Raw genomic sequence first — 122390 nt, 5'->3', positions numbered from 1 at the left:
AGGCGTTTGGTTCACCTACTGGCATCTCAGCTGTTTCTAGATTCTTGAGTAATTGTTGTATATGCTTGGTGTATAAAAAGTTGACATTATTTTAAGACCTTATAAGCCCACATGTTTGCAACATACTGTGATGCTTTTATCTGCATTGGTTTATTGCATTCGCGATATTAAAGGGACATTTTGTTTCGGATTGGGCGCATTGGGCTATAAAAAAAACGCTTGAAAGTGTTCGTTATGAAAAGGATTTTGCTGAAAAATTGAATAATAATAATCCACCCAAACATGCCTAAAAAAGGCTCGATTTTCAATTTCCCCCGTGAACTAACACGGTCCGCCACGGCCCGCCATTAGAATGGCGGACCGTGTTAGTTCACGAAGTAAACTTTAAAGATTTTGTTGTGTATCATTATAATTATTTGTTTCTACTTTTTGAACAGCTTTCCAATAGCAACACACGCTTTCAGGCTATTTTTAGAACCCAAAAGCGCTAAATTCAATATTTTAAAATAGGTTTTCATCAAGTATTGTTGTTTTTTTTTTTGTTTTTTTTTTTTTGCAGACACAAACACAACGTCAATTGCCTTTGAACTGAGATATTAATGTGTAAAAAATAATTCATTTCATTTTGTGCATTGTAATAATATTCGATTAAATAAATAAGTTTATGATAAAGAAATAGATGTAAAGTTTTATCAAGAATTTATTGTATACAGTGAAACAAATAATGTTGAATAATGAGTGTTAATATTGCAATAATAATGAAGATTATCTTATTACGAAGGTGCTGGTTGTGTGTTTTTTTCTGAATAATTTCAAAAAATAATTTCCTTGCCATGCCTTCTTTTTGTACTCGTTAGTATTCTTCTACATTACATTTTATCCTGTTAAAATCCTTTCAAGAAAATAGTTGTAGCAGAAACAAAAATACAAAATCGCAGGGCCACGGAGTTTTCGAAATGTTTTTTTTTTTTTTTTGGGGGGGGTGCTTTATTTAATGAACACAACATTAATTTGTCCATAATGATAAAATTATCACTAAGATAATTGTGCATGAAAGGGTATATTGTCTTAATTTGGATATTAATATTATACGAATGTATGAGTGGCCTGGTGTCTAAACAACATCTATCGTCAACAAGTCTCGTCAGGATTTAGTTCAAAGATTTTTGAACGAAAACGGCTTACGGTAAGTAGCCATTCGCAGCGACATTCTTTATATATATACACCCTGGTCCATCATTAAATACATTATGACCGAGCGCAGCCTCAAGGACTATACCGCAAACCAGACCGATGACACGGGGGGATTTATCGCAACAGACGGTCAAGCACCCTCTACTATATGAGCTCCTTGTGAAGAGGTCCCATTTCCGCTGATACCATCTCCACAGGCTGTGGTCTTGCATATTTAAATATACATCTTTGATACAAAGGGATTGATGGGGTGATTACGGACGAGAAGGGGTCGAGATGAGGCCATACACGGTGGTTGGGCTGCATGTCTTCCAAACCATTATTTTCCCCAATTTGAAATATTCGTCAACTCAAATTATTCGTGAGTAATTCAACAATCTTGTGAGCAAGGAAATTCAAAGATTTCTGTTGGAATGACCCACAATCTCTTAATAGAAATAACAACTTATACACTTTCGGTACAGAAAAAAAAATTAAAAGTTCACAGATTTACAAATAATTTACAGGGTTTACAGAAGGTAATGGTGAAAGACTTCTTTTGAAATATTATTCCTTGAAATGCTTTACTTTTTGAGAAAACATTAAAACAATATCAATTCTCGATAGCGAGAATTACGGATTTATTTTAAACACATGTCATGACACGGCGAAACGTGGGGAAACAAGGGTGGGTTTTCCCGTTATTTTCTCCCGACTCCGATGACCGATTGAGCCTAAATTTCCACAGGTTTGTTATTTTATAATATAAGTTGTGATACACGAAGTGTGGGCTTTGGAACAATACTGTTTACCGAAAGTGTGCAATGGACACTATTATGGTGGTTACTCAAAATAATTATTAGCATAAAACCTTACTTGGTAAAGAATAATGGGGAGAGGTTGATGGTATAAAACATTGTGAGAAACAGCTCCCTCTGAAGTGACGTAGTTTTCGAGAAAGAAGTACTTTTACACGAATTTGATTTCGAGACCTCAGATTTAGAAATTGAGATCTCGAAATCAACCATCTAAACGCACACAACTTTGTGACATGGGTGTTTTTTCCCCCATTATTTTCTCGCAACTTTGATGACTGATTGAGCTAGAATTTTCACAGGTTTGTTATTTTATGCATATGTTGAGATACACCATTGTGAAGACTGGTCTTTGACAATTACCAATAGTGTCCACTGTCTTTAAAGGCCTACATCAGCTTAGATATAAAGCATTTTTATAGAGAAACAGTTCACGTCGTAGTAATGTGGTTATGTAAAACATTTTCAATTGCATGACCAAAAATATTATTTGAACATGAGAAGCGTTGCCAGTAACGTTTCTCAGATTGTATTCCTAGTATGGGGTGATTCTTCCTGCGAACATGTTCGCTCCGGATTTTCGGAGATATCTCGAAAACGCAACCTTTAATCTGAGGACTTTTGTTCCACGTCACGTATAGGCCCTATATCAAGAGTTTCCCCACATCTAACATTTGATAGGCCGACATTGAAAACAAAATCAAGTCAGATTCCAACACAAAATGTCCTTCAATGATTATGGGGGGGGGGGGGTAAGTGTTCCGAGGGCTGGGTGGACCTCATGTCTCCCGCCCAGCCGGAGGGATGTTCAGGAATTGATGATAAGTTCCGCAAGCGGAGGAGGAGCAACCAAAAAATGGGTTATTTTTCGACAGAAAATGCTCCAGGTTAGACAATCCTGAGATTCTGTCCATATTGGGTGCACCCATTGATCTCCTGTATAATAACGGAGATCAATGGGTGCAACACACTATAATAATCTACTCCCATCGTAATCAATCCTAAAAAAAAAAAAAATATTCAAAAATACTGTACACACAAAAATTATTATTAAAGTCTCTTTCAGCCTCTTCCTAAACCAATCAGTCAGATATAATTATTTTCAGACGACTGAACTTCAAATTTCGGTTTAAGGCAGTGGACACTATTGGTAAGTACTAAAAATTAATTATTGGCATAAAATCTTTCTTGGTGACGAGTAATGGGGAGAGGTTGATGGTATACAACATTGTGAGAAACGGCTCCCTCTGAAGTGCTATAGTTTTCGAGAAAGAAGTTATTTTCCATGAATTTGATTTCGAGACCTCAGATTTAGAACTTGAGGACTCGAAATCAACCATCTAAACGCACACAACTTCGTGTGAAAAGGGTTATTTTTCGTTTATTATTATCTTGCAACTTCGGTGACCGATTGAGCTCAAATTTTCACAGGCTTGTTATTTTATGCATATGTTGAGATACACCAACTGTGAAGGCTATTGACAATTACCATAATGTCATCTGCCGTTAAGTGTTTGTTACGGGTAGTAAACAGTTTGATTTCTTTTTGCTTTTAGTATTATTTATACCCTTGAAAAAATACGCCCGAAAATATTTTTCCCAAACTGACTCGCTGCCAGTTTCCGTAAGGCAATCCTCCCGTGGCAATTCAAAATAGTACCAACTTTAAATCAAAATTCCATTATCAAATCTCCCGAGTAGCCCACAGGTTTTGATACAGTGTTGTAATTACAGTCTATTAAATGACTTATTATTTCATTTTTAGGGGCTACAAGTATGATAATTAATAGCTTGGCGCATACATTTGGCCTATCATTTTGGTGTGTGCACCCATGGGGGGAGAGGGGGGGTGGACACACATTATTGTCTGGAAGGGGGCGGGGGCACACATAATTATATTCTGTACATACACCGGTCCCTATATCAAGTCGAATGAGAAAAAAAACTATTCGCCACACTTTTAGAAAATTCTTCGAAAAAAATAATGTGTTTTGGTAAGATTTTAATTTTTTTTTTGTGATTTAGGCGTTTTCCGAATTGGCGGCTACAGCGACTAATTGCAGATCATCGTACGTTGAAGCTGGATGGGGAGCAACGTCGTTATTATTAGCCGCATAAAATTAAAATACCACCTGCACACCACGATCACTCACACCGTTAAATCGTCAGGGCGCCACCATGCGACACAAATACATCCAAACGCCAACATGTCAGCCAAAAAGATGGCAGCGATTCACTGGCTTGACCTTCTTGAAAAGGAGTTCGACAAGGCATTTGTCGACTTGGATATTCTTCTTGGAGAGGTTGATCCGGACCAATGTGAAATCACCTACGAAGGGAGGAGGAAAATGACTGCACTTAGCGCGTCTTTCGCTCAACTTTGTCACAAGGCGCAAACCATTTTCCAGAACAACGCAAAACTTGAGGTAAACATTGCATTGATTTGTGCACGCATACTTTTTTACGGGATGTAAATTAAATTTTATGAATTATGATGAGCAGGGCCGAATATTAAAGAGAAGTCCAAGAAAATTTGCCGAAATGATTTCGAAGTTCCTACTCCAAAATACATAATAAGGGCTATAGAATAATCTCGAAACTACCTTGATTGAGTTGTAAAACTTAAGTTAGGGGGGATAGACGGATAGTACTATACTAGGGAGGCCGGCACTTTTCATGTTTTTTTTTACGAACCCCACAAGTTTGGTACCATTGTAAAGAGAATTTAAAGAGAAATTCAATGGTGTAAAAATCAGCTTCATAGCTGAAAGTATAGAGAAGTTATGGTAATTTAAAGTTCAAAAATAGGCGTTTTCTGTCTGTAAGTAGGGAGGCCGGCACTTTTCATGTTTTTTTTTTAAAGGAACCCCACAAGTTTAGTACCATTGAAAAGAGAATTTAAAGAGAAATGCAATGGTGTAAAAATCAGCTTCATAGCTGAAAGTATAGAGAAGTTATGGTAATTTAAAGTTCAAAAATAGGCGTTTTCTGTCTGTAAGATTTTACTGACGCAAATCCAAAATCACAAAATTGTATGTTGGGTGGCCATAACAAAAATAACTTCAAATTCATCATACATGAACTAAATTACCTTAAAAAATAATTTGGAGGTCTCCTTTTCTGTAATCTTCCATTAATTGGTATGTGTACAGCTGCTCATCTTCGTCATATTTGATGTTGAACCAAGATGGATATCCAGGGACCTATTAACAAAATTGTTATTTTAACAATTTTGTTAAACAAGAATGTGTGCTTACATTGTACCAGCCTTTATTTTCGTCAATATATATATGCTAGCCACATGGAGTCTTGCTCCTCATCTGATATATCTGACTCCGAAATATCTGTATATCTGCATATTAATTGTACAAAAAAGGTAATTATTAATTGTACTTGATTTGTCAGGGCCCTTGAAAAAGTTCATCATAAACCATAGATGGGAAGCAAATTCATCCTCTTCTAGTCTAGAGAAAATAAATAAAACAAATTATAAATAAGAAAAATTGAAGTTTGTTTTATTTATTATTGAATTAAATTTAAATGTTTATCATCAACAATGTCATTAAATGGTAAAGAAATTGTGGTATAAACAATGTAAACAAAAAGTATAGGCCTTACAACACATGCACTGTGTTGACTGTTGTCAACAAAGCCTGAATAAAATTCCACTCACAACTGCAACGATGTTTTTGGCGTTTGCCATTAAGGCCGAGTTATAGTCGGTCGCGCGATGGTCGGGCGTCGGAAATCTGGACGCGCGATCATAAAAAGACACGGTTTTTAGGCCTCAGTCTTAGGATTGCGCGCAAGATTTCCGTCGCGCGACCATCGCGCGACCGACTATAAACCGGCCTTTAGACCTCCCCATTAAAATCGCCCATGCGCCCATTTTGCGCCTTCGTTAAAAAAAATAGAAAAATGTATCCTTTATTGGTGAATGTATAAGTGTTCAGAAAAACATAGTTTCATATAAGTTTCATCGACTCCTGATGTGTGTATTTTGGAGTTCTTTAAGTAAAAAACATGGTAGAAAACTGTACCTTTTTTGGCCTCTTGCAAACAGTCTTGTTAAGGAGTCACCACATTCGCGAAAGTTGGCATGTCACACATCAAACGAAAGAGCTTGCTTTCTTCTACAAAATGATGACATCATCTATGCAAACCCCCCTAAATCTCGCGAGATCTAGCCTAAAACGCGAGTTGGCATTAGGACCAGAAATCAAGATGGCCGCGCCCAAGAGTTGACGCGTCGGTAAGTCAGCGCTGATTAAGCGGGATTTTCTTGAAATAATTCATCTCATAAACCATACCCATTGGGACAAAAAATAACACAAATGAAAAGATCAATCTTTCATCTACTGAAATATTGTTTAAATTCCTACTTTTGATGAATGAAAAGGTCAACAAACGCTGATTATAAATTTTGTTTTTTACACGCTTACAGATATAAATCTGAAAACAGTCGTTTCACTGGCCTCCCTAACTATACATTAAAAAAGTTTGTTATCACTCACACTGGCTGGGATGGGCCAGCAGTGGCACTCACTGGACCCCAGCCCTGCCCCCCCCCCCCCCCCCCCCTTAAAGAAAACCCCCACAATGTTCTTGTTTACGTTTTATTAGGTCAGTTGAATTGGACATGTTCTGGCAAACTGTAGTGTACTCTGGTACTGTATCAACCTTTTTAAGTTTTGTTTTGTAACGGAATAGAGTTTGCAATTATTTTATGAGCATGATGAGGGGTCAAGTTCGCTGTCATGGCTGTGTAGAGGGGCGTGTTTGCAGGAGGCTCGGTGACAGTATTCTTTTCAATTTAGAGTGGTCAGTGAGATCCTTCCTCCATGTGGTGGGATGCACCTCATCAGCGTGTAGATGACAGATCTTTCTGTCAGGCATTTTTCTTGTTTCCAAAGTTTAAAGGGACTATCCATTCTCCTTCTTCCATTTTACTAGTGCAGCCTTCATGGTTGAAGATAAAATGCCCTGCCAGACACACAAACACGACAAACCTTCTCATAGCAATTTATAGTGTGCATTGGTGTCTTTTACATGCATACACAACTAGTAGGATCAACTGCTTTACATGTAGGTCCCATCTGAAGGACGAAACAATAAAAGTGTCTTGCTTAAAAGGATACAAGTGTACAACCGGGACTCAAACCCACACTCTGTTGATCAGATTACCAGAGCTTGAACTCGGTGCTCTTAACCACTCGGCCAAGACACTTTTAAAAACATTTAAAGAAACTCTGCCTCTTTTACGATCTCAGGCTAGAGTGTTAATTTAACATAAATCTGTTCTTTCATTGAATTCAGGCACAGGTTATGAATCTCCGAGCAGACGTCTGTGAGGTGAGAGCGACCAAATCCATCCTGGAAAAGGAACTGCACACCCAGTTGCTTCAACTCCACGCAGTGCAGCTGCAATTGCATGCCAAAACTGGTCAGAGTGTGGACTCGGACGCTATCAAGAAAAGACTGGTATGGGCTGCAAGAAGTCTTAAAACCCTTTATCTTGTTAAACTGTCTTAATAAATACACACTGGGCAGGGCTCCAATTTGGGAGCAAAAGCCACAAGACTGCATGGCTTGTAACTCAACATTTTTACTGTTTATGAGAAATTATTCTACAACACAAGAACAGAATCAAAATTAGTTGAACTTGAGAAGCATTTTTACAGAACTTGTCGTGATGCTTTGATTCTCACCAGAGCTCATGAAAGACATATCAGATTCATTGTCAACATTTCAAGGACACAATGATGTGTTACTGTCATTATTGGTCAAGTGAAAAACACAAGACCACAAGATTTTACTGTCTCAACGCTAAATGTACACTGTCCCCGGGCCTGCCGTCCAGTGTTGGTTTAAGCCCTAAGGAACACCAATGTAATAGACCCTTCCAATGAAATATGTAAATTGCACGTAGCGCGTGCGCACTAACGTTTTGGTTGACAAAATGAGGGTACATCGCGCTGTTTTGTACACGGCTAATGGGTGCGTGACGCAGACGCGATTGCGTGTCTGCTTAGGAACAACTCTGTGGCGTTTGCCAACCAACAGGGTCTGTACGCATGCGTGAATGTAATTAGCATATTTCATGGGAAGGGTCCATTGCGAGAGAAAAGCTAATATCTGTGTGTTCTTGAAAACCAATCCGTACCTCAGTAGGCCCTATGCCACAACATTGGCATAATATGATTCAAGTAATTCAGCTATGTCATTGCATGCCTCTTCTTTTGCTAAACAGAGAGAAAGAAAAGGATCCTTTCTTAAGTACAATCTGAAGCGGTCAAGAATTACAATAATTCTAATTTGATAGCCCTAGAGCAGTTCCAGAACTAAATTCACCCATTTTGTTGCTGGTCGTCACTTATAAAAGCGAGGGTTGTTCTAAGTATCTTTAATGATTTTGTTAAATAGCCCTACTTGAGTTTTATCCCATCTATAGTTGGGCCTGTCCTAGCTGAAGTACATGCATGCAATGTACATACTTCAGTTGGGCATGTACAGCTTTAGACAAGCCCAACTACAGTTGGGCTGACCATCTGAGTATCTTTTAATCCAGGAGCAAGAGATGGAGTCCTTCAAGTCAGATGCAATCAAGGAGGCACGTATGGAAGCAGAACTCAAAGAATTCCAGAAAGAGAACGCAGAGCAGAGGCAACACATCATGGCATTACAAGGAGAAGTCTACGGAGCGAGGCTAGCTGCAAAGTACTTGGATAAGGAATTGGCAGGCAGGTGAGTGGTAGGCGTTGTCCTTGACATTGAATTCAGTCATTTCGAGGCAGCTTTAGCATTGGATGTTTAAGGTCATAATGGAGGGTCTCAAATGTCTAATAATAATAATAGCTTTTGTTTTGCACAAAGACAAATTTACCGAAAAGCAACTTGAACCAACGACCTCTGCATTAACGTACCAGTGCTCTACAAACTGAGCTATTCAGCCCTATGTTAGCATCTCCCTATTAGTCAATAACTTTGTTTGCCAGGGTGTCAGTCAGAAGTCAACTGTTAACTGCCTTGTACCCAGGGATCTCACCCAAATTAACGATAAATTCTGGGAAGCTGCAACCAGGGGATCACACTAAAGGGGATGTGACTTTTAATCATAAATATCAAGTTTGAACCACAAGGGAAACTGACTTGACAATAATGATTAGCAACATTACAAGCGCCTTTTCTAGACTTGCAGAGCGCTACAGCTAAATGAATGAAAACCACTAAGGAAACATATTAACAAACCAGGAACCTGATCAGACCCGGCTTTCTGTTCCTAGAACTAGACGGAAAGCTGGGGATAGCTCATTCTCCATAGCTGCCCCTCGCCTATGGAATGAGCTCATTGCGGGTCTGCGAGAGGCGATCTCGTTGCCTGTGTTCAAAATCCTCAAGACATTTCTGTTTCCCAACCCATCCTTGTTCATTTGTTTTACTTTGTTGTCCTTGTCTCATGTAAAGCGCTCTGTTCTCCGTAGAGCACTATATAAATTTTCATATTATTATTTTTATTGTTAGAATGATTCAAGGAATGTTATTGGCCAAAGACCAGGGCACTAAGAACTAGTTACATGATGCTTATTATGCTTCCTAAAGTCTGGTTCACACTTGATGTGAACAGTTGATGTGTACAGTTGGTACGCACTGTTTTCTGATTTCTCCTATATGATGCAATTTTTTCTTTTCAGAATTCAACAGATCCAGCTCCTAGGGAGAGACCTTCGAGGGCCAGAACACGACAAACTCTGGAATCAACTCGAGGCAGAAATTCATCTTCACAGACACAAAACAGTCATCAGAGCTTGCCGTGGTCGACAAGGCTACAGAAACAGGTTACCCCAACCACCAGGACATGTACGTTAAGACATTCTGTGTCAATGTTTGTTAGAAACTAATCTTGGAGCTTAAGTTCTAGGCTATGTAACTGTTTACCCTGTGTGGACATTGACAGTTTGTATCTTTGTTGATTTACTTTAGTTGATGTTGAATTACTATTGTTGGGCGACTTTTATGGGGTGTTATTAGTGGGGAGACTTTAGTTGGGGGACTTATTTGGGTTTTTGTTGGGTGACTTATAGTTAACTTTTGTTGGGTGACTCAAGTTAGATGACTTAGGTGATAGTTGGATGACTGTTGTTGGGTGACTGTTGTTGAGTTACTTCAGTTGGTTTACTTATTTAGGGTGAGTACTTTTGTTGGGTGACATTACTTGGTTGACTTTTGTTGGGTAACTTTTGTTTGGTAACTTTTGTGGGGTGACTCAAGTTTAATAGGTGACTTTAGTTGGATGACTGTGTGTTACTTCAGTTGATCTACTTGTTTAGGGTGACTATAGTTGGGTGACATTACTTGGTTGACTATTGTTGGGTAACTTTTGTTCGGTAACGTTTGTGGGGTGACTCAAGTTTAATAGGTGACTTAAGTTGGATGACTGTGTGTTACTTCAGTTGATCTACTTGTTTAGGGTGACTATTGTTGGGTGACATTACTTGGGTGACTATAATAATGAGTCACTTGACTTTAGTAGGTTGACTTTTGTTGGGTGACTCAAGTTGGTTGAATTTTTTGGTGATTATTGTTGGGCTACATTACTTGGGTGACTTTGGGCCACTTTAGTTTGTTGACTTTGTGAGGTGTCTTTTGTTGGATGACATTTGTTGGGTGACTGTTGTTACTTCATCTTGAAAGGGATTGCCCTTAACGCAAATCTTATTTTAAAATATATTTTTGTTTTTGCGACAGGATGATGCAATCAGCCATCGGGGCGTCGGTGAAACCCGGTCAGTATTAGTCGTCAAGGAGGAAGATGAGGGTCTTGGAATGTCAATCACGGTGAGTTATCTATCATTGTGAGTAGTGTAAAGCCAGGCTCATACTTCCTGTGATGGCTGTTTTCGCAGCGAATGTTTTAAACACGACTCAACTGCTGCAAGTTATTCGTTGCAAATTTGTGATGTCAAAATTTGTATCGCATTCGCAGGAAGTATGAACGACTCTAAGGGTGGGGTAGGTAAAGAGATGAATAGACTCACCGAAGGAACAGTTAGAGAGGGGTTAAAAGAAAAGAAATTAGAGAGGTTTTGTCTATGGATACATATACGGTTAAGGAAACGCCAACACTTTGTGTTTTAAAGGTGCACTTTCTGTAATTGTTAAAGACAAGTATTCTAACTTGGTGTATTCCAACATTTATGCATAATGGCGAGCCCTGTAAATGAATGAAAAGTCTACCTCAATCGAGCCTTGTTATCAATCGAGCCTTCACTTCAAAGGCAGTGGACACTATTGGTTATAACTCAAAATAATCGTTATCATTAAACCTGTCTTGATTACGAATAATGGGGGAGAGGTTGATACATGTAGTATAAAACATTGTGACCTAGTTTTCGAGAAAGAAGTGATTTTACATGAATTAGATTTTTAGACCTTAGAATTTGAGGGCTCAAAATCAAGCATCTGAAAGCGCACAACTTTGTGTGACCATGATGCGACAAGGGTGTTTTTTTCTTTCATTAATATCTCACAATTTTGTGGACTAATTGAGCTCAAATTTTCACAGGTTTGATATTTTATGGATATGTTGAGATACACCAAGTGAGAAGACTGGTCTTTGACAACTACCAATAGTGTCCAGTGTCTTTAATCAATCTTATGTACAATCTTTAAAAAAGATTTCTTGTCTCTCTTGTTGGTATCTTAACCTTTGACCCCCAGGGTGGTAAGGAGCATGGTGTACCCATCCTCATCTCTGAGATTCACGAGGGTCTGCCAGCTGATCGTAGTCAAGGTCTGTTTGTTGGTGATGCTATCCTCTCAGTCAATGGAATAAGCCTTCGAGATGCTAAACACACTGAGGCAGTAGATATACTCTCACAACAGGTAAAGGGACAACTCTCCACTGTTCGACATCTTTCCGCTAATCATGATTTGGATTTGTGTATTCTACACTATGTATCTTGTATCAGTCAGAATTGAATTATGCATAGTGCACTTCCCTGTTTGGGATGGAATTCCCAATTCTTATGACTGGCTCCCTCAAACTCGAACAGATCCACCAGAGATCCACCAGAACAGATCCACCAGAGATCACTGTGCAATAGTTGTAGGTAGACTGAAGATTGATTCAGAACAGAGTGCTACAAAAAGAGGAAAGTCCCTTACCTAGACCGGTGTGAAACCTGTAAGAGCCTTACCTAGACCAGTGTAAAACCTGTAAGAGCCTAGCCCATAAAAGAGCAAAGTCCCTTACCTAGACCGGTGTAAAACCTGTAAGAGACTAGCCCATAAAAGAGCAAAGTCCCTTACCTAGACCAGTGTAAAACCTGTAAGAGCCTAGCCCATAAAAGAGCAAAGTCCCTTACCTAGACCAGTGTAAAACCTGTAAGAGCCTAGCCCATAAAAGAGCAAAGTCCTTTACCTAGACCAGTGTAAAACCTGTAAGAGCCTAGCCCATAAAAGAGCAAAGTCCTTTACCTAGACCAGTGTAAACCTGTAAGAGACTAGCCCATAAAAGAGCAAAGTCCTTTACCTAGACCAGTGTAAAACCTGTAAGAGCCTAGCCCATAAAAGAGCAAAGTCCTTTACCTAGACCAGTGTAAAACCTGTAAGAGCCTAGCCCATAAAAGAGCAAAGTCCCTTACCTAGACCAGTGTAAAACCTGTAAGAGCCTAGCCCATAAAAGAGCAAAGTCCCTTACCTAGACCAGTGTAAAACCTGTAAGAGCCTAGCCCATAAAAGAGCAAAGTCCCTTACCTAGACCAGTGTAAAACCTGTAAGAGCCTAGCCCATAAAAGAGCAAAGTCCTTTACCTAGACCAGTGTAAAACCTGTAAGAGCCTAGCCCATAAAAGAGCAAAGTCCTTTACCTAGACCAGTGTAAAACCTGTAAGAGCCTTACCTAGACCAGTGTAAAACCTGTAAGAGCCTAGCCCATAAAAGAGCAAAGTCCCTTACCTAGACCAGTGTAAAACCTGTAAGAGCCTAGCCCATAAAAGAGCAAAGTCCCTTACCTAGACCAGTGTAAAACCTGTAAGAGCCTAGCCCATAAAAGAGCAAAGTCCTTTACCTAGACCAGTGTAAAACCTGTAAGAGCCTAGCCCATAAAAGAGCAAAGTCCTTTACCTAGACCAGTGTAAAACCTGTAAGAGCCTAGCCCATAAAAGAGCAAAGTCCTTTACCTAGACCAGTGTAAAACCTGTAAGAGCCTAGCCCATAAAAGAGCAAAGTCCCTTACCTAGACCAGTGTAAAACCTGTAAGAGCAAAGTCCCTTACCTAGACCAGTGTAAAACCTGTAAGAGCAAAGTCCCTTACCTAGACCAGTGTAAAACCTGTAAGAGCAAAGTCCCTTACCTAGACCAGTGTAAAACCTGTAAGAGCCTAGCCCATAAAAGAGCAAAGTCCCTTACCTAGACCAGTGTAAAACATGTAAGAGCCTAGCCCATAAAAGAGCAAAGTCCCTTACCTAGACCAGTGTAAAACCTGTAAGAGCCTAGCCCATAAAAGAGCAAAGTCCCTTACCTAGACCAGTGTAAAACCTGTAAGAGCCTAGCCCATAAAAGAGCAAAGTCCTTTACCTAGACCAGTGTAAAACCTGTAAGAGCCTTACCTAGACCAGTGTAAAACCTGTAAGAGCCTAGCCCATAAAAGAGCAAAGTCCCTTACCTAGACCAGTGTAAAACCTGTAAGAGCCTAGCCCATAAAAGAGCAAAGTCCCTTACCTAGACCAGTGTAAAACCTGTAAGAGCCTAGCCCATAAAAGAGCAAAGTCCCTTACCTAGACCAGTGTAAAACCTGTAAGAGACTAGCCCATAAAAGAGCATCTGTTGAAAACACATCCCCTCCTTTTTGTACGTCTTTCAGGGTAAGCGTGCTGTTATACTTCATGTTTATTGTATTTGCATACTTGTATTTAATTTGGTATTTGCTTTTTGTTGATAATTTGTTTTTCATACTAATTATTCAAGATGAAAGGAACTTTCCCGTAACGTTTGGCTTGGCAGCATCATTGTGCCGAAGTTTGGGAGCAATCCTATAAATAATGGTCTAATTTTGTTTGCGTTATCTGCCTATTATCAAAGTATTTGCTTTTATTTTCAGAATGGTGAGATAACGATGAAGGTTCAGTTTGTTGCCCCAGACTCAGATAGTGATGACGATAATGATGAGATCATTGATGAGAATGGCTACAGGTTAGTTACTCAACACTTTCCTTACCATCAAGGCTCAAAGCTGAAATCACTGGCCTTGGGCATGTGCTCCAGATCTTTTAGCTTTGACGCTCAAACTCAACATTTGAACATAACTGTGTGTAAACAAAGATATTGAATTGAAAGTAGAAGACAGAAGTCCTTTCTTGAATTCACCTGCCTGACACTGCCTCAGGCCTGTGGTCTGTTGTAAAATTCAAGCCCTGCTAATAGCGAAAAATGAATTTACCAGACCCAAGAATAGCAAATTTACCAAATTTATTGAGTGTCACATCACTGGAAATTTGTTAAATCTCAAATAAGGTTCGCATTAAGATTCATTAAAATGGTACAAATTACTTCCACTTTTTGTATTTTCCAGTTATGCATTATATGATGAAAGTGAAGAAGACTTAAGCTATCAACATCCTAGCGAAGACAGCCCCACCCGTTCACACACCACAAGTACATCAGCCACGCCCCTGCACGAAAACAGCCCATCCACATCCTCCGCCCGCCCTAAAGGTGCGGCCCATCATTCTCCCACAAAGAAGACCACCAGAGTCACAAACCCCAAGACGCCGTCCCCAGCCAAGCCAGCGAGGGCTTCAAATCTAAGGATGCCGTCTCACGAAGCAATGCAATCAACATCGAGCCAGTCGTCTGAGCGATCCTCTGCCGCCTCGCTCTTACAGGGGGATGGGGCGCCCTCACTGTCGACGCCGGACCAGGGTAACGAGATGAAAGTGATGAGCGTGGGCCATGTTAGCACCAATGCTATACAGAGCCTTCAGTCACCTGGTGACGGAGAAGAACTGTTTGGCGCTGACTGAATCAGATAGATTCATGAGTGAATGTATTCATGACTTGTTAATTTGCTTGCTACGGTAGATCAGTTTCCAAAAAATGAGAGTTAAACTATAACATTTTGTGTGTCACGGCCGAGCACTCGAGCGCACTGGACGCAAGCTCTGACTACAGTAGCAGAGATTGGGTTTTGGTTCAGGTCTTGTCACTTATGTCCTAAAGCCGTTGGTTCAATATGTAATGCACCTAAAAGAACCCAGTTTACTTATCGTTGAGAGAAGGGGTTTCTGGTATAGTTTGCTGCAAATTGCTCCAAGCAGTACTTTATAAGCTGTGACATGGTGCTATGTATGATGTTAATAAATGGATCTTGTACTTTAAACACAGCTCAGCATACCTTGAAGACAAAAAAAAAAGTTCTTTGAGATGCCCTCGGGTGTGATAGCACTACATGTACATAAGGACTGCGTATCATTATTTTTCCAATGTCAGAATGGAAATTCTGTTATTTCTGATTATTATTTGAAACAATTTGGGTTGCAAATAATATAAATATTCTCAAACAGTGATACAACTCAAGTAAGTCACTCTTTCAGAAATGAACAATAATTTTTTATCATTGCTGTTTTTTCATTTGCCAAAATTCTAGTTAACTCTCATTTCTTTGTATGAAGATATCTCAATTACCTTGAGCCGTTCAACTGAAAATGTACAAGTGGAGACCCAGTCTCAACAGACGACTACATGACTCTCTTTGCTGGTAACCTGTTGTTACTTGCCGAGACTTTTCTATGCTTATCAGATGTAGTGCTTAATTGTTGTCTGGGCCCAATTTCATATAGCTGCTTAAGCTAAACAAGTACAGTTTGAACATGTATGTAGCTAAGCATAAGAAAATTATGTTTGCTAGAATACGGTTACCTAGAGTATAGTTTGTGACTGGTATCCTGCTCATTGTTGCTGTTGTTTTTGGTTTTGTTTTAAGGGGGAGGGGCATAGGAGGGGGGAAGAGCACTGCCTAAAGCAGAGTTATTGTTCTGAAATGCTTTATGAAAAAGGGGGCAGAGAGGTTTATTTGCGCAACACTGTACCCGGATAAAAGTACAAATTTATTATACTGGGTAAAAAAAGTTTCTTTTCGCTTTATCTGTCCAATTTTTCTTACTGTGCCAAATTTGAGTCAACTGTTTTGCCTGAATTTGGGATTGCAGTTATCGGCCCCCTTGGTCTTACACTACATGTATGCTACATGTAAAGCTGCTGAAATGTATAATATAATTGTTTTGTTAACTTTTCAACTCGCAGAGTTACTCAAAAACTTGGTGCAATATTAATGTGCTTTTGGTTTGTTTATTATGTACATAACTAGGGTAAGGATAAGTAGTGTTGAATAGTTGTAGTCGTTGCATGACTGAAGTAATATCGTTAACTATTGGTGAATGAGCCATGTAGTTTTCTGTGGAGAAAATCGATCTTAACACTTTTAAGGAATCTTTATTAGTTGATGATGGGAGACATCTGTTGTCTAATCACAGGCCAGGCCTCGATTTCACAAACACTTAGATTCATCTGGAAGATAAGTTGTCATTATAATACTATAATGATTTGTATCGTTAATACATCACACTTTGCTCAGCTGTTTTGATTGATTTGCAGATAAAAGCTCAATCTTAGCTCTTTGTGAAATCGCGCCCAGGATTCTTTATGGTGATAAACAGGACCTCTTCTATGTCTATTGTCTTGGTCTATTGTCTTGATCTATTGTCTTGGTCTATTGTCTTGGTATATTGTCTTGGTCTAGTGTCTTGGTCTATTGTCTTGGTATATTGTCTTGGTCTATTGTCTTGGTCTATTGTCTTGGTCTATTGTCTTGGTCTATTTTCTTTGTCTATTGTCCTGCTCTGGACTTGATCAGGGCTCAAAAAGTCACATTGAGGAAAGTGCTCCGCCAAATTAAAAATACCCTCTTTAAAGGAACACGTTACCTTGGATCGGGCGAGTTGGTCTATTTAAAGCGTTTGAAACCGTTTGTTATGAAATGCATGGTTAGAAAGATGTTTTAAAAGTAGAATATAATGATCCACACAAGTATCACTCAAAATTGCACGGTTTTCCTTTTACGTCAAGAACTATCACGGTCGGACATTTATGGGAGTCGACGAGGTAAAAAGAAAACTACGCAATTTCGAGGCATATTTGTGTAGATCATTGTATTCTACTTTTACAATATCTTTCTAACCAATGCATTTTATAACAAACAGTTACAAACACTTTGTATAGACCAACTCGTCCGATCCAAGGCAATGTGTTCCTTTGAAGACACTGGACACTATTGTCAAAGACCATTCTTCTCACTTGGTGTATCTAAACATATGCATAAAATAACAAACCTGTGAAAATTTGAACTCAATTGGTCATCAAAGTTGCGAGAGAATAATGGAAGAAAAAACACCCTTGTCACACGAAGTTACGGCTTTCAGATGCTTGAATTCGAGACCTCAGCTGAGTGCTAAAAATCCTTTCAAATATTTGAGTGAGAAATTACTTCTTCTGAAAAACTACGTGAATCCCGAAGAGCCGTTTCTCACAATGTTTTATGCTATCAACAGAAATTGCTCGTTTCAAGTAAGTTTTTATGCTAACAATTATTTTGAGTAACTACCAATAGTGTCCAGTGCATTTAAAGGATGTTGCATCTTCACTCAAATTCTATTGGAAACTGTTAAAGCCATTGGACCCTTTCGGTACAGCAATATCAATTTAGTTAGCGAGAATTACAGATTTATTTGAAACACATGTCATGACACGGCGAAACACGCGGAAACAAGAGTGGGTTTTCCCGTTATTTTCTCCCGACTCCGATGACCGATTGGAGCCTAAATTTTCACAGGTTTGTTATTTTATGTATAAGTTGTGATACACGAAGTGTGGGACTTGGACAATACTGTTTACCGAAAGTGCATAATGGCTTTAAGCATTTTTTTGAGATTGTATAAAACTTTTTTTTTTATAGTTATGCGATCTGACCTCCCCTAAGGTGGCAAACAGTGGCATCGCACTAAGAGAAATTCCCCCTCCCCACCAATCCTGGCTTTACCACTGTATGTAGGTGGTTTGCTTCTGAAACATTCCTTGATGTATGTATCCACATAACCAGTGGCATGAGATTTCACCTTGTTACAGTGAACAAACTGTGTGCGAATGAGTGTGGTTAATAATTCTACGCTACACTAATAGATATTTAAGGAGCACCCTGTACGTGTATGCGAAATTTTGTGGGCTTACATGTGAATTGAATTTAAACTTAAAGTTATGTAAATAAAATATAAAAAATTAAGTTTTCTTTTTCTATCCCGATAACTTAACCAGATTAGTATGATGTGGGTTCTAATGGAAAAATGATAAATTGTATAAGAAAAATTAAATAGGTTACATAGTTTTCCTACATGTAGGTCCTACATTGGATTTAATTATTTTGTAATTTATTCAGACTTTGAGATTAAAAGCCTTAAAGACACTGGACACTATTGGTAATTGTCAAAGACCAGTCTTCTCACTTGGTGTATCTAAACATATGCACAAAATAACCAACCTGTGAAAATTTGAGCTCAATTGGTCGTCGAAGTTGCGAGATAATAATGAAAGCAAAAACATCCATGTCACGCAAAGTTTTGTGTGTTTAGATAGTTGATTTTGAGGCCTCACATTCTAAATCTGAGGTCCGAAACCAAGTTCGTGGAAAATTACTTCTTTCTCGAAAACTATGTCACTTCAGAGGGAGTCGTTTCTCACAATGTTTTATACCATCAACCTCTCCCCATTACTCGTCACCAAGTAAGGTTTTATACTTAAAATTATTTTGAGTAATTACCACTAGTGTCCATAGCTGCCTTTAAGTCTGTTTGAGATATGGTGGACACAATAGGAGTGCTGTGTATGGTTTGGGTGTAGTTGTGTCAACCATATCTCAAAATGGCTTATAAATTAATTTAAAACCACTTTCTTTAATGTCGTTGTTCTCTACTGGTGCCCAGCGCAACGTCAAACTATGGTTGCTGCTTTAAATAGATTGAAATAGATATTTTATTTATATTTATAGTCAAAACATTTACATCTCAATATTGTTCGACATTATTTGTTAATGTTTATTTTTAATGCTTAGTTATTTTGAATTTTTTTGTAATAGTGTAATTTCTGGGAAACATAGTAATTGGGTTTGTTCATTTGTTTAGATGATATTTCTTAACCATGACACTTAGCAAAGGTCCCACAAGGGGATATAATCACCAAGCTGGCAACTGCCCATCTCTCTCATTTGTTTGTTTTAATATTTATGACTATGAATTCCCAAATCAAGAAATCGTGACAACAATACCTTTTTCTAATCATTTTGAAATCAGGATTTGAACCCACAAATTTGTGATTGCAAGTTTTGCAGTCTAACCACTTTACAAAAAGACAGTGGGCGTTGCCCAGTACTAAAGGGACACACTGCCTTAAAATCTCTCAAAATGTTGCTGGTTTGGAAGTACTCCTTGCCCTTTAAAAGACATTGGACACCTTTGAATATTGTCAAAGATTAGTCTTCTCACTCGGTGTATCTCAACTAATTCTGAGGTCCCGAAATCAAATTAAAATATTTTAGTGGAAAATTGCGCTTCTTTCTCAAAACTATGTTACTTCAGAGGGAGCTGTTTCTCACAATGTTTTATACCATCAACAGCTCGCCATTGCTTGTTACCAAGTAATTTGTTATGCTATCAATTATTTTGAGTAATTACCAATAGTGTACATTGCCTTTTAAGATTTATCCATGCACTGAAGGCGAGTGGTGATTAAAAACATAAACTTGCCTGTGGAAATACGCAACCAGCAGAACATGATTTGGAATTTTTCCAAAATTTGGTTTTACAAATCAGCAGACTATATTCTGTCGTGACAAAAAACACAACATTTAAAGGGATATTTATGTGAATATTCTAAGATATCTTTCTAACCATATTATTCCTTTCAACGCGCCCAGAATCCAAGGGCATTATAATGCCCCATTGAGCACTGCCTGTATACAAAGCCACAATAACCTGGGTTGAATGTGAACCTACAACTTTCCACATTTTTGAGCACTAGATATCGTATGGTGTAATTAAAACAGTTAAGGCATTTATTCAAGATTTTTGGCATCCTTGTTAATGGTGAAAATTAATGGCGACAAAAAAGCATTTTGTGAACTATTATTTTGCTCATTACTTGTTTTGTTTACTCTCACATTAATTTAAAGGCAGTGGACACTATTGGTAATCACTCAAAATAATTATTAGCATAAAACCTTTCTTGGTGACGAGTAATGGGGAGAGGTCGATGGTAAAAAACATTGTGAGAAATGGCTTCCTCTGAAGTGCCATAATTTTCGAGAGAGAAGTAATTTTCCACGAATTTGATTTCGAGACCTCAAGTTTAGAACTTGAGGTCTCGAAATCAACTATCTAAACGCACACAACTTCGTGTGACAAGGGTATTTTTTCTTTCATTATTATCTCGGAAGTTCGATGACCGATTGAGCTCAAATTTTCACAGGTTTCTTATTTTATGTTGAGATATAAAACATCAAGTGAGAAGACTGGTCTTTGACAATTACCAATAGTGTCCACTGCCTTTAAGGACAAAAAAATTAAAAATATTCAAGTCAGACTTTAATATTTACTCAGCAGTAAATGTAGTTATTAATTATAATATAAAGTTTAATTATTTAATATTAATTAAATAAAAATAATGAAATTTTCTGCAGCCACCGCGGTTTCATCATGTAAATGTGATGGTAATAAATGAACAAACCTTGTGCAAATTTGTGTCTAAACATTTTATTCTAAAAGTTTGAGACTAAGAAATTGCAGGTTGACTTGTAGATTCCAAATTATCCTCACTGTTGTGATATTTTACCCCTTGTCAATTAGAAGTTTCTGTAGACCGTTTGTTTCCTGAGACATACCAGGCCAATTCAAATCCTTACCCAACCTCTCCCTTTCCATAATTAACTTCATGATTTTGCCCCTAATTACACCCCATCTGACTCCACCCCCACTTACCCCGCCCCTTTACACACCCCCTCAATTTGTCAACCTCGTTTGTGTGGACTACTTTTACTTCTTCGTCGGCGGGAACGAGACCTAGATATTGATATGGTACCCAGACTACTTTAGGATTGCTTTGCTTACGACGGGAACCGTCGATTATTCACTACAAAGCAGCCGGAAAAACGAGGTAAAATAAGATTTTGTTATTCCGAAGTAAATAAAACATTCGTAAATACCGATACTAAACTAATAACCAAATAGATGGATATTACCAATAGTGTCCACTGCCTTTAAATAATGTTAGTCCATTATACTATGTTACATGAAACAGTTTCCATGCTACTAGACCATTTTTATATTATTTGGATGTTGATATCAATGACCAAATGTCATGGTTGAAAATAATAATAATATTAATAAAGCATGCAAAAACATTCAATGTAACTTTTAAAGGCACTGGACACCTTTGGTAACCAGTCTTCTCACTTGGTGTATGTCAGCATAATGCACAAAAAAACAGACCTGTGAAAATTTGAAGTTGCGAGAGTATAATGGAGGAAAAAACACCCTTGTTGCACAAGTTATGTGCTTTCCAGATGCAAAATTCGAGCTTGAATTCAATCAAATATTTGAGTGAGAAATTTTTGTTCTTTCTCACAAACTACGTTACTTCAGAGGGAGCCATTTCTCACAATGTTTTATACTATCAATAGCTCACCGTTACTTGTTACCAAGTTAATTTGAGTAATTACCGATAGTGTTCAGTGCCTTTAATAAGGGAATAAAAGGGTAGCGACGGTTTCTTACGTGTGATCGGCTCGGGCGAGGGTCTTGAGCGCATGGCAACGACCCTGCAAGGTTTAAACGGACGATTAAGAACGAGTCACTACTTTTTTATTCCCATTCATAAATGCCCTTTCGTTAAAAAATTTGACCGTTTAAAATATGAGGTTTGAAGTATTTAGTTCAAAACCTTTGTGGAGAGTCTGTTGCGCGTGGGTTGTGTGTATGCGCGCAAGCTTAGAAATAGGTTGCGTGCGCGCACTTAGAAGTAGATTACGCGCTGTTGCTAATAGCTATGAATTGCATTCTGCGTAATAATCTTGCGCGTCTGACACGCAGAAGCCAGCCAGTTATAAACACTGGTCATTATCAACCAGTTAAACACCCCCACGTGACGCGCTCTCCACCACTAGGAGTAGAGGAACTGTCTGGGGTATTTATGAATGCTTTTTACCTTCTAATGGGGAACATTTCCATAGCGGTAATAAATATTAAGTAAATGGAATTCGGGCTTTCTTTCCCTTTTTTAAATAATCCTTGAATGGGGAACATTTCCATAGCGGCAATAAATATTAAGAAAATGGAATTCTGGCTTTCTTTCCCTTTTTTAAATAATCCTTGAATGGGGAACATTTCCATTATAATGGTAATAAATATTAAATGAAATTCGGACTTTCTTTTCCTTTTAATAAAAAATAATCCTTGAATGGGGATTATTTCCATAGTGGTAATATATATTAAGAAAATGGAATTCGGGCTTTCTTCCCCTTTTTAAAATAATCCTTGATTGTGGAACATTTGCATAGCAGTAATAAATATTAAGAAAATGGAATTCGGGCTTTGTTTCCCTTTTTAAATAATCCTTGAATGGGGAACATTTCCATAGTGGTAATATATATTAAGAAAATGGAATTCGGGCTTTCTTTCCCTTTTTTAAATAATCCTTGAATGGGGAACATTTCCATAGTGGTAATAAATATCAAGAAAATGGAATTCGGACTTTCTTTCCCTTTTTGAAGGGCAACATTGTGTAGAATGAAAATCGAAGCAACTTTGTCACCAGGGTAAGTGGAGCGGTTACAATGTGTACTGTTGTAAAGATGGTTGAAAATAAACTTTATCAATGGTAGGGACGAGGTTGATTAATGTCCCCCAAGGTCGGGCAAATAAAAAGGAGTTCCGACCCAATCGTGAAAAACTTTTACACATCGATCCTGCACTTCATGTACATGTGCACCAAGTCGACCCCGGCCCATCCAAGAACAAAATAGTAACGTATGATACCTGTGGCAAGTCGACCCCCATACTTCATGTACACACCATACTTCATGCTACAGTACACACACCGAACAATCACTTCGGTACATTATGTGCGGTCACTGTTCCATGACTGCGTAGCTGTAGCCGCCGGCTAGGAGGTGGTGCTTATGAGTTGCGGGGTATTCTGCAATTGAGCCGTTTGTTTTTGTGTTTTTCTTTGTGTCATTTTTTTTTTATTCATTCACGAGCCGTTGAGTGAGTTGAGTTGTCCGAACGGACGAGTTGTCCGAAGGGATGAGTTGTCCGAACGGACGAGTTGTCCGAACGGACGAGTTGTCCGAACGGACGAGTTGTCCGAACGGACGAGTTGTCCGAACGGACGAGTTGTCCGAACGGACGAGTTGTCCGAACGGACGAGTTGTCCGACGGACGAGTTGTCGGCCATTCATACACCTATCAATTGTAAGACGCACTGTATGACCCCCGCATCCGCTACCGCTCAGTTTGTGCGCAATTTATAACTTGCGCTATGCAGAATAGGCAGTTCCAAATGTCTATCGAGCAATTTGAAGATTGTGCACCATCATGTACACACGTGCGCGCTGTGCTTTGAATTGTGGGTATTCATGCCCCTCTCTGTTTTCTGAGTGTTTTAATAGCTAGTGCGCTGGGAACCGCTCATCTCGAAAATCAAGCGGTACAACCGCGAACACCTGAACTCGTGCATGCACTTGCAAAACCGCGAAACTCGCTCTCTCGTATTCACTGTGCCTGCATAGTTTACAAGAGATTTTGTGTGCGTCGGTTATGTCCGTCTGTGGTGCGTCGTTTTCCGCGATTGGTAAGTCAAAAAATCGTTCAGAGGACCGTCCAAATCTGCAACATGTCTGTCAATTTTTTTGCTCAGGGTGGGTCTTTGGACACGCAAATCTGACTCACATATGGACAGTGACGCACCCTCCCCGGGGGTCATGTAGTGCGTCTTACAATTGATAGGTGTATAAAGTACATGTATTTGTGTAATCGTATTAATAAAAATATAGTTGCGATAACATAACCCTCCTCCCGATGGCCGCCAGGCCAGAGGGTTACGAGATTCTTTTGAGCAGCATATGACAATCTGGTCCAACACTAGTTGCAATAACGTAACCCTCCTCCCGACGGCCGCACAGGCCGGAGGGTTACAAAGCATCCGCAATCTGTGCAGGGTGAAATGGTTAAAAATGTACAACTTCGACAGCTAGTCAGCAGATTTGCTCCATTTTTACGACTATTGAAAATCATGACACAAATTCTAGGAACAAACTCTAGGTCTCGAAATCAAGCTTCTGAAAGCACACAACTTCGTGTGACCATGGTGCGACAAGGGTGTTTTTTTCTTTCATTAATATCTCGCAATTTCGATGACCGCTTGAGCTCAAACTTTCACAGGTTTGTTATTTTATGCATGTGGAGATAAACCAACTGTGAAGACTAGTCTGACAAATTTACCAATAGTGTCCAGTGTCTTTAAGGACTAGAGCTACATGGTAACGCTGGACCACGCTACAAAAACATAATTTTGCATCTTTTTCCTTTTTCCTTTTCGTTTGTAAAGCAAGCTATAGGTCCATCCTTTCTGAAGTAAAATGTCGCGCTTCAGTAGATCTATCGATTGCAAGGTGTATGTTGGTAACCTCGGGCTGGGTGCCAGTCGTCATGAATTAGAAGATGCCTTCAGTGCCTATGGTGAACTGACCAATGTCTGGGTCGCCAGGAATCCTCCAGGCTTTGCCTTTGTGGAGTTTGCGAACCGCCGTGATGCTCATGACGCTGTGGATGGCATGGACAACCGGTAATGAGCTTAAATTATGTTTAGTTTATAATTTCGGGTTGAGCAAAAAACAATTTTTTAGAGCGGGGTTTGACAATGTTTATTAAGCGAAATAACATGCTGGTGCTCTACCAACTGAGCTATACAAAGCCTTGGGTTAGCACCTTCCTATTTTGTCATATTTTTAGGGTGCCACTCCGAAGCCATACAAGTGGTGTGTATTCACGTGATATTTTTTAGTTAGGACACATGTTGACTTGATTGGGCTGCAGGTACTGTACAGATTCACTTGGGCACCATGGTGTCCAACACATTTTGTATACTGTTTTCAAACTCTTATTTTGGAGTGATGCTTGGTGTTTGAGAAAAGGTTTGTCACTTCATGTAACGCTTTACTTCCCAAAGTACTTGGATTCATTATTTATGAGCTGCAGGCCTGGAACTTCATCTTCGGGAGAACAAGGCCATTTTCATTGCAGTGCAAAGGGCACTTACATTGTAAAATCTTCCAAGTCCATGGGAAACTTTTTACGGGGCACCAAGGTCAAGACTAGAGGCAATCGTTGCTACGGCTTTAAACTTATTGAATAATTTTTGGATGAAACACAGCCAATACTCACGTAATTATTAGGGCCACTGATTTTCCGCGATCGCGGAAAACGGACGGAATTCGCGGAATCCGCCCTTTGAAACGGAAAACGGGATTTCAGAAAATTTGATTTTTTTTTTTTTTTTTTTTTTCCTTGACGCCAAAACTATTTAAATTGCATTCTTTATTAATATTCTTTTTGTTAAACTAAAAAGTCATCAGAAATCAGACCATTAAAAAGTACGAGATCGTAACCGTGGATCATTCTGTTCTACTTCACACCATCCTCAATGTTTACACACATGATGTACACACGTTGTTAACATGGTTAAGCGAAGGGCATTATTCGCGGCACGTTTTAAACATTTTTTGTTCACCCAAATTGCATTTTCTCCCTCTCTTTTACCAACAATAATACACAAACTAGCTTACCTATGATGTATAAGAACACATACAATGTTTTTTCATCTCAGAAAGGTCTAAAATAAAACCGTAAACTGTCAACATTCTGTCGCCAAAGCGAAAACAAAATGGCTGACATTTTGTTTGTGGATGGAGAACGGTCACGTCCATAGACTTGTTCCCAAGTCTTTGATCATGCTGAAACAGCGCCCTCTTGTGGATACACTCCTGTCATTAGCCTACAATGTGGCTGATGCAGAGAATCAACTGCAGTTTTAGACTTGGAATCAAGTCTATCACATCATGTGCATTGATACTGCAGTCACAGTACAACCTTTTTACCCTTACTACATGTTTTTGTTTCATCGAACAGCAGTATACAAAATAATCCACAATTATAAAAAAAGTATTTTTTTGAAATTTGTCAGTTCAAATGAACATTTTACAAAGTCAGCAGTGCAACTTATCTCAAATTGATTTTTATAAGTGTGTTCCTGGGTATTAAACAACCTTTTATCTAATTAAAAAAACATGATTTTTGGGGTTGAACAAAGAATTGACTAGAGTGGGATTCGAACCAACGACCTCCGGATTAACCCCAAAAATCATTTACAAATTTACCCAGTCAGTTTCCCTTGTGGTTTATATTGATATAAAAAAACATGAAACGGAATTTTTTGTGCCTGAAACGGAATTCATGTTTTTGCCAAACGGAATTTGCACTTTTCTGAAACGGAAAATCAGTGGCCCTAAATTATACTCACGTAATTTTTGTGTACGTTTCGACTTGTTTCACTAGTCATCATCCTCAGAATGAGTGTTTCATAGAAAGTTCATTTAATAAATTGATATTTTACCAGCCTGATGAACTTCTTTCTGCTATGGCTGAAGATCAATCTTAGCTCTTTGTGAACTCAAGCTCTGAATAGCCAATATACCACTCATGTTGATTGTTTGAACCAATTACATGTACAGTCTGGGATTTTTTTTCTAGTTTAATTTTTGTATATTTTTTAAAATAGTACTGTACTGGGCCTATATTCTGACTGTTTTAGCTTTCTGTTATTCATAATGCGCTTTATTAATGCTGTTTATTATTATTGTATGAAATTTTAAATCAACAATAACTGCATTTAAACTTGTCTTTTACTTTAAACACAGTCATATCTGTGGTCGAAGAATCGCTGTAGAGATGTCGTCGGGGGAGACACGCCGCGGTCGTGGGGGCGGGGGTGGGGGCGGGGGTTGTCGCTTCCCACCCGATGAGAAATGCTACGAGTGTGGAGAAAGGGGTCACTTCGCACGGGACTGCTACCACAATCGACGTCGACAGCGCAGGTCTCGATCTAGGTGAGCTTCCTGATCCCTGATTTACACAAAAAAAAAAAATTCAGGAGGATCTGTCTTCTCAAATTTCATAGCCCATTAGAAAGAAAAGAAAACCCCAAACAAAAATACAAGCTGTCAACTGACAGCATTTGGCTGAAATAGCCTGAAAAGTGTAATAAAGCCTGTACCATGTGAACATACATGTATTGGGCAGCCCTTGTACTCAATCAAATGTTCCTACTTTTTCTTGGGGGCCAAATATCATGTCCAAAAAGTGTAGACGCGCTAGATTTTTTTGTATTTCACGAGCGCGCGTGTGATAATGATTTTATCTTCCAGTCTCACTTGCAAAGCGCAAAATAAAAAATTTCAGGGCGCTATTTCACGCGCATAAAGTTTAGAATGTAATGTTTTCACTGTCCGTATACGGAGCGTGACAAAATGACATTTCACAATGCGCACTGTGTAATAAAAACAGAGGAAGTAGGATATAAAACGGAGGTCGTAGCATATGTTTTTATCCCCCTAGTAGTTCGAGCTTCTGATTGGTGGATTAGCGCGTACTCGAAGATAAATGTTTTTATCCCCCTAGTAGTTCGAGCTTCTGATTGGTGGATTAGCGCGTACTGGAAGATAAAAAACAATATCCTGTGGGCCTATGTACATGTACATGTAGGTCAGCCCTTGTACTTTCCTACTTTTTTTACGAGGGTAAAATATACTTCCTGGAGGCACAGAGGCGATTGCCTTGGTGCCCTTGAAATGCTACAGTAGAAATTAACAAAAATTGTGCCCTTTACCAAAGAGAAGATTTGACTTGGTGCCCTTGCACTTTCAAAAAAGGTAGTACACTGTACATGTAATAGAGCCCAAACAAAATTGTGATTAACAAGCTTGAAAAAACAGCTCACACCATACAATGTAGGTCACGCTTTGCACTTGACTAAGGACTAATTTGTCATGCCTGATAAGTGTAGTGATGGAATTCCATTTCGTGGATCAGTTTTACTCTTGCAGCCCTCTAATTAACCCACAGCCATTGTTGTGGTGCCCTGTGCTTCTGCTGTGGTGCAAAGTTCCAAAATTTGTTTTGTATTTTCCTCCTCGAATTTTCTCTACTAGTCTAGGGGTACAGCATTGTTCCTCTAGTAACCAGAGGAACATCGCTGTGTCCCTTAAAGATTGGAGGTACTTTTTTAAACACAAAAAACATTGTCCACAAATTTTCATTAAACTTACATTGTTTGAAGATAATGATATTAGAAGGCTTCCCTTAAAATATTACATGCTGAGGTGCTGTAGTTTTTTGAGAATTACTAAAACAATGTCACGAAAAAAGCTTTTTACATGCTATTAACAATTACAGTCTCCTGAGACAAAAATTGTTTTTGTGACTTGTTTTACTCATTTCTTAAAGACCTGCTTGCTGAAAATGTCAAGTCGTGAACGTTGCTGAATTCCACTTAAAATGTTTTCGATGAATAAGGAAATCGAGTCATATGATTATAAATAGGTTTCAATTGTGTAAAAAAAACAATCATTTTGTATGCCCTTATCCAGAGCTTTTCTGCGAGATTTGCGAAAAGCCCCGTTACGTAATCACTCTCAAAACGTCATAAGTAGATAAAGCCGCTTTGTTGCAGCGTGGATGTATAACAAAGCAAACTCCCACAAATGACGTCAGCGGCATTGTCCTTTGACGCCCGCTCTCAACGGCAGAAGTGTTTTTAGTTTTTCAAAAAACCTTTAGGTAGGGGCCTGATTTTTTACTCGATAATTGCGAAAAGTTCAGAAGTGTACACATATCAAAATTACATTAAAATGGTGAACAAGTGCATTATAAACAAGTAAAAATACCATTTATGTTGAAAACATTCCGCTCAGGTAGCTGCTTAAAAACTACAGTGCCTCAGTAAGTGATATTTTAAGGGAAGCTTTCTATTTTCATTCTCTTTAAACCGTGTATGTACAATGTAAGTAATGTGTAACTGTGGACATTTTGTTTTTGTGTCCTGAAAAAAAACACCCAAACCCTTTAAAGACCAACGTTCAAGGCCTGCTCTTGTAGAAGCAAAATGCAAGCAATGCACAGTTTTTTATGAAACCTTTCCCAGATAAAGCCTAGTCAGGAGGCACTAAGCTTTTAATGAGATTGGAGATTGGCTCATTGTGCATCGAACTGAGTCTACAATTTCCAAAGAGGTTAAAGTAGTTGAGTTATTTATTTGCACAGTTTGACTCTATTGACACTTTGTTCACACTCAACCCTCTTACAGGAGCCCCCATCACCACCACCACCAACACCCAACCTAAGCCAGGTGGCCCATCTAGTCAGCTAAAAGACGACTAGACAACTCTAAACCAGCTAGTCAGCTAAAACCAGCTAGACAGCTATATACCCCCACCGGGGCCCAGAGCAGCTAGACAACTCTAAAAAACAGCTAGCTAGCTCGACCAACAACCTGAACACATGACCACCATGACACCAACATGTGACCATCATGTGACTATCATGTGTTGAACATGACATGTCCACATGACCAACACATGAACTTTCTTCACGGCAGTATCAACATCAGTGAAGAGAATTCATACCTCAATTCCCACCAATCAACAAACTCCGTTTTGAAGAAAAGTCAAAGTAAAAAAAAGTGTTTTTTAGTATCATTTTTTTGTAGAAAAAAAATGAACAATGACATCTATGTATAAAATTAATGTCTGTTTCATGTTTTTAAGTTATTTTTCAATCTCATCTGTTTCTTTAAAAAAAATGTTTTCTCTACCTGGTGTTTCTTCATCTGAAACTCTTTCTTAGTTTTAGCAACAACTGGCTCGGTGCAGTTTTGCATGTAGCCAAACCAGCAACAACTGGCTCGGTGCAGTTTTGCATGTAGCCAAACCAGCAACAACTGGCTCGGTGCAGTTTTGCATGTAGCCAAGCCAGCCACTCCTTGCACTGAGGCAGACAAAACTACATGTAGTCTTGATGGAATTGAAAACGTTTTGTGTTGGAGATAGGCAGCTATGATATTTTTTCATTGGATTTATTTGAATTTTGTGTGTCTTCAACAATATCTTGTTGCTTTTTAAAAACTGCGTAGTGCCAGGTTTTTTTAATGTTCTTACTTGATCAAAGAGTGGACAAACTTTTTGGAATGTTTGTAATAATTTGTTTTTAGAGAACATTGATGTAACAATGAAACCATGACTAAACAAAGTAAAGACAAAAACATTCTGGGATCTTTTGAGAAAATTTAGAATGCAATTTATCATGAATTGGTCAAGCCTTGGCTGTAAGTCAGCCATGGCAGATAATCGGCTGAGCATTACTGGAATCTCAGAATTACAGTTCATAAAAGCGGAATACGCTGATAAACGATGTTTAGCAGCCTATCAGTCTCTCCTAATCTTTGCTTCACAAGGACGAAGATCTGGAATCAGGGGTTACCTGATACCCCCTGGAAAAGGGAGATTTGGTGCAAGATTTCCAGTACCCTTTATCTCCCTCTTTGCACTACATGTTACACAATGGAATGTCCAGGTCTTACAACTTGCACATGCTGTTGACCTCGCAAACAAAACAATTAAACAAAACCAGTCATGGTCAACTGCTTTCTGGTTTGTTTTAAGTTTTGCAGTTTTAAAAGTCCAGTGTTTACTGGTTTACAGACAAAAGGGCATTTGAACCCTATTGGAAATTACTGTCAAGTTGTAATTATCGAAGGACACCAAATTTAGTTCATTGTGCAGTAGCCTTCAGACTAGAGCTCAATTTGTGCATCTTTCATTGCGTGTAAAGTTGATTTTTTTTTTTTTTTTTGTCTTTTATTTTTTTTTTTATTTGTCATACTGTATGTGTGCATCAACATTTCACACATGACTACCTCAATCTGTTTTCAATTGCTATCCTTAACCATTGCAAGTACACAATAACCAAATGTGTAATGCTGGAAACGGAAGTAATGTGTACTTAAATGTCATTTCTTATATATATTTTTTTTAAGCCAAATGCAAAGTGAACCTCGAACCTGCCACAACTCTAGGGCCCAGGTTACAAAAAAACAAAAAGAAGTTTGGTTTTTTTTTAAACCAAGATTAGACTGCATCTTTCTTTACCGAATGTGGATGTAACAACTACCGGTACACATTTAAGCATTGGAGGAGTTTGTATGTTTTCATGTACATGTACATGTATGAATAAAACTGCTAAGCACGGAAAAAAAATTGGTTACCAGCCAAAGTACCATGCAGTATCAGTCGGATGCAAGTGGTCCCCTGCTTAATTTTGCTTACAGTGTAGTATGGATTCAACATATTCTGAGCAGATCTGTAAAGGCCTTACAAAAGCCCCTGGGCTGCACCAATGATGTGTGTGTTGAATTAACTTTGTCACAACAATTCTGTGAACCAAGTTATCAATCATAATTATATCCCATTTTATAACTGAAAAGTTATGACATGTATGACTAGGATTATTTCTCACTTTAAAGTATCTTATGACGAAAGTTTCAATCCATTTATCAACTTCACTGTGACTGATTTCTAATATCTTTTATTTCCAGAAGTCGTTCTCGATCTCGTTCCTTCTCCCCTCGCCGACGTTCATTCTCGCCTCGTCGACGTAAGAGCCGTAGCTGCAGTCGCAGCCGAAATCGCATCCATCGTAGCCGCTCTAGAAGCAGAAGGTAACCACCTCCACCTAACATCCCATCCTATCCCTCCACTCAACCCATCCTGTTTCTGACCAGCAGAGTCTGGGTTCGAATCACCAGCACTTTACCATTGCTTTCGTCCCATGTGTTGTGTAACGCTTGTAAAAGAACCCAGTGCACTTATCGAAAAGAGAAGGGGTTCGCCCGGGTGTTCCTGGCTGTGGCTGCTGTATGCGCGCTGTAGCACCTCAAAACCCTTATAAGGTGCTAAATAGTTGGGTTTCAGAATTCGTCACTGCAATAACTTATCTTTCTGAAAGCTTGTTTATACTCGGCCCCTTGAGTACTTTGTTTGTAAGATTCGTGCGCTGTTTGAGACTACAATATTATTATTATTATTAATCCCACCTCCCAACCAATCTCAGGGATTTAAGCTTCAGACCATTGATTTAGATACATGTAACACATTTTGGCACACTACACAACGAGATGGGCCTACCTGATGTAATTATCATCTACTGTATTTTCTCTCTCTTTTTTGTTTAGGCAGCTTCTTTATCAATAACTTTTAAAATACACTTTTAATTAATAGGCCTACATGTACATACATGTAGTATGTTTTTTCTCTTCACTATCAACATTATGATCTGTGATGGCTCTCCATATTGGATATGGATAATTTAGATAATTTCTTATATCATTTCTTGTTTGTTTTGTGTTTTTCTCTCTAGCCGATCAGTCTCCTACCACAACAGCCCACCTCGTCGCAGCCACTCTGGCGACAGAGACTAACGTTTACAACCAGGCCGAGACTATAATTATGTGGTTCGTGTTGCACGCCAAAAGTTTGCCAAAATGGTCTCCTTGTTCCCTTTTGTAAATTTGGTCAAATGTAGAACTCAAGAAGTTGGTAGAATTGTAACTGTTCATGGTAGAAATCCATGTTATTTGCATACACACAATGTAGGGTAGTTGAGGTGTACAGCAGTGCCGAGAAATTCACCTGCAGTTTTATTCAGGCCTGCTTAAATCTGAAAAGATGTTTCAATGAGCAAGTTCAAGTGTGTGTTGATGGTTAACTAAGGTTGACTACTGTGACTCGAACCCAGGCTGATCGGCCATTGGTAGACTACTGTGGTAGACCATTTGAAACCAGCATCAGGCCCATGGTTTCTTCTGTGGTCCCACGCTATTATGTGTAAAGTGTAGAAGGGAACCAGTGACACTTCAGCGAAAAATGTTTCTGATGGTGGACCAGGCTTTCAAACGAGCCTTTTAGTGTGAGTGCGTCATTGCGCATGTGCGTTGCTGGTCAGTGGTCAATGCAGGCGACTAAATGTGGGCACTTGAACTTGCTCATTGCCGATACATGTATTGTTTATCTCCTTGTATTAATCATTTGTGTGTATCACTGTCTACAGTTAGAACTTATCCCTTTTAATGTGTTTTTAATGAGATGCTTGTCAATGAGAATAAGCTTTTTATATAAAGCGAAACACCATGTACTTGATTTGCTTAATGATACTGTAACTGCTTTGAAAGCCATTTTTATTGTGACTATCTTTAATGTGAGTTGCTATAAACCAGATTTAGGTGCACTTAGCCCTGGAAGGCCTTTCACTGGTTATTTGTAATATAACTCATTCAGGGATATGAGGAAATGAGGAGGGTCCATCAAGAGATATATCCAGATTGATTTTCAGAGAACCACTTTTAAAATCTCACACCCGTTTTAGATAGGCCCTCCAAAGTCATGCCGAACCAAATTCTGAATTTAGTACATTTAAAAAGTTTGACGTCTGAAACAGTTAGGAGCGACTGGCACACTGAAGTCAGAAGATCGACTGTTGCAGTTGGTCGAAAGACCTCTGGAGCGCCTTGGTTTCAGACGTCGATCTTGTCATGAGCTGAACCTAATGTAAATGTTATGTTAAGTTCGTATGAAACCAAAATATTATTGGGTGGACCCAGAGTCGTTCCTAATCTATTTGGTTTTGCCCGCCTCCGGAGCGCCTGTCTAACACGGATGTTACAGAAGCAACTTTTCTCACCAGGGTTAACATTCCATGGCTACATACATTTTTTGGGCGAGTTTAAAAGACCACGTTGCCTTGGATCGGACGGATGGGTCTATAAAAAGCATTTGTAATTATTTGTTATAAAATGCATATTGGTATAAAGATGTTTTAAAAGTAGAATACAAATTTGCCTAGAAATTGCACGGATTTCCTTTTACTCTGCGAACTACATGTAACACGGTCGGCCATTTATGGGAGTACAAAATTTGACTCCCATAAATGGCCGGCCGTGATAGTTGACGAGGTAAAATGAAAAACAATCGTGTTTCGAGGCATGTTTGTGCGAATCATTGTTTTTTACTTTTACAACATCTTTGCACATGTGCATTTCATAATAAACGGTTTCAAATGCTTTTCAAAGACAAACTCGACCGATCCAAGGCAACATGTTTAATGGTCTATGTAACTTTTGTGGGACAAAAAACACAATGTCCACAGATTTACACTAAACTTACACAGTTTGACGATAATGATAGTAGAAAGCTTCCCTGAAAATATTACGTGCTGAGGTGCTGTAGTTTTTGGGAAATGAGTAAAACAATGTCTTGAAAATAATTTTCGTCTCGTGAGACAAAAATTATTTTAATCATTTACAAACATATTTTTATGACATTGATTTACTCATTTCTCAAAACTACAGCACCTCAGTAAGTAATATTTGAAGGGAAGCTTTCCATTATCATTATCTTCCAACCCTGTAAGTTTAATGTTAATCTATGGACATTTTCAAAAACTATAGAAAGTCAATCAAAAATACCATGTGTAAATTTGTGCACATTTATATTTTTCAATGTTTATCAATGTTTTGCACACTTGCTAATGCCAGAAAAGTAGCTTGTAAATAATTACATTAAAGATGCTATGTTAGATTTTTTGGACCCAAACATTAAAAAATAGATTTTTTTTGAGTGAATGGTATTTCAAAGAGTATCACCCGCTCTAACGAAAGGAAGTTTAACTTTTACTTTCAATGGTCAGGAACCATGACAAAAATTTAAAACGTTTCTTATAAAACACATAAGAATTGGTCATGTGATATATTTTCGGGATCCCGACAAAAAACTAATTTTGAGCACTTTATTTCACTGCTACTAATAATTGGCGGACTTTTTCGAGCAATGGCTCAAATAAAAGCTTGTAACTTTCTCAACCCCCATCAAAATACCTATTGAAATTTAAATCAAAATTTGTGGGTCAAATCGGCCAAAAATCTGACAAAGCATCTTTAACCAGACCGAGTCAAGGTTCACAGAAGCAGAACAAGGTTACCTTCCCCACAAACACCATGTCATGTATTGTTGTGACTGGTTGTTAATACTTGTCAGGCTGGTGTAGAGTTGTTATACTGCTCAACTATAATCAATAGAGAGCGGTATAACAACTCTACACGCGTCAGTGTCAATTGGGCACTGACGCTCCGATTTCTAAAATTGAAAGAGTGTCTTATTTCTAAAGGCCCGGTCACACAGTCCCCGATAACGAGAACAAAAACGAGAGAAAAAAAAATGCACGCCCTTGATTGTTTGAATAAGTGTTGGCGTATTCTACGTAGAGCAATTCAACCAATCAATGACAGGCGTTTTTATTGTTCTCGTTTTCAAGACCAGGGGCGGATTGCACCAAGCGGTCTTAAGCCGGTCTATGCGCTATAGCAGGCTAACTTGAAACGCGCTTAGACAGTCTTTAATTATAGACCGATTGCAATAGCGTGATCTATAATTATAGCCAGTCTTAAATCTTGAGCTCTACGATGAGATTTTATTTTAGAAATAGCTTACACCCATTGGAGGCATATACATTAGTGGTGATACTTTGTATCGTAAATGTATGTTTTCGAAGAGTAAAAATGATACAACTCACAGAACGGATATCCAATGATTCAAACCAAAGCAATAAGAAAAATGCCATACCGCCAGTGCCTGCAGAAGTGCTTATGGGACTTTTGTTCGTATTGCATTACTTTTCGTCCGACTTATCTAAGACCGACTTATTGCAACAGGCTTAATGACTGACTAAGCTAAGACCGTCTAAGGCAGATAGCCTGTTATAACTGACTGGTCTTAGACTGCTGACTAAGACCGTTTTATTGCAATCCGCCCCAGGCCTTTAGTCGGAAAAGCAGCTAATTTCCCTTGTACATAAATCGGAATAGGCTACACAAAGTGTCTTAGTTGTATTCAATGATCACCATACTAGATATTTGCATCAATGTGCCCAAAACAAAACACTCAATATTTTGTACAGGTATGTAAAAATTGCCGATTTAAATCATTCTATGCCAAGTCATGAACAGCAATATAGTTATTGTACATGTATGCTGAATTTTACCCGCTTTTCAAAGCTTTTTTTTCAGAACTGAGCAAATACACTTGTAAAATGTTGTACCATGGGACAAGTTGAAATGTATAATACAATGATTAATTCAATGCCCTCATTTAAATGCACTTTGTCTGTGGTGTATACAGTGAAGGTTTGTATTTTTGGGTGAACCATAGTTGTTTTAAATTTTGTGCAAATGCTGTTCCACAGTTTCCATTAAAACAGAAAGTGACAAAGTAATACTTGCAGTAGATTGTGATTTTTTTAATAATAATTTTTGTGTTCGAGCAAGATTATAAATACATGTACATTATCAGTTCCTTATTATTGAAGGAACATTACAGAATGTTTTTTTTTCTAACAAGACAGTTGCTAGTATTGTAAGCACTTTATGTAAACCACCATCCATAAACTGACGAGTCTGTTTAAGTTTAAGATCGATCGGGGTCATGTGAAAATTGTGAACCGATTAACTTTTATGCAACGCATAAAAAAAAGTAAAAAATAAAATCCAAACAGGCAATTAGTTTTATTTGTTTTTCATCAAAAAAATGTCAAGACAATGGTCCCCAAAACACACCCACCCCTGTTGCTTTGGGGTGGTAACTTCTTTTTCAACCCACTGGACAAATAGTGCTTGGACAAATAGCGCTTGGACATATAGCGCTTGTACTCAACTTGGGGGAGGGCATCTTCATGTTCTTTCATTCCAGTCAATATAACAAAATCGAGGCTGGAAAGAGAAAAAAGTCTGGTTCCTTGTACAATAAATGTTATCATCCATTGATGGTGTTTGATAAAAGGAACATGACCAAATTAGTAGCAGCTTTTAGAAAGGTCTACCCTCCTCACTGTGCTCCTCGTCTTTAATTGTCACTTTGTTCTTCCTTGTCACTTTGCTCATCTTGACTTATGTTCCTTCTTGGACGACTTGGCCCTTTACTCATCTTCACAGATGCTCCTCTTCACTCATGCTCCTCTTCACTCGTCACTTTGTTCCTTGCCTATACATACCTTTGTCCTCACTGTCACTTTGCTCATCTTGACTGTGTTCCTCCTTCGACTACTTGGCTCTTTGCTCATCTTTATTGTGCTCCTCGACTTTACTTGTTACGCTGTTCCTCGTCTTTACTTTTGTCCTCATTGTTACTTCGCTCATCATAATATGTCCCCTGTCACTTTGCTCATCTTCACTTTGCTCCTCCTCTTCACTTGTCATTTTCTGCCTCTTTATTTTGCTCATCTTCACTTGTTCCTCATTGTCACTTGCTTCCTTCTCGCTGTCCTCATCATTTTCTTCCTCCTCACTTTGCTCCTCGTTTTCTTCCTCCTCACTTTGCTCCTCATTTTCTTCTTCCTCATTCCCCTCCTCATCACTTGTTTCCATTAAACCTGGTTGCCTAGTAAAGATGTTGGTGTAGTTGTAGTCTGACCCATGCTTCTTACAAAGACGTCGTAGGCTTCCTGCGTCCGGGCAAAGTCCAACAGAACTATTTAGAGCATTTATGACCTGAATAGCAAACATTAAGAGTTAAAACCAAATATTAAGGGCATTATTTCACTCATAAATGCTAAAAACAGAAATTATAAAGGTCCACTTCATTTCTCTGTGATGAGAAATGACAGGTTTGAAATATGTTTTAAACTGAAAAGTGCTCATCACTTGTATGGCACGTCTGCTCACCTACATTGAATTTTCTAACAATCTTTTGTAGATCCAATTTTCAGCCATGAAATGAATCCAAAGTCATTGTGAATATGTACTATTATTTACCTATAGAAGTTTCAATTTTATGAGTCGTCAGAACTGAGAGATTAAAAGAGAAAATCACAGAGCAATGTTTTCGGAAGTGTTGCATACATCCGTTGAACATGCTAAATAAGTTTTAGTTAACCGTTTCTACCATGATTATCTTTAAAGAGCCAATAAAGGATGATCTCAATATGTCAACTTCATGTATTTCCTTTTTATGGCCAAATAGACATCGCAGATAACGGTTAATAACCATTTACTCTCAAAATTTGAATTTAGTAATAAACATCTCGAGTCAAAAATGTACCCGGCCGTGCGGCTTTTTCAGCCGAGAGTCAAAAACGACTTATCTATTACAAATAATGACCCTGGACGCCAGTGATGAATTTCCCCTATTGGTTTTGCACACAGTTCTCCAGCTTTGGCATTTCCACACCAAAATGGCCGCCACTGACGTCACACTTCCTTTGTCGTGCGGGTTTGTTTGACCCCACGTTTTTCAGAAATTTGGCTTGGAGCTTTCTGGAGAAAACCCATTTTTACCATGTTTAACGTGAGGTAAGAGACTCGTTATATTTTGTATGTTTCCTGGATGGACTGCAGCTGTTAGAAAACTGTAATATCTATATATTTGATATCATCCTTTATTGGCTGTTTAAACCATGTAAGTTTAGTGTAAATGTGTACAGTTGAGGTTTCTGTATTGTGTCATACAAAAAGTACCCAAACCTTAAAATGGTGTAAAGTGTGCTTTTATTTGACACTAACATACGTACAAGACATCATTGAACATCAACAAACAAATGGGTCTGTAAATTCCAAAGACAACTTTTTTACATTAAAAGTCGAACCTTCCTGGCTAACATTGGGTCCATGGGTCTTTTGTACAGCTGGTATTTACAGGAAAACTTTAGCTGGCATGTCAGTGGTATTGGAAACCCAACGTTTTGTGTATTATGCACTTTGATCTTCATAGTCTAATTAAGAATTGTGTGGTTTGTGCATTTTTCGGTAGGACATTGTAGTGAAGTAACACCAATTTTGTTTTCTCTACAATAAAAGTTTTCTCAGCCCATCATTTTTTACCATAGAGCATGTGCCATGTTTCGCCAAATACTGCCCTAGTAGGATGGTTATCCTGCTTGTTTTTTGCTTTATAGTGTTGTTTTTGTCGCTCCTCATCCTGACCAGTGATGACAACACAATGCCCAGTCCGGGTACTTGACAACCTATCCCCTCTCCATCGCTGCTCCTACAAACAAATCAATAACCAAGAATCAGTCCAGGTAAAGATTTCAATTGAACAGAGGGTCCGTACAATTAGCTTCCCCGTCTAGGTGGGCCCCTGCTAGTCAAACGATCGCTCACCCTCTCGTGGTGACGTCATCACCTTGGGCCAGCCCCATTTGGCCCGCTCCACTAAGCAGGGGTGCGTTCCACTCGCGCAAACGACTCGCAACTGTTCGAGCAAACGTTTTTTATCTTATGAACGATTGGTGCGTATACGCGATGTCAATATATGGCAGTGCCCTGAATTGAAGATGGCGCGCACCATACGTAGTTTTTTTTAAACTTTGCTTTTGCTGCAATAGTCCTCTTTTTGACATCATTGCATCAACTAATAAACTTTGTTATTCCAAATCTGCATTATCATCCACCGAAAATACAATGTAATTATGTTTGTGACAAAGAAATAATACCGTATGCTTGTCCGCCATTTAAAAAACCACTCGCCAACACATCAGAAGTATGTTCGCCTAAAGTTGCCAACGTTCGCCAACGGTGGCAGCGAACAACTCGTTCCACTTGAAATTGTTGGCGAATGTGCGCAACTGTTGGCAACGTTTGCGCGAGTGGAACGCACCCCAGGGAACCTAGGGCTGACCCAAGGGAGCCCCTGAAATGCCATCAAAGCTATTTGAAAGTACCAGGGGCACATCGGGGTCGACCCAGGGAAGCTAATCAAACGCACCCAAATTGTTTACTCCCATAAATGGCGGACCGTGTTAGTTCACAAAGTAAAAGAAAAACCGCGCAATTTTAAAGCAAATTTGTCTTCTACTTTAAACAAATCTTTCTAACCATATGCTTTTCAAAGACCAACTTGTCCCATCCAAGGCAACGTGTTCCTTGAATGTAAATCTGATGACATTGTGTTTTGTGTCGTCCGACCTACAGGTACTACAGTCACCTTTAACTTCGAAGCCCGGATCATGAGTTGATCTGAAGGTCTTGTGCCCCACCTCCCCAACCATAGTTTTTGCCATTTAGCAAGCCAAAGTGTGTTTACTTACAGCTTTAATCTGTTATCCTCATCGTTTTTAATCACGGCTCCCTGCAAGGCAGCATATAGCACTTGGAGTTTCGTCTGGAATGCTCTGAGAATGGGGTTCCATAGGAAAGTCCCGGTTGCGTCTGCATGCAAAATGGCTGGCGGTACCCTGACGAACTGACGCATCTCATCCCTGACTAACAACACAATGGCCCTTAGCAACTGCTTTCTGGCTGTCATGTTTGTGTTGTAAACCATAGTGAAGGCGCGTCTGTACTTTGAACATCGTATCCTTTTTATTGTAGCCTCTTTGATCCCAGGCTATAGTTTTTGCAAATAAAAAGAAGAAAAATGTATATAATGAACAAATTTATGTCGGTTAAATGAAGGTTACAGAATTGGTAAGAAACAAAAATCGTGACGATCACAGATTTACATAAAACTTACACGGTCTAAATGATGATGATAGTAGAAAACATCCCTTGAAATATTTCTGTTTGAAATGTCATATTTGATGAGAAATAAATTATCTAACTTCGCGTTTGAAATTTATCGCTAAGTGAGCATTTTATTCATTTTTATGTTGGCATCAACGCAATGCAAAGTTTTTAATCGGTTTTTCACTATTCTCTCGTGACCTACATGTAGATGGCCGATCGATCTCAAACTTTGACAGGTTTGTCAGTTTATGTTTAGGGTGGATTACATAAAGTGCTTACATGTACACTTCCAGCAACTTTATTTGTTAGCAAAAACCAATTCTGTAACGTTCCTTTAATGGTACAGCATGTAGGTGATGTTAGTACATGTACATGCGTATGTCTCGTGGGATTATACCAATCAATCAATCAGAGGGGTTTTATACAGCACCAAAATCAACCAAAGTCATTCAAAGACACTGGACAAAATTAATAACGATCGCTTGTCGAAAAAGAAAACCATTTGAGGGAGGGGTTTCTTGAAAATGTGAATAGTGTTTAATAGCATCCTTGATGTGATTCGGGAAAGTGTTCCATTCTTTTTGGTCCAAAACAGGAGAGTGAGCGATCTGCAAATGACGCAGCATGGGTTCTGGGCACGATGGGAAAATGTGGATGAGCTAAGCTGTCTGCGTTGTGGTTGCAGTTGTAGTTTAAGTAAGATAAATGTAGGATGGCGACTGTTTATTAAGAGATAATAGCACACAGTCAAGTCAGGAGTGTTTCCAAAAAGGTATTTGTCACCTTTGGGCCACCACAGACTTGTCATTCGAGAAAAAAGGGCACTAAAGTCCCATTCATACATCCTGTTAATACTTGAAAGAGTTGAGATGTGCTTTGTGACTTGTGTGAGTTGTTCCTTGCATTTTTTTTCTTCTTCAAAATTAGCATTGCATTTGCAGGATAAATGAACCTGGCTTTAATTGGCAAGCAGTTTGCTACAGCTATAGTTATGTTGATCTCATTATGTTTTAAAAAGACAAATCTTCCAAATTCAAGTTTGGACATCAAAAATGGCACAAAACCCCCAAATACATGTAGTTCCCTTTTTTACTGCATTGTGCTAGATGTAAAACAAAATGAGAACAAGAGTTATAATTAAATGCTTTGGACTGGACACACCTCACAATGTTTCAAACTTTTCTTTTTTTTCGCCAGACACGCAGGGCCTGAAGGCCACTTCAAGGTGTGGGCTACAATTTTGTTTTTCCAGGGGCCATTGCCACCTACTTCTGGGACTGAAACAGGGTACCCCTTGCTACACAATAGCTACATGTACTCCATTGCTCCTTACCAAGTAAGTTTTTATGTTAGAACATTATTGTGAGTAATTACCAATAGTATCCAAGCCTTTCAAGTCATGTGATTGCTTGATTTACACCACCAGCTGTACAGAGCGAATAAACCCCAAGCACTCCATACTAGCTGGGTGGTATGGTACTCTGTGGCAGTCTGCAGTACCAGTGTTTATTGCTACCAGATTAAGAGGGGAATTACAGGCAGTGGACGAGACTATTGGTAACTTCTCAAATTAATTGTTAGCATAAAACCTTACTTGGTAACGAGTGGGGAGAGGTTGATAGTACAAAGCATTGTGAGAAACGGCTCCCTCGGAAGTAACATAGTTTTCGAGAAAGAAGTCATTTTTTTCACGAATTTGATTTTGAGACCTCAGAATTAGATTTTGAGGTCTTGAAATCACGCATCTGTGAGCACACAACTTGTGCGACAAGGGTGTTTTTCTTTCATTATTCTCTCCCAACTTCGACCAATTGATTCAAAATTTCCACAGGTTCGCTATTTTATGCATTGTTGAGATACACCAAGTGAAAAGACTGGTCTTTGACAATTACCAATAATGTTAAGAGTGTTTTCTTTAAAAATATCCTTTTACCTTTTTCTTTTTCGGCGGCTCATAATCAGGATTCAAATGCTGAAACTCCAGTGCAATAGGATCATCGGTACATGGAAGCTTTCGTTTTTCTGGGGGTACTTTTGAAACCATTTTTGAACACCAATACAAATTTAGTAAACCAATCCTCCAATAACGATATTTCTCTAAATAAATCAACATTTTCTAGGTAAATTATTCGTACATGACCTTCACCCCTACTCACTGTGAATGAAGATGATTGTAACATCTAATTTACCTGTAATATAATAGTTTTAGCTTCAATAGTCGTCAAGTTTTTGAGGACAAAAAAAGGAAATCAGTGAGCGAAGTTTTCAGGAGACTACTACTGATAATAACATTGTACTTTTAGTATTAAAATATAGCTCATCTCCTGAGATGAAAAATATTTTGGTGACATAGTTTTACTCTAGACCCAATGACTGGGGCACTAGATTCTTTTTTTCAAAATTTTGACATTATTGTTCATAATGTTAAATTGTTTTAAAAAGGAATCTAGCGTGCCCCAGTGGTATTTATTGATAATTTACCTCGACTTCGTCTAGGTAAAATTATCAAGCCCAGGCCTCGGCGCGGGTTCAAACCACTAGTTGAAAACCTCGTCACCACACATTGATTCCCTTATTTATAATAACAAATAATAACAAATTCTTATATAGCGCATTTCACAATAACCGTATCATTGCACTTTTATACATTAGTGCCCTGGTGATAGGGCCAATAACATCCCTGTAATGTTTCTCAGCTCCCGTGGGAGTATACAGCCCTGAGCTGCCTGTAAGGCGCTTGTGGCTTTTCATACACAATATCAACCCCTACCCTCGCAGGTACATGTACCCATTTATACCCCTGGGTGAATAGAAGCAATTATAGTAAAGTATCTTGCTCAAGGACACAAGTGTCACGACCGGGATTTGAACCCACACTCCAGTGAATCAGCACCAGAACTTGAATTTGATGCTAAAATTTATAAAATGGTAAAAATTGTCAATAGACCAGTCTTCTCCTCTGTGTTTCTCAACATTGTGCACAAAATAACAAACCAAATTACAACAGCTACAGAAAGTTGGAGCTCAATTATTTGGGCTGTCTAATATTAATAAGTTGCGAGGAAAGAAATAAACACCCTTCTTACAGCCGGCAATCGAGTTAAACGCAACTAACTACTACACTAACTATATCCTGTCTAAACTAATCATTCATAAAATAAATCATAATCATGTTTTTGTTTATTTCTAAAAAATCCAAGTGCATCCTTACCTTACCTTGCCTACTTATCAGATCAGTGAGTTTTTCCTTAGCTACCAGCGATTGGTTACGTTTGACTTTAACATGTAACATGTCATAGCTTGAGCACACATTAACCATGTGTATTGTTTTGTTTGTTTACGTTTTGTAGCCTTCTGTGGCGTCTTCGATGGGTCCAAATTGACGCCTGTACATTCGGTGATCAATTCATGAACTACCGTTCCCAACGCTCCACCGGGTTGGTAGCTAAAGAAACGGGTTAAAGAACACTTTTGCTTGGCATTTTCGGGCTTTGGGCCGAACACTCGGTTGCACATAATACAGCGGTTCATTTTGCAATGAAAAGTTCGTTTAGAGATCAAGATCTCAACTAGATTCTAGAAGAATTTTGATAGTTACTAACTTCTACAACAAGAAGATTCAACGTCAACACCAGCGCCAAAAAATTACCAAGTGTACAGCGCCCTCTGTAGTTGAAAAACTCAGGCGTATGCGCCGATTTTTATTCACGCTACCTCCGCTCCATGGTTAGACTTGTGGACAAGTCGTTAATGGTCCCACGCGGTGAGATAGTCGAGTTGTCACTGCTCTCGCGCGAACTGCTGGTTGCCAGAGTCGGGCGGCGGTAGCCCACCTTGTGATGGTGACAGTGATGAGACCGATGTTAAAAGCGGAGCCATTAACAGCTCAACAAGGTGGGCTAGGGCGGCGGCAGCTACTAGTACTAGCATGGGCGGCAGCACCCTGGGCCCAATTTCATAGAGCTGCTAAGCACACAAATTTGCTTAGCATGAAATTTCTTCCTTGATAAAAACAGGATTACCAACAAAATTTCAATTTGTTGCATATTGCTTGTTACTGGTATTCACAGCTGATGTTTGCTCATCCTGAAAATCATGTGGAAATTTTGTTGGTAATCCTGTTTTTATCGAGGCAGAAATTTCATGCTAAGCAAATTTTGGTGCTTATTAGCAGCTCTATGAAATTGGGCCCTGTAGTCACGCAACCAGCTGTTCGCGCGGAGAGCACCGCTGCAACTCGACTTGCTCACCGCGTGGGACCAAATAAACGATTGTCTAGAGTCTCGTCGAAGAAGTGACGTCAGTGTTCAGGCAAGGAAAAGTCGCCCAATGGGGACAGGATCTCCGCCGCGGGTGGGGGGGGGGGGGGCAGAATCTCCTGTCGCCCGGTCTTTCATCCGTGTCTGAACCCTTTTTCAGCATCTACAGCAGCTTCTGCTAGTCGCGGCTAGATTTCCGCGTCAGGCAGCAAGCCGCAATAAAGCCGTAGCTATAGCCGCCTAGGGCTCGGCAAAAAAACAAAAACATGTTACTTAGTGGCAAAGGGACGAGGTAAAAACCAATGCCGGACCCCACACCCCGTATACGTAAAAGCTTCACACCTACTGCATGCTCCATCGTTCGGCAGATTTGCACCTCACCAGCACTACACGAGTGGGAGGGACGTGTCCCGCCCCGCCCCCCCCCCTTTTGAAGGAAGGGTGGGGGACACAATATCAAAGCGTCCCCCATTATGTCTTTGGACCCTCTGAATGGCCTGCGATTGCATCACGGAGCATCTAGAATTCAGTTTTGTTTTTTCGTAATGGCTTCACAACTCGCATGCTCACTCTTTACACGATTTGCCCCTGTCATACTTGAAGTTAACCCCAAAATGTTGTGCTCTCATCATTTTAAAGGCTTGAAGAAACACGTTGCCTTGGATCGGACGAGTTGGTCTTTGAAAAGCGTTTGTAACCGTTTGTTATAAAATGCATATGGTTAGAAAGATGTTTTAAAAGGAGAATATAATGATCCACACAATAAATCACTCAAAATTGCACGATTTTCATTTTACGTCGCGAACTAACACGGTCGGCCATTATCGACGACAAAACCACGCAATTTCGAGGCATATTGTGTAGATCATTGTATTCTACTTTAACAACATCTTTCTAACCGTGTCGATTTTATAACAAACGGTTACAGAACGCTTTTCAAAAGACCAACTCGACCGATCCAAGGCAACGTGTTCCTTTAATGTTCCATTTCATACCATCTAAAATGCAAACATTTTTCTGACCCAAAAGCGGGCCTGGACTCCTGCCACTAAAGGCTTTGCGTTCCGCTATTGCGCATGCTCCAGCTTTATGATTGACCCTAGCCCCCCCCCCCCACTCTAACTAACAGTACTCAGACTTTTTTGAGTCGATTGTAACAACATTCGACCATCAGCAACAATTACTAATCACCCTTTTGCCATCAGCCAGGAGTACTCGCAAAGAATGATGAAACGTCTAATTCAAACAAAGTACTCTCGACAATCTAGTTACTGTTTTAACATTGTGAATGATTTTAGAAAACTAATTCACAATTGTTACACATTATTTATTGTAAGTAAACTTTATATTGTTAAGAGTTACAAAAAAATGATGTTACCACCTGACTGAAAGCGCAAAGGGCGAGCGTGGTAAGATACAGAAACCACACATCACTCTGTTTATTTTTAACATTAATTCATTTTCTGCACATCAATGAAAAAATTGAAAAATTACTCGTTCAGAAAGTTTAAAAAAATCACTTGACTAAAGGCACGGGACCTGTTTGGTAATATTGTCAAAGATCAGTTTTCTCACTTGGTTTATTCCAACATAACAAATGCATAAAATGGCAATCCTTTGAAAATTAATGTGCTCAAAATGGTCATCGAAGTTGCAAGAAAGAAAAACGCCCTGTTTGCACAAAGTGTTTTCAGATGCCCGAATGGCTTCAGGCCTAACCTGAAGTCCGTCTCATCCTCATACTCAAATGATTATCTCAGTGAGAAATTATAGTTTTTTTCACAAACTCTGTGTTACTTCAGAACGTTTCTCACAATGTTTCATACTACAAAACAGCTCTCCGTTGCTTGTAACAAAGTATTCAAGTTTTACACAAACATTATTAGTTTGAATATAAGTTACCAAACGTATCCATTGCCTTAACAAAACTAAACGTGTCCATTGCCTTAACAAAACTGGATACTTTGTTTCCCTTTTTTTCCCCGAGGCCCGCTCCCCAATTAATCGTTCTTTCTTCGGCCACCATCGCGTCGCCCACCTTTCACTCATCCATCCCTAATCCTACCCGTTGCTCTAAAACAACGCAATAGACTACTTAAAATGACTACTTAAAATACAAAGAATAAGCAAATACAAACAAGCAACAGAAAGTATGAACAGCATCAAGCAAAAAGACTACTGCAAAAAACGATTCCTCGAATTATTTTTTTGACAGGCAAATTTATACATACACAATCATTGTTGACTTTTGGGTTGTGACTCTAATTTCGCGCCACAGTTTCAAAATCTTCCCGCCAAACCATGCATGAAGCTTAATAGGAATAACGCCATGGACTGTTGGCTTAGGGTGTGCCGTTTCCGAACCGCAAGGCTTTGGGCTTTGGGCTCTGGCTTTTCTACCAACGGATTCTAAGCCCCAAGCCTAAAATATGCCGTGGTTTCGAAAACGGCCTTGTAAATTTGGTTATTCAGCAATGGCCTGAGGAATTCGCATCTGTAGCTGTCGCATACGGTGGTCTGGTACCCCAGCTCTCTGTAACTCATACGTATAGGTGGAGCTGTGTCTCTGCTTGATAGCCTGGAGAAGGCGGTTCACGTCGGCAAGCGCGTCCCGTGGAATTTTGGATAAGTCGGGCTTGCTGAAGCCCCGGCACAGATCATTGCAGTGGTGGTTCTGGAAAAACTTGATGATGCCGAAGACACCCAGATCAGTTGCACCGTAAGAACTCACCCCTTCTACGCTTTGGACAGCTGGATCAGTGAAGTGGTACCCGTCCGCTTGACGGATCCACTGGATATCACTAATGAGGAGAGTACCTCTCGACTTGTGGTAAGTGTAGTGGCTGAAAGCACCAGGCCCATACGCGCCAACGTCATGATTGACATACGACGAGTTGCTGTTAAACTTGGTAAATTCGCCTCTGAGATACTCCTCGATCGCAATAGAGGCACCCTTGGGTACCATCTCAGCAGAGGACTCCGCGGTACCAGCAAGTTTTCCTTTCACGTTGGATGCTATCGGTATGAACCAGAGTAGGTTGAAGCCAGATGATGTGTCAACGTTGGTTATATCTGGTATGACGAACTTGATGGGTTTGCTTGTGGGACGATCTCGGTTAAACGCGACCGCCATTTCTTGAGCTTTCTCAGACGCACGTGTGTCTGCTTTCCATGCAAGCTCATTGAGATGGCTGCACCATTCTTCCTTATACAGCTTGACAACACACAGCTGCCCTTCCTTCGGACCTGCGCAGTACTTGCCGCGGTAGGCGCGTCTCGCGGCTCCTTGAGCAAACCAGTCGTCCTCAAATTGAACCCGATTTGACGAGTATCCGATTTCGCTAGATGTGTTGCTTTGATAGCTGCCCATTTTCCGTATAGTGTTTCCAATCCCGAAAGTCTAAAAGTATAATAAAAATAATAAACCATTATTTTTCACATCAAAGTTAAAATTTAAATAAGCTTTAACTGTTTTACCTGTGACTCTGTCTCTTATGCTAACTCGAGTTTATTGTTTGACATGAAAAACAATCTAAACAGGGACAAAGAACATCAATCCAACCCAATTAAAAGTTTGCTGTCAAAGTTGAATGTTGTGTTGTGTTGGGCATAATTATGTCCATGTAACCTTGTTATTGCTAGGCCTTTATTAATTGCAAGATTCGGGCACACTTTAATGAATAAGCGAGACAGGCATGCTGTGAAAACAAAAAGGGTGCGGCTTGACCGATCACCCCTGGAATCGAGTTGCCTCAGTCTGGAAAACCCAAACAATGGATGCGCACTTTGGACCCAATAACAGGGAAAGGTCTGCGAACACACAGTGTTAAATTTTTGCCCAGTATTGTTTGTTTTTTTTTTGTTTTTTTTTTACTTCCAACTCAAGGTTTTTCAGATGATTTAGATCCTGAAAATGGTCATACTTGCCGAGAGGTGTCGGGACACTTTTTAAGATTGTTTGCTAAGACGTTTGGCAAATTACGATCGGTGTGCATATAATGTTTGTTTTACACCGCAGCGAGTGGTTTTGCACACTGTCACTCCCAATTCGTGTCTCTCGAGATGAGACTACGTTTCTAATAATAACGTCGTTATACACTGGTTCCCTCTCGACGGATCAATTCAAAAGGGGAAAGAAAGCCCAAAAATTCCAAGCCGTTACGCACACCTCCCCGTTGAATAATTATTTCAAAATGCGTTGCAACTAGTCTCATACTTTAGCCAGTAATTGACAGTTTAAAGTACAAAACCCCTCACTGCGGTGTATTTTGTTCAATATTATTATTAGCATGTTTCTTACTGAATGCTAATAAGGGAGTTAGGGGTTCACATTGCCATACAGTGCTGTTCAACACGTAAGAGCGCGAAACAATACCGCGTATTACGGGGAAGTCCCGTTTCATTGCTCAATGGGGAAATTCCGAAAACATGATGCAATAACTATGTAACCTATACCGTTATACCACAAACTCATTACAAAAGCAGGTTTCGTGCACGTCTTATTATTATCCCGTAAGCCTACAGTAGGGGCCTATTCCTCTTGCATGACGTATACACCCGATTCATGAGATGAGGTTTCCGATGATATTTAGACCCTAACATTGTCACATTTACCGGGAGGTGTAGGGATTAAATACTTTTAAAATGTATTGATAACATATTTTTGAATTTTTAAATAATAAATGTTTATAAATCTCCATATTATAAACACTCTGCCTGGCTGCGATGTTTGAACGTTTTAATAAACCAATAATATGGAAGGTCGCAGGAGAAGTAATAAAGAAAACGAGAGAACCAAAGGAAACACCACAACAACTAACACAAAATAATTGATTTTCCCCTTATAATTAATTTAGAACAATCCGCAGTATGGGAGGTGCACAAAAGAAAATAGTACGTTTTTGTAAATATATTATTATTATAGGCAGGTTGTGGAACACAATACACCCAAACCTAATTTTCATAGTTTGTACACGAACATACACTAACTTGTTAATACACACATTATAATATTGTTTGCATCCCTGTGGAGACATCTATTGTCTTTCCTTTGTCACTGTCATTATGGACCCCATACAGACTTTGTGCACACACTTTTGTTGCGAAGACAGTGTTTTCCCTTTTCTGTTGTGTTACCAAACCCCACAAAAGGTTGTGAACTATGAAATCACCCAATTACTACATAAAGTGCAATGGCACGTCGACACTTTCAACTTAATCTACCTTAAAGCCATTGTACACTTTCGGTGAACAGTATTGTCCAAGGCCCATACTTCGTGTACCACAACTTATATGTAAAACAAAAAACCTGTGAAAATTTAGGCTCAATCGGTCATCGGAGTCGGGAGAATATAACGGGAAAACCCACCCTTGTTTCCGCACGTTTCGCTTTGTCATGACAGGTGTTTAAAATAAATCCATCATTCTCAATATCGAGAATTTATAATAATATTGTTTATTTTTGTCCTTAAAAAGTAAAGCATTCCATGGAATAATATTTCAAGGGAAGTCTTTCACCATTACCTTCTGTAAACCCTGTAAGTTATTTGTAAAAGTGTGAACTGTTAATTGTTGATCTGTCCAAAAAGTGTCAAATGGCTTTAAAGGAATCGGGTACTTTTTCAAAATGTCCACAGATTTACATTAAACTTACAGGGTTTGAAGATAATGATAGTGGAAAGCTTCCCTTCAAATATTACTAAGGTTTTGTAGTTTTTGAGAAATGGGTTAAACAAGTCACAAAATCATGTTGGTCTCATGAGACCAAAATTATTTTAGCATGTAAAATCCCCTTAACCAGTTATGATATTATACCAAAACCATAGCATCTGATTAATACGTTTTTTCATGCTAAAACTGCTTGAGACGGAAATGATTACTTTTACTCATTTCTCAAAAACTACAGCACCTCAGTAAGTAAAATTTCAAGGGAAGCTTTCTACTATCCTAATCTTCAAACTGTGTAAGTTTAATGTAAATCAGTGGACATTGTGTTTTTTTGTTAGGAAAGAGTACATTATAATATACCCTTTAAAGGAACACGTTGCCTTGGGTCAGACGAGTTGGTCTATAAAAAGCGTTTGCAACCGTTTGTTATGAAATGGATATGGTTGGAAAGATGTTTTAAAAGTAGAATATAATGATCCACACAAGTATCACTCAAAATTGCACGGTTTTTATTTTACGTCCCGAATTAACACGGGCGGCCATTTATGGGAGTCAACTTTTTGACTCCCATAAATGGCCGACCGTGTTAGTCGACGAGGTAAAACGAAAACCACGAAATTTCGAGGCATGTTTGTGTAGATAATTGTATTCAACTTTAATAACATCTTTCTAACCATATCAGTTTTATAACACGCTTTTCAAAGACCAACTCGACCGATCCAAGGCAACGTGTTCCTTTACCCCAAGGCAACGTGTTCCTTCCTTGGATCGGTCGAGTTGGTCTTTAAAAAGCGTTTGGAACCGTTTGACTCCCATAATTAAATGGCCGACCGTGTTAGTTCGAAAAGTAAATAGGAAAACCACGCAATTTCGAGGCAAGATTGTGTGGATCATTGTATTCTATTTTTAAAACACCTTTCTACCCATATGCATTTTAAAACAAACGGTTATAACAAACCCTTTTTATAGACCAACTCGTCCGATACAGGGCAACGTGTTCCTTTAATAATTACGAGATAAAAACATTGTGTCTGTAGTAATTATACATTGAACTCGAGTTCTATACTTACAGTTTCCCGAAGGAGTCCGCGAATTATGTCTTTGGAACGAGTTTGTAGAGGAGTCAGAATTAATACAGTCTCAGCTCACTTGAGTGTTGTGCCTTGTTACCGATTGATCACAGTGTTTAATTAATAGTTATCCATAGCAGAACATTATATTATTGGTGGTAGCTATTACTCATTGGGATTTCCCACTCACGCACACCCTGCTACGTATTGGAGGGGCATTGGGGAAACAGCTGCGTACCCTAGTCTTGTTTGGCGACGTTCATGAATTACTTTGGGGGGTTTTCTCCTGAAGACACACGACTTTGGATCCAGATTCGTCGTACACTTGCCCAGTCCTTCCGAGCTAGTCGATAATGGTCCCTCTACTAGCCTGGACCTTTTTAGTGGGGGATTGAAGGGCTAGGAATGACCGGGATTTGGGGAAGTATTGAGCCACTTTCCACCACGAAATGTCACATAATGACCCTCAAAATATTCTATAATAAACCTATTTGAGAGCCCACCCCCACCCCCCCCCCCCCCCCCCATAGGGTTTCAGTGTAAACATGTTGCCCAATATTGTGGCCTGGAGATTATTGACTTTCAACCTGATGTATTTTGTTAGGCTCTAAAAAATCGGTCATAAATTTGCTGAGAGAGGTGTAGGGACATTAATGCCACTGTGTCAGAGGTGTTTTTGTTTTTGTTTTGTGTTTTTTCCTCGTGTATGTGCCCATGTTGAGCTTTGGGAAAGGCCAAGTATTTAAAGTAAGGCCGTTTCCGAAATAGTGGCTACGGTTTAATTGATATGTGAACACGTGTTGATGCATAGGCAATAGCATGCAACACCATAGCTAGCCGACCGCAGCCAAACCGGACACCTCGGAACCGACCCGGAACACCCAACTGAACAAGTGTGGGAAGGTTGATATACAAGTGTGTGTGGCCCACACAGCTATGCTCTATGGTGTTGCCCATGTTATTAATGTTGTTTTAAATCAACCAACAGACCCTCCTACCGATCAATTATTATTGGCGTCTGTGGGACGCCCTCTCTCGGTCAGTTGGGTGTCCCGGGTCGTATTAAAGACACAACTCATTATTGGTAATTGCCAAAGATCAGTCTTCTCACTCGGTGTATCCCAACATATGCATAAAATAACAAACTTGTGAAAATTTGAGCTCAATCGGCTGTCGAAGTTGCGAGATAATAATGAAAGAAAAACGCCCTTGTCACACAAAGTTGTGTGCTTTCAGATGCTTGATTTCGAGACATTCTAAATTAATATCATGAGGTCTCGAAATCAATTTTCGTGGAAAATTACTTCTTTCTTGAAAACTACGTTACTTCAGAGGGAGCAGTTTCTCACAATGTTTTATACTATCAACCGCTCCCCATTACTTGTTACCAAGTAAGGTCTTATGCTAATAATTATTTGAGTAATGTACCAATAGTGCCTTGAAAACAAAACAATGTGCACTTTAGGGTCGTTCGATAAGCTTCCCTGTGTCGACACCGCGGTGCTCACTCGGGTGAGCCCCTGACATTAGCTAATCGAACGACCACTCAGATCACCCTCTCGTGGTGACGTCATGCACCTGGGGCCTCTCCAAGTGACCCACTCCACAAGCAGGGCACTTGGGGCTGACCCCGGTGATCCCCTGGAATGACGTCAAAGCTATTCGAACGCACCGGGGGCAGACCGGGGTCATCACAGGGAAGCTAATCGAACGCACCCATACGCCTGAAGATCTGACGTCACACACTTCGAGGCTCGTGAATAACGCCAGACCTGCCTCCAAAACAGGCGTGGATATTCACTTTTGACCTCAATTATTTCACATAGAGATACGCAGTCAAATTCTATTGCGGACGTGACAGCAGTGAATGTTTGGGCATCTATGCCACTGCATGTTCATCATAAAATTATTATAATTGTATCCAATCACTGGATCTAGCGGCAGGGACTTGTCTCACGGACCCAGTTTATGTGCACTTTGCATAATATTCTGGCAGATTCATAATTCCAAATCCAAAACGAAAACAAGTATTTCTAAATTGATTTGCACACAAGGCCCTCTGCCCAGCACTATACACAGCGAACTTAAATAGCAGGTCGCACTATGGGTAGGTTGATACACAACAATCAAGTGTCACGGTTTGGCCATGTGTATGATTGTGCAGTGAACTTGGCATGCTACGGTGGCCATGAAGGGACATCAAACATAACATTTACCGTAAGAGGTTACGTAAATATTCCCGTTGTTTTGCCCCAATTCGCCAAATAACATTCATGTAATTAATATTTAGGATTGAGTCCTATTTGTAAGTATTCAACTAAACTTTTGCGTAAGTATGCACAACAGTTTCACAGCAAGAACACAATAAACATTCAACATTGACTGGTGATAGAGGTTAATCGAGTGACTAGTGAAACTCCTATTGAACCAGTCTGCTGGTTGTTGTCTGGATCCGGTTTTACAGAAACTTTGAGTTGGTGTCGGTAAGATCACCCCGCAGCTTCCACCTACGAGGATCTGTCCACGTTGCTATGAATAACGAGTTAAAAGTAAGTGAAGTTTTCATGTAAAACCCTTCGTTTAGGCTCAGATGAAAGTTTCATTTTTTAGACAAACCATTCGGTAAAAGCGTGTAAACTAAATTGCCAGAATTGCCCATTACATTGTACACTAACTTGTGAAGATGGGCGTGGTTGGAAACTTTTTTGAAACAGTTTTACTTGAAATGCTATATTTTTTAAGAAATGAGTAAAAATCGGTTTACGCCTTCGAGAAAGACTCTGCTATAGTTTAAAACGTCCCCAGGCCTGACACGATTAATATTGCTTTTTTACACCACAGGTCCTTTTGGTGGTTGCTTGCAACAGCTAAAATCTATTTTCTCTAGTTTTAATCTCATTAGACTTTTAGAAACACATTATTTGACAACAGTAACTTCAATGAGGTTTTTTTTCACTACACCTTCTTGTGCCTTGATGACCGAGTGACGTTATTTTGTCAGGTTTGTAACTTCATGATTGTATAAAATGGGTTTCGGGAAGTGTGTAAAGACTGGTCTTTGCAATTTTTTTTAACTGCGCTCTAGGTATGGTACAACATTTACCATTGCAGTGAACTGTATTCGGAGGTGATCAAGCAGAACCAGATCGGGTTGTAATGGCGGGAATGAAAATAACAAAAAGGTTCCAATTCTGAAAGGGAAGTGTTATGTCTTAAAAGTGCTGCATTGTCAACGTCGTGAATTTAATTTTAAATCTTTAGACATACACAATAGTTACAAGTTGTACAGGGGCTGTCAAGGTTAAAACAAAAGTATAAAACTGTCATCAAAAGATGTAAAAAGGAGATTACACTGAAACATTTTAGAATCACACATAACTATGGAAGCAAAGGGCGCACTAATGTTTGCAGGTCTATTGTTGGAGGGTATGAATAGCTTTTACGGCTGCTCCCATTTGCCGCCACGCATGACGTTCATCGTCTGCACTCCCTGTTTGTTGGATTTCACATTTTAGACGATTCGAATTCGTTGAGTGTTTTTTTGACGAACTATAAAATATTCCGAGCGGAATCCAGAATCTCGATCCCATGGTATTTATTTTCCGAAATGGGGGGGGGGGGGGGCGTGGGTTTAAGGCCAAGTTTTGTTTTCAGAATAATGTTTTTCTTTTCTTTTCTTTTCAGAAAAGCATTCCTAAAAGCATTGAACTTATTTAGTACTTGGTTGGTTGCTTTGTTTGCTGTTCGGTCTGTGGCGTTTCGCCTTGAGCTGATGGGTCATACACAGTGCAAAAGGCCAATTCTGTCTAAGGTTCTTTCGCGATTTATTTTTGGTGATTGGTTGTTCAACTTAAAGGCACTTGTTACTTAAAATAATTTTGAGTATTAAAACTTATTGGTAACGAGCAATGGAGAGCTGATGATAGTATAACACATTGTGAGAAACTGCTCCCTCTTAAGTAGAGTAGTTTTTAAGTAATTTCTCACTAAAATATTTGGATTGCGATTTGAGACGTCAGCTGAGGTCTCGAATTCAATATCTGAAAGCTCACAACTTTGGTAACAAGGGTGTTTTTTCTTCCATTATTCCCTCGGTTGGCAACTTCGACGACCAAGAATCCAACAAGTTGATTACTGTATGCATAATGTTGAGATATACACACAGTGAGATGACTGGTCTTTGACAATAATATTACCAAAGGTGTCCAGTGCCTATAACAATATATTATGAAGGGGTCATTTTGGGTTTGTATACCATGTCCGAAGTTGGGCAGCAGAGTGTAGGCCTACACCCACTGATCTCTTACTCGAGATAGCAGGTGGGCCTATGCGTGTGCACAGGCCAGTGATGTCACCACACACACAGCGGCGGCCATTTTGAAAAACATCCCAAAAAAGCTGTTGAATACAAATTACTATGTACTGTTTTATTTAAAAGATTGAATTTTATCATCTAAACATATTTGTTCTTTCCCTCAATGTTTTTAAAGCACATAACTGTAGGTATATTAAACAAAAATCAGCCTGAAAATCCCCTAAAATAAAAAATAAAAATAAAAAAATAGATCAAATCGCGGCAGTATCTGTTTATTGCAGTTTATTGCCACACAAGCAGGCATTTTGCTAAATAATTTCTGCATAAAAACAAACAAAAAAATGATATGTTGCACAGGAGCGCAGTTTTGGGTGTTTCAAAATGGCGTCAAAGGTGACTTCAATGAACGCACTCACCCTCTATCCAGTCTATGTGTGCGTTCAATTAGCTTCCCCGGGTCGACCCCGATCTGCCCCCGGTACGTTCGAATAGCTTTGACGTCTTTCCAGGGGCTCAACCCGGTCAGCCCCAAGTAGTGCCCTTTTTGTGGAACGGGTCACTGAGGTGTATGCCGTCACCACGAGAGGGCGAGTGATCGTTCGATTAGCTCTAGTGTCAGGGGCTCACCCGAGTGAGCGCCACGGGTCGACCCGGGGAAGCTAATCGAACGCACCCATATAAATAAAGACCAGACAACCCCTCCCCCCTCCTCCTCGTTTCCCCGAACTTTGAAGGTAATTTTTTCTGATAAGGTCCAGTAAGCCAATTCTCAGAAAGCAAGATGGCGTCCGAAGGACCATTGAAGTTGAAGCGTGAGCTCGGTCTGGTGCGTGGAGTCGCCCTCATCGTCGGGGCAATGATAGGCTCTGGCATATTCATCTCCCCAAAAGGGGTTCTAATCGGAGCCGAGAGCGTTGGGATGAGTCTAGTCTTATGGGTTGTCTGCGCAGTCATAACGTCATTGGGTAAGAATCTTAAAGGGACACTCTGCCTTAACTCATTTATTAAATAGTGCCTATGTCATCCAAAATTAAGTTGGAAAGCAACAAAATGGCAAAATGTTTACACGGTATCCCTTTTCTGTAGCTCTCAAATCTGTCAACAGATTAGAAAGTTTGGGGCCTACATAATATTATGTTTTATGTTATTTAGCCCAGACCTTTGACGTCACACGTCAAGGCACGTAATATGCATCAAATACCAGCTGGTTGCCGGTGCCAAATTGAACCAAACATGCATTGATCAGAAAATATATGTTTCACATGTTTTTCACAGAAATTAAGATAGTATGATGAAGACAAAAATATCAGGAAGACTGGTCAAAACAAATTTGTTATGTCGTTATGCATGGCAGCTGAGATTCTGCCTCCCCCGGAGATTCTGCCCCCCCCCCCCCCCCGTATGGGGAACGGTGTACACCACAGACATAAAGAACCTAGGTTCTTTATGTCTGTGGTACAAACGTCTTCTGATAGCGCCCTCTTTTGAATCATGCTCCTACAACCCACGTTTATTTCCCATAAGGGGGACAGTATCTCCGGCGGACAGAATTTCCTGATGGGACACCGTCGTTAGTTGTATTTTTTCCTTGACACTTTTAGGTGCACTTTGTTTTGCCGAGCTCGGCACACTCGTCCCCAAATCCGGGGGGAACTACACCTATGTTCTAATGGCCTTTGGTGATTTGGCTGGGTTCATGGTCGTGTGGGCCTTTGCGGTGATCATAAAACCATGCGGAATCGCTCTCTCGACGTTAACTCTCTCGACCTACGTCATTGATTACATCATCCCTGGGGACTGCGCACCACCCATGGCAGCCGTGCAGTTATTTGCCATTGTGACAATCAGTACGTAGAATAATTATTGTTGACCAGGGCCCAATATCATAAGCACAAACTGCTTAAAATATCAATGCTTAGCGACAATGAGCAGGACACCAGTCACAAATTGTTTATGTGATATGGTGTTTTGGCTGGTAACCTTGTTATGGTAAGCATAATTTTGTTTTGCTTACCTTATTTTTGTGCCAAGCAGCTCTATGAAATCGGGCCCTGTTGAGAAACGCTTACCTCTGCACTGGTACATTCTTTTAAAGAACCACCTGCACTGACTGTATACAGAATTATTAAAGATTTTGATTCAGGGATCATTTTAAGAAAAAACTACACACAAAGTTTATCCTTAAAAGCAGTGGACACTATTGGTAATTGTCAAAGACTAGCCTTCACAGTTGGTGTATCTCAACATATGCATAAAATAACAAACCTATGAACATTTGAGCTCAATCGGTCATCAAACTTGCGAGATAATAATGAAAGAAAAAAAAAACCTTGTCAGACGAAGTTGTGTGCGTTTAGATGGTTGATTTCGAGACCTCAAGTTCTAAATCTGGGGTCTCGAAATCAAATTCGAGGAAAATTACTTCTTTCTCGAAAACTATGGCACTTCAGAGGGAGCCGTTTCTCACAATGTTTTATACCATCAACCTCTCCCCATTACTCGTCACCAAGGAAGGTTTTACGCTAATAATTATTTTGAGCAATTACCAATAGTGTCCACTGCCTTTAAGGAACATTACAGAACTGGTAAGAACAAACTCGTCTAATCACAGGTTTACACAAAACTTACACGGTCTAATGATGATGATAGAAGAAAACACCCCTTGAAATGTTTCAGTCCGACGTCATAATTTGATGAGAAATAAATATAAATAAATTCCCGTTTGAAGTTTATTGCTCAGTGAGCGTTTTATTATTAACCTTTTTTAATCATGCAATGTGCAATAAATCGGTTTTCACTTTTTCCCGTGACCCAGATGGCCGATCGATCTCTACTTCTACTACGTTTTGTCAGTTTATGTATATGGTGGATTACAAAAAGTGCTCACACTGCCAGCAACTGTTTTGTTACCTTTAGTTGCTAAACAAAGTGCCACAATACAAATCACTATGGTAAATTCATGACATTCATCTCATTACATGAATCTCATAGTGCTTTGAGAAATCGGGCCAAGATTGTTTTCCCACCGTGGACTTGATTCTCAGGCTTCATACATTACCAAATACTATGCCAAACTTCTAAACCAACCATAATTACATTGTATCTGAAAACCCTTTCTAATAATAACCTTGCCTTGTTTAGTGCTGATTGTGTTCATTAACTGCATGAGTGTCAAGATCGCCAGTGGCTTGCCAATATTCTTCTCAAGTGGAAAGGTCATGGCACTCGTCATCATCATAGTCGCCGGGCTCGTCCAATTATGCAAAGGTAGGTGACAACAAGGCCAAAGCCAAAAGGCAAAAGTTAAACGTTTTTGAGCAGAATACTTGCATTTGTAATAAATTTAGATCAATATATTATGTAATATTCGGGTGATACCACTTTTCAACCACTTTTCTCAACCTTGCCTTTATACCGTGGGCCTTATCGCCCGCTAGCTTTGCGTAAGTCTATTATTGGTTCGATTACAGTCGTCAACCGATCGGAAATGACTTCAAGACGAAAAGCGCGCACTCTGTCGGGTTACGTTACGTTACGTTACGTTACGAGACAGTGACGTCTTGGAGACAGTGACGTCTTGGACTAAGACTACATTGTCACTTTTATTTTACATCCAGGACTAGGTGCGACTAGTCTGAACCCGAGTGTGGCTTTCGAGGGTACTTCAACTGATATTGGAAGCTACAGCTTTGCGCTCTACAATGGTCTCTGGGCCTATGCTGGTTGGTGAGTAGTCTTTCGTCAAGGCGCTGGCACCACTCCCGCCCCCACAAGTCTCCTATATATTTTCCCCTCTCTGCCGCTCGCTGCCTGATTGTTACGATGCTTGAAGATTTTATTGACTTCTGTGTTATTCATCAGGACTCTTCTTTTGTAATGTTTTGTACATCATCGGATTTTCTCATCAACGTATCTTCCTTTTTTCCTTATTAGTGTAGAGTTTTTCAACAAGGGCAAACCCGTTTAAAAGCAGTCTTTTTCTCCCACTTTTTTTTTGTACCGCAGGGAAATTCTTAATACCGTGACGGAAGAGGCAAAGAACCCACAACGGTTGGTATTTTTTAATCTAATGACATCATTGGTTTGTGAACGTTTAATATCAGGCGATCAAGTTTGAGAAGGAAAACAAAAGAGATTTTGTCGGGGATTTTATGCACATTCAAAATTATAAAGAAGACTCTTAAAAAAACTGTTTTTTATACTCGGATTATATGTAAGTTTGACCCATTTCTGTTTTCTTTTTGACACGGATTCCAGGTCAGCCTTTTGGTCAGGCTTCTTGGGACTCGGATCCGGGTCAACTCTGATCCGAAAATGTTAACCACATTTCCTTTGATCTACATTCGAGATGTACACAAAAAGTTGAGCCTGTCCCGAATGAGTACAGTCAAAAACAGTCATGTCCACTTTAGAAGCATGTGTAACTTTGGCTGGACAAATCCCAACTATGAACAGGTTATTATGTTCTTATTTATACATTTTTGACAGAAATATTCCCCTGGCTATATGCATTGCTGTGCCTTCAGTCACCGTCATATATCTTCTTACCAACATCGCTTACTTTGCCGTCCTCTCCCCCACAGAGCTTCTAGCGTCCAGTGCAGTGGCAGTTGTAAGTAAAGATCTTTTCGTTGTTAATAAAATATCTCCCAAAATTGTCCAAGCTTGTTATGTGTTGGGATATACACCAAGTGAGAAGTCCTTGTTCTTTGTAGACTTTGTTCTACATCTCAGCAAAGAGTTTATGGTTGAGAAGGAACAGAAAGACTAATTTCACGCTCAAACATCCTGATACATGACTGAAATCTACGTCAGGTGTGTTTAGACCTAATCATAATGTAGAAATAAAAACATAAAGATGTCAATCAACTAAGTTGAACCTGGAATATAATTCTTACTGAAAAAAAAGAACGAAACTTTGCTGTTGACAGATAAAATTTGCTGCCTATTTCAGACAGTTGCCGAACGTACGTTGGGCCCGATGGCATGGCTGATTCCACTCGGCGTTTGTATATCCACTTCAGGCAACTGCATTGGTAGTCTGTTGGCCAACCCAAGGTTAGTTCCAGTTTACTCCAGTTTGTTCTGGTTTGGTTTGCTGTAGTCCAGTTTATCCGCCATGAGCACGTTCGGGCGCGTAGCTAAAAGTTGTCTATTTTGACTCGAACCCAGGCTGGTCGGCCATTGGTTGACTGTTAAAAGCCAGCCTCAAGACCATGGTTTCTTCTATGGCTATTGTGTGCACTCGAACTTGCTCAATGGGCGGTGGTTGCATATTCATTGTGTTTATACCTATTTTCTTCTTTGACAACTTAAATTGTTTTAATTCAGAATCACATTCGCTGCCGGAAGAGAAGGTCACATGATCAAGGTCATGTCAATGGTCACCGTTAAGAGGTTGACCCCACTTCCGGCGATTGTATTGCAGGTAGGACAATTCTGACCCGGGAGTTTTTAATAATAAATTAATAACATAGAGTATTTGTAAGTCGCCAAATATCCATAACATTAGGCGCTCAGTGCGCACGATCCTCACACAGTAAAGGAAAATCAGACAGAGAACAGTTACAGCTATATAAGCCATTACACAAGCTGGTTTTCAAACTTATCGTTTGAATGTATATTGACATGTATTTAGACATCAAATTTGAAAGATTATTTCGTCATTTTCAAATTTCGTAGGTGCTCAGTTTTATATCGAGCCCACGCAGAGCACTATGCTTTGTCTTAAGTATTGTGACGTCAAGCTGTGCCGATTCGGCAGCTGCAACCACGGCTGTTGCTACACACTTTGTCATGGCTTTCAGTCATAGCCGTAGCCATAGCCACAAATTCGGACATGGTCGTATAACCTTATTATTAATACATTCTTATTCCTGCCACAGGGAACAATTGGGATAATCCTCATCTCATTTGGAGACTTCGATTCTATCATCAGATACTCTGGATTTGTCAAGAATATTTTCCAAGCAGCCACATTCGTTGCACTGATGGTTTTGCGCTGGAAGCTCCCGGACCAACCCCGAGCGTTCAAGGCAAGACATTACTATTCTGGCAGGGTCGTGGCCGTGCGAGAAAGGCCCGCGACCCTGCAAGGCTTTAAACGGCCGATTGAGAACTCGTCGCTACACTTTTATTCCCAATCATAAGTGCCGTTTTGGTAAAAAGGTGTTATAAAGTAGGAAACTCAATCTGTTTTCCGAAGTTTTGAGAGCTATACGTGTGGTGCATTTTTACGAGACAGTTTTCGGATATTTATTTGTGCGCGTAGTAATGCATCCTCGTATCCATGGGCGCAAATGGCATGGCGAGATCGATCACCCGTGTAAACGAGGTTGTGGGCTCACCCGCGCAAAGCTATCCGAAAACAACCGGTTATAAACAGCTTCAGCTGGTCATTATCAACCGTTTACACACACCCAAGTGACGCACTCTCCGCCAATAGGATTATCGAAACTGTCTGGGGTATTATGAATACATTTCAAAGCGCACTGTATACGATTGGTAATGGTAGTTGTCAAAGACCATCACTTGGTGTATCCCCTCATGCATAATAACAAACCCCACATGTGAACATTTTGGCTCAAATTGGTCATCGAAGTTGCAAAAAAGAATAGAAGGAGGGGGACACCTTTATTACACAACGTTGTGTACTTCAAGGTTCAAGGTTAATTTTATTTCCACAGTATCAAAAGACAAAACAAACAATATCAAACAGCAGTCACAAGAAATCATTACAACAATGAAAAATAATCGTTTCACAACATAGGTTTAAAAAAATAGATGCAAAACAATGTTGACACTGCGGAGGGATCCATTTAAGAAGCAAAGCTTGTAGGCAATGGTCCCTTATGACATGCATATGCATTGAGATTATAAATAATGTCAAGTGAACCGTAGAGGTCCGTGGTCGAGTCGAGCCATCAATGAACAAAATATAACAGCAGGTCTCAATGCATATGCATGTTTACAAAGAAAAATTAGTAAACACTGAAACAAACAAAAAACAGACACAAACAGAGGACTGGACTTAAGACAAAACACACACAACAGTCTTGCAGTCTTACTTTCAGATGCCTAAAAGGCCATCAGGCCTGAAGTCTTTTATTGTTTGAGTGGGAAATTGCTTCTTTCTAAAAAACAACTTTTTCAGAGGGAGCCGCTTCTCACGATGTTTTATACTCTAAAAAACAAAAGCTCTCCATAGTCTGTTACCAAGAAAGTTTGTATGCTAACTTTTAAATTAGTGTCCGGTGCCTTTAAATAAATACATTAATTAATTAATGAATAGTAAACAATTAAAATACAAAATGATAACCGAAATGCAATGACGATCTTATCCCCAACCCAAACAAGGATTTTTGGTGCAAAAACAAAACAGTATCACAACATTCTATTTACAGGTGAACATCCTGGTACCCATCTTAGCCACGATGAGTGCGTTGTTCTTGGTGTTGGTTCCCCTCATCTTCCAGCCTACCCTTGAGTATCTCTACGCAATCGTGCTACTGGTATTAGGACTCATTGTTTACTTTGTGTTCGTCCGGGGCAAACGACAACTCCCCTTTATGGGTAAGTGTTCATCTCTTCTGCATTTGGGCGGGAACATGTTTCAATTGACGCTCGCATTTTCAAGAGAGACCATTATGATGCTCTTTCATTTCATTTCATTTCATTTCATTTTATTTGCCAGCAAACATGAAAAAACACAAACATGAATTAAAAAATTGCACATCAAAGATTTACAAGAAAAAGCAATACAATGGTTATAAAAAGAGAACAGCTAAAAATATGCAAAAACACTAGCAAATTACTGAGAAACCTGGCCTGGCCGCGGGCAGATATAAGGATTGTGTAGGAAACACCTCCAGTGGGGGTTGAACACAAAACACTACAGACGAAACAAAAGACAAGAACCCTGGCAGGGAAAGCCAATAGCGACAAAAAGTCACTTTCAAAGTGGCTGACCTTTTGGTTCGGGACAATAACGAGAACTAACAAGACACACCCTCCACAGGAGGAATACGTATTACCCACCAGCCAAGCCAGGCAACTCATATATAAAAGACAAGCAAAAAAAAACCAAAAAGCATTAAAAAAAAAAAAAAAAAAATGCTTTTTGATTCCTCTAACAAAACCAGGAAGGCTAGTTAAAAGTTGATCCCTAACATGGAAGGGTAAACTGTCAAAGTAGACAGGAAATCTGTTAAAAACAGTAAATTTAAAAGCATCAGTTCTAGCATAAGTATGATGAAATTTAAGAGTGTCAGAATGGCGAGCATTAATTGTAATAAAATTGAAAGGATCAACATCATACACCCTATATAGACACTTGGCAACATAGGCAATGGCAAAGTAATTATATCTATTCTCCAAAGAGGTAAGCCCAAGCCTTTGAAGGCGTTCATTTTAAGGCAACTCGCCTCTAGGTGCAGGCAGACAAGTACGCGCTAAGCGCTTTTGAATCTTTTCAAGATCTTTCAGATGACCAGACTGGTGTGGAATCCAAGCTGGAGCCCCGTACTCCAGAATGGGGCGACACAATGAATTATATAGCTTAACCAAAATGTCAGCATCGTTACAGCGGACAAGACGTCTAATAAAACCAAGAAGCCTTGAGGTTCTAGAAGTGATATGTTTAACATGGTCCCCCCCCCCCCCCCATTTAAGATTGGAGGAAGTAACACGTTGCCTTTTGTCTTTGAAAAGGGCTTGAAACCGTTTGTTATGAAATGCATGCATGGTTATAGAGAGATATTTTAAAAGTAGATTATAATTATCCATACAAGTATCACTCGAAATCGCACTGTTTCCCTTTAACGTCGTGAACTTACATGGTCGGCCATTTTATGGAGTCAAAATTTTGACTCCACAAAATGGCCGACCGTGTTTCTTCACGACGTAAAAGGAAAACCGTGCATTATCATCTAACCATAATATTTCATAAAAACGGTTACAAACGCTTTTCAAAGACCAACTCGACCGATCCAGGGCAACGTGCTCCTTTAATCCCAAATGTCGGCACACTAACTTCTGAAGGTCAAGAATGCGAGCAAACTTAACAGGATATTTTCTCCTCTTCTTCCACAGATGGATTTACCCTGATCTGCCAGAAGTTATTCCTCGTAAGTCCATCAGTTTACACAGCGGATGAAACAGATTAACAAATTTGAATTCGAGTTGTTTTGATGCAACGGCGGGTTGCGGAGAACTTTTGAACAAAAATAATCCCTGGGTCAGGGTAACCTGAAAATAATAATTATGTCAAACAAAATGACCCCTGATTCTGCGTAAATTGTACCCATTTCTTGATAATGTTGACACATTTGCAGGTCATACCCCAGAAATGGGTCAGCCCTCCATTGACCCGGATAAATATGAGTTCAATTATGGCCAGGGAGCTTGTGCATCTTTCTAAGCAAAAATATTGGTTCTATTAATCTTATTTCGTTGTGAAATCGAGCTCAGGTTCCAAATTAATCAATGGAGTTATCGGCTATTATTTTCACTATCGTAGTAGAGTTCTAAAAAAAAAAATCTTTGAAGGCAGTGGACACTATTGGTAATTACTCAAAATAAATAATTATTAGCATAAAACTTTACTTGGTGGCGAGTAATGGGGAGAGGTTGATAGTATAAAACATTGTGAGAAACGGCTCCCTGTGAAGTAAACGTAGTTTTCGAGAAAGAAGTTATTTTTCACGAATTTGATTTCGAGACCTCAGATTTAGAATTTGAGGTCTCGAAATCAACCATCCAAAAGTACGCAACTTCGTGTGACAAGGGTGTTTTTCTTTCATTATTATCTCGCAACTTCGACGACCAATTGAGGCCGTCAGGTTTGCTATTTTATGCATTTATGTTGAGATACACCAAGTGAGAAGACTGGTCTTTGACAATTATTATTATTACCAATAGTGTGTCCAATGTCGTTATGCTTTTGTTATGTTATACCTTTGTATTGAGTAAACTTAACTTTATATTATACTTTTAAATCAGGAGTGGTGGGAAAGGGGAGGCGTAGAGGTTTCCCCCAACAAAGATTTTTAACAAGATATGTTTTAAATATAAACCGGAAATTAGTTGATATCACCAAACATATCGATTATCATAGTTGATATTTTCGGGAATTATTGATTACAGAGTTGATGTAAAACATCAGATCGACTTCATAGTTTATATCCTATGATGGTTATTTTTTAAACCAATAAAATAAAATAAAAGGTGAAGAAAATCCTATTCAGAGTTTACACCTAAAAATGATATTGTTTGCAGGGTTATCTAGGGTTACTAGCTTTATTTTCGATATCTTTTATTTTTGTCTCAATTTTGATGACCCGCACCTAATAGTTATTGTATTACGTTATAGCTGTTGATCTATAATAGTACATTAAATTAGACCGATCCTCTCACTTCTTATAACAACCCGGTCCGAGTAACTGCTAATTGGCCGGCCCGTTTGCCCTCGCACTGCAGCAAAGAAAGGGAGACTTTCGAAAACATGGCTTATCTTGAGCTCCGGTCCGGTTTAGGCTCCGCCCGCCTGTTTGAAGTCCCGTTGACTAAGCACAAGCCAGACTCTAAGCCGAATGTAAGCCAGAGTCTTGGCGAGGCCATGGTTTCATCAGAATTGTCACTTTGGATCAATTGATAATATTATTGCCGACGAATCCAAAGTCCATAAATTTCTAGACTTGTGGACAAGTCGTTAAAGGAACACGTTGTCTTGGATCGGTCGAGTTGGTCTTTGAAAAGCGTTTATAACCGTTCTTAATAAAATGCATATGGGTAGAAAGATGTTGTAAAAGTAGAATACAATGATTCACACAAACACGCCTCGAAATTGCACGGTTTTCCTTTTACCTCGTCGACTACCACGGTCGGCCATTTATGGGAGTCAAATTTTGACTCCCAATGGCCGACCGTGTTAGTTCGCTAAGTGGTCCTTTAATGGTCTAACGCGGTGAGTTGCGGCGTGGTGCTCTCGCGAGGAGATCTACTTTCCATAATAAATGGGACCGTGTCATGAGAGCAGTATTTTCCCGGGCCAGCAGTCTCCCCATAGTACCGCAGGAATCGTGGGGAGATTCGGAATAGAGTCGGAACGCTATCACCGCGGAGCTGAGACATTAACGACTTGTCCACAAGTTTAAAGTCCATCCTACCTATCCCAAACTCTCCCTGCCGGTTGGCAGTTATTTTAAACAAAACTGTAGAAAGTCTTTGGTAACACACAAAGCAACAGCAGTAGCTGTTATTATTATGCCAATTCGGATTATGGCCTATTTATCCTTGATGCTCGATTAACCTAGAAAGCTCTCTGCTTGTCCAAGGCGTGGTATAGAGGTGCTCGTGTTGTTTGGCCGTGAATGTGTGTAGTTTACAAGAAAACTACTAAAAACATCCTCATCATCTTATAAGGCAGTGGACACTATTGGTAATTACTCAAAACAATTATTAGCATAAAACCTTTCTTGGTGACGAGTAATGGGGAGATGTTGATGGTATAAAAGATTGTGAGAAACGACTCTCTCTGAAGTGCCATAGTTTTCGAGAAAGAAGTAATTTTCCACGATTTGATTTCGAGACCTCAGATTTAGAACTTGAGGTCCCGAAATCAACCAAAACGCACACAACTTCGTGTGACTAGGGTGTTTTTTCTTTCATTATTATCTCGCAAGTTCGATGACCGATTGAGCTCAAATTTTTACAGGTTTGTTATTTTATGCATAGTTAAGATACACCAACTGTACGTGAGGGCTAGTCTTTGACAATTACCAGAGTGTCCATCGCCTTTAAAGTTGTTGATGTGTGGTCGTCTCTCACTGCAGGAAAGGCTGGCCGCCACTGCCTGAAAAACCTTGACTGATGGTGCTGTCACTGCTTGCAACGGGAGCCTGTTCCAGGTTGGAATGGTGCGGATACAGGAAAACAAACCTCGAACGAGTCTTGTGATGCCTGGATGAAGTTGTTATGTTGAGTTCTGGTTGCGACCGCTAATGATGAATAATGATGATGGCTATCCTTGTAATCATGCCTTGAAGTACATCCTTAGCGCCGGTATGGCAGGAGGTTCTGCCACCCACCCCCAACCCCAGGAGTCTGTCCCCAATGGCGAACTGTGTTCAAACTACTTCAGAGAGCAATTTTTGTTGTATTCCTCCTCCCCCAGCAGGAGCGTAACTAGGGAACAATTTTAGGGGGCACAAGGGGGGGGGGGGCACAAATTGTTCTATATGAGCCAATTCAGAAAAGGACCGATCCAGACCTAATTTTCGGTTATATCATGGAGGTAGAAATATAGTTCTACCTCCATGGTTATAATAATCTTCTTGCGATAGACAGTATTGGCGAAGAGGAGTACCTGGCAAGGCCTGGACACTAGAGGTCGCCCTCCATTCCTAATTCTGTTGCGCTCGCAGAACGAGGTCGAGTTTCAAAGTAAGTAGACATTTCTATGGTTTTAGCTCATATAATGTGATTAATTACAAAACAATATCAACAAATGTGCCAATAGAAGCTGTGTGTTCCATGGTTCCCATTGGATAAATTGTGAAGAAAGCTGGTAAAGATAAAAGAGCGTTGGCTGCTGTTAAAAAAGGCAGGTTCGACTGACTGAGACCATCTGAGACCATACTGACAGTGCATTCGGTGTGTGCAGCTAGCTGTGGATGATTCCACATTCTACATGATGCTATCATTGCCATTTGTTTTATATAATGAACAGTCGCGGAGTCGGAAGCCCAGAGTCGAATGTCAGAGTCTCGTTAATTTCCCTGATTTAAGCCTACTACTACTGTTTGCCCCACTTCTGTGGGACAACAAATACTAGTTATCAAACCAAAAATAATGACCAAGCAGTTAGTTTATAAAGGCAGTGGACACTATTGGTAATTTACACAAAATAATTATCAGCATAAAACCTCACTTGGTAACGAGTGATGGGGACAGGTTGATAATATAAAACTTTGTGAGAAATGGCTCCCTTTGAAGTGACGTAGTTTTCGAGACAGTGAGTTATTTTCCACAAATTTGATTTTGAGACCTCAAGTTCAGAATTTGAGGTCTCGAAATCAAGCATCACAACTTCGTGTGACACAAGGGTGTTTTTTCTTTCATTATTATCTCGCAACTTCGATGACCGATTGAGCTCGCATAAAATAACTAACTAGTTATTTTATGCATATGTTGAGATACACCAACTGTGAAGGCTAGTCTTTGACAATTACCAATAGTGTCCAGTGTCTTTAATTAAGGAATTTAAAACATGTTTGTGTAAATTAAGTTATGTATGTACTAACAAAAATATCCAGAACTAGACATTGAGAGTTTGTGAACAAACTCTAGGTGTTCGGTTACCGGGAGTAAAAGCCAGGTGTAATTAAAACAAATATTGCACCTTGCTTTGTTCTTAAGATTTGTAATAAATGATCAAAATTGCACAAATTGTCAAAAAACATGATGACGTCATCATGACGTCATTTCAAGTTCAAGAAGTTAATGTTCTTGACTAACAATACACCAAGTTACACCTCAGTTGACGTGCAATACCACGTGACAAATGACGACGTCATCAAGCTAAGACTCCACAGATATCTTGCTATTATAAAGGAGATCATGTATACCATTTTGAAACAATTGTCCTAAACTCTGACACAAACATCAAGTAAAAGTGTACTTTTAGATGTTGTGTATCTGCCGCTAGAGAGCGCACTTTTTTGGGGGGTGACTCTGATCGGTATTATTTTTTAAATCAGACTTTTGCCAGACTTGTATAGTGTGATTGTGTAGCATCAAAAGATGTTCATTTCAATCAACTTAAAATCCATTGAATAACGCCTTTTCAAAGCATTTTATAGTCACTTCCGGTTAAGATAGATCAAAAGGTCAAGAAAAGTACATCAACATATCAATTTTTGTGAAGTTTGTAAAGACCTTTCATATGATGTATAGATTGTCAAAATAGCTCATGTGGTTGAGGAATTATGAACTTACGAAATATTGACGACTGTAGAGTAGACTAACTAACAGTAAGGGACACGTATGTTTTAAACGCCTTGAACGAAGACTACGGTACGCGAAGCTTTTTCGCGCTCTATGGGTGATCACTGGAGCGTGACTCTGCTGCACCACTAGTTCAATACACATGGTGTAGGCCTACGTGTAAAATGTGTATGCACATACCAATGGGGTATTTACGTAGTTCTTGAGACATGAATTTTGAAATTTTCAACCTCTCTTTTGAGCCGGAAGACAAGGTCAAAATGGGGTTATGTCTGTGAGGTGTTTACGGAGGTTTTGATGGCCTTTCCGATGATGTACTGATTGTAAGAATCCATTATGTGGATCAAAAGTTATGATTTTTGGAAATAATAAACTTTGAGTTTTCATAACTCAAGAATAAATGACGTCATCATGACGTAACTCCCACTGTTTGCTCTCCTAATAAATATCAAACTATGTCCGAAGTTTCAAGTGCATACGAGCTTGGGAAAGGTGTTTTTGTTAGGGGACAAAGAAGATTCAGAAGATTCAAAAGGAGAAGTATTAAGAAGTAAAAAACTGAACAAAAATAAGAGGTGTTCCGGGCTGTTGGCCCGAACACCTAAAAATAATGCACTAACTACACTACACTGTTGTGCACAGCCACAATCATCCTGCACACACATTTAAAAAAAAACAATTATTATGGCCGTTATTATTGTTAGTTATCGACCCTCATATGTTTTCGAACCCCAACAATGGGTGCATTCGTTTAGCTTCCCTGTGTCGACCCCGCAGTGCTCACTCGGGTGAGCCCCTGACAAGAGCTAATCGAACGACCACACTCGCCCCCTCGTGGTGATGGCATGCACCTCAGGTCACCCCCAAGTGACCCACTCCTCAAGCAGGGCACTGGGGGCTGACCCGGGTAAGCCCTGTCAAAGCTTTTTGAACGTACCGGGGCAGACCGGGGTCGACCCGACCCAGGGAAGCTAAAAGAACACACCCTTTGATTCCCGTTTACCAAGAGACTGTGCAAGCTCCACCGGTAATAGAAGCTCTGCTGTTTACTCACGGTCTGTATATTCGTCAGGCTTAATCGTACTGAGAATAAAGTTTCCTGTCGTAGGTTATGCTCAAACAGTTATAAAATGATTAATTTTTTATATAAAATCACTACTGTCACTAGTGCATTATTATGCCAACAATCAAATGAGACAAAGAAGCATAATCCAACCTCGAAAGATCAAAACAAAATTATCATCTGCTAGATTGAGTTTCATTCTCCTTAATAGTCACTAGATAGATCACGTGAGGTGGTTGCTATTGGGGATTCTATGGCGTGCCAATATGGGAAATTGTTTTTTTATAAACTGCAGACTGTAATAAATCTGACAAATTTAATAAATAATATGTCTATTTTAAGAGAAAATATAACAGATTGGTTTTTATCTCCTGAAACCAAACATTGCTGGTCTGCATTGAGGGAAAACAGATTGTTATGAAGTGTTTGTGCTTTACCTACAAGGGGGTCGGGTGTTTTACTGTCCTGCCTTGTGATATCTCCGGGTTCTAATCTAGTAGCTATTATGTCTTAGGACAAAAATGTCATTAAATTTGTTTAAAAGCAATTTAATGATTTTTTAAATATTTATTTTGCACAACATACTAGCTTCTGAATATTCAATAAAATACCAACCAATGAAAGGTTTGAAAACATATGACGTCGTGCATGCATCAGCACTGTCTGTAAATTGCGGAGTATCTCTCGCAACGTAAAACCAAACTTTTTAAGATTTCAACACATGATGAAGTGCAAGTGTCATTGTGAAAAGTTTGGATAGATGATTACAAATAAATTATTCAGCTTTTGATTGTGAAAAATTTTCCTGTTATCCTACTGGAAACCCATGACACCAGGACACTGTAGCAATCTTCTCATTCAATTATATCATTCAGTTTAAAAACAACTGTGTCAATGATGACTAAAAAGTGATTGAGCTTGTGGAATTCAAGATCTGCAGAGAGTTACTCAATATTTAACTCTTTTTCATTTGGTGTTTTTGTAACTTTATCATTTGTGCCAGAAGTTTCGGAACTAGAAGAGATGGAAACCAAGGTCTGCAAGCTACTTTGTTTAATATTGTCAAATCTCAAGACCCCCCCCCCATAAATAAATAAAAAAATAATAATAAATATGCAAAGAAATAAAAACAAATATTTGTTTTTCAAAGGCCTACTTGATTTTTGTTATTGAAAAATAGCATGGGTCTTCTTGTAGAATGTATTTAGCTCTGAATGATTTTTAGTAATAAAATAAAAACGAAAAGTTCTGTTCTTATTTTGATTTCACAGCAACAGATGCCATTTTGACAGCGTCAATTCTATATTGGACGTCATGGCCGAAGAAGATGACTTTGAAAGACAACTCCAGTTGGAGAAAGAGGAGCAGAGTAAGATAGAGCAGGGTTACACGTACACTGATCCCAGCGATGGTACAGAGTACGAATGGGACGCAGAGAAGCAAGCATGGTTTCCCAAGGTACATTATGAAGGGGCTGTGATCGAAGCAGGCCTGTGGCTAGACTTGTCATTATTAGGATTTATTATTGGGTGGAACGGTCGTATTAAGCCATGGGGATATTTCCTTTTTATAGCTCCATAATATGACGAATGGTATTACTGGTCACCTTGATGGGAAAAGATAGCACCCACATAGCATGCGCTGTATGGACAACTTCACCCAGGACGTCGATTAATAAACAAGGGTTCCTTTCACCCGATGATGTAGCGCACATCCTTGGTAAATATTTCCGCTAGTGTAAGATTTTGTCGAAGGTCCGGACCTCCAACAAAATGTGCATGTAGCAATGTTGGACAAGATTTTACAAGGGACCCTGGACACTCCAAACATGATTGTCCTTTTACATGTTTGTACAATTTTACAACCATGCTACAAGGGACCCTTGCTAAATTGCTCTCGTGTTAACAGAAAGGGGCTTTAGATTTCAGTAATGGTCGAGAGGATAAGAACACCAGACGCAAGCTCTGGTGTTTCTGATCAGCTGGGTTTGAGTCCCGGTCGCGACACCTGTGTCCTTGAGCAATACATTATTTATGTGTCTTTTGGATGGGACGTAAAGCCGAGTCCTGTGTGTTGTGTAATTCACATAAAAGAGTAGGGGTTAGCCCCAGTGTTGCTGGTTTGATCAGCTGCATGGCATAAGTTGTTATGATAACAATTATTTTGAGTCGTAACCAATAGTGTCCAGTGCCTTTAAGATCTATTTTCTTTATTTATGACTTACACCTGACTTAGGTCGATGAAGACTTCCTAGCAGCCTATCAAGCCAACTACGGTGTCAATACAAATGAGCAGAGTGTCAAATCCTACTATGAGCAGTATGCTGCCCAGCTGGCAGCAGAACAGCCAAAACTAGCCAAGGCTGATAGTGACAGTGAAGAGGATGAAGATGATGACGATGACGATGACGATGAAAATCCAGAGGGGAGTAAAAAGAGAAGTGGAGGACGAGACAAGTCTAGCCACACACAGAAGGAAACTGCAGAGGAGCAGAAGCCCAAGGCCGGTCAGAAGAGGAAAGTACAGGAAGGTACTGTACCAATATCTTACAGCTGTGATCAATTGTATGTAAATAAATTCATCAAGTAAAAAACCACAAGGGAAATAGACTGGGTAGATTTGAAAGAATTTTGGGTTTAAACAAAAAATAGGCCTAGTTTACTGTAGTGGAGGGTGAACCAACGACCTCCAGTAAACGTACAGGCACTTTACAAACTGAGCTACATTTACAATGTATCCAGCCCTTTGTTGGCTGTCTCTTCGCTATCAGTCAATATCTTTCATCATGGGTACCAGTTAGCAGCCGTACAACTGCTACATGGTTCAGCTGCCATGTAGCCAGAGATAACACCCAAGCTCACGATACAGTAGATGTTTTTCTTTGTTCAAACCCAAATTCTTTGAATAAATTCATAAATGCAAGAACCTGGATAGTTCACCCTTTCTGATTGGTCCAAAGGAGATAACTTGGTCATGTTTAAACTTATAATTCTAAGAATGTTTAACCATGGCCTGAGGAAATTGAGTCAACAGAGGGAGATATCAGATTATCATGTGGAAGGTTCACATTTCACTGGCCAATTTAACTTGAAAACTTGCATATCTGGCTTCAGCCGAACACCTTAACCCTGTTGTTCTTGTTAAAACGCTTTCTGTTTTTATGATTTCTTTAAACTGGACATCTACATTTTGTAATATAATCACACTTCAAACTGAAATGACCAAAGTAAGTTATTCTAATTTATTTTGGTTTTTACCCATACACGATGTGTGTTAGTACTGTATACTCAGTAAGTTTTTATTCCCATTCATTTGAAGAGTGATTACCAAACCTATACATATCCTTTAACAGTCTTATTCTATTTTTCTATCTTTTCGCAACAGGCTGGTTTGAGATGGACGAGTCTAAGAACACCAATGTCTATGTCAGTGGTCTGCCCGAAGACATTACCCCCACGGAGTTTGAAGAATTAATGAGTAAATGCGGAGTGATCATGTTTGACGAAGAGAAACAAGAAAATAAGATCAAGTTGTACTTGGATCACCATGGTAACATCAAGGGTGATGGAAGGTGTTGTTACCTCAAGGTCAGTAAGTCAGGGCTTTGCTGTTGACTTAAAGGCAGTGGACACTATTGGTAATTACTCAAAATAATTATCATCATAAAACCTTTCTTGATTACAAGTAATGGGGAGAAGTTGATAGTATAAAACATTGTGAGAAACAGCTCCCTCTGAAGTGACGTAGTTTTTGAGAAAGAAGTAATTTTCCAGGAATGTGATTTCGAGACCTCAAGTTTAGAATTTGAAGTCTCGAAATCAAGCATCAGAAAGCACACAACTTCGTGTGACAAGGATGGTTTTTTCTTTCATTATTATCTTGCTACTTCGACGACCGATTGAGCTCAAATTTTCACAGGTTTGTTATTTTATGCATATGTTGAGATACACCGACTGTGAAGACTAGTCTTTGACAATTACCAATAGTCTTTTACTATTTTTTAGGCATCTGAACAAGGGTGTATTTTGTTCTTTCATTTTATTCTCTTGCAGCTTCGAAGACCAATAATTGAGTAAAAAATTTCATAGATTTGTTATTTTATGCATTTGTTGGAATACACCAAGTGAGAATACTGGTATTTGACAATTAACAAAGGTGTCCGATGCCTTTAAATAGGATGTCTTATGAAACTGGATTTAACCAGTTGACACCATCGATTTTCCACTAACCGTCCTAGGTAGCTGATATTGGCCAGCTGATGTTAGCACAACTGTTGTATGGTTATCTTCATAGCGCCTGTCTCTTTTTGCGTTCGAGCCAACAGTAGCAGCTCCATTATTGTATCAAGCAACATTGGTTAACATACAGGTATAACACAACCCCGTACTGATCTTACATTAGGAATGGTTACGGGTCATTTCCTATGTAATTAGAACCCGTTAAACGCTTCTTATCTTTTGTAAGATCGTTCTGAGGACGCATCTCAAGTTAGGACAAATTGCTCATCCTAACTCAAGATAAGACGAGTCTTAAGTCTCTATGAAATCGGCCCTAGGAGTTACTATTAGATGAAAGTGCCATGATTCCAACATACCTCCTAACATTTGTATTCTAGGTTTCAATCTTTTTGTCAGCAGTGACTGTCACCCCTGATTCATATTCTTTATCCCTGATGCAATTATTCCATTTTCAAGACGTTGCTCGTGGATTGTTTTTCCCTTGTTAGAGAGAGTCAGTGGAGCTTGCCATCCAGTTGTTGGATGACTCAGACCTACGAGGAAACAAGATCCATGTGGAGTTAGCAACGTTCCAGATGAAAGGAGACTTCAAAGCTAAACCCAAGAAGAAGAAACCGAAGAAAAAGAAGAAAAACTACCAAGAAAAGTAAGATTTGCCTGCCCTCCCCCTCTCTCTTTCTCTGTCTCTCTCTCTTTATGGTTCAGATAAAGACCATCAGTATCTTTTTTGTGTGAACTCTACCCTTTATGCAGGCGTCACTTTGAAGCCTTGACCCCCCCTCCTCAGAGGTCACCAACTATATTTATATCACTTCGACGCCGAAGCCTGAGGAAACTATTTCTTGTTGTGGTGAAGTTGTTTAGTTCTTTTTTAATAATTGGGTGAATCATTACCTATAAAGTTTATGAAAGGGGTGAGTGTTGGTGAGCCTAATTTGGTCGCCCTCAAAATTTCAAAATTTCAAAATTTGGTTACGCCAACAAATTTTGAAGTCTTGGTGTTTCAAACAACCATTGAACACAATCTTTGAAGTTGCTTTTTTGTATGTTTGCGCAAGCTTATTTTAACATTTGCATGCAGGCATCTTTGGAACTGAAGTTTGCCAACACAAATATAAATTGGGCGGCTGGAACACAGGGATTGCATAAACAACTTCCTTTAGGTCAAGCGCCCTGACTATAAACTTACCCTTATTAAACTATTAAGGTAAATTTCTTCAAACAACTCCTATTTCTTGTCAAATGGTGCAGAATACAGTTGAACTGACAAAGAACGAATGGTGACACTAACACACACTTTGCTGACAGCACCAGAAGTTGAGTGAGGTGCACTCGGCCGCTCTGCACATCCTATGCAAGCGCAAGATTAATGAACTATTAAAAGTATTGGGTGTATGTATGGGTGTACGTCATTGTTTTATGAGGAAGAACTGGGCCTAATTTAGTAGAGCTCCTGAACACAAAATGTTGCCAAACAAAACTAAGTAAAGCTTACCAGACGTACATGGTTATCAGGAAAAAATTCTGTGACTGGCGTCTTGTCAGCAAATTGTTTTGAAAAGTTTTCTGCTTCAACAGCTCTGTACTTAATTTGTTAAGTCTTTGCTCCTTAATTGTTTGTTACAGGTTGTTGGATTGGAGGCCTGAGAAGAAGTTTCACCAGCGCAAGAGGAACGAGCAAGTGGTTATCATCAAACATCTCTTCCATCCTGAGGAATTTGAGGTAAGTCTTGTCTTCTCTTTGCTTATTATGCCATCAAGTTGATCCTTGTCATTTTAGTGGAGGATTGTTGGTCACACTGGACACTATTGGTAATTGTCAAAGACCATTCTTCTCACTTAGTGTATCTCAACATAATATGCATAAAGTAACAAACCATTGAACATTTGAGCTCATTGGTCGTCGAAGTTGCGAGATAATAATGAAAGAAAAAACACCCTTGTCACACAAAGTTGTGTGATTTCAGATGCTTGATTTCGAGACCTCAAATTCTTAATCTGAGATCTTGAAATCAAATTCGTGGAAAATTACTTCATTCTCAAAAATTACTTTACTTCAAAGGGAGCCGTTTGTTTCTCACAATGTTTTATACTATCCACAGCTCTCTCCATTACTTGTTACAAAGTAAGTTTTTATGCTGATAATTATTTAGAGTAATTACCAATAGTGTCCACTGCCTTTAAAAGCCTACAGTCAGCCTACATGAATTGTTTTGTTAGACCACTGGATTAATCTATTAGATTATTCAATGTAATTGCTTTTCATTTTTCGCTTATTGTTGATTTTAAACTTAATTATATACCTTGTGTTCAATTCTGATAATGATTTTGTGTTTATCTATAGGGATTTTGTTTTTAAATGTTTCTCGGTAAACGCCATGGAGCATTTTTTTTTATGGATTTGGCACTATACAAATTTGTACAAATATTATTATTACTTAATATACGAATGCATGTTCCGGTCAGGAAGTAAAGGTTGTTCTAAACATTCCATGGCCTGCTCCACAAACCCACTATTTTAGTACTATTCACTGTGCATACCTCCATACCATGGCCTGCTCCACAAACCCACTATTTTAGTACTATTCACTGTGCATACCTCCATACCATTTTTTGGGACTAGAGCTTATGAGACCCACCATGTATCTGACTAAAATGCCCATATTGGCTTCACCTTTTGTGACCACAACAGCCTCAAGTGGCTTAAAATGCCCAAATTGGCTTTTACCTTTTAGACACAGTAACAGGAGCAATTGGCTAATTTTACAAAAACCTATAAAGGGACCTGACAGTTCACCACACACCCCACAGGGGGTGCAGTGCATGTACCTAATCCCTCTGTACTGTAGTAACTTCATACTTGATCTCAAAGATCGTCTGTGACTGGGAAGACGCCGCATCCATAGATACCTCCCCTTCTGAACCCTCGTGTCATCAACAGACCTTAACGGCTACAAGTGGCGTCTAAAATATACACAGAAGTTTGAAAAGCCCTGGTAATTAAGAATACAGTCTTGTACAGTTTGTAGTGGTTTTGTCCTCCAGTCATAAAATATAATACTTGGATATTATATAAAACAAGTAATACATGTACATGTAAATGGTTTAAATATTAGGATTAGACTCTGCGTCCATGATTCTTTCAACATCATTGATACTGTATTGTAATACATACTTTCCCTATAAGAAAAAAAACCTTTTGTTACTCATGATCATGGCACCGAATGAAGAAAAGTAAAGGCAGTATCCAATGCCTACAACATCGACTACAACATCTACGGCTACATTTTTAGCTCTTGGTGTTGCTTAGAATATACGAGGAAATCTAGCCCAAGGCACCTGCCTCCATTGTCTCTGTTAAAGACACTGGACACTGTTGGTAAATGTCAAAAACCAGTCTTCTCACTTGGTGTATCTCAACATATGCATAAAATAACAAACCTGTGAAAATTTGAACTCAATTGGTCGTCGAAGTTGCGATAATAATGAAAGAAAAAGCACCCTTGTCACACGAAGTTGTGTGCTTCATATGCTTGATTTTGAGACCTCAAAACCTAATTCTGAGGTCTCAAAATCAAATTACGTTACTTCAGGGGGAGCCAGTATCTCGCAATGTTTTATACTATCAACAGCTCCCCATTACTCGTTACCATGTAAGGTTTTGTGCTAATAATTATTTGAGTAATCACCAATAGTATCCACTGCTTTTAATTAATCACTATGCATAGTTTAATGTGCGCATTTTTACACTTGTTTCCAAGCACATGTACATTGTCTATATCCGATCCGGGTATATATATTGGTACTTGTAAATGGTATAGCGCCCTCTGTTGAGATTGGGGAAGTAACTGAGGGGCCTTTTTGTTTTCTCACTTATTTGTTTTTTTAGATGGGCAAGAGTAAAAGTTAGGCAGATTTTTTATGGATTGGACTGCAGTGTAGTGAGACTGCATTTAAAGTTAGGCAGTAAGGAACTCATTGGTCACTGGTATTGTGTTCCCTATAGTTTTACTTTTCTACATGGTGGTAAGGTTGATTCTGTGGTATTTAAGTTCCTCACCGAGTCACCTTTTACCTCTACACTGATTTTGAATCCAATCAGGGGGGTCTTCAGTGTATGTGGATCAGCTTTTCAGTCCCTAACCGATTGTTAGTTTTCCATTGATGTTTAGTGGGTAGCTAGAATACAGTTTGTGCAACTCTTGAAAATTAATGTTTTTAACATACATGTACGGCTTAATGGTTCTACTTCCACTCAAATTCAACAATACTGAAAACTTGAGAGACTGGACAAGAACACAATCTAACATTTATAACTGTGAACGTGTTATAGAAAAGCTGTAATACATACACAATTGGTATAATAACTTTTGTTATACAACACTTTATCTGCGGGTGCCACAAAGTGCAAATGTTTATTTTTTTAAAGCCAAAATACACTTTCGGTACAGACAAAAAAAAGTTTACAGATTTACAAATAACTTAAAAGGTTTACAGAAGGTAATGGTGAAAGACTTCTCTTAAAATATTGTTCCATGAAATGCTTTACTTTTTGAGAAAACTTTTAAAAAAATTCAATTCTCGATAGCGAGAATTACGAATTTATTTTGAACACATGTCATTACACGAGGAAATGTGCGGAAACAAGGGTGGGTTTTCCCGTTATTTTCTCCAGACTCCGATGACAGATTGAGCCTAAATTTTCAACGGTTTGTTATTTTACATAGAAGTGGTGATACATGAAGTGTGGGCCTTAGACAATACTGTTTACCGAAAGTGTCCAATGGCTTTTAGACAACTTTTAGAAGTTTTGAACATGAGACCCATTTATGTGGTGCCATGTTGTAAAGGATTGAGGCCCGGCTCATACTTCCTGTGAATGCGAATGGGATACAAATATTGATGTAAGAAATTCGCAACAAAATTCGCACTTGCGAATATCGCAGCGAAAGAGGAGTTGTGACGTCAAATTCACATCAACAGGGCTTTACAAGGTGCTGAGGTACACTCAGCAGCCACTGTCACAGCTGGGCAAAATCCCTTTTTGGTTCTCTGAAGTTCTTTTCACAACACATGGGACCTTTTGGCATCATGTCCCATCCAAAGGACGAAGCAATAATGGTCAAACATATTAATCGGGACTCAAACTTTCCAGTATTAAGGATGGTGTTCAGTAATTTTTATATTTATACAATGGAATATTTGAAAAGTCTTCTGACTGGGAAGCTCATAGGCCTTCCAGCACCAAAATGTTCCACAGCCATCCCTCTATAGAAATTTGATTCTCCATTCATCCCATCCTTCATGAAGTTGATTTTCCTCGCCCTGCGGCTATTTTCAAACCAATCTCTCTTCCCAAACCTTATTGAAATTCCTAAATCCTAGCTCTTCTGACCCCAAAACGCCGTATGGGAATCCTCGAGAACGATAGTGTCCCAGAGAAGTCTTTCAGCTCCATGGCTCTCCGACTCACAGCTGTTCCCTGCCCTGTACTCCAGCCTTCTCCCCTGCATGATTTTCTTCGAATGATACTGGCTGTAGATTGGAGGTCATGTCGTAGAAATGTGGAAAAACTCATAAAACTTGTTGACCTACGCCTTCCCGAGGTGTTTGTGGTTTAATTCTCATCAAGTCAACACCCTGGATTTGGAGGAAGGTCTTTGCTTGCCCGCGGGAGTATTTTGTTTGCACTAGGTTGTACATCTGTCGCACCCAAAATAAATTTATTGCAGGAATTTTTCATATTGGGTTTTACTGGAATGAGTTTAGCACAACAAGGCTGTACTTACAATAGAGGGAAGTAAGGGGCAATGGAAATAAATTAATATAAAAATAGATTGATGGAAAACGACAGATATCATTAAAAGAAAAAACATGATACTTTTTTACTTTACACTATTGGTAATTACTCAAAATAATTGTGAGCATAAAACCTTACTTGGTAAAGAGTAATGGGGAGAGGTTGATAGTATAAACATGAGAAACGGCTCCCTCTGAAGTGACATAGTTTTCGAGAAAGAAGTAATTTTCCACGAATTTGATTTCGAGACCTCAAGTTCAGAATTTGAGGCCTCGAAATCAAGCATCTAACAGCACGCAACTTCGTGTGACGAGGGTGTTTTTTCTTTCATTTATCTTGCAACTTCGATTACCAGTTGAGCTCAAATTTTCACGAGTTTGTTATTTTATGCATATGTTGAGATACATCAAGTGAGAAGACTGGTCTTTGACAACAACTAATAGTGTCCTCTGCTTTTAAATATAAAAAAACTAGCCTGTGAAATTTTGAAAATTTTCTTCAAAAGGTTGTCACGTTTTTGATCTCCATGCTGATTCTCCAAGAATAATCCATAATTGTAATACACATCACTTCTGATATTCCAATTTTGGGGGATAAAAGCTGTTATATTTCTCCATATTTTTACATTTATAACCACATTACTCAAAAAGTACTGTACTTCTAACCAACTAAGTTCTTATTGCCTCTGGCTGCCGGGCGGTCTCGGTGGTCTAGTTAGTAAGACACTACTCTAGAATTGCAGGGGTCGTGGGTTCGAATCCCACCCAAGTAAATACCTATGATATTTTTTACAGGACTCGGAGAAAGTACTGAGTATACAGTGCTATAAACACACATCTGTGTATGGTTAAAAACCAAAACTAATATATTATTTATAAGTTCTTATTGGTAATTGTTTTTAGCATGATTACCACACATATACCTTCCCTAAACCACAATCGTGTTCTACTAAGGTTTTATGCTTAAAGGTATCTATATGAAATTGGTCCCATGACAGTAGGATGGCCATTTAAAGCTTCAGGTCTGGTTTGTCTTAAGGCACTTTGGAATTACTTGGTTTTGATTCTGACCCATCTCATTCTACCTCAAGAATGTAGGTGCTATGTGAGGTATCCTTAGTGAAACATTCTTCAATCACTCAAGGAAAGAGGGGGTTGGGATTCTGATGCGCTACTCAGGCACACAGTGTTAATCAATCTATTGACATTGTTAGTTCCTTAGGCTCATGTGTCTTTTCGATTCTACATCAATGGCGCACGCACTACTGGAGAGAACTATGAAAAAGGACCGCCCAAAAATCTCCCATTATGTCTTGAAGGCTGGCTAGTGAATTGGAAGCCATTTTGTTTCCCCCAGATTTCAGGATTATTTTCTTAATTTAGATCTTCCTTCCCTTAAAAGGTTTCTTTGACTGAATTTAATTTAAAGATGAAGACAGACGAACTATCCCTTGCTGCACAAATGTAATGGTCAATGGGCACAAAAGCAAGTGACCATGTACCACACAAGCAATGGCGAAAAGCGCACCAAGTCATTGGCTAAGGGGCAAAAAGACGCTAGCCAAGGGGCACCAAGGCAATGACCAAGGGGAACAAAAGCAATGGTCAAGGGTCACAAAAGCAATGAACAAGGGCCACAAAAGCAATGGCCATGGGGCACCAAGGCATTGGCCATGGGGCACCAACGCAACTTAACCAAGAACATGAGCACCAAGGCAATTTGGTTAAGGAGACAATTGCCTCTGTTGCCACCAGGAAGTAACAGGCCTTCATATAATAAATTGATTGTTTTATGTTGACTTTAGACATTGCTCAACATGTAGAATAAAACTTATTCACATGCTGGAATACTTTTCTCAAATTTAATCAACCCCAATATTTTCAGCAGATGTTGAAATCTGGATGTTCTTATTATTACAGCCGTTAGCCTTACAGTCTTATTATCAACAGAAGTTTGCACGAGGAAGTGGTCATCGTTTGCACCTGCAAGGCCTTAAATGATTTAATCCAAATTACCCAGAGCCGATTCCAATTACAATTAGCGTAATTAGTAACAATGCCTTACACCCAGATCGCCTTCATCAATACCGTAAAAAGAAAGAAGACAAAAATGTATCAAATTAATCAATCCACGGCCCTCAGAATGTGGTATGCAATTGCTATTCCAGCCACCCTCTTAAAAGTGACTTGAAACTGTTGATAGGAGCTACTCCAGCGACATCCCCCCTGTCCCTCCACTAGTTTCACTTTCTTGGAATGTTTGGTGCTATGTGGAGTATTTTCAGTGATAGGTGGTCCCAGTGTGTTTGTCAACTTTAGGAGATGTCTTGGTCGCGTGGCTGAGACTGAGAGAGCCAGGCAGCAGAGGAATGAGGAATACTTTGGAATGCCCCTCCACTATTCCAAATATTGTGATGGATGGGTGAGGGCTCTGGTTTAGTACCACTTGTAGTTGGTGCTCCTTTGCAGACATGATGATTACAAAGTCAGGAAAATGGTTGGAATCAATCTGTAGTTCTCATTTTTGTTGCCATAGATTGGAATAAATCTGTAGTTCTCATTTTTGTTGTCATAGGTTGGAATAAATCTGTAGTTCTCATTTTTGTTGCCATACATGTGTAGGTTGGAAAAAATCTGTAGTTCTCATTTTTGTTTTCATTGGTTGGAAAAAATCTGTAGTTCTTATTTTTGTTGCCATAGATTGGAATAAATCTGTAGTTCTCATTTTTGTTGCCATACATGTGTAGGTTGGAAAAAATCTGTAGTTCTTTTTTTTGTTGTCATTGGTTGGAATAAATCTGTAGAACTCATTTTTGTTTTCATTGGTTGGAAAAAATCTGTAGTTCTTATTTTTGTTGTCATTGGTTGGAATAAATCTGTAGAACTCATTTTTGTTGTCATTGGTTGGAATAAATCTGTAGAACTCATTTTTGTTGCCATAAACATCTCAGTGGATGATGCATGATACTCTTCCTACATACTTTGGTCTGGGTTTTTTTTTCTTCAAATGTTTGTGGCCTTGGAAAAAAAATCAGAAATCTGTGATTAAATGTTAACCCGAAAAGTCTCTAAATACAGGACACCAGATGAACATTACATTTGGTCAGCCTCTGTGTACCCACTTTTATTCAAAGGACCAAATATCATGCCGCTGGTGTTACCTTTATGGACATGATGATCACAAAGATAAGAAAGCAGTTCTAAAAAACTGCAGTTCTTATTTTTATTGTCATAAACAGGCTTGCAACATCAAAACAGGCTTACAACATCGCAGTTTTTTTGAGCTTATTTAAATTTTATTTGTTTAGTTCTTGGGAGTTGTGTGATTAGAGAACTGAAAAATACTGTGCAATTATTTGTGTCCAACCTAGGCAGTTTCTCTCTATGTCTATTTCTTTGTTTAACCAAATTGATAAAAAATAAAATTTACCAGTCAGTTTCCCTTATTACACTGCTGGTCAGCTCATAATATGGCATAAGCTCCCAAGCTGGAGCATGTCACGTGTCAATCAACATGGGGATGTGATTTGTTCAGACGGGGCAGGCCAAAACTCTGCCAGCATCCTTTGTACAAAATCTGTGGATCAGTTGTCCAAGGTACAATGTACATGAACCCAGTTATACAAAAATGATTAATTAAGCAAAGAAATGTTCATAGGCAAGTATTTGAACATGTGAACAACATACTTAATAATAATAATAATAATAACCCGTTTTTATATAGCGCTTTTCACACCCGGAGGGCGTCCCAAAGCACTTCACATTATTACCCCTGGTCACTGGGCCTTAATTCACTCCTTAAACCATCTCAACTCCCTGGTGGGGAGTATGCAGCCTGTGCAACATTAATATGCGCTACTCGGCTAAATCAATCACAAGAACCATCTCTGCCCTCACAGGTACCCATTTACCCCTGGGTGGAGAGAAGCAATTATAGTTAAGTGTCTTGCTCAGGGACACAAGTGTCATGACCGGGATTCGAACCCACACTCTGCTGAACAGAAGCATCAGAGCTTGAATTCGGTGGTCTTATCCGCTCGGCCACGACACCCCACTTGACACCCTTGATAATTGTCAAAGACTAATATTTTCACTTGGTGTATCTCAACATATATCCATCAAATCACAAATCTGTGGTCATCGAAATTGCAAGAGAATAATGACAGAAAAAAACACCCTTGCTGCACAAATTTGTGTTTCAGATGCATAATAAAGGCTTCAGGCCTGTAGTCGTGTAATATTTTGGGTGAGAAATAACCTTGTTCTCAAAAACTGTGTTACTTCAGAGGGAGCTGTTTCTAACAATGTTTTATACTATCAACAGCTCTCCATTGCTCATTACCAAGTAAGTTTTTATGTTATAAATTAGTTTTAGTAATAACCCAAAGTGTCCAGTGCCTTTAGAGTAGAAAGCAATGTGACTGCACTCGCCACACTTTTACAACATTGGTCTGCATTTATTCCTTTAATGTTGACACCATGCATTGGAAGCCAACCATGATGTGACATCTGTGTTGTTAATCACCCTAGATACATGTATATCAAAACTTACCTGGTCCACACACGCAACAAAAGTCACACCCACAAATAAGAATTAAAATTGGTTGACAATTGATTTCAACATTGATGTGTAACAGTTGTGCACTTTAATCCCTGAATCCTGGTAATGCTTTTTGCATGTGTGGTCTCATCTTATTCTGATCTGGGGGGGGGGGAGTTAAAATGAGAGGCAGAGAAGACTTGTTGACAGTTGAACGATGATATAAAAATACTTCAAGAAATCATTTAATATGCAACACTTATTCACTTCAGAAAAAGTGACCATACAGGCAACAACTTTCCAAACATTGAAAGATGACAAGTGATGATCTTGGGTACATGTAGGTTGAAGACACTGGACACTATTGACAATCCGTATGTATGCATAAAATAACAAACCTGTGAAAATTTGATCTCAATTGGTCGTCGAAGTTGCGAGATAATTATAAAAGACAAAAAACACCCTTGTTACTTGTCACTGGTAGTTGTGTGCTTTCAGATGCTTAAATTCGAGACCTCAAAATCTAATTTTGAGATCTCAAAATCAAATTTGTGGAAAATTACTTCTTTCTCGAAAACTAAGTCACTTCAGCGGGAGCCGTTTCTCACAATGTTTGATACTATCAACCTTTCCCCATTACTCGTTACCAAGTGAGGTTTTATTCTAAAAATTCTTTTGAGTAATTACCAATAGTGTCATCACTTTTGCTCAAAATACTGGGATCTCAAACAAAATACCACCACTAGCCCTCACTGGGTAGTACAAACAGTACACGCCGTGAGCATAAACCTTGAACGCCCTTTGAATGTTCGTGAGATTTCTTACATTGTCTGAGAACTGGGTCAAAAGAAAGAGAGGGACAATGGTGGCCTTTCCATAGGCTAATTTTAATGAAAATTTGATTTTCAATCTTTAGACAGAGAGGAACAATGGTGGCCTTTCCATAGGCTAATTTTAATGAAAATTTGATTTTCAATCTTTAGACAGAGAGGAACAATGGTGGCCTTTCCATAGGCTAATTTTAATGAAAATTTGATTTTCAATCTTTAGACATACACAATTATTACAAGTTGGTCAGGGGCTGTCAAGGTTAAAACAAAAGTTTAAAAACTGTCATCAAAAGAGGTGTAAAACCAGACCCCTGCCAACAATAAAAATATAATTGTAACAATATAAAATGCACAAAAGAAAACATTAAAACACAAGCAAATGATTATAAAAATGATTATAAGCCTAAAACTTTATTGAGATGATAACTGGGATGATGACAATGTTGGTGACAATTTCTGAAATTCAGGTTTTTTCTTGTTCTTTTCCACTGTCGTGAGAAGAAGGGGTCCTAAAGTGTAAAGGGCCATCAGTCTGTGAGTGACTGGATTGTTCTCACATGCAGCTCATCAGGTAGACTGGTGTACAAATAGCCATAGGATATGTACTGTGTGAATAGACTGCCTTCTATCGATGTGTCGTTAGCCATGCATTCTTCATGATAATCCTCACTGGTCAGTTTGTCATCAAACTGTTGACCTTTTTGTTGTAGAGGAGAATTTAATGGTAACAAGATGAGGGGGGGGGGGGGGGGGGGGGTGTTTGCTCAGACCATTGAGGTAGAACCCTTTGCCACTGATGACAGTCCAGGCGTTGCTGTTAGTGTTAACCAGTTAGCTTGCCATTTTACCAGTCCATCAAGTTTTTTCACTTGTCAATATTCAAATGAAATAGGGATACTTTCCAACGTTGAGCTACATCATCACATGTAGCCAGCCAGCCAGACCACTTGGAAAGAATTCTTAGTGTTTTAACTGGCATTTGAGTTTCAACCCTTTTGAGTATGAGGTTTAATACATGTATGGCTTGGTCAAGGTTTGGTGAGAGTATTAAACAATTGTTGATAGGTTTTCATCCCACATCTAAAACTGAATGTTTCTTCGTCTTCTTCTCTTCATAATCTTTTACTGCTCTCTTTGAGGATCTTTTGACAGAATTGATAAAATAATTTTGTGTTGTTTAAAATTTACGAAAGTCTGGGACTTTTTAGAAAACAGTTACTTGTTTTGAAATGTTTACCTGACGTTGATGCTGTAGGCTGCAGCATAGTTTCGTATCACGAAAATCTACATGCGATTGTTACACATCAAAGTGAACAAACATGTCATTATGTTGTATTCATATCCATGTCTCATTCCAGGCCTAGATTACATGGAGGCCATGGAAACAATGGTCTTTGTTAGACTTAAAACAATTCAAGGGGAAGTCCCCTTTGCGAAAAGAAAGTGGCCTTGCCCTTTTTAAGATGAAATTCCAGTCCTGCATTCTCATCTTTTTGAAGAGCAAATAAAACCATGTTAAAAAGTTTTGCCAGGAAGTGTCTTGTCTCGGCTCGGGATTGTCATCCATTTGTTCCTAAATTCACCGCCGTTGCTTCATCCCCATTACCACTAAGTCTATAAAATAAAAAAACCCGCTGTCGGAGCAAACAAAAACATTTTTTGATACATCTTTTGATTCAATAGACAAGAAGAAAAAAAAGAGGAGGAGTTTGTTAGTTCTAATGTAGTGTAATTTAGCGCCAAGGTGCTAAACTTACCTGTGTGTTCTGTTTGCATTGAGGCAGTGTTTTCTATCAGGAGGTAGCAGACCCCACACATGGTCAAGAGAAAACCAGGACGACTGTGTTCATTTTTTTCTGCAGTGTTTACGTAGGACTTTGGGGGGAGGGGGAGTGGGGGAAGGGTGGATTGGAGGGGTCATATAATTCACTCTAATTGGACCTTGCTGAGACTAAAGAGGGATGTTTTCAAAATCTTGAAATATTTTTATTAAAACAATTTTTTTATGAGATATTGCCCAACTCACTAGGCCGGATGGCGACTTCAAGGCGAGGGCTACACTTAACCATTTAGATTATCAGCCTAAATCAACTGCCCACAGGGGCATGTTGCCACCTACGTATTGGGCTGAAACAGGGTTACTCCCTTCATGGTCCGTATATAATGTAGGCACGGGTGGAGCAATTATGGTTAAGTGCTGTGCACCAGTGTCATGATTGGGTATCAAACCCACACTCTTTGGCTGACAACACCAGAGCTAAGTGGGTCCGGTCAATTGGACCGCTCGGCCATGACACACCATAAATGATGAGGTAGAAGAAGATCTTGCTGAAGATCGTGAAAGAGGCAAGGGCACCAAGGCATTTTCTCCTTGGTAAAGGGCACCCTATGATGAAATTGTAAATGTCTACTGGAGTATTTCAAGGGCACGGAGGCATGACCAGGGGGCATGGAGGCAATCCCCTTCGCTGCCTTCGTGACGTATCAGGCCTGAGCTTCTTACCCTACATTACTAGTACTAGTTGAAATGATTCAGAGGTTTCAAGAAGAGGACAGATATCCCGATTAATAATCGCAATCTAAAGTTTACTAGTTTTATTACATTTCTACTTTGTGCCGTGTCACGACAGAGCATGCGTTTAGAGCATCGGACTCAAGTTCTTATGGCTGAGTAATGAGGGTGTGGGTTCGAATCCCAGTCATTTTATCAATTTCCTTTAGCAAGAGACATTTCTATAATTGCTTCTCTCCACCCAGGGGTAAATGGGAACCTGTGAGTGCAAATATGGTTCTTGAGATTGGTGAATAGATTGGTGCGCTATATCTTCAGCAGCACAGACTTTATACTTCCCAGGGAGCTGAGATTTAAAATCTTCTGGTCACCTATCAGATAAAAGTGAAAGTTGGATCAATTGAACCACAAATTAAGCACTTATTCTCACATTAAAAGTGAAAGTAAAGGTATAGGTTACATAATTTAATCTGAATAAGCATTCCTAAAATAATCACAAATTTGTTTCAAATGGGCATTTTTAAAAGATCGCTAGAAATATACCAAAACTAATTTCCATTTACAGGCATAGAAACCATCCAGAAGTTAACTACATTAAGACAGTTTCGCTTTTGGACAACTTGAAAAATAATAGGTAACAATGATCGTCTTTTTGATGTGATATTGTGCTAGCTGACAAAACCTGAATTTGGAATGTTTTCTACATGTACTTGGTGTTTATCGAATTGGTTACAAAAGTCCTACTGTGCAATCTGGAGCATCTTTATTATTTTTTTGTCAAGTTAGTTTGTGTTGGGGAGAACTCTGCCGGCTTTAAAGACACTGGACATGTTTGGTAATTGTCAAAGACCAGTATTCTCACATAGTGTATCCCACCATGTATGCATAAAATAACAAATCTGTGAAAAAGTTATGTCAATTAGTCATCAAAGTTGTAAGAGGATAATGAAATAACACCCTTATTACACACAGCTTTCTTACAGATGTCTAACAAAAGGCCTCTGGCCTGAAGTCTTTTAAGACTTTACTGAGAAATTGGCTCTTTCTCAAAAACTGTGTTACTTCAGAGAGAGCTATTTCTCACAATGTTTTTATACTATCACCAGCTCTTCGTTGCTTGTTACCAAGTAAGTTTTTATGCTAACAATTATTTTGAGTAGTTACCAATATTGTCCATAATTATACCAAAGCCTTTAAGCACAAACAGTGGCTAAAGAAGCATAACAAAACTATGCTTTTCAAATTAAGGTCACCAGCCAAATTACCATGCGACTGGTATTCTGCTAATTTCTGCTAAGTAGGATATTGTTAAGCACTACTTTCTGCTTTAAAAAGTTCTATGAAGTTGTGCCCGCTGAATTCAAACACCGTCTTTGGAATTTGTTCTACCTGGTGTTATCTTGGTTATAAAAGTCATACTGTGCAATCTGGAGGATCTAATGATTAGTTTTTTGTAAATTAATTAGCTTTTGTCTGGTGAGAACCTTTCCTATATGTTTAGGGCCCAATTTGATAGAGCTGCTAAGCACAACAAAATTGCTTAGTATTAAATTTTTTATTTAATAAAAAGAGGATTCCCAACCAAATTTCCATTTGTGTATATTGCTTGTTACTGGTATTTAGCTGTTGTTTGCAAATCCTGGAAATTTGGTTGGCATTCCTGTTTTTATCATAAGAGATTTCATGCTAAGCAAATTTGTGTGCTTAGCAGCTCTATTAAATTGGGCCGAGGTCCTGTTGTAATGACTGTAATATTACAGGGGGTTTATTCACTTTAGCATTGGGGCTAATCTTCCGGATGACTGATCCATGTTATGTGGGTATGCCAATTCACAGCATGCCTTGATTACAGCCAAGTGAATGAGGTGGATAAAAACAAGTATGCTAAACATTCTACAATGTGACAATTGCAATTATGTCTGAATTTACTTTGGTGGCTTTGTGTGCTCTCCCAGCCCAGACAGTACACATATGGCACACAAGGGATACGATTCTGCTGAATGCATAATATGTGGCGTGCTTTAATCCTTAAGAGACCATTCATTTTCTGTATAATCATCACAATACGCCCATACATGTACATGGCCACTATTGTAGTATAGTTTGTACTGTATTTTTGCAGTCTAACTATCCAAAAACCCAAAATGAAAATGACATAATTTTTTTTTTTTTTTTTTTTAAATTGTGCACCAAAAAAATAAAACTCTGTTGTTGTTGAGTTTTTTTTTAAATAATGGGATTACCTAATTGGATAAGTTTGGTGGAATCATGGAGGAAGGAAACGAATTGTGTAATTCGAGGATGGGAACTGATGCATACTCTTCAACAAACAGCGCCCCCCCCCCTTAAAAAAATTATACATTTTCCCTTTAAGGTGCAAGCCTGATTCAATGTTCTTTTCTTAAAGGGCAAGGTACTTTTAGTTTTCTCTGGTAACCTCCAGGCCTGGAATGTTATCTTTGAGAGAGCAACGTAATTTTAGTTTTTTTTCAAAGGGCACTTCCATGTGACAATCTTACTGCCTTTGGGGGACCTTTTGAAGGGGCACAAAAGCCAAGACTGGGGCAACAGTAGCTCTGTCCTTGGCCTCTGGCCCTTGGCCCCTGTCCAGTGCTGACCTCTGTGTTCAGCCCTGTAATTCCATCAAAGAGTTTATCATATTGTTAAAGATGCTACGTCAGATTTTTTGTCGATTTGACCCAAAAATTTTGATTTAAAATTCAATAGGTATTTTGATGGGGGTTGAGAAAGTTACAAGCTTTCATTTGAGCCATTGCTCGAAAAAGCCAGCCAACTATTGGTAGCAGTGAAATAAAGTGGTCAAAATTAGTTTTTGTCAGGATCCCGACAATTGAATCACGTGACCAATTCTTATGTGTTTTATAAGAAACGTTTTAAATTTTTGTCATGGTTCCTGACCATTAAAAGTAAAAGTTAAACTTTTTTTCGTTAGAGCGGGTGATACTCTTTGAAATACCATTCACTCAAAAAAAATCGAATTTATAATGTTTGGGGCCAAAAATCTGACATAGCATCTGTAATTCTCATTTTATTTAAAAAGTCAATTTCCCAAAACAAGGGCTTGGAAAGCGTTTATCAAAAATTTGAATTGAAAAAAGAAAAAAAAAACTTTGTCCTTGGGTGCCAGGGACCCAAAACAATTTATTTTAAGATGTTAAACAAAAACAGAGGCTTTAGTTGTGGCAAAAAAAAATATCAATAACAATCGCTTGACACTTAGTACATAATGGTTTTGGAAGGTCCCCCCCCCCCCCCCGTGCACCTCTTGTACAGTAGCAAATAGACAGAACTATAGGGTGTACTAGCAAAGCAAACATCAGAGTGTAAGTGGCACATAGGGATAGTGTTAACTCTTAAAAGTGGTGGTTTTTGATGTCATCGAGGCTTGGTTCGGAAGTCCTTTGTGGTATTGAGTAGGGTTGTTGGTCCAGTCAATTAGCTACCTGACTTTTATTGACACTTCAGAACTGTTTGCTGACGGCTGTGTTGTCTGCGGTTTCTTTTTTTATCGATCTATCAAATATCGATGATACTAGGTTTCAAAATGTTTTGGGTTTGATGGACCTTACATTTTGAAAGCATTTAATCATCAAGCTTGACTCTTAAGGTGATTTTATTTTTATTTTATTTTTTTGCTTAGAAAATTTGTTATAAAAGCTTAAATTTGTTATAAAGGTTTAACTGTTTTTCTTTTCACAACCACCACAACTCAATAGAGATTAGTGTGGTTTATAACAATTTTAGCTTGATGTTTTGCGACACCATAAGAGACCAACAACACAAATGGGTCTTTAAAAATGCATTGGACACAACATAAAACTTACGAAAGCCTTTTATTGTGCATCTGTAAGCACACATATTATACACCAAGGGTGTTTTTTCTTTCATCCTTCTCTTGTTTGTTATTTTGTGCATATGTTGCCTACACAAAGAATACCACATAAATTTTATTTTTCACTAAACCCTAAGGTATCTGAGAAAAGCGTGAACCATTTCTCGGATTCAAATGTTTTTGGGGTGAAAAATTATCCAAACCATAATAAATACTTTTAAGGGAATCCTTTCTCATAACAGTTTGTACTATATAATCCACTTAACTGTCACATTACACTCCTCCAGGATTTCTTAGATCCACACTTGACATCACTCGCTTAAATGTTCCCAGAACAAACAAAGGTCTAAGTCAAAAAGCTTCCAGTGTAGCTGGGCCAATGATCTTCCTACTGTCGTTAGGGAATCTTTTACTTCATCTACATTTATGAAAAATTCTAAAGACTCACCATGTTAAATGCTTTCATGTGCGCTATGATCTTGATGGAATAGCACCTTGTAAGTTTAATTTTAATTATTATGTTATTGTTAAATCAAAGCTGCAGTGCAGTCCAAGCAAGTTGTAATGGTCATTATTTTGATTTTTTGGGTTGAACAAAGAATTGACTAGTGTTGGATTCGAACCAACGACCCCCGGATTAACGTGCCGGCGCTCTACCAACTGAGCTATCTAGCCGTGTCCCTATTTTGTCAATATCTTTGTTAGGGGGTCATTCATTTGTTGACAGATCCATGAGGCTTGTCTGTAAGTGCATGGCTTCACTTGTTATAATTGGTCTGCTGTGGTTCTGTACATTTAAGTGAGCGTCTTTCATTGTTGATGAGTTAGATCTGTGATTCACACCAATGGTGTAAAATCCCTCAAGGTTTTAAGAGAACAAACCTCTACACATCCCTTTAAAGAGTAGGCATGCCTTTTGGTTTTTGGAGCCATTTTAGAAACACGTACTTATCACCGAAAACCTTTTTTTAGGAGTGATTACCAAATTAAAGGGTTTTGATACATTTTTGTAGATAAAGTTTTCGGCCATGACATGAATCCCTACTCACTGTGAATGAAGATGTATGTTATTTACCTGTAGAAGTTTCAGCTTTACTCAGTAATCATCAAGTGAAAATCACAAAGTAATTACTCAAAAGAGTTGGGTTAAAGGGAGGGTACACGTTTGGTAATTGTCAAAGACCAGTCTTCTCACTTAGTGTATCCCATCAAAACCATAAAATAACAACCCTGTGAAAATTTGGGCTCAATTGGTCATCAAAGTTGCGAGAAAATTATGAAAGAAAAAACACCCTTGTTGGACGAATTTGTGTGCTTTCAGATAAAAATAAAAGACTTCTAGCTAGAAGTATTTTATTATTTTAGTGAGAAATTACCTCTTTCTCAAAAACTACTTCAGAGGGAGGTGTTTCCCACAATGTTTTATATTATTATCAACAGCTCTCCAATGATTGTTACCAAGTCAGTTTTAAGTTAATACATATTTGTTTTGTATAATTACCAAATGTGTACCTTCCCTTTAATACACTACACGTGCTAAAATAATGTCATCTCCTGAGACAAGCTATTGTTGTGACATTGTTTTACTAATTTCTCACAAAAACTACAGCTCCTCAGGAAGTAATTTTTTAAGGAAGCTTCCTACAGTACCATCCTTATCTTCATACTATGTAAGTTTAAGGCAGTGGGCAGTGGTACATGTACATTACTCAAAATAATTATTAGCATAAAACCGTACTTAGTAATGAGTAAGTAATGGGGAGAGGTTGATAGTATAAAACATTGTGAGATACAGCTCCCTCTGAAGTAGTTTTCGAGAAAGAAGTAAATTTCCACGAATTTGATTTTGAGACCTCAGAATTAGATTTTGAGGTCTCAAAATCAAGCATCTGAAAGCACACAACTTTTTGTGACAAGGATGTTTTTTTTCGTTAATTATTCTCTCGCAACTTTGATGACCAATTGAGCTCAATTTTTCACAGAATTTTTATTTTATGCATCTGTTTTGACAGTTACCAATAGTGTCCAGGTCTTTAATGTGAATCTGTGGACATTGTGTTGTCTGTCATACAAAAAGTACCCAATCCCTTTAATATGGCCAGGGGACGTCCCTTAATTCAGCAGTCAGGCCAATTTGTCTGGACACCTCAGGTGTTACCCATCTGTTACTACCAACCTTGGAATTAAGACAAGGAAAAAGTTGTTTCTGTCAGCATTTTCTATTTATCATCCAGCATCTTTAGAAGACATCTTGTGGTCTTGTGGAAGACTCCCCCCCTGAAATATTTGGACAGTAATCAATCAAGATACAGGGATATTAAAAGTCAAGTCTGGGAATGATTTCATTAGATTTACTTCTTCTTTTTTGATAGCTGAAACAGAATGCTACATGTGTGAAACACTCTGATTTTTTTTGTGTTTGTGTTTTTTTTGCTTTTCTTTCTTTGGTTTATTATTAAAGGGAAAGTGCGAAATTTACGACGATCTTTGTGAAAGGATATTGTGGGTAAAACCAATGATATTATTTATCTTCAATGCAAAGTAAATATTTATTACAAGTTCAGTAGATTAGCAGATTATCCTATGATATTGACAAAATAGGGACACCGCCAATATACAGGGCTAGTTAGCTCGGTTGGTAGAGCGCCGGCACGTTAATCCGGAGGTCGTTGGTTCAAATCCCACTCCAGTCAATTCTTTGTTCAACCCCAAAAATCATTTCAAAATTTACCCAGTCAGCTTCCCTTGTGGTTTATATTGATTATCCTAAGAGATAGATTATCTTCAGAAAAACTTTTCTTTAGGGATAGAATGATTTCCCAAGATGGTTGCCGTCCATTTTGCTAAGTGATCTTTCCAGTGTACATGTCGGTGTGACCTGGTGTGGATTTCACAAAAAGTATAAGACTAGTCTCATCTTGAGTTAGGATGAGTTACTTACATCTAGGACTGGCCTTAAGTTGTTAATAACTCCTGAAGAGTCCTAAGTTAGGACTACATGTATCTTTGTGAAACCAACCCCTGTATCAGTGTACATGTATACATGTATGTAGCTACGTACATGTACGTATTGTCATGCTCACTGTTTGTTTATAGGTCCTTAGGGGTGTGCGTGTGTGTGTCTTCTTTGGACACCCTGTTCTTAATTCAAAATCCCTGTTCTAAACTAAGACATCCTGATCTTTCTGTCGTTTACATAAAGGCCCTTAAAAATGTTGAAGTGAATTGTATAAAGTGAATAATTTGGACCCCCCCCCCCCAAGTTTTTAAATTTCCAGCAAATGTTGCCACCTTTTACAAAATCCTGGCTAAAATCTTGCCCCACTCTCCAATAATATTATTCCATGATCTGGCTTTATCTTACTTAACTGGTGTTACGGTCACTCCTATGCAGTGTATGTACATGTAGGTACCCTTATGGTTGTCCAGGTACAAATGTACTTGACACACATTATGATTACCTGTAGCTATGATGTATTGTGTGTAAGAAACGGAGCTTGTTTAGACTTTCTGCAGGCGTCATCTGTGAACTGCTCAATTGAAAACAAAACCCCATAAAATCTGGTTCATTTTTGCGTTAATAGCAGAAATTGTTAAGACTGGGTTGCTGTAAAAATCAAAGAAGTGGTGGCAGACTTTCAAAAATGGATTTCGTTTATACTTAGCACAAGTGAAGGCAATCAACCAAAATGTGAAAGTGCAAAAGTAGAAAATTACCATTTTTCACCTAATTTAGTACTTTTCATGAGTAAAAATTACTGAAAGTTGATGGCTTCACTGTGTGAAAACCTAATAGTGGACCTACCTCTCAGCTGGATATGGTAACTATAGATCCTTAATCTTTCCAAAAATGCATTTTACAAAAGTACAGTTTATTGTGAATGGAAGATTCCATTATTTAAAAAAGGGGTGTTTTGAGGAAAAGTCAACTTGGGAAATATAGGGGTTGCTAAAATTGTCAGAAGTCCCAAATAGCATATTTAGGAAAGTTTTGCTTCTAGGCGTGAAAGATAAGATACTGGTCTGTAGGAATTAAAATAAAAAATGTGTGGTGTTTGTTGTACTGGGGAGCAGTGCTGCCTCAAACTTCGTGCTTTTTGGGGGAAAAGGGTGTTTATTTTCAAATTGTATAACCAAAAAAATAAGTTTTTTTTTTAAAGGATCTTGTTTACTCTTTGCACATGTTAATTCTTTCAACCAAAGTGTATAAAGAAAGCATAGTTTTTGCATCCGCACTTTGGTTGCCATGGCAACGGTTAAAAACAATTTAGCTATTTTCATAAGTAAAAACTACCCAAAGTTGAGAGCTACACTGTGTAAATACCAAATTAAATCACCTGCCTCTCAACTGAATACGTTAAATATACATTCCTGGTCTTTCCAAAAATGCACCTGACACAGGTACAGTTAATTGTGAATGGAACATACCATTATTTCAAAAAGAAACATACCATTATTTCAACAAGGCTTGAAATACAAGATACTGGTCTGTAGGAACTTCGAAAAAATGTTTTGGTATTTGTTGAACTGGGGAGCAGTGTTGCCAGAGCTTCATGCTTGTTGGCAATTGTATAGATTTAAAGTTATAAAATAATGCTCTTTTTATGACTTTCTACATGCTGAACAATGATTGAAGACTGACAAAATAATATAATAAAGCATTTTATGGCAACCTAACTCTCAGTTGTATAAACATGCATCACAGATTAAAAAAGAAAGTTTTTGTATTTTTTGAACTGTGGAGCAGTGTTGCCAGAAACTTCATGCATTTTTGAAAAAAAATGTATTTAGCAAATTTCATAATCGTATGAAAAAATAATGCTCTTTAATTACTTTTTACATGCTGAACAATGATGTTGATTGAAAACACAGGCACATAATGTAGCCAAGCAACTTACAAGTATATAGATATAACCAGAGATACCAACATACACGATTTGGGCGTAGCAAATACGATTTTGAGCCGTGACTACGACGCTACGATAATACTCAATAAAACACGCCAAACAACCGCCCAATATAATTGTATTAAATCGTACAATACATGCAAAAACACGCCAAACAACCGCCCAATATAATTGTATTAAATCGTACAATACATGCAAACAACGAATGAACTATTAAGTGGAAATAAAAATTAAGAAAATATCAAAATAATTGTAACAGAAAAGAAAAAACACTTTTAATTTAAGAACGCAGTGTTGAATAATAGCGGCGAATTCACTCGAACAATATACGTGTCTCGACGTAATGATTGTTGCGTGCCCTCTCCCCCGCTGGCTGGCCGGTGAGTATTTTTACGCTAGTGCATTGCTGCAAGATCGTACCCATTGATCTCTATTACACCATGGGGAATAGTGCACACGTGCGTGGGGAATGAGGTTGTGTGTGAGCTAACGTGTCACAGTAACCTCATTCCTCATGTATCCACTATTATTGTGCCCGCGCTGTCTGTACATGTTCTTCATCGAAGCTTGGCACAAAAAGTAAGAAATAATGGCGACAAAAAAGGAGACCTTCTGAACAAAAATACCTTCAACTGAGTGGCCTGTGAGATCTAAGCTAGACAGTTTCCATGTTTTCTTACTAGTAATGTAGCGCCGACGTCCAGACAATGCCCAAAATACGGACACGTATTTTTTGCCCAAAATCCGGACACGTTTTTTTTTTTTTTTTTTTTTTCTCTCTCCCAATAGCTTGTTGTTGCATTTCTGACCATTAAAACAAAAACATTTAAGTAAGGCCACCCTTTGTTATGTTTTTTTTTTTTTGAAACAAAGTCAGAAGATGAGGGATTTTTTTTTCACTGGCCATTATAAACATTTGTAGCTGTTCTGGTGGTGCATAAAGAGGTAATTGTTATTTCACGACAATGCCTGAAAATGAGCTAATTAGCATTGTAGAGAGTAATAGAAAGATCGGTTTAGGGAGCCCAAGCCACGCTCCCCCTTAACTTTTGGGAGATGCTACTCTTTTTTAAAGTTCAATGTTGGCATCTCTGTATAACTTTCAATTGTATAAACATGCATCACAAAGACATTCTGTTGTATTTTTGTGGTCATTTACGTTTGGCTACAGCAGCTACAATCATCAAATGTTCAATTTTCTTGACAAATGGACGTTCACAGCTCTTCGTTTGAACTATCAAAAATGTCTTACACGTCCTTAACGCTGTGCAGAGGCATCACATAATCAGTGACTGTACAATTAATGGTTACGAAAATCAATTAATTTCCAAGTTCCTTAAAGACACTAGACACTATTGGTAACTGTCAAAGACAAGTCTTCTCACTTGGTGTATCTCAACATATGCATAATATCAAATTCGTGGAAAATTACTTCTTTCTCGAAAACAATGTGGGAGCCGTTTCTCACAATGTTTTATACCTTTAACTCTCCCCATTAATCGTTACCAAGTAAGGTTTGGTGCAATAATTATTTTGAGTAATTACCAATAGAGTCCACTGCCTTTAATGGAACAAAGCCGGATAACACTATACCAGCCGAATTAGCTGGGGAAAGAGTCTTCGAACTATACACTGTATACAATTGAGAGTTATATTTTTATTTTAAGTTGCTTTGCTTAATTTAATCCTGGTTTTTTTTTCAATCAACATCATTGTTCAGCATGTAAGAAATGCCATTTTAGAGAATTATTTAGATCATGTTTTTGCAAATATTACCATGTTTGAGTGTCACAGTTGCCCATTTGTGCTCCCCAGACATGAAAACACAAATAATTCGCCCAATCACAACCGAAAGGGAAATATTCTCTGAAGGAAACTGAAGACACTACAAACTTTCCTACTACAAATGATGTGCAATTGGAATTTAAAAAGGGACTTTCAACAAAGGAAAGCGCTGTTCACAGCGCTTTGTAATGCATTGTCAACAAAGTTTGATATGCTTGGGGGCTGGGCAAGGGAGGGGGGGGGGGGTATAAAATCCAAAAGTTAGGTCATTCAAAGTATTCTTGGTCAATGTTGGGTAGTCCACAAGGCTACAGGGTGCTAATGAAAGGTACCGGATTGATGGAAAACTTAAAAAATAAAAGTATAATTTTATTAATGTTATTATTTTAATCTGAAGAAAACAACTTCAAAATGTATTTTTTTTTAGGCTGTACTGTTACAACAGGATACAATTGTATTTTTCTCAAAAGATTTTTCTCAAAATGGAAGGACCAATGTTGGCCCAAAATACAACTGAAAGGAAAACATTCTGAAACCCCTGGCAAATTGTCATTTAGAGGGCAAAAAATAGGGTAAAAAATGCTGATTTTGCAATTTTCTAAAGACATGCGCTAATGCTGTTCTAAAAATAGCATAGGTAAAAGTTAAAGAAATTATTAAGTAAAACAAAGGACGACTCGCTGTTTTGATGTGAAAGGTTTTATAAAAAAAAATATAAAAAAAATATGCGCATTGGCTGGGTGGAGCTGCATAATTTTTTTATGCTAAAATACAGTTTTTGAGACAAAAAATCAGAAAAACATTTCCAAAACACAAAATGAGCTGTTACCATGGCAACGGGCTATGAGGTTATTTCAAAAGTGTTTTTTTTAATGCACCTCAAAGCCCTTCCACCCAAAAGGTATTTAAAGAAAAAAAAATACTTGATATTTTCCTATCAATAATGTATAATTTTTGGTCATTTATTGCGTTTTTTCACCTGCAAAAGTGCTAACTTTCCGGCAAAACTGTGTTCGCGCACTTAAAGTACCAAAACATTTTATTGCATTTTTATGTAGGTTGGTACCTTATCTTCCAACTATAAAAGTGTCATAACCCACAAAGTGCCACTTTCGGACTTATGGCCCAATTCAATACCCCTATTTTTCACTATTAGAAAATAAGACAAAAACACCCCTATTTGAAATAGTGGTTCGATCCAAAGTTGATCGCACACTTAATTTTTAAAAACATTTTCTAAAAGAGTAAACATGGTTGTGCAATATGTGTGAAAGAAAAACTTCAATGTTTTCCCCTTTAGACGTACCAGTACTTTCAATTCACCTATATTTCAACACTTAAAAAAGGTAAAAACTTGGAAAATTTGCTGAAAATCTTATTTTGGCCGTAACCATGGCAACCAATGTCTGATATAACTTTTATTTTTATTTTTGTGTTTTGTGTACCCATACCTACTCGTATATGGAGTTTTGCCAAAATCCATTTTTTGAAGTCTGCCAACATTTCAAAAATTTCTTTGATTTTTACAGCAACCCAGTCTTAAGCAGTATTTCCTACTTAAGCAGTTCAAAGAGATTGGGCTTGGTCTAGTTACCAACTAAAGCCTTGCTGATTAAACAAGTGACCTGCTCATTTTTGCTTAGCAAGAAATGTGTTAAGCAGTATTTTCTTCTTTTGAAATTAAAGCAGCTCAAAGAAATTGTGCTTGGTCTAGTTCCCAAATGAAGCCCTGCTGATAACAAAGTACACAAGTAATCTACTCGTTTTTGCTAAGCAGAATTTTTTTTGCTTTTAAGCAGCTCAAAGTTATTTTGCTTGGTCTACTAGTTACCAAATCAAACCCCGCTGATTACACAAGTAAGTTGTTACTGTATTCAATCAGTGCTGACTGCCTCCATTCAACCCCCCTGTACATGTTTGTCATTACACCCAAAAGACGAAGGCCACAATCAAAATCTGGAAATAATTCACGCTGTAATCCGCCGTCAAGAGAAAGAAATAAGAACTGGGAAATATGACGAGGAGTATGACAGCCAACTCTCATCACCCTGTATCCTTCAGGGGCGTAAAGGGAGTTAAATCTGCTAGAAATCTTACAACCTGACTGTGGCAACAGCTCCATCTTAAGTCCGATCATATTAAACCTAGCACCGGTGGGTAGATTTGGATTAATTGACGTGTGATGACAAGACGCTATTGGTCTCTTTGTCGACCCATTCCCCGCACCAGGCTGTGCTGAAAAGCACCCGTCAGTTTTCACCCGGTTAAGACATATAAACAGGCCGATTGCTTTGTGTTGTGTCCATCGGTTGTTGGCGGAGCTCACAGATGTAGTTTAACTGTCATTCCAGAGAAGTTGTTTGTGTGTTTATCCGTACGGGGTGGGAAGGCCAAACTTTAATTGGTGTCTCAAAAGCGGAGAAAGCCAAAATCATAGTTTTTATTTATTTTCTTATGAGACATACGTTCATGAAGACGAGTATGATTTGGTAATTGTGCCAAGCTATTATGATAGGTGATGATAAATAGTGTTTTAAACAATCCTGTAGTACTGTATATTACTTTTTTTTTTTTTTTTTTTTTTATTCTATTCTGGTATCAATGGCAGTTCAGTTATTATTTATTCTTAAAAATTTACAAATTGCTGCATCTTTCAAATTGCAAGTAAATTGACGAGAGTTTAAATACCAAGTTAAAGGGAAGGTACACGTTTGGTAATATTGTCAAAGACCAGTCTTCTCACTTGGTTTATCCCAACATAAGCATAAAATAACAAGCCTGTAAAAATTTGAGCTAAATTGGTCATTGAAGTTGCGAGAAAATGCTGAGTGAAAAAATACATAAATAGGCATAAAATACTTCTGGCCAGAAGTCTTTTATTATTTTAGTGAGAAATCACTTCTTTCTCAAACTCTATGCTACTTTAGAGGGAGCCATTTCTCACACTGTTTTATATTATCAACAGCTCTCCAATGCTTGTTACCAAGTCAGTTAATATTTGTTTTGAGTAATTACTAAACATATACCTTCCCTTTAACATTTAATGAAACAGATTACAACTTATCACATGTACTGGTGCATGGTGTACCACGGGTATAATATTGTTTGGATGGTCAGGTTGGCAAAGTGGTATCTTTCCTCCCCTTCTACTTTTTGGACCCCTGTTTGAATCCCACCGGGGGAACTATGTTGTTTGGATTTTCAGTCCCTACCTGACTGTGTAGGTTTTTCCTCCAAAAATTATCAGGGGTTTCTTAACATACCTTAAACTAAAACGTCCTTCATTTTGTTCTCTCTGTTGTGTTTTTACATTGTAAGCTAGTACAGTGCTTTTGTGAGAGTCGTTGGCTAAACAATAGAATAAACAAAAAATGAAATGAACTTGATTTAACCCAGAGGTAAATAGTGTGTAATTTTGCTTCTTTCTAAAACCAAACCGAAACCTTTCCTCAACCCTCACAACAAGTTTAAAAGGCACTGGACACCATTGGTAGTTTCTCAAAAACAATTTAGCAAAAAAAACTTACTACATGTAGGTAATGAGCAAGGGAAAGCTGTTGATTATTAAGAATGTGAGGAACGCCTCCCTCTGAAGAAACATAGTTCTTGAGAAAGAGGTAATTTCTAACTCAAATAATGAAAGACTTCAGGCCTGAAGCCTTTTTATAAGGCATCTGAAAGCACACAAATTTGTGCAACAAGGGGGTTTTTGCTTTTATTATTCTCTTGCAATTTCTATGATCTATTGATTCAAAATTGTAACATATATTTTTTTTTTATGCACATGTTGGGATACACTTAGTAAAAATACTGGTCTTTGACAATTAGCAATGTGTCCAGTGTCTTTAAAGATGTCTCACATCTTCTCTCAACCATGGTCAGGATCTGACAAGGGACCCCGGTTTATATCATTTGTCCCGCTCACACTGATTGTTACCCGTCGTCATTCGACATAACCCAACACAGTAAATGTGTCGCTGCCTTAGTAATTGGTTGAGATTTATTAAGCAGGTGTGTCTCCCATATATTAGTTATGACAGTGCGGACGGTTACCAGCGGTAATTATTGATGAAAGATAACCATTTTGATTTCCCTGTTTCATTTGGATATTTTTATTGCCCCCTTTTTTTTTTCTTCTTTTTCTGAATTGGCAGTAGGTTCCCTGGTCAGTGTACATGTAGTGTGATTGTTTTTTACTCCTACGTTAACCTTGTCCCTTATGGTAGAGAAAAAGGGTCCCATAAAATGAAGCTCAGTAGTTGTTCAGTGTTTTGTTCTCAATTGAAAATGATTTGCACTGTTGAATGTCTGGAGAATAACCTTGAGGCAAATATGTAAGGGTGGAAAGCGCCTCATTGTTTTCCTTGAAGGGTAAATTCATTTCCACTCCCTAAATATAGTTTCAAAACCTGCTGCTTACATTGTCAAAAACCAGTATCAAACACGGACATGAAATAACAATCAGTGAAAGGTGTTAAACGATTAATCAGCATAGTGAAAAATAACAAAAAAAACATTGTGAATCTGTTTTAAAGCTTGAGATTTTAACTCCCGAGAAATATAATTGCTAAAATTTCCAAAAAACTATAAAGCATTACTTGTGAAAAATAAATAGGGAAAGGGAGATTGCGAGCATGATTTTCAGTACCTTTGGTCCCTCTTTTTAAGGGAAGGTACACGTTTAGTAATTACTCAAAACAAATATTAACATAAAAAATGACTTGGTAACGAGCGTTTGGGAGCTGTTGGTAGTATAAAACATTGTGGGAAAAGACTCCCTCGAGAAAGAGGTAATTTCTCATTAAAATAATAAAAGACTTCTAGCTAGAACATGTAGAAGTCTTTTGTTCTCATCTGAAAGCACACAAATTCGTCTAAGAAGGGTGTTTTTTCTTTCATCATTTTCTCGCAACTCCGATGACCAATTGAGCCTAAATTTGTTATTTCATGCTTATGATGGGATACACCAAGTGAGGACACTGGTCTTTGACAATATTACCAAACGTGTACCTTCCCTTTAATAGAGGAAGTCAAGTGTTGCACAGTGTTTGCAGTACATGAACTGTGCTTGCCATACAATGTATTGACCAGGCATGTTAATGTTCCAGTATTTTGAGCAGGACTTCCAATTGTGTTTACGTACAATTTGTCTTAGCCCAATTTCCTAGAGCTACTCATAGAAAATAACCAAAGGATGCCAGTCACAAATGGCAAATGTGATATTGTATTTTGGCCAGTAATCTTTTTCTACTAAGCATGTATTGGTTTTTTTAGCCAACCCTAACTGTTACTTCTTTTTTTCTTCTCATTCCAGGAGGATGCTATGGTTATTAATGAGATCAAGGATGACCTACAGTCTGAGTGCTCCAAATACGGGGAAGTCAAGAAAGTCATCATCTTTGATGTAAGTTTAGAATTATTATCTTCACTTTCTGATCAGAGTCCGATTTCATGACTCTGCTTACCACAGAATTCTCTGTGCTTTGTGTATAAGCACATTGTGTAGTCCTACAAGCCATAACAACTTTTACTTTGTACAGTGAGATCATTGTGACATTTTAACTTTTATTAGAAAAAAACCTTCACTTTCATGCAAAAAGTGGTGACTGCTCTAAATTTCCAGCACCCTACATGTGTGTTCCAACAACCCTGTTGTGATTTATGCACATGTCACCGGTATGAATAATACCCCCCTCTAAAAATATATTGTAGACTTACGTCATTGGTTAAAAATATTCATATATGCAAATCACCCCAAAATCAAATCAGCTTTCACACCGTTGGCGGCGCACTATACTTCGCCGTCGTTCATATTCTTGTAGAAGACGCGTAAACAGCTTTCCATTCCTTCGTCTTCTACTTACAGGTAAAGATTTTCTATTTTCATATATTATGCTTATAACTTTATTTCATTTATTTATTCAACATGTGACTAGAGCAAATGTATAATAGAGTTACCTTGTACATATTACTGTGATTTATCGTTAGTTTGTAGATAATTATTGTTTGCAAGATGTTTTCCTGTATATTGAGATATGCAGGAAAAGCAACGAAATTCAGTTTAATCTCGTACTCTCGTTGTAAATAATGTTTAAGTAAATATACAACACAAGCGTGATAATTTTAACGTCTGTCCATTTTGTTTATTTGGACTTACGATGTCTCTATCGTCGACTGAGTCACATAATTCAAGATGGCACCCGCCAGCAAGCTTTTGGCGGGAACTGTGCGCCATCTTGTTTTATTTGTTTTCTGCCTTAAGCAATACCTTTTCCTTTTAATTTAATTGATTTGTTTATTAAATCTAAATATATCCTAAATATGCATTAGCCTTTATTAATCAAAAAGTCATTCATATTCTTGTAGAAGACGCGTAAACAGCTTTCCTTTCCTTCGTCTTCTACTTACAGAATAAACATCGTGATAATAAGAACAACAACACAGCCGTGTCCTCTATCCTTTATTTGTCCTATTAAATACCGTGGGCCACACACATGCTAGGGTTAACTCTAGGAGAATGTATAATTTACAATCTATTTGCGAATGGGAATGTTTTGAAAATTGCAGAACTGATTTTAATCTGGTCATGTCAGATGTTAGAGGGAAAACAATCTTTCCATAAGCTACATTAGTAGGTATTAACTCTCAGCCGAAGTTTTTAGTGAAGAAATTTGAGACTTTTATCTAAACTCAGACAGTAATGTCACTGGAGAACATGTATACGCATTAATATACCAACAACTATTTAACTTGTTTTCAAAACATGTTTATCGCAACAACCTCCACGCGTGTTTGCATGTGGGTTTTATCGCACACCGTCCACTTATTTCCGGTTTGCTCTTGATGTTTGTGCACGTGTCAACATGAAACGTGCGTGTATTGGTCAAACTTACTAGCTTGTGCATTTGAAGAGAACCCTGAGTCAAGCCCAGTTGAAACTTCCTGCGACTGAGAATGCGAATGTGAAGCATTTTTTGAAGCCACATGGCTGTTTTTCGCAGCGAAGGTTTCGCAGGAGTTGAGCTACAGGTCAACTGATGCAAATGGCATTCGCATTCGCATGAAGAATGTTTTGGGCTTTTGTCTTTGCTCTTTTTTATGAACCTTTTTCATGTTAATTCATTTTCAGAGGCATCCTGACGGGGTTGCATCCGTCAAGTTTAAAGATGTGGAATTTGCTGATCTGTGTGTGGCAGCCCTCAACGGCAGGTGAGAATAAACCAGAAATAACTAGAGTTTGTAACTTTGGGGAAGAGTGCTGGCTCTGAAAGGAGGCAGTGTGGTCTCTTTTCAGAAATTGACGTGAATGGAACTTGAACCTGTGACCTACAGGTTTACATTTTGGTGCTCCAGCAACTAAAGTATCTAGCCCTAACAAATATATCGACAAAATAGGGAGACCGCCGACATGAGGCCTATATAGCTCAGTTGGTAAGAGCACCAGCACATTACTCAGAGGTTGCATATGTTCAAGTCCCGCCCATGTCACTTTTTCTTTGTTCAACCCAGCATTGTTAAAAATTTACCCAGGTAAGTTTCCATTGTGGTTACTTCTTGATACATTTGAACTGTTGAAATTTTTGCACTGTGGAGAAACACAATGTACATGTAGACAATGTCTTCTTAAAAATACATTGATGTACGCCAAAAGAAAACCCAGTAAATAAGGTGAACAATTTGAAAGACACTTGGCCTAAATTCTCCTCCTTACTTTTCATTGTAAACAAGGCACATCCCAGTTTATCTACAACTAGTTAGAAATATATTTCTTCTATAACTCTCAGTTCCAAATCAAAGTCCCTTTTTGTCACTTCCACCCCTGCAACACAATCTTACGGAGCTCAGTCATACTAAAAAGCTGCAGCTGAACTGTGGAATGGCATACATTCTGTGAAGGAAGCATGCAGCTTGAGTTGTGCAGAATGGCATTGGAGAGGCTAACGTGTTTTGTTTTTACATGTGTGCCTTGGGCAGGACCTAATGGATCAGTCTATACATGTCCAAATGCGGTTTATCAAAGTTTCAATTCTGCTTGTTCAATTAGGTGGTTTGCTAAGCGGCAACTGAGCTGCGAGCTATGGGATGGCGTGACAGACTTCAGGATAGAGGAAACCGACCGAGAGCGGGAAGAACGTCTCAAGAAATGGGAGAACTTCCTCGAAAGTGACAAAGGGAAAGAAAAAACAGAAGGCAATACTACTAAGTGCAGCGAGGAGGGTGTTGAATCCAGTAGTAAGCCGGAGGAAACTCAGAAAGCAGGGAGCAATTCAACAAGTAACACCGAATCTGTGGATGCAACTTGAGTGTAACGCTGGTTGGTGCACAGTCTTCATGTTTAAGGTACGTATCCTTTCATATTGAAGCCAGATTTAACTGATCAGGGCTCAATTTTACATAGAGCTAGGATCGATCTAAGTGCAAATCACGTCTAATTACTAAGCAAAGTGAGGTGTTACAATACAAATTACTATGGTGATACTAAAACCGGCCCAAGGGCTCAATTTCATAAAGGCTATCAGCACAAAAACTTGCTAAGCACAGAAACAAACTTGCATAGCAGAAACAGAGTACCAGCCAACTCTAACACAGTGTCTAACACCCCCAGACAGGCTTTGAGTTTGGGGTAGAATATTAAAAGAAGGTTGGAAAGTGTTGATTGGGGGGGCTAGCCCCCACATGTGTGGTCAATCATGCTTGTCTCTACCCTTTAACCTCCATCCCTAAATAGCCCCCCTTGCCATCGGTCATCAAGTCCTAAACTGACTCCAGGAACACGCATTTCTTTTATCGCAGCGAAATTGATGGTTAGGAAAGCTTGAATAGCTGTCCAAAAATTGTTGGCGGATTTACGACCCAGAGCCTGGAGGCTGGGTTTTTAGTTTTGTCAAGGTGAATATTTAAAATGGCCGATCAGGTTTCTGAAGAATTTTATGTCGGGAGTGTCTATCGGTGCATTGGTTGAGTGATATGGAGAAGGGACTGTGAAGAGAGAATGAGCATTGGTGCAGGTCTGTGGTGTCTTGATCTGTGTTTTTTCCTGATTTTAGGAGGGTTTTTTTTTCAAGTGAAGTTTGCGGACACACCATAATCCCTCTTTATGAGTTCTAATAGTTCTGAAAAGAACCAGGGGTTTGACAAGTTGATGCTTCTACCAGTATTCTCTGGTTGTTACAATATATTATGTCTCTATTAGCTGCCTAACCCCCCCCCCCCCCCCCCTTAAATTAGGGATCTCATAGTCATATCTTAATTGCTACCTGTTTATCAAAGACTGTATGTAGATCTCATGTCTGTAGCGACTATTTTTCTACAGATTTACCAGTTTATAACCAAACACATACATGATGTAGGTTCCCCCATCAGGATGTTTGAGTGGAAACCAGGGATGGATTTCACAAAGAGTTAAGACTAATCTTATCTCGAGTACATGTAATTCATCCTAACTTAGGACTAGCCTTTAGTTTTTAATATCTCCTAGGACTATTCCTTAGTTAGGACTAGTCCACCCATACACTCTAAATGAACCTTTGCTAAGATGTCGAACAAAGAGCCCTTCCAACAGCTTTTCCCCACACTCCATGCGAGGTGCACCCCCCCCCCCCCCCCCCCAATCCTACAATCTAGACTGTTTTAAGAGGAATATCAATTCCTACCTTTACCCCCTGAATCATTACAGCTAATGTTTTCTTCTTTGTTGCTTCTTATCAAAATGGGATGTGCAGCCTTTGTTTTAGGGCGGACTAACAAGTTCCATTATAAAAGTATTTTATATAAAAATCTCATAAAGTCTTGTTTTTTATACAAATTCAACATGATACTAGGCTCGTAAAAGAACACATTTTCACATTCGGTTAATCTGAGTGACACAAATGGTTTGATTTGTTGGTGCGTATTCATGGCTTTTTGAACTGTGTTGGCTAATGACTACCAGAGAATCAGTACACCCCGAAGCTCAATGTCAAGTGTGCATCCCACGGGATGTATGGGGTGCCTGCTGGGGCAAATATAGCGAGTGTAAATCAGCATCCGAAACTTGGTTAATTTGACATGTTTGAGACAACTCAGTGTAAAAGGTCTATCTAGGGTTCTCCCACAGGGAAGTAGCACAGGAACAATGACATCAGAGGTTGGAGGTTTATTCTGTACAGTTTTTAGCACAATGAGTTTCAGCTGGTTAAAGTGGAGTTCGGCACCAGCCGTCGATTTCACAAAACTCTTCCTACCTTAAGACTAATCTTAGGACTTACGTAGGACGAGTCTCAACCCTGCACTGTAGCATGCGGACCGTATGATTAATCCGCGTTAAGACGATTTACTCGCCCTAACTCGAGATAAGACAAGTCCTAACTCTTTGTGAAATCGACCCCTGGCTTTTTAAAGGGTGTCTAAACTGCATTCAATCCAGGTACAAAACACCAGTCCCCAATCACATACATGTAAAGCTATCAACTACATGAATTTGCTAAGCTAACCACCCTTTAATGTCATTAGCTTCAGCACTGATTAATCTCATTCTTGTCTATCATTCTAGGACCTCATTCACTACCCTTTAATCTCAGTCAGTCTCTCCTCCATGATCCCACCATCTTGAAATTTTTATTTTTTTTTTTACCACTCTGTAGTGTAAAGTACCTTATTGTTAACCTCGCTTCCTTTTTGATATTTACTCATTTAATCTCATTCACAAACTCACCATCCTTCAACCTCATTCTCAGTCTCACCACCCTTTTAGTTTTCAATTCCGGTCTCACCGAACTTTAATCTCCTTCAGTCTCACCACCCTTTGATCTCCATCACTGACTTAAAGATTCTGTGGTCTGGTGGTATCAAGATGTAATACATGGTTTAAATCAAGGCCCCCTAAAAAATCACCGTAATTCATTTAGTTATGATATTACCGATCTCTCATTCAGTAAAGTCAAGACGTGGTGGAGGATTTTCTGTTCCAGAACTGATCTTTCCAATCAATGTATCAAATAAACAATTTTGAAGTGAACATCAAAGATGAAATTGACAACATTCATCTCTGAATCTCAGCCGTCAGCTCCTCAGGCACGTCAGCCTTCACTTTCACCCTGATGTATCGTCCCAATACACTAACACCATCACCTCTCACTAAAAACATCCAAGAGATAAATTATCTCCTTAGAACATCTGTTTGTCTGTACCAATTCTGGACAACCATGGCCTACCCTAAACACCACCAGGGGACCTCTCTTACCCTCCATCCCGGCCTCCATGGGTATCGTTGATGACCCATCCGGGATTATTCATGATCTTTTAACTTTTGTTGAATGTTTCATATTTCTGTCCTTTGCCATTTGGGCTTGAAACCTGAGGGAGGTTTGGCCAATGTGACATTATGTCCTAGAAATGCTAAGGTTGTTCAAAGTGGAGTTTGTCAAGAAGAACAAAATCAGATGCATGCACTTGGTACAATTACTTCTCGACGGGAAATAAGAAAAGACAGCCGTTCGAGTCCAATTTCCTTCTTTTTTTTTTCTTTTTTTTTTTTATTACTATTATTATTCTTTTGTGTACAATTAATTAGAAGTGATAAATGAATAAAAATGGAAGTAAAAAAAAACAATTTTCTAAAGGCTAAAAATTTAATTTGAAAAAGTATTCTATTACCGTTTACAAAAGAAATGAAACAAAAAATGCCGAATTATTCAACTGCTCCTGACCCAGAACCTTTAGAAACATTCCTTTCTACCAAATTGACACATCTGTGACATACATGTACAATTGCACATTTACATCTCTGGGCCCACACTTATCCAATATAAATTGTTACAGCTTTGACCTCAATCCACTTATAATGCCTCAATAAAAGTTTGTGCTGAACCTTGCATTACCAGAAAGTGTTGCACACAGGCAGCGTTTTTAATAGAGATGTTTAAAGATGTCTTAATTGACTGGTAAAATTTGTATTAATGTGGCTATTTTCAGTTTCACAAGTAATATTCCTGTGTTTATTTTCTCAAGACTCGGGGAAAGTATACAGCCCATCCGAGTATAATAAAACCAAATAACAATATTTATCCCGATGAAAATTTGACACTTACTTAATATTTTTCTGTAGTCGATGGAGTAATAATAATTTTAGTAATAATAATTTGGAATGCTAATCATCAGCAGCTGAAATGAGCTAACTTGTTAAGGACATGCTTACATTGTGGTCAAACAATATAATATGACCCAAGCCTGTATGCTTTGTTTTTGAAAGGGAAAGGGCACCAGGGCATTTTCTCCTTTGTAAAGGGCACAGCCTATGAGGAAATTGTAAATTTCTACTGGAGCATTTCAAGGGCACCAAGGCAATGATCGCCTCCATTGCCTTCAATAAGTCTCAGGCCTGGACCCTTCCCTGGTAACCATCCGAGCTTTGCATCTAGTCACCCTGTTAATGGCATCTCAATGGGTACCACTTTGAAAAAAGACTTTATCTCCTTAATACCACTTCAGGTTTCAACTCTAAACTTTTTAAGATTTATTGCCGAAAAGGTGACAAAATGCAAGGAATGCTGGAGTATTTGTTGGTATCAGGTACAGTGTGCCCTACATAAACTGTTGTCATACAGAAGTGGTTGCTGACAGGCTTGTCAACGGAATATATTAAAGATCAACTTTTGGGAACAGAGTCAAACCTAGAAAGTTTTGGATGGGACGTATGAAGATGTTGGTCCTGTGTAATGTACATAAAAGAACCCAGTGCACTTATCTAAAAGAGAAGGGGTTCGCCCCACCGGTGTTCCTGGTTTGCTTGGCGGCATGTTGTGCCTCAGCACCTTGTAAACCATTAAGGGCTCTGGACACTATTGGTAATTGTCAAAGACCAGTATTCTCACTTGGTGTATCTCAAGTTATGCATAAAATAACAAACCTGTGAAAATTTGAACTCAATAGATCATCGAAGTTGCAAGAGAATAATGGAAGAAAAAACACCCTTGTCGCACAAGTTGTGTGCTTTCAGATGCTTGATTTCGAGACCTCAGCTGATTTCTACTGGAGCCTTGCAAGGGCACCAAGGCATCGACAAGTGGGCTCGGATGCAATCGCCTTCATTGCCTCCGTGAAGTATTACATGTAGGCCTGGTGCTGAACAATGTATGTCTACGCCCGCCCCCTGCACAAATTTACATTTGTCTCCATTGATTTCTGACAAACTTTTCATTGATTCATGGCATATCATAGCAGCTCACTTCATTCCAACTTTGTTTTACGAACTCCCAAAACCCTCGCGGATCAAATGCCACGTTTAATCTCCGTCAATTCACAGCACCCCCCCCCCCTCTCCACCCCCGAAAAAAACCCTAACCATTCCAGAGGGACTCGTAATGTTTCACAGCCCTCAGCGAGCTTTAAACCCACGTTGCTAGAACTGAGAGTAAAAACGGCCTGTCTGGGCTTGGGCAAGGGTTGTGTAAATCAAGTGATTAGAGTTGGTTTCAGTGAGCTGCACGTGTGCGTTGGTTGTAAATCACCAGCTTCCTTGATGAATTCAAGAGCATTGGTAACGGGGGATGAGGGCTTCTTTAGTTGTACACCCCTGGTAGGTTGTGTGGTATGTGACCCCTGCTTTGGTCTACCCGGCGGCCGGGCCAGGCAGCGCGGGGGAAACAGTGTCCTGATTGCGGGGGATTCTTTTTGATCTTGGTGATGAGTTGGAAGAATTTAATTTCTGAGTGGGAAATGATCATTCGATACTCTTTTGGAGCGGGGCATCGTTTATCTTCCAAGAGTCTCTTTTTCCTGGTGTAGGGGTTTTCTTTGTGATTTGATGTTTGTGATGGGTTCACTTAAGGTCAGGATAAGTGTCCTATTTATCAACCTCGACTACCTCACTTAAAATCATCCAGTTTTGGTAGATTATATTCTGTGCCATTAATGAGTTTTTAACGAGCACGCCATCCAATCAAACTATGAACATTAATTACCATCAAATGAGGTGGCTGTATTAATGAACTGCACTGGCTCTCCATCCAACAACGGGTCAAATTCTAAATCCTCCTGATCATCTGGAAATCCATCAACTCCAAGGCTCCAACTTACATGTCTAGGCTCACATCATTCTTTCACAGGGACAGTAGACTAAGATCAATTTGTGACCACAGATATAGAATACAATACCTAGATCGGCTGCACGTACATACATACACAGGTTCTGGCATGGGCGCCGCCATTGGCCTATTTCAAACTTTCACCGTCTACCAGCATGTGACTTTTAGCGCATCCATAGTTGTTTAAGGCCTGTATCTCCCATGTTCATTTTCTGTGCGTCACCACTAGCATGTGACTTTTAGTGCGTCCATGAAGAACCAGAAATTTTTGTGTACGGCTTATGGCGCGTATGTATGCGCGGCCGATCTAGGTATTATATTCTACATATATCTATGTTAGTGACACATTCACTTTGAATGCAACTCCCTGCTCCAAATCTATCAGCCTAGGACATGTAGGAGACTTTGGCTATACAAGTAATGGCCTTCGCCTCTGGAACGATCTTCCCTACAGAGCATCTACATGTACCTCAGCTTCTACATTCAAGAAACTTCGCCAAACTGAACTGGTTTGATTCTAACAGTCTATATTATTCCCTCTTCCAAGCGCCTCCATCTAGGTTGTAGCTGCTTTAATATTTGTGCGCTATACAAGTACTTTTCATAATTATTTAACAAAAACAATGAAAAACAGGTGACACTATTGGACAAGGGAGTATTTCATAATTTCTCAGACATCTAATATCTTCCTCAAATCTTCTTTTATTTCTGTGTGTTCTTGTTATAAAAGTTGTTATTTGTTTTTAAGCCTTGGTGTTCAATCATACTTTATGACTTACTTTTTGTGTTCATTTTGGAACTTGGGAGTATGGAAAACAAAATATATAGCTGAAGGGGGTGGGTTAAAGGGAGTGTTTTAAAAGTCCTTGGACTTCTAACATCTACCTCATATCTTTTTTTTCTTTTCTGTGTTTTCTTGTTTTTTAATATTGGTATTGTTAAGCCTTGTTCAATTATATTTTATGACTTACTTTTTGTGATCATTTGGAAGTTATGGAAAAACACTCTAATTGAAGGCATTGCTCGTGAAGATCTCGTCTGGTCAGGTCATTAGTGCAATTTGTATGGGTTTGATAAAATTGCTATTGCATATTTTGTAGCTTCCAGAAAAGGGTGTGTATTGATCAAGACCGGTCTTCAGTATTTGCTTGGCGAAAAGAAACTTTCATTTACTAAGTAAAACAATCATTTATTGATTCAAATACTTTGTTTTCAAATTTGTACACATTTTTCATGAATTGACCTTTCGATCATTACGAATCTGAAATTGACATTAATGACCTTAATAATCTGAGCAGATGAAATTTTGTACCAAAGGAGAGGTCTCTATGTCTAACTGTTGATAGATGGAGGGATGTTATAAAGTCTGCATCTGAAAGAAGCCATCTTTGAATCCACCGGTTTAATCTCATGATCTCCTGACTCTCCAGTCAATATCCAGCCTAAAAACATTGATGAATTTATGAATTGTGGCTTGGCTTGGCCGAGTGGTCAAGCTCACTGGACACAAGCTCTAGTGTTTCTGATCAGCAGAGGGTGTGTTCGAGTCCTGGTCTGGACGCCTACACCGTACATGTAAGTAAAGGCATTGAGTACAAGGCACTTGACAGGTCCTGTGTGTTGTGTTGGAGGCACAAAGAACCCATGGAAGTAACACTTGTTGCTAGAGTTTGCCCCCCGTACAGTGCCTGCTGAATTCAACACTCTCTCTCTCTTCAAGTCCAATGGAAGTGTCGTAGCGGAGTGGTGAGGAGCACCAAATTCAAACTGGTGTTTTTGATCAGCAGAGTGTGGGTTCGAATCCCCAGCCGTGACTTTTGTGTCCTAAAGAAAGACACATAGTCATTGCTTCGTCCTTTGGATGGGACATAAAGCCGTTGGTCCCATGTGTTGTGTAACGTATGTAAAAGAACCCAGTACACTTATCTAAAAGAGTAGGAGTTTGCCCCGGTGTTCCTGGTTATGGCTGCTGTATGCGCCGTAGCAACTTGGTGTTCCTGGTTATGGCTGCTGTATGCGCCGTAGCAACTTGTAAATACATTATAAGGTGCTAATTAATTGGGTCTCAGAATACATCACTGCAATAACCTATCTTTCTGAAAATTTGTATATACTCAGCGCCTTGAGTACCTTGTTTGGTAGATACGTGCGCTATATAAGACTTTGATATTATTATTATTTTTTATACGGCATTCACAGCCAGTGGTGATCCGAGAAACAAACTCTTTCAAAGCCTCCCTCTGTCCAGAGCTGATGTCGTTAGCTCATGCATGCTATTTCTTTTAAGTGCACGAATGTTGTCAGTCCATCTAGCTTTTGGTCTTCCTCTTCCAGCGGGACCAGCAACACAGCAAGCACCACACACCTTGACGCCCTAGCCCACATGGTGCTACATAAATCAGTGTCATAATTACCAAAACTCTCTGAATATGTCTTTTTGTTCAGGTACCTGAGTACCTTGTTAGTAGCCTGTACATTCACTATGCCTAAATAAGACTTTTGTGTATATGTTGTACCTCCTTCTAATGCAAATGCGAATGCGAAGCGAATTTTGTAGTCACATGGCTGTTTTCGCAGCGAATGTTTCGCAGAAGTTAAAGTTCCACTCTTGTGATTTATTCGTTGCGAATTTGTGACGTCCAAATTTGTATGGCATTCGCATTCGCCGGAAGTATGCACTGGGCTTTTTGATGATTAAAAATGGTTTGTCTTAGAAGTTTTTAGCCCCCAAAATTTGACAGAAGTGGGTCGTCTGCATGATAAAACAATAATGTCATACATAGTAATACAAATTTAAGAAAAGAAAACCCAATAAAATGGATTTTATGAATGATTCACCAGTGTTCCTGGCTGGATTGGCTGAAACAGCACCTTGGACACCATTGGTGCTGAGGAGTAGGTCTCATAATTCAAACAGTAGTGCCACATACATGTACATTGTACATACCTTGCAGGAAAAACTCTTACAGTTAAAGCGCCTTGAGCATCACTTAGTGATGGATATTCACACTATACATGTATAAGAAGCCACTGTTACTATCATTATTTTTATACCAGAGCATTACACACGGATTGGGTTTTCAGTCTAAACCGATCGCGTGCGATTTCCCCCATGTGGGGTTTCCCTCCCAAATCTGAAAACGTAGCACTTCATCTTGTTTCCTATTCATCCTGTTATTTGCAGCTATTTGTGCTGTTGGGTTGGTGTGTATAATCAAGTAAATACATTGACATTTCAAACCTCCTTCGGGCTATAATTTAATTTTTCTCAACACTTGTTTAACTGGTTGCCTTGGAAATATTGAAAAATTATGTTGTAAACATCTAAAGGGTTCTTTTGATTGAACCCTTAAAATACCCCCCCCCCCCAGGGAGATATCTGAGACCTGTTATACATGTAAGAAGACAAAACAATTTGTTTGCTGTTAAAAAAAAAGGTTCTTGGACTGGCAAAAATTAACTCCTGCAGGGTTTATTAAAAAGTCGTAAGTTGGACTGTCCAAACTTAAGGCGTTAAAAACTGTTAAAAACTTTAAATCAAGTAACTTGATGTTTAAACAAGAGAGCCGAATTAAGTTTGCTTGTTTAAAATGTACATCAAGTGTTAGTGGGTATAGCTGCTTCCCCGTTTAATTGACTTGTTTTTTTTTAGGATTTGAGGCATTGCATGGTGAGGTATCAATGTATATTTGGTTTGCGGTAACACCATGTGTGTATCTACTTGCCAGGTAGAGTTGTTCTCAGGGAACTGTCTTGCTTTATTCTACTGCCATTGAGTAGATAATTGGAGGTTCGGGAGACTTCTCAGTTCTGAAAAGAACTGTCCTGCTATTTAACTATTACGACTTGTTTTAGTCTTAAATTTTGTTTGAGGGTAGCTTTAAAGAGTCTTAAGACGCCTTAAATTTTACTTTTTGAAATGGCCGATACCCTACATGTATACAGCAAATATTTGTTTAAAGAGTACAGCAAAACAAAGAAACACAAAGACTTTAGAATGTACCAACATGTGCATCTTCATGTAATCGGGAGATTTTGTAAAGCAGTCAGAAAGATAATTAGAATGACATTCCAGAGGGAAAAGGTTTCCATAGTCAAGAAGATTGTTCATTTTTTTCAATATGGGTTTATTGGTTTGTTTTGGCTTTGTTGGTTTGTTTTGGGGGAACTTTTTGCAGAATGACTGGGAGCTGGCAGCTCTATCTCTCTGTAAACCCACCTGAGAAGTATGTGTGTGTGTGTTTGGGTTGGGTTTTTCCCTTATTGACACCTTTGGTAATTGTCGAAGATGAGTATTCTCACTTGGTGTCGCACATAATATGCATAAAATAACAAAACTGCGAAAATTTGGTCTCGATTGGTCATCAAAGTTGCAAGAAGATAGTGAAAGAAACTACACCCTTGTTACACAAATTTTGTTAGCTTTCAGATGCATAATAAAAGGCTTCATGCCTGAAGTCTTTTAATAGTAATTGAGTGAGAAATTACCTGGTTTCTCAAAAACTACATTACTTCAGAGGGAGCTGTTCCTCACAATATTTTAAATTATCAATAGCTCTCCATTGCTCATTACTAAGTAAGTTTTTATGCCTCTGGAACGACTCAGTATACAGTAGTTATAATACATTTGTGTAAAAGCCATATCACACAAGGCGGCAGCTTACAGGTGCACAACCAGATAGGCGAAAAATCATTCATATTTCATTTTTGTTCTTCTTTTGTTTCGGGTTAGTGAGTAACAGCTAGAAGATTGTCTATTGTGCTGCCATAGTGTTCATTATGCATACAATATGAGTGGGTGCCTCAATGTTGCCTGAAACATTTCTTTTGGGCATCATAACAAAAATTCAATCATTTGTTTTAAAAACTTGTATTTTTTATTTTGCAGATTTTCAATATTTCCTGACACTGCTTTATATTGAGATAGCCAGCTGAAGATGGACTGAAGTTTCTTCTTGTTTGGTTTCTTGGGTCAACTCGGGTCACAGAGGTCAATCTGGGGTCATTCAACATTTGGGTGCATCATTGGCAGCAATTAAAAAGCCTGCCTGTACATATTTTTTACAGGAGTAAAGAAAGTTAGTTCCAAATTCCTTATTTTGTTATACTTCTGTGTGAATTAGTAAACAGTACCTTGTATCTACATTCAGATCAACTGCAGCATCGCTACTATGGGCAGCGCGCCGTATCGATACATCTCGTCACTAACCCCTGGAAGGGATGTACATGTACATGTACCAACCGAAAATTGGTTATGCATTAGATGTCAAGTACGTGCGCGCGTAGTTTTAAGATATTTGTATGCTGATCATGCCCGCGTTTTTGATGACAACATGTTTTTAAAAACAAAAACATTCTTTGAGACGAAAGACATGCGTGCGCACGTAGAAAACATTGAATAATGAATATGTACACTCATTATAGCATATAGCACATTTAAATTTGCCAATTCCAGGGGCCAATTCCAGGGGTTATGATCGAGCAAGGCATGCTGGGAAAAAATGGCGCGATGGGATGGATCACCCCTGGAAACAAGGTTGAATCAGCTGGTCACTTATTCATGTGTGAAGGTATACATGTACATGAAGCAACCCTGTACAGGCTACTTATTCATATTAGTGGTCAAGTTTTCAAAAACAAGAACAATAGTGATTTGTTTATGGACATCACTCTTTGCTTAGCAATTAAGATTGATTACTTGAGGGCCGTTTGCATCAAGTCTGTAAGCACAAAAACTTGATAAACTGCAGAGATGAATCAAGTTACATTAAGTTTGCAATGTTGTGACTGGTGCCTCACTACATACATGTATATACATAAACAAACAACATTTATTTGGAAAGAAATATGTCAAGCAGTATTTTCTGCTGAACATCTTTTATGAAATAGGGCCCTGGATCAACCTTTAGCTCTTTTTGTAAAATCAAGCTGAGGACAGGACTATTTATGAAGCTGTTGAAGTGCTCTCACCATCTGTGTGGAAAGGGAAGGTACACGTTTGGTAATTATCAAAGAGCAGTCTTCGCACATTGGTGTATCCCATCATAATCATAAAATATCAAGCCTGTGAAATTTGTTGTTCAATTGGTCATCAAAGTTGCTAGAAAATGATGAAAGAAAAAACACCCTTGATGGACGAATTTGTGTGCTTTAAGATAATAATAAAAGACTTCTAGCTAGAAGTCTTTTATTATTTTATTAAGAAAATACCTCTTTCTCAAAAACTACGTTACTTCAGAGGGAATCGTTTCCCACAATGTTTTATACTATCAACAGCTCTCCATTGCTCGTTACTAGGTCAGTTTGTATGTTAATATTTTGTTTTGAGTAATTACCAAACGTGTACCTTCCCTAGGCAGTGGATACTATTGGTTATTACTCAAAATAATTATTCACACAAAACCCTACTTGGTGACGAGTAATGTGGAGAGGTTGATAGTATAAAACATTGTGAGAAACGGCTCCCTCTGAAGTAACGTAATTTTCGAGAGGAGGAGGAATTTTCCACGAATTTGATTTCGAGACCTCAGATTTAGAATTATTTGAGGTCCCGAAATCAAGCATCTGAAAGCACACAACTTCGTGTGACAAGGGTAGTTTTTATTTCATTCATATCTCGCAACTTTGATGACCAAGTGAGCTTAAATTTTCACAGGTTTGTTATTTTATGCATATGTTGAGATACACCAAGTGAGACGACTGGTCTTTGACAATTACCAAAAGTGTCCACTGCCTTTAAAATAAAGCCATCACAGATAAGCACTTGGTTAAACTAACTGAGCCACCTGTAAGTTCGTATAGTATATTTCTTGATACTTGAGTCCTACTAAGAGAGATGTTCAGTAACACCATGTGAATTCAGCAGAAGCATGTAAGCACACTACTCCAAAGAAATACTAACATGGTTTTATTGCAAACCTCTCTTAGTAAAGACCGGTTCATACTCCCTGCGAATGCGAACGTAAATACGAATGTTGACGTCTCAAATTCGTAACGAATAATTCGCAGTAGTTCAACTCTGTTCAACTCACTTGCGAATATTGGTGCGAAAGGAGGGTTGTGACGTCAAATTCGCTTCGCATTCGCGGGAAGTATGAACCAGGCTTTATACTTCCACCACCCAAAGTTTTAAATCCAACTAGAGTCTTGGAACTTGGAAATAATGTTCACCTATTGGTGAAATACCTAAGAACTTAATAACATTGGCTGTAAAAATACACTCATTAGTTCCATAATCTGTAAATATCTAAAGACCAATTTCATTAAGTAGCTAAGCACAAACAAAAATTATGCTTACATGTATAAGACTAAGGTTTCCTGCCCAAACAACATATTACAAGTAGCATCTCTGACTGGTATCCTTTTCATTATAGGTTTCTATTCTGACAAATCGGGGCCCAATTTCAAGGAGCTACTAACCACATCATTCTGTTCTTCTTGAGCTGTGTAAAACATTTGGTTTTCAGCAGAAGCCTGTAAGCACAGAACTTGTAAAGCACAAGAAAACTTGCTTAGCAGAAAAAGGTTACCCTAAAAATATAAGTTTGCTTACCAGAATTTTCTGCTTAAGAACTTTATGAATTTTGGCCCAGTACTTCTCAGCAGGAAAATATGCACTTAATGATGAAGTGTATTTCACAGTTAAACAGCATACAGTTTTGAACTCTGGGTCTGAGAGCTGGTGAAGCAGACGGGATCGGGGATAAAGAATATTAAATTTGGTTTTACCTGTACACCGATGTGTGTAAGCACTGTACATTCAGTACCTTCATCTATTACATTGTAACTCATTGTGGTACATCGTACCTACTGCTAAAACAAAGCATTCGAACTGCCTCTAGCTACCAAGCTATCTCGGTGGTCTAGTTAGTAAGACACTGCTCTAGAATTGCAAAGGTTGTGGGTTCGAATCCCTACCAAGTAATGTGTTTATGGTTTTTCTTTATAGTATATAGTGCTAACACACATTGGTGCAAGGGTAACCAAAATGTATATAACACAACACCATCATCAAGGGTAACCAAAATGTATATAACACAACATCATCATCACAGTTGGTCAAAACAAATGAAAGTTTCAAGACTGAAAATAGAACATAGACACATACATGTATATGTATTACACAAATGTTGGTGTTATGTAATAGGGTCTGTTGGAATTTTTTTAAAGTTACACAACCTGTTGCTGAAAGATGACTCAAAACTTAATATGCATTCAATGTATAGTTTTATATGATAACTGAATTAAACCTGAAGATATGCAGAGTGAATACAGTACTGGCAAAGAGTCTTAATTTGGAGTGATCTTTAAAATTTACTTAAAGCCAATTTCATAGAGGTGCGTAATACTTTTGTGCTAAAACTAAGCAGAAAATTGAACTTGAAACTTGAACCAACCACCTTGAGTAGGACTTGAACCAACCACCTTGAGTAGGATTTGAACCAACCACCTTGAGTAGGACTTGAACCAGCCACCTTGAGTAGGACTTGAACCAACCACCTTGAGTAGGACTTGAACCAGCCACCTTGAGTAGGACTTGAACCAGCCACCTTGAGTAGGACTTGAACCAGCCACCTTGAGTATGACTTGAACCAACCACCTTGAGTATGACTTGAACCAAATGCCTTGAGTATGACTTGAACCAACCACCTTGAGTAGGACTTGAACCAGCCACCTTGAGTAGGAATTGAACCAACCACCTTGAGTAGGACTTGAACCAACCACCTTGAGTAGGACTTGAA

The 122390-nt window shown here is 38.8% G+C and overlaps 6 protein-coding genes across 11 annotated transcripts; 4 read left to right on the top strand and 2 right to left on the bottom strand.

The window, feature by feature from the left end:
• The first annotated feature begins 4194 nt into the window (after positions 1–4194).
• Positions 4195–16783, top strand: LOC117296913 (Golgi-associated PDZ and coiled-coil motif-containing protein-like). Its single transcript, XM_033780019.1, has 8 exons — positions 4195–4414; positions 7305–7469; positions 8557–8732; positions 9680–9845; positions 10734–10823; positions 11706–11870; positions 14088–14179; positions 14559–16783. Exons 1-8 carry the CDS (start codon positions 4196–4198, stop codon positions 15007–15009), a joined length of 1524 nt encoding a protein of 507 aa, XP_033635910.1. The 5' UTR covers position 4195; the 3' UTR covers positions 15010–16783.
• A 4411-nt stretch (positions 16784–21194) lies between these two features.
• On the top strand, positions 21195–33712 carry LOC117296764 (serine/arginine-rich splicing factor 7-like). 3 transcript variants are annotated; one of them, XM_033779807.1, is made up of 5 exons: positions 21195–21241; positions 24695–24931; positions 27063–27251; positions 31793–31915; positions 32614–33712. In XM_033779807.1, exons 2-5 carry the CDS (start codon positions 24726–24728, stop codon positions 32672–32674), a joined length of 579 nt encoding a protein of 192 aa, XP_033635698.1. In that variant the 5' UTR covers positions 21195–21241; positions 24695–24725; the 3' UTR covers positions 32675–33712. The 3 variants fall into 3 exon arrangements, with proteins under 3 accessions (XP_033635698.1, XP_033635699.1, XP_033635700.1); XM_033779808.1 differs by lacking the exon at positions 21195–21241 and adding an exon at positions 23844–23938; XM_033779809.1 differs by lacking the exon at positions 21195–21241 and adding an exon at positions 24001–24093.
• Positions 33713–36603: 2891 nt separating this feature from the next.
• On the bottom strand, positions 36604–44682 carry LOC117296921 (nucleomorphin-like). 3 transcript variants are annotated; one of them, XM_033780030.1, is made up of 5 exons: positions 44347–44682; positions 43956–44189; positions 40327–40625; positions 39119–39284; positions 36604–37789 (listed from the first exon to the last, which is right to left on the bottom strand). In XM_033780030.1, the coding sequence occupies exons 2-5, from the start codon at positions 44061–44063 to the stop codon at positions 37343–37345; spliced, it is 1020 nt and encodes a 339-aa protein (XP_033635921.1). In that variant the 5' UTR covers positions 44064–44189; positions 44347–44682; the 3' UTR covers positions 36604–37342. The 3 variants fall into 3 exon arrangements, with proteins under 3 accessions (XP_033635921.1, XP_033635920.1, XP_033635919.1); XM_033780029.1 differs by having other exon boundaries at positions 43956–44682; XM_033780028.1 differs by lacking the exons at positions 43956–44189; positions 44347–44682 and adding an exon at positions 42678–43114.
• A 1591-nt stretch (positions 44683–46273) lies between these two features.
• On the bottom strand, positions 46274–51946 carry LOC117297037 (eukaryotic elongation factor 2 kinase-like). The gene is made up of 2 exons (XM_033780160.1): positions 51741–51946; positions 46274–48403 (listed from the first exon to the last, which is right to left on the bottom strand). The coding sequence occupies exon 2, from the start codon at positions 48371–48373 to the stop codon at positions 47468–47470; it is 906 nt and encodes a 301-aa protein (XP_033636051.1). The 5' UTR covers positions 48374–48403; positions 51741–51946; the 3' UTR covers positions 46274–47467.
• Positions 51947–54162: 2216 nt separating this feature from the next.
• On the top strand, positions 54163–65592 carry LOC117297061 (b(0,+)-type amino acid transporter 1-like). 2 transcript variants are annotated; one of them, XM_033780187.1, is made up of 13 exons: positions 54163–54289; positions 55425–55551; positions 56808–57020; positions 57657–57902; positions 59197–59322; positions 59673–59781; positions 60061–60105; positions 60544–60667; positions 61010–61113; positions 61387–61483; positions 61941–62090; positions 63459–63627; positions 65146–65592. In XM_033780187.1, the coding sequence occupies exons 3-13, from the start codon at positions 56837–56839 to the stop codon at positions 65217–65219; spliced, it is 1428 nt and encodes a 475-aa protein (XP_033636078.1). In that variant the 5' UTR covers positions 54163–54289; positions 55425–55551; positions 56808–56836; the 3' UTR covers positions 65220–65592. The 2 variants fall into 2 exon arrangements, with proteins under 2 accessions (XP_033636078.1, XP_033636077.1); XM_033780186.1 differs by lacking the exon at positions 55425–55551.
• A 6774-nt stretch (positions 65593–72366) lies between these two features.
• On the top strand, positions 72367–119053 carry LOC117297012 (HIV Tat-specific factor 1 homolog). The gene is made up of 9 exons (XM_033780133.1): positions 72367–72580; positions 73358–73652; positions 74507–74709; positions 75849–76006; positions 76987–77083; positions 104901–104990; positions 106716–106795; positions 107631–107926; positions 118538–119053. The coding sequence occupies exons 1-8, from the start codon at positions 72437–72439 to the stop codon at positions 107887–107889; spliced, it is 1326 nt and encodes a 441-aa protein (XP_033636024.1). The 5' UTR covers positions 72367–72436; the 3' UTR covers positions 107890–107926; positions 118538–119053.
• Positions 119054–122390: the final 3337 nt, after the last annotated feature.

This window comes from Asterias rubens, chromosome 11 (genome assembly GCF_902459465.1).
Source record: "Asterias rubens chromosome 11, eAstRub1.3, whole genome shotgun sequence".
Taxonomy (NCBI): domain Eukaryota; kingdom Metazoa; phylum Echinodermata; class Asteroidea; order Forcipulatida; family Asteriidae; genus Asterias; species Asterias rubens.
This window is presented reverse-complemented; position numbering and strand designations above follow the sequence as displayed.

Coding starts and splice junctions, on each gene's coding strand:
- LOC117296913 (XM_033780019.1), top strand. CDS start 4,196: ATGTCAGCCAAAAAGATGGCAGCGATTCACTGGCTTGACCTTCTTGAA. Junction 9,846..10,733: donor TACCCCAACCACCAGGACAT/GTACGTTAAGAC, acceptor TTTTTGCGACAG/GATGATGCAATCAGCCATCG. Junction 14,180..14,558: donor ATTGATGAGAATGGCTACAG/GTTAGTTACTCA, acceptor TGTATTTTCCAG/TTATGCATTATATGATGAAA.
- LOC117296764 (XM_033779807.1), top strand. CDS start 24,726: ATGTCGCGCTTCAGTAGATCTATCGATTGCAAGGTGTATGTTGGTAAC. Junction 27,252..31,792: donor CAGCGCAGGTCTCGATCTAG/GTGAGCTTCCTG, acceptor TTTTATTTCCAG/AAGTCGTTCTCGATCTCGTT. Junction 31,916..32,613: donor AGCCGCTCTAGAAGCAGAAG/GTAACCACCTCC, acceptor TTTTCTCTCTAG/CCGATCAGTCTCCTACCACA.
- LOC117296921 (XM_033780028.1), bottom strand. CDS start 42,857: ATGTTGATTTATTTAGAGAAATATCGTTATTGGAGGATTGGTTTACTA. Junction 40,626..42,677: donor AGCCGCCGAAAAAGAAAAAG/GTAAAAGGATAT, acceptor CAAAAACTATAG/CCTGGGATCAAAGAGGCTAC. Junction 37,790..39,118: donor AACATGGCACATGCTCTATG/GTAAAAAATGAT, acceptor TTTGCTATTCAG/GTCATAAATGCTCTAAATAG.
- LOC117297037 (XM_033780160.1), bottom strand. CDS start 48,373: ATGGGCAGCTATCAAAGCAACACATCTAGCGAAATCGGATACTCGTCA.
- LOC117297061 (XM_033780186.1), top strand. CDS start 56,837: ATGGCGTCCGAAGGACCATTGAAGTTGAAGCGTGAGCTCGGTCTGGTG. Junction 60,106..60,543: donor GAGGCAAAGAACCCACAACG/GTTGGTATTTTT, acceptor CATTTTTGACAG/AAATATTCCCCTGGCTATAT. Junction 61,114..61,386: donor AGTCTGTTGGCCAACCCAAG/GTTAGTTCCAGT, acceptor GTTTTAATTCAG/AATCACATTCGCTGCCGGAA.
- LOC117297012 (XM_033780133.1), top strand. CDS start 72,437: ATGGCCGAAGAAGATGACTTTGAAAGACAACTCCAGTTGGAGAAAGAG. Junction 76,007..76,986: donor AAGAAAAACTACCAAGAAAA/GTAAGATTTGCC, acceptor TGTTTGTTACAG/GTTGTTGGATTGGAGGCCTG. Junction 77,084..104,900: donor TCCATCCTGAGGAATTTGAG/GTAAGTCTTGTC, acceptor TTCTCATTCCAG/GAGGATGCTATGGTTATTAA.